Consider the following 103,102-nt stretch of genomic DNA (forward strand, 5'->3'; position numbering starts at 1 on the left):
GCCTGGCAGCAGTGTGTGCATGTGCGCACGCATGTCCTTCTCTCTCCCCACAGGAGGGTTTTTTTAAAGATCTCAGGCACCCCCTACTTGGATTCAGGTGTCCCTAATTGACCTGAGGCAACCCCTTCTCAGCTTGTAGGGAAAAGGGCCTTTAACATTCTACAGCTAACATATCGGCCTTCCGGGACTCTCTTACCGCTGTCCAGCCTAACTTTGATTTTTTTTCTCTAATGGGAGACTTGAATGTAATGTGACAGTTTGTATTCTGGTAATTTACCAGACTACCAGAGTTGGTTGAATGAGGAGAAAAGCTGCTAATAGAAAGAAAATCATCAGGTAAGACATTACTTACTCTGTTGTACATCTTTATTCACACATTCATCACTAATAGGAAGTAGCAAGCAGTAAATCTTAGGGTACGTCTTCACTTACCGGAGGGTCCAGCGGCAGGCAATCGATGTTCTTGGATCGATCCCAGAAGTGCTCGCCGTCGACGCCGGTACTCCAGCTCGCCGAGAGGAGTACGCGGCATCGACGGGGGAGCCTTCCTGCCGCGTCTGGACCCGCGGTAAGTTCAGACTAAGGTACTTCGAATTCAGCTACGTTATTAACGTAGCTGAATTTGCGTACCTTAGTCCGAAGTGGGGGCTTAGTGGGGACCAGGCCACAGAATGGGGGAGGATAAGCAGAACTTTAATTATTCTAGTAGAATAATAGGTGGGAATGAAAGTTTTCTCTAGATAAAATAAGGAAATATATGGGAACCAATCCTACTACAGGATGCCTCTGTAGAGGAATGGAAACTTTGTTTGCAAATCTTCCTCAGGTCATGTCTACTCTACAAAATTATGTCGACCTAAATTATGTTGGCATACAGCCACCACAGTTATTACAATCACTTGTGCATGTGCACACTACACTTAGGATTGCCAACCCTCCTGGTTTCGTTGGGAGTCTCCCGGAATCAGGCTTTATCTCCCGGAGGCTACTGAAGCCAAACAGGAAGATTTTAGGCACTAAAAGTCTGGCAGTGCAGCAGGGCTAAGACAGGATTCTGGCCTGCCCTGGCCCCCTGCTGCTCCCAGAATCGGCCAGCATGTCCCTGAGGCCCCTGGGGGGTCAGGGGGTCTCCACACGCTGCCCGCACCCCAAGTGCCGACTCCGCAGCTCCCATTGGCCAGAAGAGATGTGCTGGCCTCTTCTGGGATTGGCGCATGGAGGGGGCAGCATGTGGAGCTCCCTGGCCCCGCTTACCTCAGGCAGCTCCCGGTTGGTGTGGCAGTGGGGCTAAGGCAGGCTCCGCCCCACAGCTCCCATTGGCTGCAGTTCCCAGCCAATGGGAGTTGCAGAGTTGGCGCTCGGGGCATGGGCAGTGCGTGGAGACCCCTACGCCCCCCCAGGGGTTGCAGAGATGTACTGGCTGCTTCTGGGAGCAGCAAGGGGCCAAGGCAGGCAGAGAGCCTGCCTTGGCCCTATTGTGCCACTGACTGGGAGCCGCCCAAGGTAAGCGCCATCCAGCTGGAGCTCGCAGCCCTCACCCCTCTCCCACACCCCAATCCCTTCCCCAGCCCTGAGCCCCTCCTACACCCAAACTCCCTCCCTGAGCCCACACCCCTCACCCCCTTCCCCAGCCCTGAATCCCCTCCAGCACCCAAACTCCCTTTCAGAGCTTGCACCCAACCCCCTGCCCCAGGTTCAGCCCTGAGCCCCCTCCCACACTCCATACCCCTTGGCCCCAGCCCAGTGAAAGTGAGTGAGAGTTGGGGACAGCAAGCGATGGAGGAAGGGAGAGATGGAGTGAGCAGGGCGGGACCTCGGAGAAGGGGTGTGGTAGGGGACAGGGCAAGGGTGTTTGTGTTTGTGTGATTAGACAGTTGGCAACCCTAACTACACTCCTTGTGTCAGTGGTGCGCATCCTCCACAGGTGTACTTGTATCGATGTAGAGTGTAGTGCACTGTAGGTTGCTATCCCAGTGTGCAACTCACCACCAGCTAGCATAGGGTGGTTTGGGAAGTTTTTGCAATGCCTCAGGGGGCTGAAATGAGTCACACATGGGTGATTGGGAGCAGGGATTCAATTTCCCATAATGCAATGTTCTCAATCACATAGCTTCATCCATATTCCATTATATTTCATGCCTCTTTTCAAAATCCCTGCAAACCCATGCATCCCTCCTCGCTGATCACCATCTCTGATGATGGGTTTGCAGCAATGGGGTTCCCAAAGTGCAGAGGGAAGATAAATGTCATGCATATCCCTATTTTAGCACCTGGCCACAGAGTACATCAACAGAAATGGTTAATTTTCTATCCTAACACAAGTGCTGGTGGATCACTTGGGATGCTTTACCACATCAGTGTGGGCTGATCAGGCAAGGTACATGACGCGCCCATCTTTAAGAACACAGGGATGTTCAGAAAGCTGCAAGCAGGAACTTTCTTTCCTGATCAGCAGATTACTATTGGGAATGTTGAAATGCTAATAATGATCCTGAGCGACCCAGCCTACAGCCCTTGTTCCCAGGCTCATGAAGCTATACACCCACCACCTCAACAGCACCAAGTAGCACTTCAACTACAGACTCAGCAGGTGAGAATGGCAGTTGAATGTGTCTTTGGTTGTTTGAAGGGCCACTGGTGCTGTCTACCTACAAGGTTGGACCTCAGTGGAAAAAAATCCCAATGGTTATAGCTGCCTGCTATGTCCTGCATAATATCTATGAAACCAAGGGGGGAACGTTGCCACTGGGGGTGGAGATGCAGCGGCTGTCTGCTGAATTTGAACAGCCAGATACAAGGGCTACAAGAAGAGCTCAGTGTGGACCTATACAGCTCAGGGAAGCTTTGAAAGACCATTTTAACAGTGAGCCAGAGCAGTGTGTGTTGCTGTTGTGTGCTTTGCTTGACCTTGCTCTTTTGCTGCCCAATACGAATCTTGTAATGAGTGCTGTGTGTGTAGGAATATAACATTGCCAATGCACCTATTAATATTGTCTGAGAATGTTATGGGTTCTGTGACAAACTGAAGTAATAGGAAATTGGTAGGTGTGAGACGTGCTCAACTCCAGCAAGTATATGTTGTGAACTAATAAAGATGAACTATGTTCCCAAAAATAGAATTTTATTCTGTAACATGAACCACATGCCAGATGCAATGACATCACTGACGAGTATAAAACCTACAAAGAGAATTTCCTCAAGCGCTTCCAGCTGACCAAGCTGCCTCCCTACCTCATCTCCTGCATCAAGCAGTTCACCAAGAACAACTTCTTTGTGAAGAAAAACCCCACCATCGTCAATTTCCCCATCATGAACGTGGATCTCCAGGAGTACCTGTCCGAGGATGTGCAGGCCGTGCACAAGAACACCACCTACGACCTCATCGCCAACATCGTGCATGATGGGAAACCCACTGACGGCTCCTACAGAATTCACGTGCTGCATCATGGCACAGGCAAGTGGTATGAGCTGCAAGACTTACAGGTGACCGATATCCTGCCCCAGATGATAACGCTCTCAGAGGCCTATATCCAGATCTGGAAGAGGTGGGATGAGGACGAGACCAACCAGTAGGGGCCATGAGAGGAGAGCAGAGTGCTACAGATGTTTACTACCAGGGAACCGGGGGAGAGACTGGGACGCTGCCCCCCCGCCGCCCAGCTGGACGGCGCTTCTCATCCCCAGCCTAGCACAATGCACAGTACGTGCCAGCAGGACTCAGCCCGATCAGCTTCTCCACCAGCCTCCGAGGGGACAGTGGGATGGATCACCTAGTGCCCTTCTGCTGCTCAGCTGGTCTCTGGCTGCACACAGGCCCCGGCAAACCTTGGCCTGTGCCCGTGGCAGAGGAAGCCGATCACGCCTGTCGCAGACAGCTGTCTGTCTGGAAAACTCTTCAGGGAACCCAGGCTGTTCCCCTCATTTCATGTCCCACTGAACAGGGGCTCAGGGGATAAAGTCCAACAGGGGAGGATTACAGGTCTCTTCCCCCTTGTGGGTGCATGAAGTCACTCCCGGTATTGGCGGTGGCCGGCGATGTGCTCTATGTAAATGTCTCGAGACCATCGAATAGTGTCCGAGACCATTAGGCGTCTCATTAGCCACGCATAACAACAGCTCACCCCACAGGTCCTCAGCACACGTTCATTGCAGGGGTCCCAGGCACCCAGGGCCCCAACGATCAGAACATCGGTGTAAACCTCGTAGCCCTTTGCCCGCAGGGTGTCAGCTAAGGGAATTAAGGTTTTAAATAATGTCATGAAAAAGTATAAATGATGCCTTACACATATTTCTTACTGTACATTTTTCAGCAGCTGAGCAATGGTTCTTCAGAGGGCTTGGAGGTTCTGGACACCGACAGCTCTGAAGGGACAAGCAATTGGGCCCGATCTGTTTTTGCCCAGATGCTCAACAGAATGCCGAAACAGAGGGGGATACTTATTCTATAGGCCTGTACTATCTAAACTTGAGAGAGAAATTCAGTATTAAGCCTGTGCGAGTTCATAACCGTAAAACAGTGATGCGTGCAATTGTGCGAGTGTCTGTGCACGGAACCATCAAGCACTGCCTGAGAAAGAAACAAAATGAGGATTGCCCTGGGTGCGCTATAGATGCCCCTCGTCAGAGGCATCATGACTGCGTGTACTGGTCTTTAGATGATGTGAACTGTAAAATTAAAGAAATTAGCGGCAGTTTGTGTATGGAGAGTGTGTTAAATATCATCATCATGGGATACGCACTGCAGTGCCTCTGTTTAACCCAGGAACATTTAGCTCTAGGGGCAGAATTGGTGGACAAAGTGACAGAGGCCAAGGACCCAAATAACTTTTTAGATGAAATCATCAAACCGACAGATAAATGTTTAATGCAAAATGTTGAACATCTTCTTCATTTGGCAAATTACTAAGAAAAAACACTAAAAGTTAGAGCGTTTTGGGACCAAAAGAGGGTGTGTTGTAAAATAAAATAAAGATGCATGTTTTAAATAAAATATCAGTTGAAAATCATAGAATCATAAAATATTAGGGTTGCAAGAGACCTCAGGAGGTCATCTAGTCCAATCCCCTGCCCAAAGCAGGACCAACACCAACTAAATCATCCCAGCCAAGGCTTTGTCAAACTGGGCCTTAAAAACCTCTAACAACAGGGATTCCACCACCTCCCTAGGTAACCCATTCCAGTGCTTCACCACCCTCCTAGTGAAATAGTTTCTCCTAATATCCAACCTAGACCCCCCCCACTGCAACTTGAGACTATTACTCCTTGTTCTGTCATCTGCCATCACTGAGAGCAGCCGAGCTCCATCCTCTTTGGAACCCCCCTTCAGGTAGTTGAAAACAGCTATCAAATCCCCCCTCTGCAGACTAAATAACCCCAGTTCCCTCAGCCTCTCCTCGTAAGTCATGTGCACTATGATGCGTGTTTTTATGGAGTTCAAGGAGTGTGGGGTTTGTCAAAAGGGAAGTAGGTTGCCTCCATAGTATACGTGCAGTTAGTTTACAGTTTGTCAACAACAAGAGATATAGGAGTGGCCTGTTCCTCTAACAAAGACCCACCCAACCCTGGCACTTATGCATGAAGGATATAGGCTGTTGGGGCATCTGAACCATTGCAAAGCAGCCCCAGAACCGCTCTTAAATCATACTATTTTCCACTTCAGCTGTACTTTTTCATTCCCCTCCTCCCCCGTCCCCCAGGCCCTCTGCATTAATCATGACACCTCTGATTTCAACAATGTCTCAGGTCTCTCATCTACTGGTTCATATTATTTAATGCTGTACAGCATCTAGGGTTACAGTTTGTATAAAAGTGTTTTATAAAAACAAAACAAAAAATATTCTCTAGGGGTTTAGATAGGATAATGATAAAATTGTAATTGTTGCTTTGCAGGCACTGCTACAAAGTATCTTTAAGTTTGTTTTTGTTAATATTTCTATAGTGCCTGGATCACTGGCTAGCCTAATTAGTCTTATCTGTTTTTAAAATGTAGAGAAAGCCACAACTCCAGCCTGCAATGTATTATTTTAACAAAATCTATGGACCCAAAACAAACACAGGCACTTGTACCTGCAAAGCTTGCAAACATTTAAAAACAAAGACATTTTGATAATGCAACAGAAAAATTCATACTTAAATCTAAAGTCCTAAGAAAATGAAAGCTTAATATAACTTTCACATGGATTTGTTAAAAAGTGGGGAGAAAAATAAACTTCTCTCTGATCCAGTGGATTACAGAATAAGGGGAATATAAACTAGCTGTTACTAAGGTTCTGTGGTTTTAACTCTGGGGTGTTTCTGCATACTCATTTATTTTTTATTGAAACACACCTGTAAAAATGTTAAATAAAGAGATGTGTCTTCATATAGGCTTGTCTTTCAAAGTGTTTATTCCTTTACAAGACTTAATATAACTTTCACCTCTATTTGTTAAAAAGTGGGGGAAGAAGCAATATTCTTATCTCTGATCCACTGGCTCACAGACCCTGTTTTTGCTGCAGCTTCAAATTGTCCTCACTAAAAGCATAGGGAAAAGCTTTTAAAAACTTTTTGTTAGTAAGGGTTGTTGTTAGCTACTGACAGTAGCTACCGGTGTGGTGCTCTGCTCTTGTTCGATGATGATAACAGTCGGCTGCGTGCGTGTTCCCTCTGTGTGCTGCCCCGGCTCTGCGCAGATCACTGACACAGCAGACCCCAAGAGAACCCCCAAAGACCACAGACTCTAGTAAGGTACAAAGGAACCCGAGCCAGGTTTATTGTCAAACAAAGAACAGTAATAGTTTCCCATAGACTCTACAAGACATACTACGAATTTGTGCCCCCTGGCAATGGACACAGCTCAGTCAGTGGCGGGACACTCCACTGCCCCCTAGGCCAGACAAAGATGTGCACTCTGGGACCTACTTTTATACAGTTACAGGACAGATTACTCATCCCTACTGACGTATTGAGGTACAGCCCCTTGACTCACTGGGGGCTGTCTCCTCCTTTGATGACGTTGTTTCAAACAGATCTATCCCTCATGCTGTCCTTTTGACCCTGTCTTTAAGATGCACCTGCCTGTTCCTTGTTATCTCTGTGGAGTGTTCTGATGCCATCTTGGCACAAGTTCCTCTTATTAGCACTTATGTATGGATGCACCTGCTTCTAGCAGCCCTCTTCTCGCCAACTTCTGTGAGTGGGGCCTGCCTCTGGCTCACAGCCCAGCTTCTGCTTAGCAATGCTGGAAGTACTTTGGTTCAGGCTTCAGCCTGGGCCTCTGACAAGAGTTTGTTTCAGGGCCTCATCTTACTACAAAGGTTTGTGGGTTTAACCCTGGGGTGCTTCTGCATGCTCATTTTTTATTGAAACACTCATGTAAAGTGTTAAATGGAGGGATGTTTCTTCAGACAGGCTTGTCTTTCAAAGTGGTCTTCTTTTCTAATCCACTAACTTAGAAAGGCTGCTTCAACTTGTCCTATCTAAAAAATAGCCTATGTTAACAAAAGCGTAGGGGAAAACTTTTTTTTTTTTTTTTTTTACTATAAATTACTTTGATAAAGTGGTTGTCTGTGGTTTTAACTCTGGGGTGTTTCTGCATGCTCTTTTTTATTAAAACACCTATAAATAAAGGGCAATTTCTTCAAATAGGCTTGTCTTTTCAAATGATCATAAAACAGCGTTTTATTCCTTTACAAAACTTAACTTTTACTTGCTTTTGTTCAAAGTTTGAAAAGAAACAAACTTAGCTCTACGTTCTGGACATCTGAAGCCTTCGCCTTCTTCATCTCTAATTCACTGGCTAACAAAGCTGCTTTTGCTGCAGCTTCAAATTGTCCACACCAAAAGCATAGGGAAAAAAACTTTTTAAAATTGTTACTAAAGGCTTATGGTTTTAACCTTTATTAAAGCACCAATGTAAAAGTGTTACATGGTGGGAAAGCTGCTTGGGGTCTGTTTTTTTAGATAAGAGTAAGGCAGTTAAAGGGGAAGAGGGTGGTAGTGAGCGGAGGGGAGGGAGATGGCTCTTGTTTAAAAATCTTGGGACTATAGGATTGGTTCAGGAAAACGTATTCTATGATGCAGTTGTAGAACAGCATCTGATTGGTCCGACCCAAAGGTGGCGATAACTAGCCTGAGGGGTTGTGAGCCTTGGGAGCTCTCTCTTTACTCAGGAATACTCACAAGGGTAAGATCTCCCTCTCTCTCTCTGACTCAACCACGTGCTGCCTGTCTTTGCCTTTTGCAAAGGGCTTTCTTTTCCCTTTTCCTGCCATGTTCTCTCTTTTAACTTATCTTTATATTTTTAAATGCTCTTTTCTTAACCTACCTTTATATTTAACATTTTAAATGTTTCTTTGTTAACCTACCATTATATTTTTTACCATGTGCTTACTAAACAGTCTCCACTTTATAAAATTCCTTTTTTCTGCCATGTGTTCTTTAACCTACCTTTATATATTTAATAAACCTTTTACATTTCAATTTTTTTTATTCTTTAATAACATGCCAAACTAGTCCTTTAAAATCATCTCTCCTTCTAAATCTAACTAAACATTCTTTCTTCTGTTTAATAACCTCTTTCCTTTTTCCTCTAAACCTAATCAAAGCTTTTTTTAATCTTTAAGCTCTCACTCTATTCTTTCAACCTTTTTTCTCTAATCAACCAAATGTATATAAGCACAAGCAAGCAACAGTCCCCCTATTCAAACATAAAAAATAATTTAAAATTTTTTTCAAAAGGGCCAACTGCACCAAACTTCGACACCAACGGAAATGGAGGATGGGACATAAGCCCTAAATGTGGCATGGAACCTGTCCAAAAATATGTTGATAAGTGTTATTGAACTGCATACTACTAATGCGTGCTTAGTATCTGAAAGAGAAAACACTCAGAACAAAACCAAGGTGTTTTTATCAGTTTAAAAATGGAACGTGTATTAACTTTATCAATATCCCTTGTGTATGCTATAGTTACCTTAACAATGTATAAAGGTATTATTATAGAACATCTATATGCAGGATTAGTACCTGCTGCCCGACTGAATGTGTTCTGTGGCTATTGTAATTACATTTAAGCCCATTTCCAGAATCCATTATTAGCTGCAGAACTCCAGGGGCCTTATCTATACACAGGGCCTCTACCCAATACTAGAACATTTAAATGTTTCTGTAACAGTGGATTTAATTTACCTCAATAGTCCCTGGTATTCCTCTCTATGGCAGGTGATAGTCAAATGCAAATTGAGTCACAAGTAAGGTCACCATTTAGAAAACAGTAAGTTGCTTATAAATCTCTCTCAGAAAGTCAGGGGCTGGAATTGGCCACTCAACAAACCATCCAGATCCCAAGTCTGCTATTGTTTAATGGCTGTTAAGGCCTTTTATAGGCAAATTCAACACAAGCCAATTCTGTTATTTTCCCAAGGGAGTTTAAGTACAGTTATTGCTGTTTACATTTATTTACAATAAAATTTGAATTAATGTGCACATTAGGTGTGGTGGCCCTTGCGTCTTAGTAAATTCCCAGATCTCAGCTCCCATTTAGACACTAAAGTAAGTGGGTACTGAGCTCTTTTAAAAACCTAGCTAATGTGTTGAGCTATTCTGAAAATCTGGCCAGAAATGTGAAAAGGAGAGTTGCTTGATGCTGAGCACTTCTGAAAATCTGGCTCAGTTCCTTGATATTTTGTACAGGAGCAACTACTGTTAATGGAAGGGACTGAAGCAATATTCTACAAAATGCCCAGTAATGCTAGAGAATGTGATTATACACTAAACAAAATATATTTCCAGAGAATAAAAGCAGCACTAAGACAAGACCAAAAGGCAGAGGGGCATGTGGTAGGATGGGGAGGTCCGCAGGCTGAGATGTGTTTTTGTCAAACAGCAAATCAATTGGGGGGGGGGGGGAGAGAAAGGGTCGTCGTCTCAGATTTTTGTATATGGATTATTTTGCTCCAAGACTCAGCAATATTCAATTTGATGTTTTTGAAGGGTAATGTGAGCTGGCAAGACAGACAAATAATTGTGAACTTTGGTAACTGAACATCCTCGCTTTTTTCTACAAAGCTGTTCCAAGAGGGGATTCCTCCTCTCTTTATGAACGTATTGGGGAGAAGGGAGAGAACACTGTTCCTTAGGGAAAGGAATGCTGTCTAAGAAACCCTGACTTAAAGCATGGGTTTAAGTAAGTAATTTTTATAATCAGCTAGGTCTTTTGAAGGTCTGCTCTCTGTCCCGACCTAAGAATAGGCCTCTGCTCTGGTTTCCGGCAGGAAACAGCTCTCCTGGCCAGTGCAGCTGTTTTCTTTCAGCAATGTTTCCCGGCTGCAATGCTGTGGGTTTTGGTTACTCCTCTCCCTCTTCCGCCCACTAAAGAACGAACACTCTCCATAGTCTAGTGGGGGGATCTACACCGATCTAGCTAAACTGGTACTTTCAGTCCAGCACAAAGAAATTTACAACGTTCTTGACATATGCCTGCAAGTGTCTATTCATGCAGAAAATATTAAATGAGAGATGGGACGCCTCCTGAGCCACACGCGGTCAGCTTGAGTAACTGGAGAAAAATCAAAAAATAAGTAGATGCCATTATGAGACACCTAATGCTAAAAGCATCTTACTTCTTTCTAAAATACTCCATTTCTTATTACATGCTTGGGTATTCAATGTGAATGCAAAAAGTTTCTAATTCAGGCTTCAGCAGTTTGGTGCTATGTAGAAAGAACTGCCTGCAATCAATGTTACTAAATCTTTTGATAGCCCTGCATTTCACACCCTAAATAGCACTTACCTTACACAGAATGCTGTTCCTGGTGGTGTTCATGGAATTGCTACAAAGTCATAAATGGCCTAAGTTTACTGAGCCTTATAACTTGTGGGATGGGGAAGAGGGCACTGCTCTGACTAGGATCTGGTGTACAGTCATGAAATGCTAAAGCCGTTAATATGCAGCTCTAGTGAGAGCTGAAAGATGCTGGACTCTCTCCTAGAGTCACAAAACTGCATCATTATAATTAAGAGAAAATACATCCTAGGCAGGTAGTTTAAAGGTATCCACAGAAGATTTTTAAAATTTGTGGGTTTTATTGCACTTCATGATGCAGAAAAATAACGTGAAAGATTCTTTTTTTTTTTAAAAAAGAAGTTTATGTTTATTTTTTGCTTATGAAAAATCAATAGTTGCAAGTTTGGTCTTCCAGCTTTCTTGGTTCCCATCTTGAGAGCTCACAATACATTTGCTTTGAGAGACCTCACACCTGAGAAATCATGGTGTCAATTATTTCAAATAATTTACAGGTTTCATTAAACAGGTGTTTTAAAGCAGCAATTAAAAATAAATTTCCCCTCACAATTACTCTGCTTTCACACCAACTCTTCAGATCAGTTTCACAAGTGATTTAGTCAAAGCCTTCTAGGGTAGACAAGCTCTAAGTTGAGTTTCCAATATAAAAAGCCACCCCTGTACATCATAAAGCAGCACAACACAGGAGCCTAATGTTTCCTTTTGCAGACATACCCCTATGCTATTCTGATGTCTCATTTTGCAGCTCCTTGTTCCCCCCCAAATTTAAAATTGACAGATCACGTACACTATGGGCAAAGCAGAAATAAGTCACAAGCATTGTTCTACACTAGCTTCATTCTTTCATTTTTAGCAAACATACAAAGCCTTTAAAAGCACAGGACGTTTAACCACTACAATCACTTCTTGTGTCAATACAGAAAAACTTGTGGGTGTGTGTGTGTGTGCGCGCGTGTGCGCTTTAAATAATTTCTTCGTGTGTATTCAGCACAAAAAATTTATATATTTAAAGAGAAGTCAGTACATTTTATTGACCTATAGACTCTCTAAACAGCCTATTTAAAGAGAAATAAGATGATTTTAAAAATACAAACTGTTAAAGCTTCTGTAACTTGCATTCAGTGTAAAAACTCTGAGGTATAAACAGAAAACCAAAAGTCTGTAAAGTTAAATACATTTCCAATCCCACAGTGCAGAAAACAGAACTCATAATGGCATTCACTCTACATTTACAATAGAGAAGTGTTCCCATGTCATCCTGCACATAAATATATCCTCCATACAAATCCATTTGAGAATTTTCTATACAAAGATATTTGACATCCATTTTCCTACATAAATACATAGTTTTCATGACTGAACACATTACAACAGTTGAATAATTTGACTGTCAAAAGCACAAATAGAATCTTTCTATATAACAAAAATTAAAGTTTCCAATGGCAGTGTTTTAAAAATCTGAAAACCAAGTAATTATAATCTTAGAATACAAGATAACTGCTGCCCATAAAATGCATGGGTTATACTACTTCGTAGAGGGATTATTGCATACATATTGGAGACACTTGATTTTCGATTACAGTAATGAAAATCTATAGTTTGAAAGACGTGAGTGCAAGACAGCCAATTCTGGCAAGTGCTAGTTTTAAGAAGGCTCATATGCACTATGAAAATAAGTGTAGTGCTAGTGTATTTAAAAAAAATATATTGCAAGATTTACTTAATAGTCTTCACTATTAAGAAGTAAGGCAACTGTGACTTGAGACGCTTCAGTTTGGCATCCAGCTCCATCATCTTTCTCCTGATCAGTGTATTTCATTATAGCAGACCAATCTGGGTTCATAACAGTTACAGAGAAGCAAGGAAAGGGACAGGAACTGCTGTCCATAAGGAATATAATTCAGTGCAAAGTTTAAGACTCCTCTTTAGCAATCCAGTTAAACATTCCTGATTACTATGAGCTGACCAATCTTAGATGCAAGTTTCCTAACACAGTATTATTAATCCTTTCACCAAAGTAAAGGCTTTTATGACTTACTTCCATCTTGTGGATTATTTTCTGCATTTAAGGGTGCAAAATGACCATAGATATGACATTTCATAAAGAGTAAAAACGTGGATTTTACGAAGTACAATTATCTGCATTAAAAAAATGAGTATATACACAATAGAGCAAGAGGTTTATGACAGGCATTTCTTATATGGCTTTTATCACTGAGGTACTGTTATGCCAAAATCCAGCAACTGGATTCTAATACTCAGCTTTTACATGAAGGCCACATTCATAATTAATGTATGCCACAAGTTTATAAAACAAGTCCAGCTTTATTGTAGGGGTATAAAACTTTTTTTTTCTATTAGCAGAGAAGGCGCAAGCTACAAAAAGCCTTGAAAGGCAAATGGCATCAAACTGGGAGACGAGCATGAAAGTCCTACTCCATTTGAGAGGAGATTCTTCTGGTAAATTTGAGTCTTTCAATCTGACCATTATCTATTATTAGCAGCAAACATCTAGGATTTAATACATCATGGCAGCAGGACTGTATTGCATGATGGGCACGAGGAGTAAGACTAGTGATGTGAAGTGCCCTTGCGACTGCCCGGTCTTTAAGCTAAGCACATGCCAAGGCTGAAAACAGCCAAACTGCCCATTACAATACCACATGGAAAATAAAATTTTATAGGCCAAGAAGGAATAATTGATCAGAATATAAGTGGATGACCAATTCACAATTTCAACTCATGATGTAATAGGTATAGAGGAATAATCCCTGGGTACTATGGAAGGTCTTTTCTCAGCTTCAAAGAATGAAGGATTATACTTGTTTGTATACGAGTATTTACAATTCTCCACCTTTCCCCAGTTTACCACTTGTGGAGAAAGATTATGCAAAGTCAGTTTAACCAACTACTTCCAATAATGTTGTAATCACCTTAGTGGTTATGCAGAGCTTCATATCAAGGACATATGTTAGAGAGAAATAGCTTAATTCCTTATGACTGATATAAAATGGCTATTTTTTTTTTTTTGACATATCCTACAGTACAGCCACTTCAAAAAAAAAAAAAAAAAGCAGTGTCTCTCTTGAACCCATGTAAAATCTGTCTGCAGTAAACATTGCTAGACTGAAATGGAAGTATATCAATGTCTTTCACAGACTATATAAAATATTAATTATGATAGCTGGTTCTTTCTGTGCTAAAGATCTAGGTTAAGATTTTAGCACACTGGCTGGAGTCAGATGCAGACACTTGAAGGGAAGAATTCCATCATTAAGATACAGCATAACATTTAAACCTGAAGTTTAACATGTACAACTCTCACTGAAATTTGTGCCAATACTTTAATTTTTCAGTTTGAGTCATGTTAAATCACTTCACTTAAATCAACAAACTCATCATCTCTCTTGGCCAAGTCATCCTCATCTTCCAAGTCTTTCCAGGTGCTGGTGGGCAGAACTGGCTTGAGAGAATGTCTCTGAAGCAAAGCAAATGGAAACAAGGATGACAAACGGGCAGAATTTCTCAGCATTGGAAGAGCTTCCCTGCCTTGAGGGACTGTCAGACTATGTTTTTCATCCATTTTCTTCTGTAAGCTCTGAACTTCCTCTATCATGTCCAAGATTTTAGTTGCAGTGGCAACTGTACCACCGCCAAGCAGCTGTGCTTCAGGAATCCATCGTAAATATCGCTGCGCCCAAACTTTGATTCCTGGTCCTTCAATGTGAGGCAGCAGAAGTCCATGAAAGTCAATAGGTTTACAGTGCCAGCTATCATAGAATTCTGTAAAGTTATTATGAAGCTCATCTGAAGAATTTATCAGTTTGCTAATTCTTTTGCCCAGAATGTTTTTAATAAAGTGATCAGTTTCCTCCCTGAAAAATCCTCTTTTTGGAGAAGATTTTGTTTGTGTCAGTGGCAAAGAAAGCTGTCGTTGATGCTTAAAAAAAAAAATAAAGAAAAAAATTAATAAATGCACTGAGGTAAACTGCACTGGAACTATATTCTACATTGAAGCCAACATTTGAAATGAGCCACGTTATACAAAAGTTATATTCAAATAATGCTGAATTACTAAGACACCTACTGGTAAACAAAGCCATGCTGGTTTATTATTTAACCCTTCATTATTTAACCCATACATTTGTCTGCTCTGTATATGGTCGATGTTACAATATACAAACTACTGAGGCAGCCAATGCACCAAGTCAGAGAAAAAAAGCCCGTTTGTGTCAGCTTGGTTTCATAAGACTTAGTACTATACTAGTTTTGTTGCCTTGTACTGAAATTCCCACTTATTTGATCTCCAATTACAGCAACTCAATATCTCTGGGCCATGAAGTCTTTTTTTCAGCAAAATAAGAGGCAGATTTTAAAAGCACTTTTAGGGAGCTATAGAGATTAAAAGTGATAAAACAACTCCAGTAAAGCACTGATTTCAAGCAGCCCATGCACACTAAAGAAAATTTATATTTTCACACTGTTCAGCCTCCAAATTGCAGTTTCTCAGCATAATGATGTAGCTGTCCAGATACTCATCATAGTTATTTGTGAGCAGTTAGTGGTCTTAGTACAGAACAGAACGTTTAGCCCCAGCCCCAGGAAATTTACGATGAAAAACTCCTAGTTAGACACCAAGCAATGCCATGAGAGAAACCAAGTATATTTTATATGAATTTTTACTACCCTATAACAAAAAAACTGGGTGCCCATGACAATCTTAAAAATACTGTAACAGACCCATTAGTTACCAGATCAAACTCAGATTAAGGTAATCCATCAGATTTAAAATTAAGCTATGCATTTGGATTAGATGTGGTTCATGAACCACAGCAAAGCAAGTCTAAAACTGTCTATTAAACAGATTGGTAATAAATGCTTTGGCACTACAATAAGCAATATACTGAAGTTATCACTACACTCACCCTTTTGCCAACTAATGATCCAACATAGTAGCCCAGGTTAGCTCTTCCATCTAAGTGTTTCTGCATTCATTTGCAGCGGTAGGAGGCAGATCAAATAGATCTGCTTCTTGCTAGTGCAAGAAGAGGGCTCAGAATTCTTTGGATTCTAATGTGGGCTTTTAAATCTCACCAAATACAGTGTAAGTTTTGGCTCCAAGTAGATTTGTCTCAAGTATAAATGACTTGCACAAAAGTGGAAAATGTATTTTTATGGTTTCTGAATGAAGTTGATTGAACATCTTACTTTGAATCGTGTAGTTTTCCGCTGACTTTTGTCCAGTTTTGGCTTCTCCACATAAAGAGGGTTGTTGAGCAAAACCTGTGCTTTAGGTTCAAACTGCACAGACCAATCCCAAACTGTGAGAAACCTGAAATGGCTGCTTTGTGCATTGTGCCCTTCTCCAGGCTGCCAAAACAAACAGAACAATTAGTTAGAGGTGGTCAAGAACAGATTTCCACAAGACTCTTAAGAAGAAATCCGAATCTTAGACAAAGCCCTATATACTTGGTAGCAAGCTGGACAATTCTGCAGCTAAATCCCTGGATTCTGCAGTAAACTCAGATAAAATTTAAAAAAAAAAAAAAAACAGGTTTTTAAATATAGATATTAATGCAGTCTATACAGTAACCTCTGTTTATTTTGGTATTAACCATTTTATTTTACACTGTCTCCCTGTTGGGTTTTCAACATGCCAGGTTATTGCAGTGAAAATCCCTAATTGCATCTTGAAGATTGTCAAAAGGGAAACTGGAGGTTTGAAAGCTAAGTAGGAGACTGACAGAGCTTGTGGCACCTGGGAGGCAGTTTAGGATTGTGAGATAAGCACATTAAAAGGTGTGTCTGCTAAAATGATAATGTTGCCAACTGAATTATATTTTAAACATAACAGTTAACACTCCAGATAGATCAGTGGTTCCCAAACTTTAACAACCTGTTAACCCCTTTCACTGAAGTGTCAAGTGTCACGAACCCCCTAGTAAAAATGAGTATTTCCAGAGATTTTCTCCTTTACCTGAATACAAATTATAAAACCAGTGATCCTGGAAATATAAAATTTGTTTTTATGACATGCTTATTACACACTATTATTAATTATTTATCATTACAGTATTTTTCTTACATTATGAAAATGGCAACACTATACCAAAAATCTCATTTTCATCGCTTGTATCACTTTGAATAAGCCTGTTATAAGACAAGGCTCCTATGTTTCATTAAGGAGCATCATTTGAAACAGCATGAAGGTATTTAAGAAGCCAACTCAAAGAGTTCTTCATACACAAGCATTCAGGTCTTGAGCAGTCCAGGCAAAACACCACACGGTACAACAAACCTTAAACTTGTTCTTCATAATAATTTTAAAAACCAATACTAGCTGCCTATTTAATTTTAAAAACAGCAAAAAATATCCACCTCCCTTTCCATTTCTTACAAGGAGTCTTGAAATTTAAATCTCCTCAATGTAATAGATATGTTTGCTTTGATCTGCTTAGCTCTTGGAAGTCCAGAGACTCCAGGCTGCCTGTGGTCCCTAGGGACAGCTCTGTCCGTCATTAGGGAATCTGTTCCAGAGAACCCCTTGTAACATTTTGCGAACCCATTTGGGAACCACTGAGATAAATGAATGGAACACTGAATATCAGCTATTTTTTCAGGCTGTTTGAATCAATGCATGTCCTTCCTAAGACTACACAGTTGATTCGTGTTTTCAAGGTTTTCTACTATCAAGGGGGCTACACGAAATGTACAAGAAGTGAAGTGTGGATTCTCAAGCACAATTCTACAGCAAGTGAATTCTGTGGCCACGGAATACAGAGCAGCCAGTCCACAGCTGTAGCAGTACTAGACATCTTTTAAAGATATTTTAGTTATTCTTGAAGTCTTACACTCCCATAAATAAATCCCTATTTTGATAGAACAGTAGCAACAAAAACAGATCTATAGCTATGTTTCAAAAACAGTGATATTAATCTTAACACTCCTGCTCAAGTATCTGACTTTTACAGTTTGACGACACCAAAGAGATGAAATGACTTACCTAAAGCCACAAGTCAATGGCAGAATCAGGATCAAAACTCAGCACCTCCAAACTCCACACCCTGTGTTCATTCCTCTAGATCACACTGCCCTCAAATTTTCCTTGGAAACATAATTTTGTAGCTAATTCTAATGCCAGTCAATTTTTGTTAAATATTACCCATACTGTTGGCAAAAGGGTTGTCTAACACACCACTTCCCCAAAAGTACACTCTTACCATGTTAGCGTCCTTTTGATGCTGTGAATTGAAGAAGAAGGTGCTAAAAATCGGTATATAGAGACTGTCTGATAAGACAGTTAAGTAAGTCTCAGTGAACTCAAATGCCGGAGGATACTGTTGTACCAACTGCCAAACACAATCTAAGAAGAGCAGAAAAATAGGAGCCTAAATAAAAAGAAATATTATATCAATTTTGGGGGGAAAAAAAAATAAAAATAAAGACACCACACGTTGGCCTATCATGCAGATGGTTTACTTCTAAATAGGTTTGTATTTGGAGACATTCAAATTATCTAAAAACAGCAATCTGGATTTATAGTGAATTGTGTTGAAATGTTTTACCCACTTGTTTTGTCTAAGACAGTGGCCTCCAACCTTTTTACGCACAAGATCACTTTTTGAATTTAAGTGCATCCCAGGATCTACCCAGCCCCTTTCCCAAAGCCCTGCTCACTCCATTCCCCCCTCTCTCTGTCGCTCGCTCTCCCCCACCCTCACTCAGTTTCACCGGGGTAGGACGGGTTGGGATTCAGAAGGGTGTGTGGGCTCTGAGCTGGGGCCGAGGGGTTCAGAATGTGGGAGGGGGCTCCGGGCTGAGCCTGGGGCAGGGGTGCAGAAGCAGGTGAGGGGTGCAAGCTCTGGGAGGGAGTTTGGGTATAGGAGGGGGCTCCAGGCTGGGGCAGAATGTAGGGGTAAAGGAGGGGGTGCAGGCTCTGGGAGGGGAGCCAGGGATGGGGGAGGAGTGCAGGAGTGAGTATGGTGTGCTGGCTCCAGGAGGGGGCTCAGGGCCGGGGTGTGGGCTCCCTCTGGGCGGCACTTACCTTGGGCGGCTCCCGATCGGCCCACCCTGCTCCCGAAAGGGGCCCCAATGCGCCCCCTGGGGAGGGGCACATGACTCCCCTCTCTGCAGGCACCACTCCTGCAGCTCCCATTGGCCCCAGTGCCCTGTTCCCAACCAATGGGAGCTGAGAGGGCGGTGCTTGCAGGCAGGAGCAGCGCGCAGAGGGAGACCCCTGCCCTCCCCCGGGGGCGTGCTGGCTGCTTCTGGGAGCAGCGTGGGGCCAGGGCTGCCAGGGATCCTGCCTTACTGGCAGCCCTGTCACACCGCCTGACTTTTAGCAGCCAGAGAGTGCGATTGACTGGTTAGTGACCACTGGTCTAAGACAAAGCATAGTTTGCTCTTTGCTGACACATACAGTTTAAAATTTTGTTATGCCAATTGCTAATCTTTAGATTAACAATTTGCCTTTTTGCACTAGACATGAAATGCATTAGCTTGTGATGAAAACTGTAGATCTGCCAGCACCACTGGATTAGCAGTGAAAGCTAGAGATTAGTTTGGATCAAGAGTCACTGGAAGCCATGCTAAAAAGTTTCAGAAGCTATAGATTTCCTTCTCTCTATACAAAACAACCATTAGCTTATTCCTAGAACTCAGACTACATGGGGAAACTAAATGATAGTCAATTCAGAGATCTAATTAAATCCATGTTAAGAATCAATATTGCATGGAATCCCAAACATGGATGTTTCAAATCACTCCCCTGCCTGATTAGTTAACTCTATGCTCCTGCTCTATGCTCTCTACTATTTTAGAAAGACAACTTTGGAGTGTTTCGCTACACCTCCTTCAAAGACAGGAACTCCATTCCAAAGAGTGCAATCAGACAGGCATATTTATGGTGGAATTGTCACCTCTGGAGCACGCTGTACTGCAAGTTTATGAATGATGAAATACTTATCTTAAACAGATTAGTGTGATTTTTTTTTTTTTTAAGATATGTATTGTAACCTAGTGAATAGCAATATTCCAAGATAACAAGTCATCAAGGTAAAGTTTTAAAAAGTTATTTCCCAATGGAATAAAGAATAGACAATGAAGTATCTGCAATCCATAAGGCAAGATTTACAATTAAGATATTTTCAAAGCAGACCCCGTTAGCCCAAACACCCAACACCATCCCTCACAGTGAACAAGCTTTGTGAAGCTGTACATAACCAAGAGTCAAGAAACATACCTCCTCTTTGTCGTTTTGCCGTAAATGGTTGCAGCGATCCAAAAAACAATGTCCTCCCATTACCCACTCTTTCTGAATAAGGCTCTGAAAGCCAAACTTTGTTCTGTAGTGTGAATCCATCATCACTTGAACTAGACTGGAGATCACACAGCACAGATCAGAGGCATTCTCCTCTAGAAAATAGTATTGAAAAGACAAAAAGTGGTCACACTGGTAATGCATATTGCTCCCCTCAACATTTAAATGCTTGTTCACATTAGTTTGGCGTGACTAATGCTTATGGAAATATAATTTTGACAAAAAAATTTGCTAATATTTGTTTAGACTTGGATGCCTAAGGAAGAGACTTTTTAAGAGAGGCTTAATACCCACTGCACTGGTAGTGTCTTTACAGAAAAAGATGTTAATAGGTAACATTGCAGTAAGTACTATTCTGTTTTATGGTCTTATTCCATGGTCTTCTCTTCCACACTGAAAATCATCCTGTATCTAAGCATCTAAAACTTGTTCTTGCATTTTCTGTGAAAAATTAACATTCTCCCTCAAAAATGGCTCTATTGTATTTAACAATTTGTTAATTCAAGGAAATTTAGTTTGACGTCTAAAAAGCTCCTGTCAGGTCAAGCTACAACTGCCCTAGAAAAATACATTTACTAGTCAGCTTATGAAAAAACCCAATTCATACATTTGGCATTTTACATAGAACTAGACACACTGATGATCCACTCTGGTTCACATCTCTAGCTCACCTACTGAAGCCTTAATATCAAACTTGATCTTCAAAAGAGTATTCAAAGTTTGTATGTATCAATTCTGGCTTCTGCTGCTCTCCAGCAGGGAGAGAGACACTACACACTAGATGCTTGAGGCCATCTCCCAAGTAGTTCCTCTGCTTTGCCCCCATGTGCTTTATCCCCTACACTCAATCCAAATGTTCATGATGTGAAAAGAAGACAGAGGTGGTAATGATGGAGGACTGGATGAGCTGACAGATGGCAAAAGGGAACAACTAAAGGGAAGAGACATGGGAGGAAGGGGATAGTCATGGAACAAGGTGTATACCAAATTGTGCCTCATTCATTTTGCTTTGCAATATCTCCTTGCTTCCCATACTGTCTTGTCTACTAGATTGCAGGCTTTTTGTGGCAAATACCTGTCTCTGCCTTTGAGATATGCAGCATGTTTGCCAGCACTCAATATATTTGTATATTTCGAACTACTGTATTCTCTAATACCCTCTCCCAATTATTTAACATAAAAATAACTCCCTCATTTAATATTTTCAATACAAGACAGAGCTCCCAGTCTCAGTTTATGGTATTTTAAGAGTTGACCCACAATTCGAGGAAACTAACATGTCTGGGAAAACCTACTTTGCCATTAAATACACAGATATGTAGACTAAGCTTTATATTATAGACCAGTAGTTAGGGCTTGATCCTGTACATCATATACTGTTCACTGGTGACTACATGTGCATGTAAATGCAACAACTATTCTCAGAAGGGCCATGTATCAGATAAACATACTCGGTCCTTTCTGCGTAGGCCGAATTAAGCCATTATCCCTTGTACAACGTTCACAATGACAATAATAAAAAACACGTTATTTGAGCAAACTCTGGTACATACACACACACACACACACACACACACACACTGAATAGATTCAACTTTCCATTTGCTTTTTATTTAGCAGTTTGTATAACTATATTAGGGGGTTAAAGTTAAACTTAAAGTTGTTAGACCAAAAAGCATTAATAAAAAAAATTATTTTGACTCGAATTATTGAAGGACTGTTATATTTATCTTCACCCCCTTCAAGTGATTCCCTTATGTGCTGAGACTACGCATGCCAAATCTCAAATAAAGGAAACACCAGTTGCAGTACAGATGGAAGTTTTGTATGTGAATTGCCACAACATTAAATAGAGCAGATGTGTATGAATTTTAAACTCTGTTTACCATTATTTCCCCTTCCTTATATATATATTTAATGGTGTATCTTAAAGTCAGTACATTTCTCGAGGTGGTAGGCAGGTGGGAGGAATAAAGAGAAGATTTATCTGATACGATCATCTCTTGATGAAAGATTCTTACCTACAAGGAGAACGTTTGTGTTCTGTCCTTCCAGATATTCAACCACCTCTATTGCTTTTTTCAGACATCGCCTAATGTGGTATGGAGAAATAAGACAAAACTAATATTCTCAAATGTGGTTTTCAACTAGTTCAGTTTAAGCAGCATTATGACAGTTCATATATAGTTTCAGTGATCTGTTACATTAGTTTCCCCTGAAAAAAAACTACCATGCCAATCAGAAGCAAGTTTGGGTAGAGCAGATTCCTTAATCAAGTTTGTGTTTTAGACTGTTTCTCTCAAATTTTATCCAATTACAATTCATGTTTTAAATTTAATCTTTGGGATCAGAAGTTTTTTTGTTTTCTGATTTTACAAAAGTTTCGATTTCCAATGTGCACATTTTTGAAGAGTAGTTTTATATTTCTACTTTAATTATCTTTCTGTTGTAGGCATTCATAGCACATCAATATATCTAGCCTCCTTCAAGTAGAGTTTACTTCATTCTGGTCTTTTTTCTAACTGCGTGTTATAAAGAATTATTATTGTGCTTTACATTGAGAGCAATATAGGAATCCTCAACAAGCTTGAAAGGTAGGAAAATATTTTCTGTAAGTGTTTGGGGATGGTGATTAACCAAAGCCTCTGAAAAACGCAAATAAAAGGCAAACTTTTTCACGTTAGAGACAGCATTTTCTCCCAAGGAAGAACAAGTGAGATTTTTTTAAAAAGGAAATACAAAAACAATTTGGAGAAGTTTTGGGTAAGTTCAAACCTATCTTTAAAGTTAGCGACTTGTTACATTGGCACACAGAGGTGAGATTCTTGCAAATGAGCCAACATAAATCAGTACTTTCACCTTCAGTGTCTATTTTGTCATATTGCTTCATTCAGAAGTCTGGATCCCAGAACGAAGAGACTGCTTGCTGAAGTGCCAAGAATCTGCAGAGCAAACTGTGCCAAGTAAGGGAAATTGCTTTTTTTTCCCCAAGAGTGAGGATGTGAATTTGGCTAGAAGTTTGCATTTGGTTTGATTGTGTTTATGTCTAGAAGTTATGCTCAACTTTAATGCATGAAGGTTGAAAAATACTTGTATAAACTCACAGGCAACCCAGAAAAGGGAAATGCAATCCAGCAAAGAGGAGAAGAGAGTGCAAACAATGTATCATACTACTCCTCTGGTCGTCGGGTGAGGTCAGGGGGGTGGGGAGGGAGGAACAGGGTTTTAGTATCCTTACAGGTAATGTCTCCAACCACTGTTGTGGTTTTCAAAATTTTTGGTCGATCTCCAATAAAGAAAAAGTGTTATATATCTGATCGTACTTCTCAATTTTACACATAGGAATTCTATTATAAATTTATATCTATAAAATTATAAACACAGGCGGATACTATAGAGGAGATTTCAGGAGATCAGGACAGGTTTTCCATATTCTGGAGTTCAGGATAAGAGACGTTTGGAAACCCAAGATGTTGGATATTTCAAGTTCTCACGTGGTTTTCCCACTGTTTCAGACCTTCCTTTCAATAGAAAATTGCTTTTAAGTTAGAAATGTTGCCAATTTGCATATTTGGCTAGTTGTTGCCTTTGCAGTCTTAACCTTAGTTTCCACAATTCCACTGCTGCTCAGCAGCGGTAACTCATGTCAAAAACTTAAATTTTCTGAAACAGATTCCATTTGCGTATTTTACTGAAGACAGACTTTTGCAGGACACCTAGCTTCACATGCAGAAGAATATTTTTGGTTAAGGCCTTGTCTACATATAAAGCTTTCAAAAAATTACTCAGAGTTGTAATCACTGGTTCAGGTGATCTGGACTTTATGCTATAGCTACCAGTAGTGCAGATGACCACTATTTCAGTTGGGTTTGCTTTGCAACAACTATTGCTACACCACTGAAAAAAAATGAATTTAGTCACCAGACTCATCTGCACTATGATTCCCACCAGTTCACCTGAATTAGCATGAGCACAAGTGAGAATTTAAGTGTCCCCAGTACACATGTAGTCCACAGTACTACAAATCTTTTCTCCAGATACCCTGTCTATGGGGTGTGATGGCATGCACTCTATTGTAGTCCAGAAGTCTGAGGCTTCAAGAAGTCTTTCCTCAGGTTTTCATTTATTCTTCCATTCTTGATGAAGTTTATGAAACAGGTGATGTGAAGGCCCTTTCCACCAATGAGAAAAGTTTAGTCACCAGAGTTTGGGAGGTTTCTGTCCTCCAAACAGCTGTTTTACAGTGCATCTGCTCTGGCTGTCGCATGTACATTTTTTACTGATATTGGATCATAAAGAAAAGAAATTGATTAAGCTATGTATTCTATGCATCTCAGACTCCTGAACCAAAAAGTGTTTTGATAAAGATCCCCAAAAATTCATTTAATATAAAAAGCATTACTGATTTAAAACTAGTTTTCCAATAACCATAGCTAGAAAAATCACCAGAGATTCATTTAATAAAGACTGAACCCAAAGAACATATATTAACAAACCTAACGATTTCCAGCCAGTTTGTGCTCTCCAGTAATGAAAACCATTTTACATCAGTATCCCAGAAGTCTGTACTGTTATCTGTAAAAATAGAAAATTGGAATGAGAGTGCAAGCATCATGCTAGTTAACAGTGGTCTGTCAAATAAAAACAACAACCCCTTCAACCAGAGTGGACATCAGGCATCCAACAGACTAAGTTTTCTTTTAAGATTGTAAAGGAATCTTAGTTAGATTTAATCAAACCTGTTCATTGTTTAAAAGTGAACACCTAGTTTGGGCCCAAAATATAAAGTTATGTAAAAAGTAGTTTTACAACCCTTTATAAAGCTTCATGAAAATATTTTTAAAACCATCTGAAGAAAGTTTGGATTCCAGTATTCACTACTGTAGGTCCATACCTAGGGAAACCAAATAAGGAAGTTTGTGGAGTGTTATGTGGAGACAAGAGGAGATTAAACTGGAGATGTGAGTTCTCAGTAATCTTCTATATACCAATTTTTGTATTTTTAGAGCACATTTTATGCTGAACAACATTCTGAGACCTACCTGCTTATTTAGAATTCTAAATAAAGTTGTCTCAATGGGGAGAGAAACATTGGAAATAAGAAAATGGAATAGTAAAACCACAGAATTGGCAATGGGATTCAGGCAAGTGCAGTACATTAAGCTACTTTAAACTTTTTTTGTTTAAACTTTTCTGAAACTGATTAAGTATCAAGTTGACTGCTTCCTTTTAAATCAAATAGGTACTAAAATCCCAGGGACCCAACAGACATATAACCAAAGCTGACACTAGTTTGCAGAAGGGTTTAAGATTTTTGTAAATTTCAATTAAAAAAGTAAAACAAAACACCTGATCATCTTCTCTATACACACTTTAAGAGCACTAGACCCCAGGCCTTGCTCCAGGACTCAAGTCTACCTCATTCCACAAACTAAAAAAGCTTCTCCCCCACACAAAAGTGTTTCTGCTGCCACTCACTCTGAGTTTGAGATTTGCTGCATATCCCTTGTTTTGTTCTTCCTCAAGAACTCTTCAATCTTCTTTACTTTCCTGACAGTGTTTTTTATTGGGAACTTTGCTTCCTTGACACCTTCCCTGCCCTTTCAAGTCTTTCCCTATATTCACTTCCTAGTTTTCTGTCCCCATGACATCTTATTAATTCTTGCCCTTATCTCTCTCCCATAGCTCTCACGTATGATCCTTAGACCCAGTTCTTTCCTTCTGTGTTCTGGTATCTGTTCCCTGTTCTCTTTTCGGTTCACTCCATGCTTTTTAAAAAAATTTCTCTGGTTATTTTCCTACTCCCATCCCTCCCACCAATTCTCTTCCTTTCTTTCCTACACCATGCAGAATCCATCAGTTCATCCTCTGCACTCCAAGCCATTCCTAGTTCACCCTCAAACCTGACTGATCAGGTCTGCCCACACAAGCCACTCTCTCACCCTTACTCAGTGAACCATCCCTGAATTCCCTGCCTCAACCCCCTGAATAAGTTATCTGCATCCACATATCAATTCCCAATCCACCCTCTGCCCTTCCAAACTATTCGGAAGAGCAGCTATTTCTTCCCCACCTCCTTTCTGGATTCACAGGAGGCAGTTTGAGTACTCTGGGGGCTGCAGAGGAGGAGACACTATTGGTTCGCTTGAAGTGTTGACAATTTAAACATTATCTGTGAGCTAAAAATGCACTAGAAGCAGAAAGACAAGAACTGGCCTATTTTCAGTTAATAGGAATGAAGTGCAAGAATACACTGTTTGAATATAAAGATTCAATGAACTAAAACAGGTTTTGAGAGAGTTAAGAGTTTTTAAAGAAGGGTCAATTTTAACGTAAGTGTCCCTTTAATTGCAGATCAGTTTTCATCTTGTGGGTCACAGGATAAAGAAAGCCCAATATATGCAAACTTTTCCTTCCCCTGCAATAGTGGATTGCATATAGGATCCATCCAAAAAACAGTAAAACGTATGAAATGTTGTTTGCTTTAGGAGATGAACAGAAATCCCTTCTTTTCAGAGACAGACTTTAAGGGGATATGATCCTCCCATAGGTGTAGATCAGACAAGGCCAAGTTACTAAAGAAAGCAATTTTAAGTCTAATGATCTGACAGTGCCTTGAACTGCTCCAAACCCAGGCAACAAGTTCTGGAAGGTGTAACAAGTAGCACTGGAAGAATTTTACAGTTGACACGCACAGAAAAATTACATATGTGCCCTGTTTGCCTCCAATATAAAGAATTAAGTCTTCCCCCCCTCAAAAAATATAGTTTTACATCATATATATTCAGGTCTTGTCTAGCCTTGAACTCTGAACAACTGGGGAGCTAGTGGAATTTTGACATCCCCAAGTGCAGCAATTATGGGGAAAAGATTTTCAGTCAGACTATTTAAAGAACTTAACACTTTAATCTATCTAGATACTTTTATGGTCCTCCTCACCATCTTGTGAGTGCTTCATACAGACTACATACAACTCCTAGCATGCTTAAAAGAAAGACTTCTTGAGTCAGCAGGCTTGCCTCTTCATTTAAAATGTATGGAAGCTCACAACAGATTTGATACTTCAAAAAAGTAAAACAAATCAAATACTTTGATATATTTAGGATTGGCAGGATTTGATTTTAAAATCAATAACTGTTGGTAAATATTAATTTCAGCTGACCCTGAAATTGACAAAATACACTTATCGGAATAGTCAGCTAGTCTGCAGGGATCGGGTGTTGCTGGCTCTGCAGATGTGCAGGGACCCCTCTGCAGCTCTATCACAAGCCTGGCTCCCTCGCTCAGAGCGGGAAAAGGCAGACATCACATTTTTCTGAATTTTCTTTTTAAGGCTCCATTAAAAGAAATACTTTGCTTGTATGACTGTCATTATCTTAAAACAATTCATTAAGTGGCAAAGCATTTTGATATCTAGAGGTTTTAGTTTGGAGCTGAAATATAAGACTCTTAACTGATTCAACTGGTCATTTAAAATAATCTAGATGAACTTTAATACACTGTAATAGCCATGTACAAAAACCACAATAAGTAGTTAAAAGATAAAGAATTTTGTCTGAGTATCACTGCTCTGACTCCTTACATCAGTGGTTCAGGAGCCAAATTAGCAATCAACATTACCCAAAAGAACCACACTAGTGTGAATTATTTCATTTAATATGAATACGTATTACTCACACACACAATTCTCACAGCAAAATGACTGACCAAGTATTCTACAATTGGTTACTAACATAGCAAAAACATCCTGATTGGTTGTTAATTAAATCACAGTGTTTTCATATTATGTGCTGCAAAGAGCCTGCAAGAGACAAGTTAAAGAGCCACCTGCAGTTTCCGAGCTTGAGTATCACTGAGTTAGGGAGTCAAACAGGTTCACTGTTTAGGACCATTTTAACACCTCTGCAAGAAATCATTGAACAAGCAGAAACCACAAAATGTTTGTTCAGTGTGATCATGTATTCAGTAAACTACAGCTGAATAAATAAGTTCATTAAAAAGCTGTAAAGTTTTTTTTTTTTTTAACATATACCCCATATTTTAAAACACATTAAATCTTTCTTTTTAAATAGAACTGTAAGAGTAACAAGTTACAGTATATGTTTAAATAAGGGTAGCTCAGCCACTGAAAGATCTTTTTTCAAATTACACGGGCTTCATGCATGCTTGGAAGCTACCTTAAACTTTTGCCTTTTCTCCTGCCTATACAGGGGGGAAATTAATGGCAACTGTGGAGGAGAGGAGGTTTCTAAGCAACAGAAGACAGTTGGATTAGGTGCCTAATAGCAGCTGCAAAGGGGAAAATTTGCCAGGAGGCAGACTGATCCTGTGTGGTAGCTGACTGTCACATGTTTAGTAGCTACGAACTAGCTAGTTGAAGTTAGTAGGTAAACTAGAGGGCCTACTGGAAAGAAGGGGCAGTAGGTCTAGTGGAGGAGCTACAGAACCAACTCACAAGGACATGCTTTCGGTGCATAAAGGGTTATAGGATTTCAGACTTTTATACAGATTTTTCCTACCAAGAAGTTTTCACATTTAAAATGGTCATCTAAATTGAAAAAAGTCTAGGGTCTCACTAACATCTTTATTTTGATTACATCACCAACAGCTGATAAATAAATAGCACATGCTATATTTGCAACCACCACCACCACCACCACCTTTTGATATACTGAACTTCCCTAAGTCAAGAAAACAAATCGTTATATGCCATCAGGGTTTGCAGCTTTAAGTCAGTAGGACTTGTGCTCCTATCACTTACGGTTATATATTCACTGCAGAGTTAGCCCACATGATCTGCACCCAGATTAACCTAGCCTATATATAGGCAGCCACACTGCAAAGCCCTACCTGCATTCCTGTGTCCACACTGGTGCTGTAAGCTCCATGGGCTTCTGGAGCATATCCCTTGGTTCTGTGTGTTGCTGTACAATTCTTTCCCAGTAAATTACAGGGCAATTTATTGGTCCTCGGCACATGTGGAGAACTGTGGGAAGGCACTGGAGGACTATTAGCATTGAAGTAATTTAGCTTGTTTCCTGTCCTCACAATGAAATGGGCTGGTTACCAGCCTGAAACGAAAGCAGAACCTGATCTCTAATCCACATCCCCAGTCAGGCTGGCTAATCTGAGTTAAAAATGTAACCCTGGTGAGAGGTTTCTGTGTGTGGACAGGAGAACTGTTAGGGGCAACACCTGAGTAAGAGTCCAAGGATAACCCCACAGTAAAGAGACACCAAGTGCTTTTGGAGAATCCCACCCTGAGGAATCAAATTTTGGCCTGTATGCATAAAAGAGTTCACAGTAGCTTAGTCAATGGATTGAAAGCCTAATTTTTTTTAATTGTTAAAGTAATTTTGTTTTGAAGTGATAAAGATTTTACACCATTTTTAATAAAAATACAGTTTTAGACCCTGATGCTGAAAACATTTACGTGCATACTTAACGAAAGCCCAAGTTGTCCCACTGGCTTCAATGACACTACCTCACAAGTAAAGTTACATATCTTCTGAAATGCTCACAGGATCAGGGCTTAAGTTTCAATATTTTGTTTCTGCCTATGGCTGTCTTATAAAATTCAAATGAGACCCTATCAGTGGCATTTGAAAAATTTAGCTCACAAATGTTAACCTAAAATTGCAATAGCAAAAAAAAATTCAAATTAGTTCTACAAATTCACAATCTGATCTAAATCAATGGGTTCTGTTCAAAAACAAGTGATTTAAATTAATTATTTAATCCTTCCCCCCTAATCGCAGCAGAGTGACTACACGATTTAATAGCTCTTCTCTAGCCTGTTTTAAATACTGTTTTCTCTGCAGTTAACACAAATGTTGTCTATCTTTAGTCCTGTCCACACACAAAACCCCTGAATTTGAGCATCAGGAGGTATAGCTGCAGCACAACTTGTCAGCTGCTCATAAAAATCACTCTTGTTATTTTGCAGTGTCACCTCTCTCACCTGAGCTAGGTTAGCAAAAGAGTAGTTGACTGGAGTGTAGATAACTCCAGTTAACCCTGCAGTGAAGAGAGCCTCAAACAGCACTTCAGAATTTAAAGAGGCGCACCAAAAATGGTGAAAGTTAATTTAATCATCATGTTTGGAATATACATTGTTAATCAGGATGAAGTCAAACTAAATTGCATTTGTAGAGAATGTAGTCTCTTATCACCCCAATTATACTGATGTTCTCCAATATTCTGAAATCCCGCCAAATACTACCACTGCTTATTTGCAAATATTTTTGGGTTAAAAACACTGATTTAACCTCATTTTAATTAGGTATGGGAGCTCTGAGACATCTGCTTAACGGTGTTCTATTTTAACCATTAGATTTTAATGAGAGACTTAAGTCGGTTTCCAATTGCTTTGTGTTCTAAGTTTTTGTAACTCATTTTCTAATGGATACTGTGACTTGTTAGTGTGGGCTAACAATTTTGACAACAGCAGGCTTCCAGTTTAATACACCAATCAAACATGCACAAATCTCACTTGATCTGCAAAGACAATCATCAGATAACTATCCAGAAAGAGTTCCTTTTACCATACAATCAGAAGAAATGGACCACCAATTTCTTAAATCAAGAACCGTATTCAAGATCTGTTAGAGATGTAATTTGAGTATCTGGAGGCAAAAATTAGCAAGTCTCTAAAGGAATATTTGTCACACCTTGGTTCTTCCCACCTCATTTAACTCTAATTTTAACTTACCTATCAGAAACAGCTGTTTAAATCTAGTGTATGCAGCTTGAATGTCTTGAAGAGATGGAAGGCTGCTTGAAAGGTCATCCGTTTTCAAGACTTCATAAGGAGGTTTGTTAATTGTCTTGTAAACTCTGAATAATCAAAGAAGAGACAAAACCTTTCAGTTTAGAGAAACCTAGACACTGGTCACTGAAGGCAGCAAGGTTCATGTCCCACCCCATATACATATAGCAAAAGTAGAGCATTTAGCCACAAAAAGGTGTGTATTAGTGGGCTAATGGCCCCATGTGCATTTTAGAATACTCAGCAACAACCTTGCTATGGGTTTGTCTACACTACAAGAGTTTTGCTGCTTTACATATGCCAGCAATCCTAACCCAGCAAAATTGTCCTGGTGTAGATGCAACTATACGCTATAAGTCCTTATACAGTCAGCTAATCTGTAATAATTTATGAATATTGTATCTTGAACAGATAGTGATTACTGTAAGCATACACTAAATTAATTCACAAGTAGGTTTGTCAGGATATGTACCAGGGAAGGGAAGGGAACAGGGGACCTGATAGTCACATCTCCTAGCAAACATTTCAAGTGATAAGAGATAATGCAGAGCCAACTGGCTAAAGAGACACAAGAGAGAACAAAGAACTTTGGCTGGTTTTCAGCAGACACTCCCTGAATGGGGGACACAGGTAAGATAGTCATGAATGACTTGCGTTAAAAACCCTTTTCTCTGGTTTTAAGAAAGCTATTTTGGATCACTGTATTCACCACTGTCACAGCTCTGGAAGGGAGGACTTGCAGACACTGAAGCCAGTTGGACTTAAATAGTTGCCATACATATGCTGTAGTTTGGGGAGCTGGTCTAAGAGTGGGAGAATCACAAGATTCCACCAGTCACGGTGTCTGGAGTGAGTCACAGCCAAGAACGCCCAAACTCAAGACAGACTGTCAGAAAACAGGGCAGATACCCCTAAGCCGGTGGTCTATTCTATCATTAGATTCACCAAGCCAGTAATAAAGAGTATTCCTGGAATATAGAATGTTGTCAAGTATCAGGAGGTAGCCATGTTAGTCTGTATCCACAAAAACATCAAGGAGTCCAGGTGGCACCTTAAAGACTAACAGATTTATTTGGGAATAAAGCTTTTGTGGGTAAAAAAACCTCACTTCTTCAGATGTATGGAGATGGCCCTGTCAACACTGGTTCTCCATTTGTGAGGTACTCCCTTCTCTTTTTTTTTTTTTTTTTTTACCCACGAAAGCTTATGCCCAAATAAATCTGCTAGTCTTTAAGGTGCCACTGGACTCCTTGTTGTTTTTATGGAATACAGACAATCCCCTTGGCATTCCAGCCCCTATTTACTATGCAGGCAAACTGGACTTTATGGTGTAAGGTTATTAAAACCAAAAAACACCACACAATAGGTTCTTCCAACCCCAAGGGGTTGGTCACTCACCACAGGTTACTGGATACTTCAGGATCTCACCAAAAACAATACTGTGTTAGCCAATCCTTCGTAAACTAACTGAAGATTTATTAAGAAAAAAGAAATTAGTTATTAAAAGGATTAAAGGCAGATTAAATACATTACGGTTGAATCAGAATATGAGTCTAGTTGTTAGCAGAGGTAGAACATCTTCTAAACCTCCATAAGTCCCAAGAGTTCTTCCATGAATCTTTCAGAGTGTCCTAAAATGTTTTTTTTTTTTTGGGGGGGGGGGGGGGAAAGAGGGGGATCTCAGTCCAATGGCTCAAACTCCTTCGATTTAGTGTTCAGTGGCTCAGAGATGGCAAGATCATGCCCAAGATCCAGTATCTATAACTGGAAATAGCCCGGCAAGTGATTTTAGCACAGCACGTGTGTTCCTCTGACAGAAGAATAGACACTTGAGTCTATGAAAACTCCTAATGGCACTTGGTCAGAAGATCTAATGCTTCACCCCTAAGGCTTCTGTCTTGTAAACACAACGTGAAAGTCAAACAATTCTTCATTAAGTAAACTCGCATCTAAATGTTAAATACATGCCTTTAGATCCAATGACAATTGAGTATAGTTGCATAATATAAATTAATTATAAGGTAATATAAAGTTATAAGACATTAAAAGGATTTAGCAACTACAGGTTATTTTGGTTATGCTGGTATAAGGCTAATAGGGTGAAGGTAAATACAATTATCGTCTATTCTTGATTTTTATCAACACAAGTGAATGGGCTTCTGTCTGCTATTTAACATTCCTTTGTTACCCAAATACAGTGAATTAACACCTCTTTGAGGTCATGTCCTGAGCTGGCTAGCTGACAGCGCCACATTCCTCACAAAAGGTAAGAGCATGATGCTTAACACCTGAGGAACTGCACTGAGACAAGAAAAGGAGACAGAAGTACAAGTAACCCTGTAACCATGATAAGCTTATTTTTGTTCAGGAATCTAAAATAATTCTACCAGTGTAAGGCACTTCTACACCTTTATAACTGCATCTATATAAAGGCTTTTATCAGCATAACTGTCAACAAAAAGTCACACCACTTACCAAACACAACTATGCCAGTAAAATTAAGTGCAGACCAGCTGTATACTTGGAAAAACTACAATGTTAAGCATACCTCTTAACACTGGAGTGCTACTGGACACCTTGTTGTTAATGTTAAGCATAGTTTTACCTTCAGCATACACAATGGCAATCATGTTTAAAAACTTGATAGTGGTAGTTAGCCAGCCACTAGGACCTCCTAGTGCAGACAAGGCAGAGTTCTCATGTAGTTGAAGAAAATGGTCCAACATTAGGGTTACCATACGTCCGGATTTTCCCAGACATGTCCGGCTTTTTGGTCCTCAAATCCCCGTCCGGGAGGAATTTCCAAAAAGCCGAACATGTCCAGGAAAATAGGGAGGCATGGTAAGGGGACCCCGAGTGCGAATGGCTGCAGCAAAACTTACAACTCCTGCGATCTGCGGGGGCACAGAGGCGGCGACGGCATCCGAGAACGCAGCCGCTTCCTCCCCGGGCTCCAACTTTCCTGGCTCCCGCCGCTCTCCACCGCGTCAGGGGGCCGAAGGAACTTTCCCAGCGCAGCATCAGCCAGAGCCCGCGGGGCGGGAGGGAGGAGGGGGAATGCAGAGTGCTCAGGGGAGGGGGCGGAGTTGGGGCAGGGCCAGGACACCCGTGGAGTGTCTCTTTTTTCAGTCTTGAAATATGGTAACCCTATCCAACTCACATCTTGTTGTGCTATCTGCTATTTGCATATGGTTCTTTACCTTTTGAAATAAAATGTTTTTCAAACAATTCTGAAAGGTTATTCAACATACCCTTCCATTATGAAATTTGGAAGCATAAGAGAATATAGGGAAACATTCTCTACTGTTTTAAGCATATTAAGTTAATTATTTTAGCCCGCCTAGAAATATTCTTTTGTTTATCTTCTTCACCCAAATAAGCTATCGTTCAGCAGTTGTTGGTGGCTCAAAGAATCTTCTTCTTTATAATGCACAGGGTGGTAACTGTTTATAGAGCCAAGAAACTACTCCTGAAAGGGCAGCTGGGCTCATGGAGGATGGAAATTTAAAACTCACTTTCCACTTCTTTCTTAGCCTAACAACCTTTAGTCCTATTTTAGATTAATTGGGAGTTGGTTTGGCGCTGCCAGTTCACCTCAACATCAAATGTTGAATGAATTTAACTGCTTCTGTTGGTGCTGCAGCTCATTTGGATTAGAAATTGGTAACTACTAACGCTTTAAGGCAGTGGTTCTCAAACTTTTTTTTTTTTTTTTTTTTTTTTTTTTTTTTAACTGGTGGCACCTTTCACATAGCAAGCTTCTGAATGCGACTCCCCCCCTTATAAATTAAAAGCGGGGTTTGGAGTGGAGGCTGACAGCTTGTGATTTCCCCCTACCCCCATGTAATAGGCTTGTGACGACCCCCAGTTTGAGAAACCCTGCTTTAAGGGAAGCAGATGCATCTCCTCCACAGCCTAAATCAATGCTGGAGAAGCAAGGTTTTTAAGATTATATAACCTCTGGAGGCCTAAAACAGCTTTAAGTAGAGCTTTTAAAAGGAGACGTGTTTGAAGTTCATTTGCCTGCAAAGGATGCAACTAGACTAAGGGAATCTGTAGAAAGGATAGGCTTTGCTGCTACTGCAGCTAAAGCCTGCAGTTACCCAAAAAAGCCAACAGAGGAAACCTCTCCCTACCTTTCCCCAGTTTCCATAAAGATTTATTCTAGCGAGTACACACACAGTTGTGAGATCACCCCTCCTCCCCCAAAGTTATTTGACCAATGACATCATTATTACAATGTGCCTTTAAAGCTAAACCTCTAATAAAACTGCTTTTAATACACTGGATAGAAAACAAAACTTTATCAAAAACAATTGTCTCTTGTTGCTAGGTAGGCTTAGACATAGAATATAGAAGACATAAGCAAGGGCCATAAGAAGCACTTTTTAAAAATGTCATGGACAGAAGAGCTATTACTGACCCATCCAAGAAAATTTTGTGCATTTGTGAAGTGCTGTCCTCTTGTTCTTTGGGAAAAGCAGACATTTTGAGAAGAGAAGCACCATTATGGCAAGACCAACACCAAATCTACAGAGAAACACATTTACCTGATTAGTTAGTTCTCAAGTACATATGACAGCTACATATTTCTATTTGACTGAATATTAGACTATAAGAAACCCCTTCCTGCTGCTTTATCACAAACAGTTTTGAGGCATCCAATGAATCATTCAGCAGTAATCTTGTACTTTAGAACCAACAGCAAATGCTCCAGACACAACATTGCATAGTATTACCCTCAAGAAGTTTAATCATTAGGTGCAGGCAATGGACAAGGTAGGTGTAATATGTTTTTAAGTTATGGTTGCTCTTCCCTCAGGGCTTGCACACATTGACTAGAATTGGCAATAGCTATTCCATTCAGTTCCCTTGCGTAGGCAAACTTTTAGACTGCTTTGTCTTGTCCAACAGATACTAGCTGGACTACTAAAATAGGAGCTGAGAAACTCCGATGGTATGCATGTTACTAAAACTAGCTCACAAATAGTTCTGTTTTACAGAACAGTATTACGCCACGTCTCATTGGAAGACAAAGATTTTGATACCCAGGTTTAAACTGTGATCTGAGATTTTCTTCAAGCAAGACTGACAGTAGAACAAACAACAAGCCATAAAGAAAGAATGAATCTACACTGAAATAAAGTAGAAATTGCAAAGACGTTTACTTTATGAAAACTAGTTCCTTTGTCCCTGCAATGATCTACACGTTTGGAGTGCTCACATGGAGGCATATCCTATCACAGTGGTTCCTAAACTGGTCTCAACTCACCTTTGACTCTGAAAGCCCAGTTGTTTCTTTCCTTCTCATATATCAGCAGAAATATGCTGGCCAAATTATGACTCAGTTACTCCTATGCAACACCATTAGATGCCAACAATTGCACAAGTGTAACCAAGTCATAATTTGGTCTAGAATATCTGCTAGTGGGAGAGAAGAAAAGCCCCAGCTTGGCTTCCACATCCAAGAGAAAATTTGCAGGGCTGGCAGTTTGGAACACAGCTTTATTTGTAAACTAAAATTTGAACTGGAAGTAATTAAGTCCAACGGTACCATTTCACAAAGACAAAGAGCTGTACTTTAAGAGGAAGGGGACTGATTGCTTGCATCAAGAAAACTGAAAGTCTGCCACATTACCCTGTAATCGTCATCTTAACCAGAACTAATTCGGTCACAGAAGTGATTTTTAAACTTAGTTTTTCACTTGGTCTTTGTAACCAGAAATTAACTTAACTTAAGGGCTTCAAAAATTTCTTGCTTTCACTAGAAGAAGCCATCAGGGTAACAGCAGGCTACTGTATAACAATTCCCTTTGCTGTACTCTGTCCTGTGGCATATTTGAAGTTCAGAGCACTGAACTAGGTTTAATGAGGGTAATAAAGGCAGCCAACGTTTTCTTCTAGAAAGTGTCTACTTTAGAAACTAAAGGTGTGAAAGGACTTGCTTTTCATAGGTGAAGTCAATGGGCGCTGTGGGTGCTCAGCACCTAAGACAGAGGTCTCCAAACAGAGGAATGTTCAAGGGGGCATGGCAGTGCCAGCCCCAATAGGGGGGCAAGGAGGGAGCTGCACCCAGCCCCTTCCTGCCACCAGCTCTGCTCAAGTCCCACCCACAACTGCATCCCCAGCTCCTGGCCCCATGCCCGACCTCATCCCCAGCTTCAGCATGGCTCCATTCCTGGCCTTGCCCCCAGCTTCAGCCACTGGCCGCAGCCCCATTCCCGGCCCAGGGCCAAGGCTAGGGGTGGGGCCAGGAGCAGAGCTGCACCTGGCTGCCAGCCCCCACCACCGCAGCCCTGTTCCTGCCCCCGCCCCTGGCCCCACCCCAGACCACCCCCAGCCTTGGACCCTGGGGTGGGGGGTGACTAAAAAGTTTGGGGACCACTCACCTAAGATGATCAGCAATCTCTATATAAAAAAGTTGCCTTGCTTTCTCCTCTCCACCATACTTTATCTGTTCTTATGACATGACCATCACATTCAGTGCCTTAACACTCACTGCTGAAGTACTGTCATTAGCACAGCAACCAGCACCAAGCAGAGTCCTGCAGATGCCAAGACACAGGTGCCTCTGGAGAACCTCAAAATCTCAAGGAAGAAAGACTAGTCAGCAAATGCCATGAGCATGTGTGGGGTCCATTAATACTCACACATGTCTTCTTAGCCTTATTCAGATATGTAGGGAAAGGTAAAGTAAAAACTATTGCTCTATATGTTCTTTAGGGGAAAGAGGAAGCTTCATGTATACCTATTTTCAGCTGCTGCTTCCTCTTTTACAGATGAGTTTGCTGTTGCAGAAATTACTTTAGTAGTGCAATATGAATTACACTAAGACTAATGTACTTAAATAATGCATAATTTATTTATAGACGTATTCTGTCTGAAATACAAGTTAAAATTTTCCCATCTACATTTTTTCATGCTTCAGAATCGCATGTATACTCACAGGAATGCCTCTTCCTTGGTACTGCAAGATACTCTCTTCAGAGAGGGACATGGGAACAACAAAATACAATGGCAATCTAAAGAAGAGAGAAACATTTCCTATAGCAAAGAATTCCACAGCAGATTTAATGCCCCTTGTATGATGCGGGAAGTCCTCGCCACAGAATCAGGAAATCTGAATACTTAGTAATTCCCAATTTCCTACATCAATCAGCAACTATGTTCCGGAAGGCACACAGCAAACTGTCCAACTTTTAAAAGACATTTGATACTTAAGACTCAGTACTTGCAATATGCTATCGAGATAGCTTTAGTAGTATCTTGAGAACTCACATTCCATTGTTCTGAGAGTTGGTACATATCTGCAGTCAAAAGCTTAATGAAAACCTTAATGCTGCTGAATCCTAAAAACTAAAAGGATTTCCACTTGAAAATAAGGTCTTGTCTAAACTTGAAAGGGTTCGTGGATATAGATACACAACTCTCTTTAAGGGGGAGACAGTTTGTATCAGCAAAAGAGGTCTGGGCTTTTGTTTTTGGGTTTTTTTGTTAATTTAGCCTAAATCAGTTCCCCAAATAGAGTAAACTATACTGACAAAGGATCTTTTTACTGAAATAATGGTGTCTAAACTAGGGCTTTTCCTGACCTAATTATGTTAGTGGGGGGAGGGGAATCATACCCCTGAACAACATAGCTATGCCAGCAAAATTTAAGCATACACCAGGCCTAAGTGTTTCTTACAGTGCGTGAGGCCTTGGAGAAATGAGTTGGAAGACAGCTTCCACATGGGAGGGTAGAGATTTACCACTGGTGTTCATCACTAACTTTTGAAACATGAACAGTGACTTTAATATTGAATTTGCTATACAAAACACATTTTAGAGTTCAAGCTTACTTTTCAGAGACTTTGTAGGCTTCGTTGGCACTCAATACTTTATATTTCATGTTCCCTTTGGTCCGTTCCAACTCCTCACGCCAATCCTTAATAGCATCAAACATCACAGTTTGGTTTTGTATGTCTGTCAACAGAAATCCAATTAGATACTAGTTTTACAGAGACAGTTGTAATTACTTGGCTATTACAAAAGCATTTTTCATTGTAAAGCAACCACTTTAAACCAAGTGCATATACAGAACCCCTCATGTATGAATGCTTTGAGCACAAAAAGTTAACATGCCTTTGTACAGAACATTCTATGCTTCTGTCTGATCTTTACTACTTGGTCTTCAGTCAAATGCTGCTTAAACCAAGACAAGCGTTCCTAAAGCAACGATGCACACGGGGTCGGATTAATTCTCCTGTGGGCCCAGGGCTATTAAATTTTGTGGGGCCCCTGTATACACGTCTTTTTCTAATTAAAAACAAAATGATCACAATTATGGCATCAAGGCTATTAACGCTATATTAAACTTGCCTTTTAATTAACATAAAGCCGTTCTATGGTTCCATTTCAGTCTTAACACATGTAGAATATAGTTAAGTTAATTCAAAATAGCCCACTTCTTAACTTAGAACAGCTGTTACATTAATTTCTTTCTGGGGGGAGTTTGGGTGCAGGAGGAGACTCCAGGCTGGGACACAGTGTTGCAACAGGACAGGGTGGGGGAGTGTGGGATCTGGGAGGGAATTTGGGTGAAGGAGGGGATTCTGACCTGGGGCAGGGAGTTGGGGTGCAGGAGGGGGTGTGAACTGTAGGCGCCAGCTGGGAGGTGCTTACCACAGGCGCAGCAGGGCTCAGGCAGGCTGCCTGCCTGCCTACCTACCAGCCATAGCCCCATGCTGCTCCTGGAAGCGGCCGGCTGCTGGCACATCTTTGCACACCCCTGGGGGGAGGTGGACAGCATGTCTCCTCACACTGCCTGTGCCCGCAAGTGCTGCCCCAGCAGCTCCCATTGGCCAGAGCTGTGGGGATGGTACTTGGGGCAGGGGCAGCGTGCAGAGCTGCCTCCCCCTACTAGGGGCCGCAGAGACATGCCAGAAGCCGGCCGCTTCCGGGAGCAGTGTGGGGCATGGCATGCAGGCAACCTGCCTGAGCCCTACTGCCCCAGGGCCCCCCTTAGCCTGAGGCCCTAGGCTGCAGCCCCTACGTTAATCCGGCCCTGGATGCACAGTAAGATTTTTTTTTTTTTTTTTAAAATAGTGCTTCCAATATGCTTAAAGGCTAGTTAGCAGTCTACAGCCAAGACCTACTGTGTACTCTGCAGCACTTGCAACCATCACTGTTTACTCTGCTTATATGTTGCATCCCCTTCTCCCACTTAGACTAGTCTATTTGGATCATAAACGCTTAAGGGCAGGGCCTGTCACTACAGTGTTCAGTGCCAAGAACACGGACCTCAATGCTAGCTGGGACCTTTAGACCCTACTGGAATATTTAAAACAATTAAATTTCAAGCTAAATGCTTGAGCCAACATCATGGTGCATCAAAACACCTCTTGATAAAATAAACAGATGTTTTGGGTACACAAGGAATGAAGAATCAGCAGGAACATCATTAGAACAGCACTATTACATCAGCTAGGTTTCTATTAAAACTGGCAATTTAAGAAATCAAAAGTTATCTACACAAATGTTTTGCTTGTTCAAAAGATAACAAGCCACTCTCTGTGACTTAACTAGATATGGCTAAATAGAAACTTTTAAATTATTTTGCAGGATGTGTTTCACTGATAAAGTATACTAATCCAGCAGGTTTAAATTACCATCCATGCTAGGCCGATCAGTGCATCTTTCCTTGATGATTGGGGGAAAAACCCAATCCTGGAATAAGGGTGGGTGTGTTTATATGCAAAATCTCTTTTGAAAGATGCAAGAATAGTTTCATTCAGTCCAAAAAGTGAGAGCAGGAAGTTACGTTCACCCTTCTGACAGTATTTTAGCCAAAATAGAAAACAGAAATATAAAAGAGGAAACTAAATAGCAGTATTTTGTTGGTATCAAGGGAAAAAAATTGTATATGCAAAACGTCTGCACAAATTGATCATGAATAAGGCTACAATTTAGTCACGGGTATTTTTAGTAAAAGTCATAGACAGGTTACGGAAAATAACCAAAAATTCATGGTCCATGACCTGTTCATGACTTACTAAAAATACCAGTGCTTGACCTGCAAGTTGCAGGCTTTGTGGAACCTCTAGCATTAGCTTAATACTATGAATTGATTCCCTTCATAGGCTCACTTAATGAGCCTATGAAGACCACCTTCTCTGGGCTAAAAATTGTATATTAGATACAAAAAAACCCCGACATCAAAAGCCCATTGGGGGCTAGGAGCATGCAGCTGGCATGTTTGGAGATTTTAGCAGCAATCTCTAACAAATTCTACTTAGCACGTAAAAAGGAAAACGTTCAGAGGCTTATAACTCTGCCAAATTTGGGAATATTATCAAGGGTCTAGCAAACTTCTGGGCACTAAAAAAATCACAGGCAGCTATAACCTAGAAAGTAGGAATGACAGCATGCAGTAGTTACAACAAACTAAAAAAATAAAGAGCAAAGTTTACCTGTATTGGTTGGCGCAGCTGTTGCATAAGAGAACAGAAACAAGCGTTTAAGTAGTTTAGGAGTCTGGCTATGATGAACTATGCCACTGACGATCTAAGAAAGGATCAACAAATTAACACATGATATATAAGATTGTAATAAAAGCCAACTGATGCAAAGAACATCTGCACCTCAAAGGCAAAGCCAAGGAGAGGAAGAGATTACACATTTTAAACGGACATTGTCAATAAGCTTCAAATGTAGCAAGATACTAAAGACCTGATTTTAAATTCAAAAAGATGGCTTTGCCTAAGCATCTGTGCAGCTACTATGTCTAGCACTATATTTAAAGGGCAATCCTGAAATCATAACATTACTCCACTTCAGTTTTTCTGGAGCCCTTTGGTCAAGATGTATACTTTTTTTGAAGGAATGTCTTAAGAGTTTAGAAAGATCATTAGGTGAAGTTCACCCTAGACTAGGGCTCAATCTTAGTTTTAGTGCACCCTTTGACACCAAGGTATCTGATATCATTTCACCTGAGTACACTCCTATGATTTGTGTGAAACTCCTTTAATACCAGCAGGAGCTGCATGTGTGCCTTAAGACAACTATGCTGCCTAGTTATTTCCCTTGTTTGTGTAATGTCAGCCTTGAACATTCTTCATATACACCTTTTGGTGAGAGACTTCTCAGCTGAAGGTTTTGGTTATTTTTCATGTTAAAGGTCAGAACTGAAATTCTTACTGAGAGAATATACTTTGATGTCTATAAAGCAGATGTAGTGTTGTGAATCAGCCTGTCTCTCTGAACCAAGAAAATTGAGTTCTATTCGCGGAAGCTACAGTCTCACTGTGTGACTCAGGAAAATCACCTACCTTTGAAAATACTACATCTCCCTAGATCAATATAAAAAGGTATGTCTACCAAACCTGTGCTAAAGCTTTTAAAAGTACAGTTAAGTCTGGAAGCAAACTAGCTACACCAAACTGTAAAACAACTCAAAAGCCAATTATTAATCAAGGTCTTAAAATTTAAGTTCTAATTCTTACTTCTACTTCCATAATTCAAAGAAAGCCAAATAAATCCTACAGTATCAGAAGAAATAATTTGCATGCCAAGTTATCAGAGAATGGATATGGCAGCAGGAAGTAAAAAGGTTAGCAAGGCAATACCACAAGTATATACAAAGCCAACTTACATTATATTCTTTAGCTAGACAAGCTCTAGAGCAATTTATGCAGTACTTTCAAACTACTAGAACATTTCCACAGTAAAAGCCAGTGCACCCAACATTTTAAGTTATTAGATGCACACAAAGAAAGATAGTTAAAAAACACGTTTAATCAAATCAAAGAGTGACTGTCCCATGATTGTTCACTCCAATACTGAATGACTCAAAAGCAAGCTTTGTTGTAAGGATTTCAGTGAACTGTTCTCAAATCAGTCTCCCTATTCTCCAGAAATTCTACATTGTTTCCCTGTAATTAAAATATCCTGTTAACACCCCACCCCAGATTTTTAAGGGGGGGGGTTGTAATCAAATATGTAAACGTTGCTATACTTACCCTTTTTACCTCCTCTTCCTTTGTATACCTCAGACAGAAGTGAAATACTCTAAGATCTTTACAGTAGATGATTAATTTCTCTGGGTATTTTTTCAGTTGTCCAGATAGAGATTTCTTTTTCTCATCGTAAACTACAGAAGTAAGAACAAGGAAGAACATACCAACTTTAAAAATTCTAGCATCTCTTGTTGGGGGTCCCAATTAAACTAAGTCAACATAAGAGTTTTACTAAGTATCCTAGAACACTGGCTTGCAGTGCAGACAAACATCTGTACTCATACTTGTCAACACTATCTTTACAGGTGAGATAGTCTCAAGATTTTGTGCTCTGTCCTAGGTCTCCTCTTTTCATTCAGAGAGGAAAGAGTTACCTTTTCCATAACTGGTGTTCGAGATGTGTTGCTCATGTCTATTCCACAATAGGTGTGCGCGCTCGTCACGTGCACCAGTGTCGGAAGTTTTTCCCCTAGCAGTACCCGTAGGGGAGCGCCCCTACCAACCCCTGGAGTGGTGCCTCCATGGTGCGCTACATGGGGCACTACATGCTCCCTCAACCCTAAGTTCCTTCTTGCCAGACAACTCCCACATTCCTTCCCCTCTGTCAGATGTGGAATAGACATGAGCAACACATCTCGAAGAACACCAGTTACGGAAAAGGTAACTGTCTTTTCTTTGAGTGACTCCTCATGTGTATTCCACAATAGGTGATTCCAATATCTGTTGGAGGTGGGTAGGAATTCACAAACTCTCAGGACGGAGCACAGTCCTGCCGAACCCAGCATCTTCCTTGATCTGGGAGACTATTACATAACGCGAGATGAATGTGTGAACTGAAGACCATGTGGCAGCCCTGCAAATGTCCTGAATGGGGACATGGGCTAAAAAGGGAGCCGATGAGGCTTGCGCCCTAGTCGAGTGCGCCCTCACAATTGACGGCGGAGGGATTCCCGGCAGGTCATAACAGGTACGGATGCATGAGATGATCCAGCTGGAGAGCCGCTGAGTGGAGATCAGCCGAGTGGAGATCAGCCAACCCCTCATATTCGGCTGAGGCGATGAACAGCTGCAAAGACTTCCTGAACGGCTTAGTCCACTCCAGGTAAAAAGCCAGAGCCTGTCGCACATCCAGCACGTGGAGGTGGCGCTCCTCACTGGATGCATGGGGCTTGGGGAAGAGGACCGGCAGGAAAATGTCCTGACCCATGTGGTAGGCGGAGACCACCTTCAGGAGGAACGAAGGATGTGGACGGAACTGGACCTTATCCTTATGGAACACCATGTACGGGGGCTCGGAGGTCATAGCCCTGAGTTCCGAGACCTGCCTAGCCGACATGATCAATCCGCTGGTAGGTGGTAGGCCTGTAGCCAAATGTCGTGGGCTATACAGAAGTCCCACAGCTTGAGGGCCTCCAGGCAGAGGATCGGGCCCTGCCTTGCCTGTTAACGTAAAACATCGAGGCCGTGTTGTCCACGAGAACCCTGACCACCCTGCCTTCGACATGCAAGCAGAAGGCCACGCTCGCCAGCCGGACCGCCCAGAGCTCCTTGACGTTTATGGGGAGGGCCAGGTCCTGTGCAGACCACAGACCTTGGGTGCGAACATCTCCCACATGGGCTCCCCACCCCAGGTCCGATGCGTTGGACACCAGTTCCATCGACGGGGGCCTGCCTCTGAATGGGACTCCGTGGAGCACGTTCCCCAGGGAGGACCACCATCAAAGGGAGACTATCACCGGTTCGGGCACAGTGAGGACTTTGTCCATCCTGTCTCTGGCCTGGGAGAACACAGAGGCCAACCAGAGCTGGAGGAGTCTCATCCCGAGTCTGGCCTGGCGAACCACATATGTGCACACCAACATGTGACCCAAGAGCTGGAGACATGCTCTGGCTGTTGTCACTGGAAACCTTATGCCTGTGCCGATGAGCCCTTTCAGGGTCTCAAACCTGTCTGGTGGGAGGGAGGCTTTGGCCAAGGTGGTGTCCAGGACTGTCTAGATAAACTCTATGTGTTGTACCGGGACTAATGTGGACTTGGTGTCGTTTATCAACAGGCCCAGAGTAGCGCAAGTGGACAGAAGGAGCGCCACGTGATCCTGCACCTGCGACCGGGAGCTGTCCTTGACCAGCCAGTCGTTCAGATAGGGGAAGATCTGGACCCCACGGTGCCTGAGGTAGGCCACCACCACAGACATACACTTTGTGAATGCCCTGGGAGCAGTGAACAGGCCAAATGGGAGGACAGTAAATTGGTAGTGTTGCTGTCCAACCATGAAACTGAGGAAGCGCCTGTGCCCATCAAACATATGGATGTGGAAGATCGAGGGCGGCGTACCAGTCCCCCGGATCCAGGGAGGGAATGATGGAGGCCAGGGAGACCATGCAAACTCGAGCTTCACCACATGTTGGTTGAGGCCTCACAGGTCCAGGATGGGCCTGAGCCCCCCTTTGGCCGTCAGGATAAGAAAATAGCGGGAGTAGAACCCCTTGCATTAGAACTCCACTGGCACAACTTCCACTGCTCCTAGGCCAAGGAGCCACCCCACCTCCTGCTCGAGCAGGGCCTCATGAGAGGGGTCCTCCAGGAGGGACGGGGGCAGAGGGTGGTTGGGAAGGGTAGAGGTAAACTGGAGAGTGTAGCCCTGGGATATGGTGATGAGGACCCCTCGGTCCAAGGTCAGCCACGACCACTCCAGGAGAAAAGCATACAAACAGTTGGAGAAGGGAAGCTTTATTGTGGGTGGAACCCTGATGTGAACTGGTAGGTTGCCCCCTGGCATATCGTCAAAACTGCCGTTTCCCTGCCTGTTTGCCCTTGGAGGACCCAGGCTGGGGGGCAGACAGACTGCCTCTGCGGGTGTCGGGAGCCACAGTGTGCACTGGTACCACTGTGGCGGCCACGGGGCCCGGTGCCACTGCACCTGCTATGGCAGCAGTGTAGCAGGCTGTTTGGCCTGGCTGGCCTGACCCATTGATGGATGACTACGAAGGGAGGCCAGGCTGACGTACAACCTGCCGCTGTCCCTTGACTGGGAGGAGTGGCGGCGTCGACCATGAGACTGATCCCAACATGGAGGAATGGGACTGCCAGTAACAGCTGTTCTGTGATCGACTCCGGCAAGCAGATCCATGACTGCGCTGCGCCAGCGATTGTTGCCCACGTCTGCGGGAGCAGTGCCATGGCGGGGTCCTGTAGTGAGATGAACGGGAATGACGTTTACGTTCGTGTCACAACTGGCTACGACAGCCCCTCTGAGACCAAGACCTTCGGCGGCATCTGCTTTGGTCCCGTCTGTGTCCACTCCTTGAGGCGGAGCAGTGCCTGGAGTCTCTGTCAGTCGGAACCCAGCCAGACAACCTGGTGGGAGTCAACAGCGACCTGCGTGGACTATGCACGGGACAGTCACTGAGCAGCAAACGGTGTTGGGAACATTCCCTTGACTGTGACTGGTACCGAGTCTGGGGCATCTGCGGAGATCCCAGCAGCAGCTTGCCTCTGGACCGCGGGGCCAACATAAGACGGTGCTCTTGGTACCGGCATGGACATAACATCCTGGGCTGCTTGCAGAGCCTCTGGCGTGGAGGGAATCCGGACATCCGGGAAAGCCTGCTCCAAATGGGCCGGGCTACTCCACTCGACCCGAGTCAGAGGCCTAGAGTCTGATGGGAACCGAGGACTGCCCAACATGGGTCTAGCCTCTCCCCCAGCCTTGCTCCGGTGCCATGGCAGAGAAGGTCTCTTATCCTTCTTGGCATGCCCTTCGGATGGGGAGCGGAGTCGACTGGTAGATGGTGCCGGGAAGGGGGGGAGGGGGTGTTACTGCACACCGACACCGTGGTACCCAGTGCCGACTCAGAGCGGTGCGCTGGAGTCTGGGTCAACGCCGACTCCAACAAGATGGCCCGAAGCCTAATGTCTCTCTCTCGGTCCGAGGCTTGAACGACTTGCAAATCTTGCAGCGATCGCTGAGATGGGTTTCACCCAAATAGCATAAACAGTCCGTGTGCGGATCACTCACTTGCATCCATCACCTACAACTGTTGCACAACTTAAAACCCAGGGGCGCGGGACATGCCCCAGCCCCCGCGCACTAACTAAACTAAACTAAAACTAATTAAACTACTAACTACAGCTATTATACACTGAATGAACAAGAGTTCTGGGGAAAGAGCTGCAGCAAAGCTGGAGCAGAGCAGTTCCGAAGCAACTTCACTGGTGGCAAGAAGGAACTGAGGGTGGGTGGAGCACGTAGCACCTCTTATACCGCGCCATGGAAGCGCCACTCCAGGGGTTGCTAGGGGCACTCCCCTATGGGTATTGCTAGGGAAAAAACTTCCGACACTGGTGCACGTGGCGAGCATGCACACCTATTGTGGAATAGACATGAGCAATCACTCGAAGAACTGAGTTTTTGGCTGCAGTTCTTAATTTTGACTACATGGTACCATTCCTTTGGTATGTTGAATAGGGCAGAGGCTTCTCTTATGCTGTTCACTGCTCCCTTGGCTGCTTCCCACAAGCAGTTAACCGCTGTTTCAGCTTGGGCATTAAGTTGTGGCAGACAGGGAAAGAAGCCCACCAAGTTGCCATGGGAGCAAAGAAGATTTAACTTGTCACTTCACATAAAACCATGATAGCATATAGGCTTTCCTTGAAGATCATCCAGAAGAGGGGTGGTTTTATGGGAAAGCTAGAGGTCCTAGTGGAAACCTCCACCAGTTCCGATAGAATTTAAAATTACCAGATGGTGCTTATCTGAACTAACCTTTGGTGCCCACACAGCCACCAGCCTATCATTATTTTTCTTAATTTGCCACATTTAACAACATCAAACATCATCAGCTATGCAACACTGCAAAACCAAACATGTAAGTATTGATTCGTTGTTCCTCTGATATGGGTTGTAATTGATTGTCCAGTAGAGAGCAGATCTTTAACACCACACTAAACACGGAGATGAGGTTCTGATAATTAAAATGGTTTTAAATAATTCAGGTTCACCAGAGTGGCCACAAAGCCCTCTAGATCCTTCCCTCACTTGAAGGCATATAAGCAAGGCCAACTATACAGTTGCATCAGTGACCAAAAACACAATCTCTTATGCCACCAGGTTCTGCTGTTCTCTCCCAAGGCTATTCCTTTCCCCTCCCATCCTATCCTAACCCAAACAACGAGATCATAGGTCCCCTTCCCTAATCTCCTCCAGACTTTATTCCTTCCACTAATGCTTACATCCTACTGCTTACAAGTTCCCAGACTAGTTTTCAATTTTTATTTAACACTACTACAAAGGATAGACTTTTCTTTGAGATCTTTTAATTTAAGTAAGCTGAACCCAGTATTTGGTACAAATTTCTTATTATTTTTCTTTCCTCCCCATCCCTTTTTCTAACATTCAGATAATGCGGAAAGGAATGTTTTTTATTTTGAGATGGTACTTCTCTAGAAATGCACCACAGAAGCAGGAAGTAATCACTTGGCAACTGAATATTTAAATTGCTCTGATGTGATATTATCCAGAACCAATAAAGTGAAGCACTTCTATACCTCCGTGCATCAAATATACTACAGTGGCTTAGTAAGTGTGGGGACTGATGTGGTCCAGTTTTAACCCAATATGTTACTGGGAGCACTTTGCCAAGAATCAGGGCATCTCCCACTTAATTTAACTTCCAAACTGGCCTAACCAGATATGTAGACAAAACGTAGATTTTTTCCAATTTCATCTACCAGGTTAAAGAAGTGGGTAAACTATCAGGAATCAAGGAATTTTCAAAACTATGCAAGACCTGCATCACACCTTGACTTCTGCGGCATTTTGGGCTCAATCTGTTCAATCCAACCTTTACTTGAAAAGATAGGACATATGAATGTTAAAAAAAAAAATCCATCCATGTTTCACTTCATTATTTATTCCAAGTTAAGTGATGAAAGAGTTACATTGCAATGATGTTAGTTATCCTAAATAGATAAATTTGTAAACCAAGAGCACTGGTTTAAAAAGTACAGAGTCCAGGTTTTTAAAAAGGTATTAAGACATTGCTACAACACCTAACTAATTTAGGAGCCTAAATCTCATTTTCAGTCCCATTGACTGTCAATAGCTAAATACTTTGAAAAATCTGGGCCCATGTCTTTAGAGTTATGTGGAATGTAAGACACGGAGGGGTTGGGGGGGAGAGAGAGAGAGATGGGGAAGCTAACCTACCTCCATAAATATGGTCTATACAATGCAGAGTTATGTCATTTTCTCCTATGATCATATTCTTAAATTCTGGCTCCTATAAGACAAAAAACATTTCCTGTTATACAAAATTCCTGTCAATAAAGCCCATTATAAACAATGGCATCTTCCCATTCAAGAGCTATACCCTATGTATTCGGTAAAGATATATTTACTTTAGTGACAAGTATTTATCTGTTTTTTACTTATTGGATTTTCAAAGCAAGAGTAGGAGATGGAGCAATACAAATTAGTTCAAACTTGTTTCGTATGTTTCAGTTATGTATAGGGTGACCAGATGAGAGGAAGAAAATATTGGGAGGAAAAAAGAACAAAAAACAAAAGCCAAGTGCTGCCAGGCAGGCAAAATCTGGTCTGCAGAGCTTGTTATTAACAGTAATGTAAGAAAACCCAAAGTGGTTTTCAAATCCCACACAAGTTTGCAGAGTTTATAGTTAAAGAGTTTTGCTTGTCAACTGAGCATATTTATTACAGAAATCAATTATACAAACTTGAAATTAAATCATGCCAGCTTTGCAGTCACTTTTTAGACTAGAACTTAATTTTCAGAATGGGCTTAATCTTAGTCTGATGTATTGCCATGCATATCAAATATACTATACTACACGAAACACATACATTACACACATGGTATGAGAATCTTGCTTCAATGAGCTTAGTTCATAAAATTAACTGTACAGAATTTTGGGGGGAGGGTTTGGCTGAGTAATAGATCTAAAATAACCTTGAGTTTCTGTTCTCAGACACCAACTCAGTGCTTCAGTTCCTAGATTAAACCTCAGATATTTGAGGGGGGGGGGGGAAAAGGAAGTCATTTTGTTCCAGTGTCACTGAAGCGCTGTGCTCTGTGAAACCTGCTTAAGTTCAGTATAATTTTTAAGTCACTTTGGCAGATGCATTCTGTTGCTTCTATATATTAAGCATAGCAATAATTAAATTGATTTTTTTGGCATTGACTGTTACAAGTGTAAGTCTTCCAAATAAATGTTTTTAATTGTACTAACTTTAAATTAAAATTTATTTTTTTCCACATGAACTTAATTGTTAATGTATCTAATTTAAAACAGACACTGAACGTGAGTCATGCAGCTATTCACATTCTATAGACTCCTAACATTCCTACCAGATTCCAGGTGACAAAAGGTAACAGTTGAGATTTTCAAAGCCAATAAGAGGATTATTTATTTGTATTGTTGGAGCACTTAAAGGCTCAAGGACTGGGATTTCATTGTACAAACATAAGGCCATCCCACTCTGAAGAGCTCACAGTCCAAGGAAACTAAGTTATAGGGAAGATGTCAATTCCCTAGACTGTTTTGAAGATCTCTTTTTCCCCCTCCAGCCCAGGAGAATAGGAAGAAGGGTGTAAACAGCCAGAATTAGTTAGCCTCAAAAGGCTTCTCCACAGCTGTGCAAGACCTGTTCAGACAATACCTTGACTTACACATCTTGCGAAGGAGGTGCAGTGGTTGAGGCACGACACTGGGACTTGGGAGACCTTGGTTCAAGTTCCTTGCTCTGCCATAGACTTCCCATGTGACCTTGGACAAGTCACTTAGGCCACGTCTACACTACAAAAACTTTGGTCGACGCAAGTTACATTGGCATACAGGTGCCAAAGTCTCTATATCGCTCATGCATGTGCATATTTGGCTGCTTATGTCGATGCAGCAGGTACTCACCAAGAGCACTTAGGCTGATGTAAAGCACTATGGGTAGGTATCCCAGTATGTCATGTGCTGCCATCTGGCAGGATGACTTTTGGGAACATATCATAATGCGTTGCGAGATAGAAATGACTAGCGCTGGGAGGTCAGACCTCAACATGCAACTTTCTCTATCCCATAATACCATCCATATACCATAATTTTCACACTTTATATTAGGGCTGTCAAGCAATTAAAAACAACTTAATCGTGATTAATCGCACTGTTAATAATAGAATACCATTTATTTAAATATTTTTGGATGTTTTCTACATTTTCAAATATATTGATTTCAATTATAACACAGTGCTCACTTTATATTTATTTTTGATCGCAAGTATTTGCATTGTAAAAAAAGAAATAGTATTTTTCAATTCACCTAATACAAGTACTGTAGTGCAATCTCCATCATGAAAGTTGAACTTACAAATGTAGAATTATGTACAAAAAAACTGCATTTAAAAATAAAACGTAAAATTTTAGAGCCTGCAAGTCCACACAGTCCTACTTCTTGTTAAGACAATTGCTCAGACAAACAAGTCTGTCTACATTTGCAGGAGATAATACTGTCCGGTTCTTGTTTACAATGTCACCTGAAAGTGAGAACAGGCATTTTCATGGCACTGTTGTAGCCAGAACTGCAAGATATTTACGTGCCAGATGCACTAAACATTCATATGTCCCTTCATGCAGACTGTGAATGGCTAGCCAACTATAAAACCAGTTTCTCCTCCCTTGGTGTTCACACCTCAACTGCTAAAAAAGGGCCTCATCCTCCCTGACTGAACTAACCTTGTTATCTCTAGACTGATTCTTGCCTGCATATTTATACCTGCCTCTGGAAATTTCCACCACATGCTTCTGACGAAGTGGGTGTTCACCCACGAAAGCTTATGCTCCAATACGTCTGTTAGTCTATAAGGTGCCACAGGACTCTTTGTCACTATTTCTTTTGTTTATCATTTTTACAGTGCCAATATTTGTAATCAAAAATATACACACTTGGATTTCAATTACAACAGAGAATACAATACATATGAAAATGTAGAAAAACATCCAAACTGTTTAATAAATTTCAATTGGTATTCTGTTTAACAGTGCAATTAAAACGCAATTAATTTTTTTTTAAGTTATTTGCGGGAGTTAACCGCAATTAATAGACAGCCCTACTTTATATTTAAAATTGCCAGTCTTCGGTCTCTACCCTTACTGACAGAAGCATGGAGCCTGCTGAGCTCTGCACAATTCTCATTAATATTACAAATAAAGGAGGCACAATTCTCCTGTATTTGCAGACCCACAGGACATCATGATTTCCTCGAGGATAGTTTGCTGAGCCACACAGCAAAAACACAAAAAAAATGAAACAAATCAAGGTTATTGGTGGCATTCATGCAGCAAGTGCAGATGGTGAGGTGCCACTTCTAGGCATGAGACACAAGCAGTGATTGGTAGGATTGCATCATAACATAGCTTTGGAATGATGAGCAGTGGCTGTAGAATTTTCAAATGTGAGAGGCCACATTCCTGGATCTGTGTGCCAAGCTTGCTCCAGTCCTCCAGGGCAGAGACACCAGAATGAGAGCAGCCTTGACTGTGGAGAAGCAAGTGGCAATCCCACTTTAACAACTGGCAATGCCACAGAGTACATGAGCGGAAAAGGCTATTTTTCTATGGTTATGCAAGCACTGGTGGATCACTGGGGGCACTTCCCTAACCAACCTATACTGATATCAGTGAAGGCCCACTACACACCTGTAAGAACACATACAGCTCACTGTTAAAGAGGCATGTCTGCAGCTCAGCACAGATCTCTCGCACTCCCTTCCCTTGTGGCATGTTGCTGCAGTTCCTTCTCTTTCATGCAGCACTGCAGCCGATCCCTGCTGTACCCCTTTGCCTGCATCTCCCACGCAATCTGCCTGTAGAAGTCTACATTTCTACAGTTGGTCCATAGCTGCGCTTGCATAGCCTCTTTCCCCCCCACAGACCCAGGAGATCCAACACCTCCTGTCTACTCCAGGCAGAAGCACATCTAAGGTATGGGGCCAGCATGATTGGTTGGCCAACTGCCCACAACAAAGGGGCATAATCATGAAAGACATTTCAAAAATACATGCTGGAAGTCGGGGAATGGCGGGGGGCACGGGGGAAGGCTTCCAGTCTCCATGACCCCGGCAGTGGAGTTCACAATTGTTGCACTGTGGGACAGCTGCTGAACAACTGTCATGGGTGACACAGATCATACAGTGTTTACCTTCATGCTGCACTGACCTCAGTAGGTTGACCAGGGTTCCATGCTATTCAAGGAGGCGGTTGCGACAACACAGTAAAACAAGATGCTTACATCAGCAGGACACAAATTTGCATGCAGCCACATGCACAAATAGGTTGACACAAGACAACTTACATCAAGCTAACTTTGTAGTGTAGACCAGGCTCCTCCGTGCCTCAGTTCTGTATCTATACATTGGGGTTAATAGCTCTGTACCTCAAGGGTTTGAGGATAAAAGACTGGGGCATTCAAACAAGGGTTTGAGGATAAAAGACTGGGGCATTCAAACACTACAGTAATGGGGCCAGATAAATAACTAAGACTAGACTCTACATTACAAGTTGCATGGGTCTAAATAAAGATGTATTTTATTTTTAACTAAAGAGGTGTTTTTAAAATTTAATTAAACCAGTAAAAGCCCCCGTGTGGACACTCAGATTTAAACTTGACCTACACAGATTCCTTACCGACTCACAAGGAATGGATACAAACTAGGTTTAAATTTGTTAAAGAATGCCCACAGGGGCTTGCACTGATCTATTCAAAAGAATGCTTTTAGTCAAACCCATCCCCACTTGCAACATAGCTATAGACTTTATTTTTTCCCTAAAACTTAGGAGTATAATATAAAATGCATTATTCTCAGGAACAATTTTCAATAGTGTGATAGCAAGTCTAAAACAGGCCATGAGAACTAGAGACTAAGACTTCACCTAGAAACAGGACAGCATTAGTTTTATCATATCACTCTGTTCTGACTCTTTGGGACATAACAATTGGTGCTTTTGAGGAGAAAATTGTGACCTCTCACAGAAGAGATGGACTCAAGAAATAAAAGTTCTGTCATGACTGCTGTTGCTACTCATTAAGTGCCACAGAGGGTCCTATGGGGACAGTGAGTGTACAAACTGGGGTTAGTGAGTTTGTGGTGCTCAAGGCTTGCTACAAAAGCTTTCCATTTCATTTCTTTATAACATTCCATCTACCAGGAGAGGAAAAAAGACTGCATAGAGGCAGTGTATATTACTTGCTACTAAGAAGTACATTCACAAGACTTAGCCAAACGAAGTTTGTCTTCCTACATTATCATCCGAAGCAGATTCATCACCAAGAAAAGCAATCTTGAAGTTTGTGCAAATGAGTTTCCCGTAGGCTCCACGATTTGACCCATCTTCTTGTACACACTTTAATACAGTGTTTGCCTCACAGAGCAGCAATTCACCTGATTGAAATAAACAGTCTTAGCTTGCAGTGTAATGAGACATTCTAGATATTTATTAATACACAAAGTCATCTTTCAACCTCCAACTCAGCATTAACTTTGAGTCCAAACTTCCTATGCATTGTTTGGCTGAGTTTACGATGTCACAGAAGTGCCAGAAAAATCAGAGAAATGGCTCATGGACTGATGTCTTCTCACCTGGGCATTCTATCTTTAGGTTACTGGTTCAAGTTTAAACCAAAAACCTGGGCAATAGCTTTTGAAATGAACTGCTGATCTTAATTTCTTATGGACAAATGTCCATATTACAATTTGTACCCTTGTGGACAGTTACATCTAAACTCAATATATTGCTTAGATGTAAAGGTGGGTCCAATCTAAGTGGCTGCTCCAGGTTCAAATTGGAGGCATATTGCTGGAGAAGCTTAAAGTAATGCTGCCTCCTTGTGCTGTAGACAGGGATTGCACTGAGTGTCTTTGCAGATTAAAGCCAACCCCTTTCATGAAATCAAGTCTCAATTATAATTTTTCTCACTGTCAAGTTTTTGTAACCTACAGCATTCTAATGCTTTGCATCAATTTCTACCTACAACCTTAACTTTCTTAATGAGGTTTTGGCTGGGAATCATGACATGCATTTGATAGGTTACCAACAGTATACAGATTCTGCAGGTACAGAGGACATTCCAAGGGCTTAAGACCACATTTGGAAGCGTCATTATGGATCTGTGATGGCCAGAATTAAGCTCTATACCCCACATGCAAAGACTGACCTCCAAGCTTAATGCTAATTCCACTAGTTTTTGTTGACTTTTTATAGCACACAGGAAAGATTTAAAAGTGGACTAAAGAGTTTTAAACAGTTGGGCTTGTGTCCTTGCTAGCATCTTTATGAAGAATGCAAAGGCTTGAATTTTTATTTTATTACTGCTACATTCTCCCATTTTTGTTGGAGAACATTTGGAATATCTCAGGGATGTTTATTGTGATTCCTAACATCTTAATCAAAGGGGAAAGGGATTATCTTTACCAAAAGCTTTTTATCTAAAAGGTTAGCTACCGAAGTTGAATAAAAAAAGTTGTAAAAAAAGTGTAAGAGTAATTTTGAACTGTAACTAAAAATATTTTCAATAGCTCAACTTGCACTCTTTTCTTGAGGTCATTGTACTAGTTCTCTAATCAGGCTTTCAGCCAAGACAAGACCTAAATTTCTAATATATAGAGATTTTCCTAAATTCCTTCTAAGTCTTCTTTATAAAATAAAGAAACTTAAAACATGGGCACAATTTTTCCCCATGCAGGACACCTATAAACACAGCACTCAAGGTCCAACAGAAATACCAACTTTGCATTTTAGACCATGCAGATGCAAACAGAGCATTCAGCCTGTATGGTTTCTTACCTCACATCCACTATTTTACTACTCAAGATACAGACGTCTCTTGAGCTTTTACTGCACCAAACAAATAAGAATATTTTTTATATAGACACATCTTCATGAGAAGACATAATTTTGAATTCTAAATTCAAAATACAATGTAACACAGCAGTTACCTGGTAACAGGTGAAGATTTAATTCCTTTTCTATGGGTTCCTTTATGTGTATTTCCTAAAACAAAAGAAGAGTCATTGTTCCTTTGTAAAGAACTTTAATACATTAGTACAATTTACAGAATGATTTTCTTAAATGTAAACACTAGATTACCTCAGGGATCTGCAAAGCACTGCTCTGTTCAAGAGGCAAGAAAAAAAAAAGTTTTATAAACTTTTCAGTTTGCAAGAGAGAAGAGATAGGGATATTTAAACGGATACCATCCACTTGAAATAAATGTCAGAACAGAGCTAGAAGCTGAGGCCCCAACACCTCATGCAATATTTGTAGTTTTACAGTAGTCTCTGCAATATTAGTAATTTTGCAAATTTTAAAAAGGTGTTACTCTTCTGGTTTGTGAAAGATCCGAATAAGAGCGCTGTCAAACACACAGTAAAACTGAAGAGATTTTCTTTCTAATATTTCAATTATTAATAACTTTAGGTAAAAAAATATTCTAAGTAGAAGTGTGACTTTTTTTTCCTTTTTAAACAGACAGTTTGGCAGTAGTTCTTAAAGGTTATTTGTCCACCAGCAACTTAGACAAAAAGCACTGTCACTATTAAAGAGATCTCAGAGAAAGTGACTCCAGAAGCTCAGACAGAAATCCTTTACACACACTGAACACGGCATATTTCAATTAAGAGTCATACATACACACAGCACAACCCAGACGAGGGTCCCAGAGAAGGTCTTAATATTAATTAATTACACTAGCCTTAGTGCTACTCAGCATGATTAGTGTAACTTTACTGTAGCCTCCCTAGATCAAAGAACATAATCCTTCCTGCTGAGGCAGTTCAGAATGCCCCCTCATCCCCCTGGAGTCACAATGAACAGCATCCGAAGAAGTGGGCTGTAGTCCACGAAAGCTTATGCTCTAATAAATTTGTTAGTCTCTAAGGTGCCACAAGTACTCCTGTTCTTCTTTTGCGGATACAGACTAACACGGCTGTTACTCTGAAACAATGAACAGCTTCACCTAACATGCATTAGGAGCCCTTGTGGAGAACTATTGGTTAACTGGAAAACCAAAGGAAACATAGCTGTTGCAAACTAAGGTTAGTTTGTGCCCAGTATTCTAACAAGAGATTGTGACAACCAAGAAAGCCAGTTGGGAAATTTATTAAAGGTCAAAATAAGAGGGAACAATAAACAGTATGCCTGAGTCTTGTCAAACTAAGCACAAAGGAAGAGAAATACCTCCTGGCACAAACACAAAATTAAAAACTTATATACATGCATATAAATACAGATACTGGTTATCCAGACCCAAAAGAACCTACATGCAAAATGGTGAAATTATTGATAAGCATTTAACAAGGCAAAGGGTATGTTTACACAGCCAAGAAAAACCACCAGCTGACTGGCTTGCGGGGCTCTGGCTGAGGGGCTGTGTAGATTTTCGAGTTTGGGGCTGGAGCCCGAGCTCTGGAACCCTCCCACGCTGCAGGATCCCAGAGTCGGCTGCCATGACCAGCTGCAGGCTTTTCTTTGTTGTGTAGACATACCTAAACAAAATACCAGGAATCCTTTGCAGGTCAGCAGCAAAAAGTATTGAGTGCTAGGATAGAAGACAGAAAAGGTAGTCATCCTTGTAAAAAAGGAAGGTAAGGCAATCATGGGAAAAAATTCAAGCCAGAAGATGACAGCTAACAGAAGAAGGGGAAAAATAACAGCTACTTTTGTGTTGTATTGTATAATCATGAATGGAAGCTTGAAACATTTAAATGAAACGGAAGAGTTCAGACATACAGAAGTGCTTTTAAACCAACAAAGTTTGTCTACAGGCAGCAACTCCAGTACTTCACTAAACCAGACCACATTGCATCAAACCTCCACACACACACACACGCACAGACAAAGAAAACCGAGAACTGTTTTTCCCCCAATGATGAAGCTCCACCAATTGGACAGACTATTGCTATCACTGATGAAGAACTACAGTTCCCATTTTTCAGAACAGACACAGCAGCACATGTACGCACAGCCAACTCTGCAATTCCTGTGTGCTTAGTTCATGTGCACACACCAGCCAGCTTCCTCTTCTGATGGACAAACATGAGCTTATTTTTAAAAGAGATGTTTTCCTATTAAACTTGGCTTCAGCAGCCTAACATACATAACAGTTAAGACTATTTAAAACAACTGTTTCAAAATTGTATGGCTATGAATGTTAATTTATTCTGTGACGATTACTTGTGGCTCATTAGCAGGCAGTTGGCAAAATTAGGACCAAAAAAATTATTCACTTAACTCAATGAAAGCAGTGGATTTTTGAAAGTTTACATCAATCAGTTAACACAAAGTGAAACACAAGAGACTGCCTTTAAAAGGGATCAGCTAGAATCTTTTAAATGTATAGCTGCAGTCCTGTGAAGAGAAGCAGGCAAAACAAGATGGCCTTTTTAGTTAAAGGTGATCTACAAAGAAAAAAAAAAATGTCCTTTTTGATCTTTTATAAGACAACCTGAAAGGTTTTCCCAAAAGAATGTTTTCTGCATTAGAAATTCAAGTTGCATCTGCTTGAGAAACCTGGTATGAAATGGTAACACACCTGAGTGTGACAACTATTGTTAAACTACTTGTTAACAGTCTGATTGATACCTTGATAATTTCAGCTATAAACAGATATAAATTTGAGAAATTAATTGTTTGCTAAAGATTTAATCTTCTCATCCCCTCAATTAAAGAATGAGTTCAAAATACACATCTCAGACATCCAGGACGAGATCCTGGAAAAATAAGTAAGGATCAGACTTTACATTCCTTCCTTTGTAAGAAAACACAACAAGAAAAGACACTTTCAAATAAGTCAGGCCTTCTTTCTACATCAGGTAGAAAGAGGGCACAAACTCATTTTTAAGAAACATCTCTGAAGGTCAACTTAAGCAGTTATGTTGTATCCTCAAGTGGTCACAAGTCTCTCTAATGTTAGTATGCAGGAATTTTACATTAAGGTAAACTGCATCCCAAGAAGTGACTATTGGTCTCCTTTTCTTTAGCCTTATTCCCTGGCCCAGAACACCACGAGCCTGACCTCTACATTACACTTTTTTACTGAAAAAGTTGCGAGAGGAATAGAGGCACATTTTTCAGAGTGCAGGCTATCTTCTTCTGAAAAGCCTGGACAACATGTGACAATTAAAAATAGATTTACAGTTTTGAATATTAAAATGTTTTAATTTAGTACCTTGTGTATGAATCTACTGCTTCCTTCCCATTTATTTTGGAGCAGATTAGGTACCCTTTTCTCCTTGCCTGATGGCCCTAGGGAAAAAAAATATACTCCAACTGTTCCTAGACAAATGGCAACCTCCAACAAGTCATCTTAACCCTTTAAGATCATATTTATCAGCTAGAAGTTATCTTGTTTCAGTCATAGTTCATAGGAACGGATTGAGAAACTATGGAATTTTCTGTTGGGGCTCTATGGATTTGCTGTTTCATCTCAGGTTCTGGATAGTTCTCAGTACAGAAAGATTGCTTGCAGTCTTCTGAACCAAAGCAGCCCAAAACTCCTTGAATGAAGGATAGCTACTACAGCTGTTATACCTGCAAAAAAGTCTCTGGCATTCTATACCAAGCAACCAAAAATCAGCCTGTGCTGCAGGATGATATCAAATGCAGACATCTTCCCCTTAATTCCAGCTTTGATACAGTTCTCTGTGCAACAGCCTCAGAAGCCTGAACCTCCAGGAATATCAGCTAGACTGGGAATAGCATTAGGGCATGTTTACACTAGAAACTTTTTGCAGTGTTTGTGTATCTGTTATCTGCAATAACTGATGTGAGCAGTGCACACACACTGCACTGTTAAGATGATTAAGGTACTTTTTCCTTGTATCAATGCAGCCACACAGTACAGCAATGTTTCAAAATGTAAGTGCTAGTTATTCTGGTGGGACATTCTGTGGTTTATTGCTTCATCACTGTTATGCATTCTGGGATTTTTTTTGATTGCAGTGACTAGAATTCAGATGAGCCTGTACACTCTCCAAGGGGTAACAAAGTCCAGGACATACTCCTGATGATTGAGCAGTCATAACAGATATGTGAATCCCCATGAGCTGGAACCACAAAGGACAGCACATGGCTGCACACCAGCTTTTAAATGGGAAAGTGACATCCATTCAGGATAACCCCAGAGGACTAGCGGGTATATAAGTAAACAAAACAATAATCCAGGTAATGGGCAAAGCGGTGTATGATTGAAGTGGAAGGATTTGGCAGATATGCAACAGTTGTTCAGGATGGAGATGTATCCACACCTACTTCATGGCGGGTACTCTCATCCTGGAAGTGGGTTCAATAACGTACTTGAAAATGCCAGATGACTCGCACTAGAAGATTCTGTATGTGGACACAAGTTAACCTGCAATAAATGTCAAATGTAGACAAGCCCTTGGTCTTGTATCCTATGTATGAGTGCAGTTTCCTCACCTGGAGTACTATGATGCAGAAAAGCATTTATATTTTCACAAAAAACGATAACTGTTTTGAAGATAAAGCCCATGAAGATCAGATTACCTTATCCTAACACTGTAGACGTTTGTACTACCTAGTCGGTTGATTAGCTAGAGTTCAGTCAATAAAGTATATCCAATCAAGTGCTGTCCATGAGGACCAATTCCTGTGAGCTCCACTAAGGAAGGGATATTATTCATAATGTACAGTTTGTGGAAAATTAACTAGTTCTACAAATTGCAAATTAGATATGGTCTTTATGACATAACTGTTCAGAAGTAAAATCTGAGATCTTTTTGCAAAGCCTAGATAAACTTAGCCAAAGTCAGCAAGTGGTGGCAGCCAAGCTATACATAGAACCATAGGACTGGAAGGAACTTCAAGAGGTCATCTAAACCCGTCCCCTGCAATCATAGCATTAAGTATTATCTAGACCATCCCTGACAGGTGTGTGTCTAATTTGCTCTTAAAAGTCTCCAATGATTTCGAGGCAATTTATTCCAGTGCTTAAGTATCCTGACAGTTAGGAATCAAGATATCTACCAATATCCTAAATCCTTTTAAATGCGGTTTCAGATAGTTTTTGACACACAGCACAAACTACTACTGACCTGCTTACAGGACTTAACTGGGATAGATGTTATAGCATTACCATGACTGAAATCATTTCTCTCCAAAAGGAACATAAGAGCATAAGAATGGCCATACTGGGTTAGACCAAAGGTCCATCCAGCCCAGTATCCTGTCTACTGACAGTGGCCAATGCCAGGTGCCCCAGAGGGAGTGAACCTAACAGGTAATGATCAAGGAGCATTAATGTAGTGCTGGGCAACTACTCCTCTTCCCCAAAAGACCTCACCTGCACAATCCCATCAATATCTACCATATCACTGTTTGGAGATGTAGTGAGATGTCAACAATATGACAAACATATTTAGCTGCATTATTTTCCACAGGTATAACTAACACCATCAAAGGGATGCCACAATGCCTTCCATGAATCATCATCTGGATAAAAGGGCTAACACTAAATCCATGCATAACTGAAGAGAGGTTTGTAGGAAGAGGGGAAACATTCTGAAGAACTAGTCAAGACACTGACTTCACTCTCAAAAGGTGTCTTCCTCCACTAAAAGCAGTATGCAGCCTTGGAATCTTAGTAACAGGCCTCAATAACCAGGTAGCATCAGTGGCAAAGAGTAACTTCTTTCATCTCCAACTTGCTAGGAAGCATAATTTCCTCCTGGCCAGAGCAATCCATACAGAAGCATTGCAAAGGCTCTAGCTTGTGCAGAGTGCATCTGCCTGCCTCTTCAATACGTCAGACCACCATGAGTATTTCACTTGTGTTCCATTCCATTCAGTAGTTCTTAGCCCATGGCTTCTCCTTCAAAGATGTCAATGGGGTCAGAAACAAGCTATCACAACTATCATGAATTGTCAAAACAGCTATCTCAAATAAGCACAATGAAGCTTACAAAGGACAAAGTACATGAGTAGAGCCCCACGGGGATACAAAATTTGTATCTGCATCTGATCCACAAAAATGGTCTGCAGATAGACTGATTTACGGATGTGGCTTTCTGAGAGGTGGTAGCTAGGTTGACGGAAAATTCTTCAGTTTACCTAGCTGCAGCTATACTGGGGTTGGATTGATCTAACTACGGTGCTAAGGGCACAAAACTTTTTCATAGCTCTAAGCAATGTAGCAAAGTCGATCTAATTTTTAAGCATAGACTACAAACTGTAATTTAGGAATTAAGAAAGTTTTAAGTCCTTAGGGTTGAAAGTTACATCAGTTTGCATTTGGAAAATTAACATCAATTTAGTTTGAAACAGCTGAGACTTGTCCCTAGTCATCTCAATGTGGGTGTTAACTATTAAACCCAATGAATGACTTTATGGGACAGTCTCAAACAAGGTGCACAACTGTGTATCTAGTTTGCATTCAACCAGTACAACAGTGTGAGTAAACGGAGTAATTGCATAGGTGGAGATGGAGGGAGGCATTGCCCCCCCAACCCCACTGGATATGTTGCAGAAGCGACGCACTGGGAGGGGGACGTCCAGATTTCTCCCTTAGCCCTGCTTCCTCCCTGTGGAGGAATGCAAGACAGGGCTAGTAGTGACACCAGGAGCTCTGTACCCTGCTGGGCAGTTTCCACAACATGGTCTGTTTAAGGGGAGGGCAGGAGAGCTGCTCCTATTGATTCACTGCACAACCCATGTGGGGAAACTGACTGGCAGGCACAGAGTACCTTCAGTTTCTGCTCTCCCCCACCCAGGCACAGAGCAACATTCAGGGGGTTGGGAAGCAGTGACGCCAGCCAGGTGTTTTCTGTGTGAGGTGAGGGCAGAAGAGCAGAGACCAAGGAGAGACCAGCAGCTGAGCTGCTTCCCTAGCATCTGTGCAGTGTACAACCCAGGTGAGTTACTCCTGGGGGAATTGGACTTCAACCTGGCTCAGCTGCTAAGGGGGTGGGGGAAATGGGACTTCCTCTTCCCCTAGAGCAGCTGGGGCCAACCCACAGGAAACTCCCTGGCTGGAGAAAGCACACACACACACACCCCGCACCCTGCCCCCATCACTCCTCAGCCTCAGGGAGGAGGGGTCACTGTAGGGCATCTGCCCAACCCACCTGCATCCAGAACACCGCCCCCGCCCCCCCTCTCACACACACACACAGAGCCCCCTGCACCTGAATCCCCATCCCACGAAGCCTCACCCCCTGCATCTGGACCACCCCAGCAGAGCACCCCCCCGACCTGGAACCCTCCACACACACACACACACACACACACACACTCCCCTGCACCTGAATCCCCACCAAGACCGACCTCCTGCATCCAGAACCTCCCTGCACCCGAAACCTCTTGCCGAGCCCCATCCCTGCACCCAGACCCCTCTGCCAAGTCCCCTCACACCGGAATCCCCATCCCGTCCACCCAGAGCCACCCCACCAAGTCACACACCCTGCATCCATATCCCCCCCCCCCCCCCCCCGTCCCCCCCCCCCCCCCCCCCAAAATACAGAAGTCAAACTATGCCTATGAGTAATCGTATGCATTTGAGTAGAATAGTGGTCCTAAAAATGTGGAATTCCCCAAACAACTTTGCTAAGTTTAACTTTAACAATTATACAGGAAGATCCTGAGGTATAGCAGTAATTTTCTTCTGGAGAAGAAATGTTTATTGGAAAGGATCCATTGAAAATGGGGACTTACAGAAGGGAGAGAGTTATGTTCAGACAAGTGTGAATCAGGAAAACATTAAGATTGTTTTGAGGTTAAAAGAAAATGAAAGACCTAGTAGCATGTGTTTTGTCCAGAGGAGGGCCTAGTTAGGTTATACAGGAGACCTGATACTAGCTTTAAAATTCAAACCATGCAGAGAAAGTGTCTTTGGTTACTCTCAACACTCTGGGGACATGTGACCGCATACTGACCTGACAGAAAGGTTGCTTTGAACTGCAAGAGAAAGGATTTTACTATGAAAAGTAATCAGACTTTATTTTGGCATTCTATAATGGATTACAAGATCTGGGCAGGGACTGTCTTCATTGTCTCTTGTACAACACACAATAATATGCTGTCTGTGTTTAGTAGTCTAGACATGTTTGCTTCTATTATGATTTTCTTCACGATCAACAGGCTATTCTTTAGTTTAAGGCAACTTGAATTTCAGTCAGAGAACTTTTGGGCTGAACCCGGAAAAAGCAGAAGGGAAATGGACAATGAGGTCATGTCATAAGCACAGAAAAAAACATGCAGTTTTCCCTCTCTGAAACAGGATCACAGCTAGACTGGAGAGGGTGTTTGTGTGCCCATGTAGAGATAAACAACCTACAAGATATCAGGCACAGTTCCAGATTCTTCATATATTCAGAATAAGAAATTACATATGAAGGAAGGAAGGAAAGATGGAAGCAGTAAGAAACAGACCGAAAAACCCCTACATAGTATCAGCATCTCCAAAATACAAAAGTCCTAAGAACAAAGAGAGGATCAAGTGAAGTCATCCAAGACAGGGAAACTGAGTCTGGACAGAGTGAGGAGTGGGAAAAAGGGAAGTGTCAGCACATCTGATGATAGATTTTATATTTCATGAAGTTTTAGGAGCTTCTCATTCAAAGAGAAGTGGACAAAGATAATTGATCTAACATATGCTTCAGTGGATGAACAAGAAGGTGGAAACCCAGGAGTCTAACTAGGTCACTTAAGACCCATTAAGCACTCAAGCATGTGACTGCTTTGAACATGTACCTTAGATGGGGAAAAAAAAAAAAAAAAAAAAAAAAAGGGCTGTCAAAACTCCCACAATTTCTTATTTGTACATGGCAGTGGATATTCTAGACTACAAAAGCTATGAAAATGAGTTGTGTTAGGTGTGAGTGAGCATTCATCTGTAATTAATGCTATAGTACATGCAAGATCATTAAAGCAATGTAAAGTGTACAACACTTAAATACCTATCTCATAGAACTGGAAGGGACCCAGAAGGGTCATCAAGTCCAACCCCCTGCCTTCACTAGCAGGACCAAGTACTGATTTTGCCCCAGACTCCCTAAGTGGCTCCCTCAAGGAGTAAACTCACAACCCTGGGTTTAGCAGGCCAATGCTTAAATCACTGAGCTATCCCTCTTGCCTGTTCCATCTTTTTATCCTTTCCTCTTTTCCTGCATCGTTATTTAGCTCTTCTTGCTTCTTTAACTCTTCTCTCCAGCCACACTAGCCTAGTTTTTAACGGTTTCCTCTTTTTCTAACCCTAACTCATTCTCAACCTCCTGCAACAACCTCCATGCCAATACACATTAGAGGAAGGGATAGCTCAGTGGTTTGAGCATTGGCCTGCTAAACCCAAGGTTGTGAGTTCAATCCTTGAGGGGGCTACTTAGGGAATCTGGGGCAAAATCAGTACTTGGTCCTGCTAGTGAAGGCAGGAGGCTGGACTCGACCTTTCAAGGTCCCTTCCAGCTCTATGAGATAGGTATATATCCACATATAGTAAGTGCTCCAGCCCATATTTCTTGCCCTCATCCTATCCTGTCAGAGCAGTGACAGATGACTTTTGAGATATCTTACATGAGACATCACTGTAGACATCTGAACATAAAGAAATGTACATTGCATAAGAGGGAGCGCCATAACTGATAAGGATATGGATTTGCTGTGATGGGGCCTGACAAATATATGAAAATCATCTGTACAGCAGAGAGTCCAAAAGTGGACTCAGAATTGTAGAAGCCAGCGGAGCCCCGAGCAGCTCCGGAGCAATGGAGCTGGAGGTTTTTGCCTGGAGCTGGAGCGGAGCCACAGCACAGCTCCAAAGCCCTGGAAGCCAAGGTCATAATATCTGGAATACAGCTTTCCTCCTATACTTCAACTTCCATCAATATTCCATGAGGGACACAGACCTTTTCCTATGGATGAGAACTAGGATTCCTTTCCTTCCCAATACTGCTCAGCAGGATGGATAAAAATTGATTATTTTTATATCAAAAATAAAATTTGAAATGGACAACTTATATCAAGGCCTAACTGTATTATAATCTATTAAAATCATTAAATAAAAACCAAAAATTAGAATGGTACATGTTTGCTGCTAAGTTTTAAAGAAAGTCAAACCATTGAACTGATGGAAGTCACTAGCTAAGCACTTGGAACCAGAGTTTGTTCAAATACTAAAATCAGCATTTGTGACGGTACCTCCCATAAGGTTTTATGGGACTATGACATAACTGGAATACGTTTTGTGCTGCCTGTGCCTTGTAACATCTCTCTGTAAAGGTTATGGTCTACTATATCTATTCATCCTATTTGTACACATATATCATTTTGTACTTGAGGTTAAGAATATTGGCTGTATACTTGCTTGATTTCTAAGTAAGCTTTGTGAGGCATTTGGTCAGCTTCTTTAGGAAGGAATTCGCAAGGTTAAGTACCTGATCAGGAAGCAGTTGGGGAACAATGCATCTTGGAATGCTCCAATCCACATAAAAAGTCTTCCTGGAGACATACAAGATATGTGGACAATGGCTTCTGCCTGTAAAGACTGAGAGTCATGCATGGACATGTGACTTGTCCAGGTGACTCCAGAACTCCATCTCCGGGCTGGATTTGCATAGGAGTGAGGAGGGGGGTCTCCACCCACAAGAGAAAGTCTATTTAAACCCAATAGAGACCCCTCCATGGGGTCTTCAGCTGGCTAAAGAATGAGCCTCTCCACCCCCCAGGATACTGGAAGGAACCTGGAACAAAGGACAGTAATTACAGTGGGTGTGAGTGATTGCTGGACCCAGGCTAAAAGGAGATTAGTCTGTAAAAGGGAGCATTCTGGAACTAGTGAGGATCTGATCTGTATTCAGTTTGATTAGACACAGATTTGTGTATTTTATTTTATTTTGCTTGGTGACTTACTTTGTTCTGTCTGTTACTAGTTGGAACCACTTAAATCCTACTTTCTGTATTTAATAAAATCACTTTTTACTTATTAATTAACTCAGAGTATGTATTAATACCTGGGGGAGCAAACAACTGTGCATCTCTCTCTATCAGTGTTATAGAGGGCAAACAATTTATGAGTTTACCCTGTATAAAGCTTATGCAGGGTAAAACGGATTTATTTGGGTTTAGACCCCATTGGGAGTTGGGCATCTGAGTGCTAAAGACAAGCACACTTCTGTGAGCTGTTTTCAGGTAAACCTGCAGCTTTGGGGCAAGTAATTCAGACTCTGGGTCTGTGTTGGAGAAGATGGGAGTGTCTGGCTCAGCAAGACAAGGTGCTGGAGTCCTGAGCTGGCAGGGAAAATAGGAGCAGAGGTAGTCTTGGCACATTAGGTGGCAGTTCCCAGGGGGTTTCTGTGATCCAACCCATCACACCAGAGTTTGTTCGAATACTAAAATCAGCATTTGATAGCCATAGCCTCTTCCACAGGTGCAGAGAGAGTATTTTCTTCCTTTCAATTTATTCAATTACTTCACTTCAGTGACTAGTTCATTCAAAGTTAAGAAACCGACTGGGAGTTAAAAAAAAAAGGCAGGAAAGCTTGTTTATACTTCCAATCTATGAATAAAAACTAGGTGAGAGCATGAGATTTACTAGTTCTAAAATCTTGAACAACATGGTGACCAAAAATAGTGAATTCAATTCATTACACTATAGACAATGCTTTCTTTAACAAAATCAGTTCTAAATCCAAATAACGTTTGGGTAAATTTTGCTATTTTTTTCCTAATATATCCAGTATAGTTAAGGTAATTTAATTTAAAAAAATGAAAATGCTGTTTGTGAATTTTAAAGTGAACCTACATTTCCATCCAACTAGATAGAGATTGACACAAATCACAAGTACAAAAAAGTAAACAAGAAATGCATCATTCACCATTTTCTTCTATAAAAATGTAAAAATAAGAAATCTGAATAAACTTAAGCTAAGTAATTGCTTCAGTAAATGTGTATAGATATAGCATGTCCTCCTGGTTCAAAAAAAGTAAAACCAAATTTAGTGTAAAGGGTATATTTAGTTGCAAGCAACATATTTTAACAGTTGCCAAATAATGAAAAAGTCAACCTTTCTTTAGAAAAATAACTGAAGTACAAATGCAAAACAAGATTAAAACTGATTTAAATCAATCCACCCTATTGCAGAGGAAATTTCATGGCTCCCAGTTAAATTAGGGATGACACTTGTCCAAAGTCACCAACGTCCTTGATGCTGTTATAAAGTACAAATTTCACAAAGAAAGGACTAATCTAAAAGACAGGATTTATTGGGTGGCCTAGAGAAAAGGGCTAACTTGTAGTTTTTCCATTTATTACAATCTAAATGTCCCAAAACTGAGTGAGGTTTTTAGGAGTGATATGAAAGAGGATGGGGTCTTGGCAAAAATCAGATTTAGAGGACATTTCATGAATAAGGGATAACATGGTAAAAGCATTTTGATTTATGATGAGAACGTGGAGAAGCAATTTAAACTAATTTTAAAGACTAATACCTTTGGCTTTGAACTGACAGTGGGTTTGTAACTGAAGTTCCACTTTAAGAAAAATAGGATTCGGGTTGTTAGCCAGTAGTGATTTAACATCTCAAACACCTGAAACAATGAGAGAAAAATGATGTACAGTAGAACCTCAGAGTTACAAACACCTCGGGAATGGAGGTCATTCGTAACTCTGAAATTATAACTCTAAAGAAAACGTTATGGTTGTCCTTTCAAAAGTTTACAACTGAACATTGACTTAATACAGCTTTGAAACTTTAATATGCAGAAGAAAAATGCTGCTTTAAACCATCTTAATTTAAATGAAAAACACAGTTTCCTTACCATGTCAAAAAAAAATTTTTTTTTTAAACTTTCCCTTTATTTTTTAGTAGTTTACGTTTAACACTACTGTATTTGCTTTTTTGGGGGGGGGGAAGGGGAGGGGAAAAGATGTGAAATATATAACTGTGCAGGAAAAAAGCTTCAAATGAATCTACACTTACAGTAAGAACATAAACATAAGAACGGCCATACTGGATCAGATCAGTGGTCCATCTAGAGCAGTATCCTGTCTTCTGACAGTGGCCAATCCCAGAAGCTTCAGAGGGAATGAATAGAACAGACAATCATCTAGTGATCCATCCCTCATAGCCCATTCCCAGCTTCTGGAAAACATAGGCTAGGAATGCTCAGAGCATAGAGTTGTATCCCTGACCATTCTGGCCAATAGTCATTGATGGACCAATCCATTAACTTATCTAGTTCTTTTTTTAACCCTGTTATAGTTTTGGCCTTCACAAAAATCACCTGCCAACAATTTACACATGTTGACTGTGTGTTTGTGAAGCAGTACATCCCTGTGTTTGTTCCCTGCTGCTTATTAATTTCATTGAGTCATCCATGGTCCTTGCGTTATGTGAAGGAGTGAATAAACACTTCTTTATTCACTTTCTCCACGTCAGTCAAGATTTTATAGAATATCATAACCCCTCTTAGTTGTCTCTCTTCCAAGCTGGAAAGTCTCAGGCTTTTTAATCTCTCTTCACACGGAATCTGTTCCATACTCCTAATCATTTTATTGCCTCGGTTCCTTTTTCAATCTAATTTTTTTTTTAAAAGATGGGGTGACCAGAACTGCATGCAGTATTCAAGGTGTGGGCGTACCATGGATTTATATAGAGGCAATCTGATATTTTTGGTCTTATCTATCCCTTACCTAATGGGTACTAACATTGTTTGCTTTTTTGACTGACATTGCACGCTGAGTGATGCTTTCAGAGAACTATTCACAATGGCTCCAAGATCTCTTTCTTGAGTGGTAACAGCTAAATTAGATCCCATCATTTTGTATATATAGTTTGGGTTATGTTTTCCAACGCAGATTACATTGCATTTATCAACATTGAATTTCCTCTGCCATTTTGTTGCCCAGTAACCCGGTTTTGGGAGCTCCATTTGTAAGTCTTCACTGTCTGCTTTGTACATAATTATCTTGAGTAATTTTGTATCATCCACAAATTTTGCCACCTGTTTACCCCTTTTTCCAGATCATTTATGAATATGTTGAATAACACTGGTCCCAGTACAGGTCCCTGGGGGACACCACTACTTTCCTTTCTCCATTCTGAAAGCCACTTATTCCTATGCTTTGTTTTCTGTCTTTTAATCAGTTACCGATCCATGAGAGGACCTTCCCTCTTACCGCATGACTGCTTGCTTTTCTTAAGTGCCTTTGGTGACGGATCTTCTCAAAGACTTTTTGAAAGGCTAAGTACACTATATCCACTGGATTACCCTTGTCCACATGTTTGTTGACCACCCCCTCCTCCCAAGAATTCTAATAGATTGGTAAGGCATGATTTCCCTTTACAAAAGCCATGTTTACTCTTCTTCTTCAAATCACGTTCATCTGTGTCTGATAATTTTGTTCTTTATTATAGTTTCAATAGGCAAATACACCTATTCTAGGATCGGAAGTGTCAAGACATTGAATTTTGCACACTTCTATTCATCCATGCTTCCGGAGAGTTAGCCAATTCTGTTTGGGGTGGAAGTGTGTCATCAAGGACCAGATCTTAGATTGTTGACATTAACAGACAATTGATCAACCTTTGCTCCCATCTAGCAAAGGATGACTGGGCTATATTTAGTCCGACTCAAAGCTCAGCTTTTCCAGAGATTCTGGGAATAGCAGTAGCAGCAGTTCTCATCTATTTTAACAAATGGCAACAGGAATAAAATCTGACCATGAAAATCCTCAGTTGAAGGTAACATGAACAAGATTTTATTTTCCCTCTTGTTTTGATATTCCAAACTAATAAGAGAACTCTAAATGACAGTTTAAACTTAAAATAAACTGAATAAAATGTGAAGTTAAAAACGGTCAGTGGTCACCAGATATTAACCAAGATTAGACCATTTGTGGGGCCAAACAAGCTGGGAGCCTGGTCAAAGTCAGCTTTGTACCATCACTGTGGCTGCTGCATTCTTCATAACATCAAGGCTGCTCTAATCAATACAAAGCAGCACACAGTCATAAGCAGCCATTCTGGCAGCCAGAAAGAGAGGACATACGTTTCCTAATCATTTCCCTTTCCTCTGGTTGGAAGCTACAAGAACGGTGGTTGTCAGGCAGCACAACAATTGTACGACACCAGAGGATTATCTTTATGAAAGGAGAACTCCCAGCTGGCCAAATCCACCTGGTTTCCAGAATCTTTACACTAGTGGAGTTATACAAAGAAATTGGAATGAATGATCTGGCTTTGTTTATAGCAACTTATGTAACTTCCTTCACCGCCCATTTTTCCTCACTTTAGCTATTTTCATCAAATGTCCTTCAGTGCTGAAAACTGTCAATGCCTCGTCGTGCACCTCAATCAAATCCTCAGGGGAGACACCTTCTCTTCTAGTATATTTGAAAAAGCACCTAGCAGACTCTGAACACTACCACAGACAAATAATTCCTAGAACAGATTCAGGTCATGAAGTCTAACTCCATGTATGGATTTAGTCTAGATCAGTGTTTCTCAACGACCGGTCCCTGAAATCTCCCTGACACAGTTTAGGAAAGCAGCAAGCTAGTCCCTGGTATCAAAAAGGTAGAGAAACACTGGTCTAGATGATCCAGGAAGTATATTAATCATTCATATAGGTCTTCAACAGGAAAGACAATAATGAAGTATCTATTTTACAGACAGTGTCAAACAAACTGTAGTAGGTCTTTAGGACTGAACAATAGTCACCTAACAAGTAGCTTACAAACGAAGTGATTGAGCTGCTAGCAGAAACAGGTAATTGGTAAAGTCAACTAGACACTGTGTCTCTTAAAACACCAGAGGAATTACAGACTACTCTGTTTTACTTCCAAATCTGTCAGATTATCTGACAAAATACACGTAAAACTGTAAAACAGATCAAGATATTATATGTTGAGATTAGCAAGGCTTCTTTAAAGAAAATGCATATCTTCCTATCACTTTGAGTTGACAAGACAGTGAATAAAAATAAATTATTTGTCCTTTGAAGAGACTACTAAGGAAACTAGGTATCGATGAACTTGGGGAAAAAAAAAGTCAAAATTCTGTCATGATTTAGACATTGATTAAGGAGACAAAACTAAAAGCAAGGGAGGCTAATTTTTAATATAATAAAGTGGTTAAATAGTGGTATACCCAAGGGTCTGTGCTAGGACCAATGAGGATATATTTGTTAATTATCTGGAAGACAAAAACAGTGAGGTGACAAAATATGCTATTGACAATACTATTTAGGTTAATCAAATTCAAATTGATTTAAAGCTGGGCAATTGGGCAAAACAGTAACAGATTACCCTTCATCTATCTACACTAAATTTAAAGTACATTGGAAGAAACAATTTGAAGCACTTGCACACATACAATTTCTAAAGTAACTAACTGCTCAGGAGAAAAACCCAGGCCTCATTGTGGACAGCTCAAAGAAAAAGTTTGTTCGATACAGAGTAGCAATTAAAAGCAAAAGAAAATACTAGAATGTATAATAAGAATGGAATAGAAAATGGAAATATGCCATTTTACAAGTTGATTGTATACGTTCATCTTGAGCTTGACATTTGGTTTATATTACCTGATCAATTACACCACAGAAAAGTTTAAAAATTTAGCTTAAAAAGAGTTTGAATTAACACACTAAAGTATCAGACACTGAAGGCTACACACATTTGGTTGCTCAGGTTATCTTATTTAGCAGCATTAATTTCCGTAAAATGCTTCCCCTTGTTCTGAAAGTAGAACTTATCTTTACGGAACCAGATTTGTACATTCTCCAATACTAGTTGTAAGTATTTGGTCAGCTATGACAGTGGATTTTTAGTTTATATGAGCTATAATTTAGGTCTTCAGAACTCTAAAACAAAGTTTGAAATAAAAATTGTTAAACATACAATTAGTACTGGAGCTGAATGAAACTGAAAAACAAGAATAACCAGTACAGTGTTGGCCTCAAGGGCAAGTTCAAGCCAAACTGCAAAAGAAATTACAGTTGATAGATACTTGAACAAGTAGACCAGTATCATTATCCTCTCCAAACGGTCTAGTGGACAAACTAGTCGCCTGTCTTGTTCAGGTTACAAAAGACATGCTGATGTTACAGTACCTAACTGTAGATGTTACAGTATCTAACAACTACTTGAGTGTGCGAGTTGCATGCTGATGCCCCTTTACACTCTGGTTTTGGGAGACAGGAGTGCAGCTCTCTGACTGTTCTCACATCTGTTTGCAGATGTGGGAGTGCAGTAGTTTGGGCAAAGTTCAGATGGGTCCCGAGACCCCTGTGCCTGTGTGTCGGCCAACTCCTGTATGGCTAAGCTGCCTGTCACCACAATACAGATAAAGGCACATCTCACAGTACCCGACTCCACTTGGCACAGCTCCACCACCACCAAGCACCTCACTGCCCCAAGACTCAGCACCAAAAGCTCCGCGGCGCCCGAGCCCATCACCGGTAGGTCTACTCTGCAGCCAGGAGCGAGCCCCCTGGCCCGGCTAACACGCTAAAAGTAGCAACGTGATCAGTGCCGCCGCCCTCCGACTCCCAAGCCCAACGGCCCTCCCGGGCCTGGGGCGCTGAAGCAGCAACAGCCACAGGCTATTTTTAGCCAGCTAGCTCGAGCCCAGCTGAGCCCTCCCCCAGATAGCCAGCCCGCCCCCCCCCCCGCTCCCCCTTCCCTCCAACGCTCCCGGTCCCCACGTGCAGCTCCCGGGCCTCTACTCCGCCCCAGCTCGCCCGCGCCTGGCCCCCGCCCAGCCGGTGCCCCGCGCCGCCTCCCCCACCCCCCAACCCCCCATTCTCGCCCAGCCTGCCCGCCCCCCTCACCTCCGGGCTGACGTAGGACACGAAGGAAGGCTTGGCGGGCTTGGCCCCGCTGCCGCCGGCCCCTTTCCCCAACATGGCTCCGGGCGCTTCCCGCCCGCCCCAGCTCCCAGCGGCGGTGCCAGCCAGCGGGCACGACGGCGGCGGCGGCACCAGCTCCTCCCAAGACTCCTCGTCAGGCTCCTCCGGCTGCAGCGCCGCCCGCCTCCGGCTCACGTAGTTAACCCCTCCCATGGCGGCTCCCGCCCCAGCCCGACATCACCTCTCCCGCCCTCAACGCCGGCCCTTTCTTGGAAACCGCCTCACAGCGTCCCGCTTCACTATTGGACCCTGCTCGCTGTCAATCAAATTCAGCCCCGCCTTAACAGCCAGATCCCCTGCTCGGATTGGCTAACATGGGGAGAGGCCGGAGCTCACTACTGGGTCCTAGCGCCGGCCTCGTTTGAACAACAAGACGGACATAGCTTCAGCCGACAAAGCAGTGGAGCTTCCTTGAGCGCTCCGCTGATTGGCCGATGGAGTTGCCTGCTCTGGGCTAGTCGCGCAGCTCCTGGAGGTGGAGTTGGACGTCGCTCCTGGAAGTGGTCGGTCCGTGTGTTGCTGTGACTAATGGTTATTGTTCAGTTTGTACCCCACTAACCCTTCTTCTCCAATGAGGAGAGTCTCCGCAGCCTCCCCCACTCGCAAGAGACGTGCCAGTGCCAGGCTCGGGCCAGTGCAGGTTTGGCGGTTTTGTTTGTAACATGAAATAAAACACCCAAAATGCAAATCTGCTCTAGCCTGGAGGGCAGAGAATGTTCACCACGGTTGTCTACACTACCAGAATAGACCGGCAGCGCGGGGCTCGGGCTGCGGGGATATAAACTTGTAGCATGTTCAGGATTCTGCAGCTCCAGCGCAAGCGCTACCGGTAATGTTCACACTGTAATTTTATAGCCCCACAGGCTGTCCGCTGACCCAGGTCAGCCACAGGTCTTTTACTGCAGTGTAGACATGAGAGCAGCAAGCCCACAAGAGCTGAGCTCTTCCAGCACTTCGCTAAGCAGCAAGCCAATTCTTTAATAAATGCCAATTATGTCATTTAGAATAATCCTTCCTGCATCAGACGTCTCAGACCTCGCTTAGGGCACAAATTAGGCTCTGCCATCCCTGTCGATCCTAGGCTGCACTTTGCATGTCCTCTGTTAGCAAATCCCATAAGGTTTCCCACCCTTTCCCTCTCCAAGTATTGTTTGATGGAAGGATTCTTTCAGTCAGCTCCTTTTTCGTGTTCCTACCATTGCACCTGGCAGATGCTCTGGCTTCATTCTTAACACGTCCCAGATATTTTCATCTTATTTTCTAGATAACTTTGGAGCGAGGTTAACTCTCTGACAATTCTCAAAATTTGTTGGTCGAACTTGCAAGGCTTGTCAACTCAATGGTGTTTCTCTGTATGTATATATGTTCCATGGTAACCTTTGAACTCTGCATCTGATCATTTCCAACATTTCAGGGAATGTTCTAGGCATCAGTGAACAGGACCCTATTGGTTTTGGGGACAATTGGAATATCCTAAGTGGAAACACACGGGACACATGGACTCACAGTCATCTGTTCATCACACTCATCTCATTAACATCTTGCAGCATAACAATAACTCTGCTCATCCTCCCAATAGAGTTTAACGTGTTAACGCCCTGAATGACAGAAGAGAAATAATTGCTTTCTGTGCTGAAAGTCACAAGTCAGATAAGGGAGAAGAGACAGAAGACTTCATTCCTTCCTTCCTCCTTCCTGCCTCCTCAGAGCCTGTTCCAGTCAGGAAAGAGAGGGCACCATCTGTCCATCTCTTCCTTCCAATCTAGGGGAAAGGAAGATACATAGGTAGGGCTACCATATGTCTGGATTTCCCCGGACATGTCCAGCTTTTCGGTCTATAAATAGCCATCTGGGGGGGATTTTTAAAAATCTAAAAATGTCTGGGATTTCCCCCCGGTCGGCTATTTATAGATAGAAAAGCGGCGGCCAAGAGCCACTGGGCACCCAAAGCCCCTTCCCGGCTCCCCCCATTCCCTGCAGCCTTACCATGCTGTCTGGCCCGCAGCTGTCTTCCCCCTCCTCCCCTCCCCTGAACGCTCCGCCCCCTGCTCCTCCCCCTCCCCTGCTTCCCGCAAATCAGATCTTCGCGGGAAGTCTGAAAAGAAGCAGGGGCAAGCGGGAGGCAGCAGCAGGTAAGCTGGGGCGGGGGGGGGGGCGCGAGGAGGAGAGCTCCGGGGAGGTGCGGCCTTGGCCGAGCAGCGCCTGGCTGCCCCAGCGGTTCCGGCCCAGCACCCCCAGCCCAGACCCGGCCCAGCTCGGGCCCCAGCAGCGCTGGCCCGGCTCAGGCCCCAGCACCCCCAGCCCGGACCCGGCCTGGCTTGGGCCCTAGCACCCCCACCCTGGACCCGGCCCGGGCCCCAGCACCCCCGGCCCAGCTCGGGCCCCAGCACCCCCGGCCGAGCACCTCCAGCCCGGCCCCAAACCCCGCAACCCCGGCCGGAGCGCAGCCCGATTCCTGGGCTCTTTAAAGCTGGCCCTGGTCAGGGGACAGGGAGGGGGGGTTGGATGGGTCGGGAGTTGGGGGGGGCTGTCAGGGGGGCAAGGGTGTGGAGAGGGGTTGGGACAGTCAGGGACAGGGAGAGGGGGGGTTAGATGGGTCTGGGGTTCGGGGGGACTGTCAGGGGGCAGGGGTGTGGAGAGGGGTCGAGGCAGGCAGGTAGCAGAGGGGGTTGGATGGGTCAGGAGTTCTGGGGGTCCTGTCGGGGGCGGGGAGCAGTTGGATAGGGCATGGGAGTCCCCGGGGGTCTGTCTGGGGGTGGGGGTGTGAATATGGGGTGGGGGTGTGGATAAGGGTCGGGGCAGTCAGGAGACAGGTAGGGTCGTAGGGCGTTCTCAGGAGGGGGCAGTCAGGGGACAAGAAGCAGGGGGGGTTGGGAATTCTGAGGGGGGCAATCAGGGGGTGGGAAGTGGGAGGGAGTGGATGGGGGTGGGGCAGGGGCGGGGCTAGAGCGGGGCTCCTCCCCCCCCCCAGAGTCCTCTTTTTTGCTTGTGGAAATATGGTAACCCTAACATAGGGGTCAGAGGAGGGACACATAGAGCCCCTGGCATGATACAGAGAATGGGGACTGTGATGTGGGGTTGTGGGGAATGAAGGCGAGCAAAGCCCCTGGCATGGTGGAGAGAATGGGGGATCTACTGCAGAGGAGAGGAACTATGACGGGCTGGATTAGGCCCTGAGGCCCCCTGTTGAAGGCCTTCTGACCAGGGCCGCCGAGAGCGGGTTCGGGCCCCTTTGAAAAAAAATTTCGGGCCCCCCAGCAAGGGCGGACCGGCTAAACAGAGCCGACGAGAGGGGGGTGAAGCCGGGCCCAGAATTTTTTTGGGCCCCCCCAGCAAGGGCAGACCGGCTAAACAGGGCCGACGAGATGGGGGGGAAGCCGGGCCTCGGGCCCCCCTTCCAGACCGCCGGAGCCCCAGTAATTTGTACCGGCTTCCCCCGCTCTCGTCGGCCCTGCTCCTGACCCTCCTACATGCTGTCCCAGAAAAGGGCAGCAGAGAGGGTTCTCCAAGCTGCCTAGAGAAGCGGCGTGGGATGCAGTCAGTCAGGGCGCAGCAGGCTCATATAAAAGAATTGTCAGGGCTAGGAGGAGTTCAGTCTGCTGGCAGGAATTGCGGAAGTAAGAGGTGTTTCTGGCTGACAGCAGGGGCTGAAAGGGCTGGACAGATCAGTTACTGGTAGGGACCAGGGGAGTGAAGAAAGAGCTACTGATTGGCTGCTGGGATTCAATTAAGACAGACTATGGGGAAATGGCCCAAGGAAACATAGAGCAGCAATTAGTAAAGGGATGCAGCAGGAGACTGCTATACTTAAAGGGTCCCTGGGTTGGAATCCGGAGCACTGGGTGCGACTTGGTCTCCCCCTCACCAGCCACTGGGGAGAAGTGGCTACACCCTAAGTCAGGGAATTACAACTGTGGTACCCCAGGGAAGTGGGTTGCACTGGGACTGACTCAGCAGGAAGCTGTGGTCAGCAAAATGAGTCCAAGAGGGGTGGCTCAACAGGAAGGCTGGGGTCATTGAGGACTCAAGTCCCCAAGGAAGAAGCCCTCGGGGCGCTGCTCAATTCCAGAGTAGGAACCTTACAACCTAACCGAACCAAGCAAGAGTCCTGTGATGGGTCCTGTTGGATTGGTTAAAGACCGAGCCCAGGGAGGGCTGCAGAAAAGGACACACCAACCAAGGATACGGTGGCGGGCCCTGATGGACTGTCTTAGAAGACTGAGCCCAGAAAGGGCTGCAGGACATTGGGGACATTTTGGACTGTGTACCCCAAAAAGGGGTTGGTTTGTTTTGCACATGAACAGAGTGTGACTTGGCTGGAGGGCTGAGTCACCAAAGACCTGCCTGACATGCACAGTGGCAGACGGGGCGGGGGGGGGGGGGGGGAGGGGGGGGAGGGGCACTGTAAGCAGAGAAAAAATTGGAGGCATGCAGACACTCGACCAGGGGCACTCACATGAGGTGACTGCACTCTCTTACAGGAGCACACAGAACCTCTGGTATGCAACAACTGGGGGACCCTAGTATGGGAGAAAGGGCTTGGTGGATACACAGAAACCTTAGTGGGGGTCACTGAGGAACCCTGATATGGTGGGGTGAATGGGGGCACACAGAACCCCGTGGGGGGGGGGGGAGATTGGAGGATTCTGAGAAGTGGGGAAGGAGGAGACACAGAGCCCCTGGCATAGGGAAAGGGGTGGCAACCAGAGTTGCTGGTATGGAGGAAAGAAGGGGGAAACGGGAGGGGTCACAGAACCCCTGCCAGTGGGGAGAATGCAGAGAGTCCCTGAAATAGATGGAAATGGGAGAGTGGTACACAAGGAGCTTGTGGGGGCATTGGAAGGATGCATGAATCCCCTGGTGTTGCAAGCCAAAGCCTGCAGAAGCTATAAAGTGTGCATCCCCCAATTATACATTAATTCTATTTAATGCCTAGAATTTTCCTGACAATTTTCAAAGACGGTTAGCCATCTGTCTATACCCTCAGTGGATTTCCAGTTTTCACATCCATATGTTAAGGTCTATCTCTTGGGTTGTATAGCTGGGATATAGGCCCCTAACTAGGACAGGTAAGAAAGATCTATGTGTTTTGGTGTAGGCCTTGTGACTAAGATTCTTGGGTCTTTGACATGCCAGATGTTTGAAGTCTTTGAGTAGTTAATCTTTCCCTGTTAGCAAGGAGGTAGTGCTGGACAGTAGGTCTTAGTATTTGTCATTTGCAAGGCAAACTTCTGAGCAGCCAAACAGTGGAATTTCAAAGGGGAATGTGAGAGCCTTGCTTGCCAGGTACAGTTCTATGCTCAGTATTATGATGGCCAGTGGCTGCGATCTGCAATGGATGTGGGATGTTTTCTTTTCACCCTGAAGACAGAATGGACTTCCTGGGTCTGACGTGTAAATTGATGGCTGTGCTAGAAGAAGATTCTTGGTTTGAAAGGGCAAGTACAGACACTATGGGGCATCACAGAGAGGCTGAGGAGTTCTTGGACCAACCAGAGTTGGGAACCATTACCACCTCAGATTTAAGGAAGAAAGGAACTGTCTACCAAGGAAACACAGGACATCTGAGAGGAGGGTTGGCAGTTCTAACCACCAGCGGTAAGAGGACAAGGCAGCACTCTATACAGTTGGAGGCACACAAGGGTGGACAGGCTGTGACTCCTGGTCCTCTTCTCTCTGGTAAGTCCACACACCTAGAAATTTCCAATAGTTACCTGGTCCTCAGCACTGAAACAGCTGATTTAATAGAACAAAGAGGACTTTGGGACCCATCTGTGTGGGACTGCTCAGCTCAACCCTGTCGAAAATCAAGTGTGCTCACAAAGAGATCTCCAGTCCTCCAAGACTATCCTTTTTGGGAATTCTATACTAAGAAAAATTGAAAGAACGTTATGGTGTGCTGCCTTCTCAGAGCCAAGACACAAGATGTGTCACTAAGATTGGACAGGCTTCTGAAGTTCAGAATCCACTGGTAATGGTGCATGTCGGCACTAACAACATTGCTTTGCGGGATACCTCACCAATTGTAGATGACTTCAGGAAACTCAGATTGCAGAAGGACGACATCCAAGTGATCTTGGAGCTCATTCTTGTGTTATGAGCAAAGGAAGACAGAAGGCAGAAGATTCTGGAAGTGAACCACTGGCTAGGTAAGTAGTGTAAGTAGAGTGTGTTTTCATTTTGTGGAACATTGGTCCACCTTCAATGGGGTGAGGAGACTGTACAATTTGGATGGCCTCCATCTCAGTAGAAGGGGAACCAATCTTCTTCGAGACAGGCTGGCTAGACAAGCAACAAAAAAAAAGGGTGAAAAGAGGGAACAAATAAGCACTTATGTAGCATAAAATAGAGGTGATGAGAGCAAAATTAATTAAGACACAAAAGGACTTAAAGAGAAGAAATTCTTTAATTGCCTATGTACCAGTGCTAGGAGCCTGGGTAATAAACAAGAGGAATTGGAATTGCTCACTTTCTGAGCATAAGTCTACCCAGTTGGTATTGCTGAACCCTGGTGGGAAGATTTGCATGATTGGAATGTTAAAATCACTGCTTATAATCTATTTAGGAAGGATTGAGTGGACAAAAAAAAAAGGGGAAGGGTTGTGGCACTCTCTCTCAAAAATGGCATTACCTGTTTCCAAATCACTAACACCTTGGAAACAGATGATCTTGAATTCTTATCTATTTAGGACATGGATACATAAAGCACAAGATGGGGTAGACGGTGTCGGCTACAGACCACCACATCACACTAGAAAGCAGGATGATCAGCTTCTTAAGCACCTTTCTATAATGTGTAGGAAAAAAAGCTGCATTATCATGGGAGAGTTCAATCTGAGTGACACATGCCACAAGACTTTCTAATTATTATAGATGATAATTAATGTATTCAAGAAATGTTGCATCAAACTTGGAGTGTGTTTGTGGGGGGGATTTTATATAAGCTTTTCTTGACAGATAAAGAAAAATCGATCACAGAACTAAAACTTAATGGTAGCTTAGGTACAAGTGATCATGACTTGATCACAAAGCTGAAAACAATTATGAACCAAGTCATTTGGGAGAAAGACTTTCAACATAAAACTGTGTATGATAATTGAGCACTATTTAAGAACATTTTACTAGATGCCAAAAAATCCACAATCCCACAAGTGAGAGAGAAAGTCACACTGGTTAAAAAATAACATGGCTTAGAGAGGAAGTGAAAACAGCTTAGAGGGGAAGTGAAAATAGATAGATAGATATGTAAATAAATGGGGAAAAGGTGAAATAGGTAGAAATGTATATAAATCAGAAGCTAGGAATTATGGAAAATTGATAAGGGAAACCACCAAAGGGCACAAGGAGAAGTCTATAGCCAGCAGAGTAAAGGCAATAAGAAAATTTTAAAGTATATTTGGAACAAAGGAATCCTAATAATGGTATGAGTCCATTACTAGATGGAAATAGTAGAATTATCAATAACACAGAAAAGGCAGAAGTGTTCAATAAATATTTTTGTTTATTTGGGGGGAAAAGCCAGATGATGGAGTCATATGATGATTAAATACTTTCCATTCCAACTATTAGAAGGATGTTACTAAACCTAGAGATTTTTAAATCAGCAGATCCATATAACTTGCATCAAAGAGTTTTAAAAGAGATGGCTGAGGACTCTCTGGACAGCTAGTGATGATTTTCAATAAGTCTTGGAGCACTGAGGAAGTTCCAGAGGACTGAAAGAAAGCTAATGTTATGCTAACATTTTAAAAGGGCTAAAAGGACTACCCACGTAATTACAATTACCTACCTTTTCGTAACTGTTGTTCTTCGAGATGTGTTGCTCATGTCCATTCCATTCTAGATGTGCGCGTGCCCATGTGCACGGTTGTTGGAGATTTTTGCCTTAGCAGTATCCGTAGGGTAGGCAGTGGCAACCCCTGGAGTGCCCGTCTATGTACAATATATCAGTATACTTAGCATCAGTATATCAGGCGCTGCCAGCCCTATGCCCTCTCAGTTCCTTCTTTCTGGCAGCTCCGACAGAGGGGGAGGAGGGCAGGTAATGGAATGGACATGAGTAACACATCTCGAAGAACAACTGTTACGAAAACATAGGTGTGATGTTCCCCTCTGGTGTTCTCTGGACCGGTGATCTGCTAGGTCACTCCAATCCTTGACTCTGGGAGCCAGCCTTACCCTGATCTACTGTGAGAACCCCCACTCCTGGGCTGTTCACGCACAACCTCTGGCACGTAAGCTGCTCCCAGCTACTTGCAACCGAATGACACTAGCCAATATCTCTGGTCCCAGACACAACCCTAGGAACCTCCATCTTGCAGTGTCCAGTTAAGCCTGCTGGACGCTGCAAGCTTCTATGAGTTCATCAATTTAACGAAGAAATTGATATGTACCAGGCTTGTTATCCCAAGGGGAGTCTCTGACACATTTCAAACCAAACGCACTGCTTCAGGTAGAATAAACAAACAGATTTATTAACTATAAAGCTAGATTTTAAGTGATTATAAGTCAAAACATAAGTCAGATTTGGTCAAATGAAATAAAAGCAAAACACATTCTAAGCTGATCTTAACACTTTCAATGTCCGTACAAACTTAGATGCTTCTCACCACAGGCTGGCTGGTTGCTGTTCAGTCAGACTCTCCCCTTTGATCAGCACTTGAGTCGCTTGATGTGGTGTCTGTAGGTGGAAGAGAGAGGAAGAGCATGGCAAACATCTCTTCCTTTTATCATGTCCTTTCCTCCCCTTGGCTTTGCCCCCCCGCCCCCATTCAGAGTCAGGTGAGCATTACTGAATCTCTCCAAGCAAGGTTGAGCAATTCCCCTGGTGTGGCCTCATGCAGGTGAGTCATTGCATTGTAGCTCCCTTGCTGGACAATGGCAGTTGATGGGTTGTTTGACACACTGCCAGGGTGTTGGTTACTTTCCTTGCTGTTGCCTCTGGGGAGCTAATATCTGGCTGATTCCCCCAACTTACAGCATGTTTTAGTGACAACCATACTGCACAATTCTCATAACTTCATATGCATTAATGATATACATATATGGATAGAGAAATGACTTTCAGCAGATCATAACCTTTCCCCTGATACCTTACAAGGCATCCTTTATATGTAAGATCACGATTATATGAAAAAGAGGAATATGGGGGTTACAGCACGCTCCCCCAAGGTATAGAATGTCACAGAAGGTAACCGTTTTTTCTTCTTCAAGTGCTTGCTCATGTCGATTCCATTCTAGGTGACTCTGTTGACACTGTTTATGAGGTGGGCTCGGAGTTCACGGTCTTGCAGCATGCAGCACTGTTCTGCTGAAGCCAGCATTGTCCCGAGCCTGCTGGGTAAGTGCAAAATGGGACATAAACGTGTGGACAGACGACCAAGTAGCAGCTCTACAGATCTCTTGGATTGGCACCTGAGCCAGGAAGGCCGCTGATGATGCTTGCGCTCTCCTTGAGTGTGCCGTGACTATTGCTAGTGGAGGTACTTTTGCCAGCTCATAGCAGTAGCAGATGCAGGCCATGATCCAGGACGAAATCCTTTGAGCAGACACTGGGCGACCTTTCATTCTGTGTGCCACTGCAATGAACAGCTGCGTTGACTTGCAAAATGGCTTTGTCCTGTCGATGTAGAAGGCCAGTGCCCTCCTGACGTCCAGGGTGTGCAACCTGCATTCCTCTTCTGATTTATGAGGCTTCGGGAAGAAGACTGGTAAGTATATGTCCTGGCCAGTATGAAACTGGGAAACTACCTGGGGCAAGAACACCGGCTGCGACTGCAGCTGGACCTTATCCTTGTAGAATACTGTATAGGGCAGTTCTGAAGTAAGCACCCTGATCTCAGACACCCTGCAGGCAGATGTTACCACAACCAGGAATGAAGCCTTTCAGGAGAGAAGGAAAAAAGAGCAGGAAGCCAGAGGTTCAAAGGAGGGCCCCATGAGACTCGGCATCATGAGGTTCAAGTCCCAGGGAGGAGCAGGGTCCCGGATGTGAGGGTAGAGATGTTCCAGACCTGAGTGAAGACCGACCTGCCTTGGAACGGAGGGTGGAAAGCCAAAATAGTGGCCAGGTGGACCCTTATCGATGTCAGGAACAAGCTCAGGAGCTTGAAGTGCAGAAGATAATCCAAGATCACCAGCAGCAAGGCCTGCTCGGCACGGATACGTCGTTCCGAAGCCCAACACCTGAACCTTTTCTACTTGGCCAAGTAAGTCACTCTGGTGGAGGGTTTTCTGCTACCCAACAAGACCTGTTGAACCCAGGCTGAGCATTCCCGCTCTTCCACATTCAGCCATGCAGTAGCCATGTTGTCAAGTGCAATGTCACCAGGTTTGGGTGCAGCAGGCTGGCATGGTTCTGGGACAGCAGGTCCGGTCAGAATGGTAGCCACAGTGGGGCACCTACCAAAAGGTCCAGCAGCATGCCAAACCAGTGTTGGCAAGGTCACTCGGGGGCTATCAGGATAACCTTCGCCCTGTCCTGTTTGATCTTCACGAGGACTCTGTGGATCAATGGCACTGGCAGGAGGGAATACATCAGGGCCCCCAACCACGGGAGCAGGAAAGCGTCTGACAGGGAACCCCTGTCCATCCCCCGGAGTGAACAGAACACGTGGCATTTCCTGTTCTGACAGGACGTGAACAAGTCTACCTGGGGAGTCCCCCACTTCTGGAAGATCACACTGATTGCCTCCAGATGCAGTGACCACTCGCAGCGAGATGAGAAGGTCCTGCTAAGGTGTTCTGCAAACATGTTCCTTGTCACGGGCAGATGCATGGCTACCAGATGAATGGCCTGCCACATACAAAAGTCCCAAAGGCAGAGAGCTTCTTGGCATGACTGACCACGTACATACAGGCGGCCATGTGGCCCAACAGCCTCAAGCAGGTGTGAACCATGGTGAGCAGATGGTTCTTCACATGGGCGATCAGCTCCTACATGGCCTGAAAACGCACCTCCAGAAGGAAGGCTCTGGCTCGCATGGAGTCGAGAACTGCCCCAATGAACTCTATTTGTTAGACTGGCTTTAAGGTGGATTTTTTCTTATCAACAGGCCCAGGTTGCGGCAAGTGGAACGCACCAGATTGAAGGTTCTCTGCACTTGTTCCTGAGACCTTCACTTGATGAGCCAATCGTCTCAGGTAAGCAGCCAGTGGCACCATACATTTTGTGGCTGAAAACTGCAGGGTGTAGCCTTGTGACACTATGTCCAGCACCCAACGGTCCAAGGTGACCACGACCAGGCCGAATAGTAGGAACGAAAAGGGTTGAGGAAAGAATGGGATGGATCCTGGGAGCTGACTGGGGTGTCGCTCTTAAGCACACCCTCAAAATGAGTGCTTCTGGCCCCTGGGATGCTTTGCCTGGCTGGGCTGGACTGCGCCAGTGAGCAGGAGGAGGAAGGGCGGTAGCAGTTGAAACTTACATCCTTATCCCTTCTCCTTGCAGACCCCGGATGAGGCTGCCAAGGCCTTGAGGGTGGGGGCGGCCAGAACTGCTTCCGTGCAGACTGTGGCATACGCATACCCAGTGAGCAAAGCGTGGCCCGAGTGTCCTTCAACCCATGTGGCCTGGCATCCATCTGCTCCAAAAAAAGACCGTTCCCATCGAATGGGAGGTCCTGGATAAAGGTCTGCATCTCTTGCAGGAGGCTGGTGATCTGAAGCCTGGAGCTGGGCCTCATAACCACCGCTGATGAGACTACCCTAGCTTAGGGTTACCATCCGTCCGTATTTCCCCGGACATGTCCAGCTTTTGCATCTCTAAATAGCCATCAGGGAGGAATTGGTAACAAGGTTAAAATGTCCGGGGGTTTTTTCTCCCTCGCCTCCCTCCCTCCCTTCCATGCAGAGTGTGGCTGCTGATTGGGCGGCTGGGCCGATTGAGCTGCTCCCATTGGCCTCCAGCAGCCAGAGCCCTCCCCTGCTCTCCCCTCCCTCTGCCTGCAGCCCTGTGTAACACACAAACCGACCCATCAGGCAGCGTGTTTTGCCTACATGTGGAGCCAGAATGGTAAGGGGAGTCCGGGGTGGGGGGCAGTCAGGGAGCAGGGGAGTGTTGGATGGGTCCCCGGCCTCCTCCGCGCATCCCCTCCGTGGGCCTCCCTCCCTGCCTGCCTCTCCCTTGCCTGCTTGTACTGCCAGAGCTAGCAGCAACTGCTGTCTGCTGCCCCTGGGTCCTAGTGTCCCCACTAATGGGAAGACAGGCTGCCCTTACCCTGCCCTTCCACCCTAGCCCTGAGCCTCTCCAATGCTCCAAATCCCTCAGCCCCAGCCCTCATCCCCCCGCACCCTAATCCTCTGCCCCAGCCCTGAGCCCCCTCCTGCATCATGAACCCCTCATCCTCAGACCCACAGCCCTCACCCCTGCATCCCCTCCTATCCCCAAACTCCCTCCCCCTTCCCACACACACCCTCCTGCCCTCAAACTCCCTCCCAAAGCCTGCACCACCTCCCACCCCCAAACTCCATCCCAGAGCCTGCACCCCTCACCCCCTCCTGCACACCCACCCCCTGCCCCAGCCCGGAGCCTGCACCCAGCACCCAAACTCTATCCCAGAACCTGCACCCTGCACCCCTCCTGCACCCTAATCCCCAGCCCAGGACCTGCACCCCAGACCTCCTCCCCCCACACAAACCCCCTCCTAGGGGGGCAGTTAGGGTGGGGGGTTCTCATCAGGGGGCAGTCAGGGGACAAGAAGCAGGGGGGGTTGGGGTTCTGAGGGGGGCAGTGGACAGGGATGGGGGCGGGGCTTCCCCCCCCCCAGTGTCCTCTTTTTTGATTGTGGAAATATGGTAACCCTACCCTAGCTGCCGAGTCAGCCGCGTTCCGCACCATTTGGAGGGAGTACCTAGTCGCCGTGGTGCCCCCCTCCACCAGGGTACCAAATTTTTGGGCTAAACCCTGTGGGAGGAACTCTTTGAACTTAAGAAGGGAGTCCCATAAGTTAAAATTTTATCTGTCTTGGAGGGCCTGGTGGTTCGCCACCCAAAATTTCAGTCTAGCAGTTCAATAAATTTTCCTCCCAAACAAGTCCAGTCTTTTGGCCTCTTTGTTTTTCAGAGTTGAGCCGGTGTGCCCCTGCTTGTCTTTTTCATTGGCTGCAGAGACAACTAATGAGCCTGGGGAAGGGTGGGTATAAAGATACTCTAACCCTTTGGCAGGGATAAAGTACTTCTTTTTGACCCTTTTGGAGGTGGAAGGGATGGATGACGGGGTTTGCCAGACAGCCTTGGAAATTTTGAGGACTCTGTCATCCACTGGTAGTGCGACACAGGCAGGGATAGAGGTTGAGAGGACATTGAACAAGGAGTCTGCTTGCTCGGCCATTTTCTCCACCTCTAGGCTCAAGTTCTCGGCCACACGTCAAAGCAGGGCCTGGTGTTCTTTAAAATCGTCTGGTGGTCTGGCCCTTAAGTGTCCCATGACTGCCTCATCCGGGGATGAAGATTATGACTGTACCACCGGGGAAGGCCCTGGGGCATCGTCCACTGTTGGGGAGGGAGGTTTATGGCAGGGTGCAGTCTCCTCTGCCTCGACCTCTGAGCACATCTCATGCACCAAGCCCAGTGCCGTCAGTGCCGCCAACTGTTGCTTCGAGATGGCAGCAGATGAGCGGTGTGAAGGGTGCATTGCCATGACTGGCACTCACCATGCGCTCCAATAAGGCCACTGCGCTGGCCACTGGCCATGCTACCAAGGCAGCACCGTCGATGTTGACGTGGCCTCAGGTGCCCAATTGCACTGGTGGAGTCTGGGTGAGGGGCTGAACTGCCCTTCCATGCCGGAGGAATCCCCTTCCGGTGACCACGGTGGGGCCGTCGATGTCTGTATCTGCCTGCTGACCATCACCGCCAGAGACTGGTGCCTGGAATGAGCGGATCAGTGCCAGTATTGAGGAGATGTGGGCAGGGGGGACCGGAGATGTGATGGGAACCGCTCCCACAGGGCAGGCGATCGAGATCTGTGCCGAGAGGACGACCGGTGAGAGGGTGAACAGTGCCGGTAGTATGGAAATGGGCGCCTCCCTCTAGGTGATCTGTGTCGAGACGGTGGGGACCGCAATCACAGTGCCAGTGACCAAAGGTGAGCCCCAGAGGATTTGGGCTGCGACTCTGGCCAACTGCGGCACAGAGGTGAGGAGCACTGTCTTGTTTCAGGGGATTGGTGGCACTCCACTGCCCCCTGACGGGTTTGAGCAACTGGCTTGCCCTTGTGGGGAGCCTTTTCCTTTTCCTGTGGCATGAGTGAGGCCTCTGCTCTCACAGTGCCGGGGGAGCTTGGGAAGGCTTCGGTGCTGTCAGGGATTTGGGTCCCCTGCCGCTCCTGGGAGTCGATGGTGGACGTTTTTAAGGGGCCAGGGAGGCACAGACATGTGGCTCCGGAGTGACTGGGCGGCCCAAACTGGGTCTCTTTCCATGGCTCTTCTTGCCTGGTGCCGGGGAGCCGTGCTTCCTTGCTTTCTTCTTGAGCACTGGCAATGGGGAGTGGTGCTGGCCAGAGCCTGGTGCCAGGGGTGCACTGCACGCTGAGGCCGAGGTACCCAGCAAGTCTTGGCGGGACGGCTCAGAAGCTGGACGAAGGGCTGACTCAATGAGGAGAGTCCTCAAACAAATATCCCGCTCCCTCTGAGTCTGGGGCCGAAAGTTCTTACAAATACGGCATTTGTCCTTTATGTGTGATTCCCCCTAGCACTTGAGGCAGCTGTTATAGGGGCCACTTACAGGCATAAGCCAGTTACAGTCTGCACAGGGCTTAAACCTGGGGGACCGGGGCAAGCCCTGCCTGGAACGAAGTCCCCAGTGGGACACTAACTTCTAACTACTAACATGTAACAATTGCTTAACACTGACTACTATAAACAAACTATTTACAAGGCCCTAAGGCTCGAAGTCAGTAGAAACAAAACCGCTAGCTCTTGCTATGCAAGGAAAGGCACTCCGACTAACCACCATGGGCGGTAAGAAGGAACTGAGAGGGCGTAGGGCCTAGCAGTACCTGATATACCAACGCATAAGTGCGGCACTCAAGGGGGGACTACTGCCAACTCTATGGATACCAGTAAGGCAAAAATCTCTGACTGCACATGTGGGCACGCACACACCTAGAATGGAATTGACATGAGCAAGCACTCGAAGAAGAACTATACAAAATCAAATTAAATGGCACACATCAATGGATTGAAAACTGGCCAATTGAGAGGTCTCAAAACATAATTGTAAATGGACAATTAGTACTGAACGGGTGTGCTTCTTGCAGGGTCCCACAGGGTTTAGTTCTTGGCCTTATGCTACTTAACATTTTTATCAATAATCTGAAAGAAAACATAAAATTATGGATAAAGTTTGCAGACGACACAAAGATTGACGGAGTGATAAATAATGAAGACAGGTCACTGATACAGAGTGATCTGGATCGCTTGGTATGCTGGGTGCAAGCAAATAATGTTTTAATACAGCCAAATACAAGGTCATGCATCTAGGGAAAAATTAATCCAGGTCACACTTACAAGATGAGGGAAAGAAGTGACTTTGGAAAGGACTTAGGTGCATAATCAGGTGCAGGTAGGCTACTGTAATCCTTGGATGTATAAGCAACGGAATATCATGTAGGAGTATTATCTCCATCTATGGCATTAGTAAGATTGTTACTGGAATACTCTGTCAAGTTCTGGTATCCACACTTCAAAAAGGACACTGAAAAAATTAGAAAAGTTTCAGCGAAGAGCTACAAAAATTATTCAAAATCAGGGAAATGTGCATTAGAATGAGAGACTTAAGAAGCTCAATCTATTTAGCTCATCAAAGAGAAGGTTAAAAAGTGACTTGATTATGGGCTATAAGTATGTACAGGTGATGAAGAATTTTACTAGTAGAAAGGACTTCATTCCAGCAGACAAAGATATAACAAAATCTTGTGACTAGAAGCTGAAGCTAGACAAATTCAGACTGTAAATAAGTTGCAATTTTTTTTTAAAGAGTAGGGGTATTTAACTAGTGCAGGGGTGGGCAAACTATGGCCCACCAGCCGTTTTAATCCAGCCCTCGAGCTCCCACTGGGGCGCGGGATCTGGGGCTTGCCCCGCACTGGCGCTCCAGCCGGGAAGCAGGGTTGGGGGACTGCTCCATGCGGCTCCCAGAAGCAGTGGCACAGCCCTGCTCCAGTGCTCCAGCCAGGGACCAGGGACCAGGGTCAGGGCCCACTCCACACGGCTCCCGGAAGCAGCGGCATGGCCCCACCCGGCTCCTATGCATATGGGCAGCCTGGGGGCTCCACTCTGCATGCTACCCCTGCCCCAAGCGCCACCCCTGCATCTCCCATTGGCCGGGAACCGCAGCCAATGGGAGCTGCGGGGGCGGGACTGTGGACAGGGCAGCGCACAGAGCCGCCTGGCCATGCCTCCGTGTAGGAAGCAGTAGCATGGCCCCACTCCGGTGCTCCAGCTGGGGAGCAGGGTCAGGGGCTGCTCCACGCAGCTCCCAGAAGCAGTGGCATAGCCCCGCTCCAGCTCCTACGCGTATGGGCAGCCAGGGGGCTCCACTCTGCATGCTGCTCCTGCCCCAAGCGCCACCCCCACAGTGCCCATTGGCTGGGAACCACAGCCAATGGGAGCTGCGGGGGCGGTGCCATGGACAGGGCAGCGCACAGAGCAGCCTGGCTGCACCTCCGCGCAGGAGCCGGAGAACGGACATGCCGCTGCTTCCAGGAGCCTCTTGTTTTTGCCTGGAGCTGGAATGGAGCCGGAGCGCAGCTCCAAAGCCCTGTTAGTCTATTTCTTGTTTTTGAATGGATGATTCTCCAAAATGACCTGTTTGCTACTGCATGTGCAGAATGAACCGAAGTGTTAAAAGAATTTCTGCTGCTGTAGATGGAGTGCAGGGAGGAACACCACCTTTTCCACCAGTATGAAGGAGCAAGCTGTTCTGATTCAACTGCTGGGATTATATTCCACATTGTTTTGAAATGATTGAGCAGGATGATTCTTGTTTATAATTTGCTGCTGTCCGAATTGTTTGTTCATTTGTATATCCATTAAAACTTGCATCAGCCACTATGTGGTCATAAACTGAATCAGATTCGTCATTAAAAGGGTCTTGGCCCTGGAAGCATGGATCAAGAGGTATGCAGCATTATATGCAGGAGGGATCACCTGGTTTTTCAATTATATCACTTTGTCTGTAAACTTTTTCACTTTGGTTTTTGTATGTGGACTAGATTTGTAAGCAGAGTCTGAATGAGCTCTCCCCTGACATCTAGTGGTGAGCTGTGGAAAAAGACTTCAGAAGCTGATCTCTTGTTATTCTTGTTGTGTGAACCAGGGGCAGCAGAAAAGACAGTTACCTTTTCTGTAACTGGTGTTCTTTGAGATGCGTTGCTCACGTCTATTCCACAATGTGTGTCTGTGCTCACCACGTGCACCGGTGTTGGACGTTTTCCCCCTAGCAGTACCCATAGGGGAGCGCCCCTAGTGACCCCAGGAGTGGCACCACCATGGCGCGATATAAGGGGCACTGCGTGCTCCCCCCACCCTCAGTTCTTTCTTGCCAGACAACTCCAACAATGGGGAAGGAGGGCGGGATGTGGAATGGACATGAGCAACACATCTCAAAGAACACCAGTTACGGAAAAGGTAACTGTCTTTTCTTCTTCAAATGATTGCTCATGTGCATTCCACAATAGGTGATTCCAAGCTGGATCTGTTGGAGGTGGGTAGGAGTTCACACTCAGGACGGAGCACTGCCCTGCCAAACCTCACGTCCTCCCTAGACTGGGAGACGATCGCATAGTGCGAGGTGAATGTGTGGACCGATGACCATCTGGCAGCCCTACAAATGTACTAAATAGGGACGTGAGCCAGAAAGGCAGCCGAGGCTTGCACCCTTGTCAAGTGTGCCCTCACAATCGGCGGCAGGGGAACCCATGCCAGATCGTAACAAGTACGGATACAGGAAGTGATCCAGTTGGAGAGCCGCTAAGGAAGACTAGTACAGGTTCAGGCACAGTGAGGACTTTGTCCAGCCTGTCTCTGGACTGGGAGAATGTCGAGGCCAACCAGAGCTGAAGGGGCCGCATCTTGGGTCTGGCGTGACGAACCATGTAAGTGCACGCCGACATATGACCCAGGAGTTGGAGGCATGCCCTGGCGGTTGTCACGGGAAACCTTGTGACCACCCCCATGAGCTCCCTCAAGGTGTTGCATCAAGAATCGCACCAATGAGCTCTATTCGTTGCACCGGCACCAATGTGGATTTGATGTTGTTTACCAGCAGCCCCAGTGCAGTGCACGTGGACAGAAGGAGTGCTACGTGGTCCTGTACCTGTAATCTGGAGCTGCCTTTGACCAGCCAGTCGTTGAGGTAGGGAAAGATCTGGACCCCCCGACACCTGAGGTAAGCCGCTACCACAGTCATACACTTTGTGAAGACTTTGGGTGCCATCAAGAGGCCAAACAGGAGGACAGTGAACTGGTACTGTTCCTGTCCTATTGTGAAGTTGAGGAAACGCCTGTGGCCCTCGAATGTGTGAATGTGGAAGTAAGCATCCGGGAGATCGAGGGCAGCGTACCAGTCTTCAGGATCCAGGGAGGGGATGATGGAGGCCAGAGAGACCATGCGAAACTTGAGCTTTACCATGTACTGGTTCAGGCCTCGCAGGTCCAGATGGGCCTGAGCCCCCCTTTTGCCTTTGGGATAAGGAAATCGTGGGAGTAATACCCTTGTATCAGAACTCCCCAGCACCACCTCCACTGCCCCTAAGAGAAGGAGCTGCCTCACCTCTTGCTCGAGTAAGTTCTCATGAGAGGGGACCCTGAAGAGGAACGGGGAGGGAGGGTGGATGGGTGGGGTAGAGAGAAACTAGAGGTGAAGTCCCAGGAGATGGTGTTAAGTACCCATCGGTCCAAAGTCAGCAGCGACCACTCTGGGAGGAAAGTACATAGACGGTTGGAGAAGGGTAGGTCGGGTGGATCCCCGATACAAACTAGTAAGTTGTCCTCGGGCGTCCCATCAAAACTGACGCTTACCCACCTGCTTGCCCTTGGAGAACCCAGGCTGGGGCACAGGCTGAGACTGCTGCTGTGGGCACTTCTTATAGTCCCTTGATTTTTTGTAAGGGGGCTCATATCTGGAGTGGGTGGCCTGACTGGGGGCCTGCTGCAGTTTGAACTTGGTCCTGGCTGGGGCCGAGACATAGAGACCAAGAGTCTTTAATGTCGTGTGGGAGTTCTTGAGACCATATAACTTCATGTCTCTTTGTTCCGTGAACAGGGCCCTGCTGTCAAATAGGAGGTCCTGCAAGGAGCTCTGTGCCTTGCTGGACAACCCAGATAACAGGAGCCACGACGCCCTTCTCATAGACACCGCAGAGGCCATTGTTCTTGCAGCCGTATCAGCGGCGTTGGAGGCCATCTGAAGGGCCACTCTGGCGGCAGCTGTGCCCTCCTCTATCAAGCCTTAAACTCCTTCCTAACTTGCTCTTGGAGGGAGTCCGCAAACTTTGGCATTGAGCCCCACAAGTTAAAGTCATATCTGCCCAGCAGGGCTTGGTGGTTCACCACCCTCAGTTGGAAGCTTGAGGAAGAATAAATCTTTCTACCAAACAAGTGTAGTCTGCTCGAGTCCTTATTCTTAGGGATAGGAGCGGGTTGGCCTTGACACTCCTTATGGTTGACCGCCTTGACCACTAGGGAGTTGGGGGTCGGAGGGTATATAGATATTTGTGCCCCTTGGTGGGCACAAAATACTTTTGTTCTGTCCTCTTAGAGATGGGGGGCAAAGACGCCGGGGTCTGCCACAGGGCATTTGAGATTTTTGCCATCCCTTCATGGAGAGGGAGAGCCACCCTGGCTGGCACTGTAGCCGAGAGGACATCGAAGAGGGAGTCTGAGGGCTCCTCCACCTCCTCAGCTTGTAAATTGAGGCTTGAGGCCACCCTTTTCAAAAGTTCTTGATGGGCTTTCGTGTCCTCCTGAGAGACAGGAGGAGGTGCCATGATCGCCTCATCGGGGGACGATGAGGATGGGGGTGTGGTACTCTGTGTCCCCACCAGTGCCGCAGGTCCCAACACTTGGTCCCATTCTAGTGCGGAACTGGGGAAGAGTGCTCCACTGACCCCTTCCTGGGGGGGCTGAGAGAGGGAGGCCGATGGTCTTTCCGAGGCTCCAGCCATTGAGTGAGCCACCACCGGGGGCCATTGGTACCAGGACGCTGGCCAGGGATCCTGGTGCCACTGCACCTGCTGTGGCACCGTCGGAGCAGGCTGCCCCGCCTGACTTGCATGGCTCACCAACTGCTGCAAGCGTATAGACATTGTAATTGGAGTATTTTGTTACACGGGCAGAGTTAAGGGTGCTTGAATTCAGCGCAAAAATTTAGAAATGTTGTTTAATGGAGTAAGTGCACAAACTCTGTTAAAGTTGGTGAATTGTTTATGTAACCATAGCTTGTGATTTCCACAGTTTAACACTCAGGGTTTTTTTTTGGTGGGGGGGGGGGGGGGTAATATTAATGTGTTCAATGGAATATATGCTCATGTTCTTAAGTGAAACTTACATTTTTTGTTCTGAATTACACTAATTCTATTCAGAGATATGCAGTCTAATTATTTCATTGTTTCAGTTAAATTCCTAATGCAGAAGTGCCCACACCACATCATTGTAAACCATAACTGGCACCTTGGATATCAATGAGGAAACAGACCACAGACTTGTGGGGAAATAGAAGACGGGGGCCTTTTTTTAAATAGCCAAAGCTGTGAATCTGAAGGCCCTGAAATAAAGCCTCTAACAGAGGACTGTTATGTTGACTGCCTTTACAAAAGTAGTACAGGCCAGGGCCTGAACAAGACTGAACTGCACAGTTCTCTGCCAAATTCGGTCAAGGGTCATGACCAGAGGAGGGAGGGGGGAGGAAGTAACAGTGATAAAGGCCTCAGCAACCTAATAACCACAAGTTTATGAAATGTAATAACCGCTTGTATGAAGAAATTGCTTTTGCAAATGCCAACTTCTCCTGTGATTCCAACTATCTGCAAAATTAGCCAATCATAGATCTTCTTTTAGCGTCCCCTGATAAACCCCCGGAAAATAACACGTGCCTTGCCGAGAAATGTACTCAAACTGGTGCCAAGTACCACCCCTGGGGAAAACCACCAAGCACCTCTCTACCCAAATAAATACCCAATTCTTGGGAAATAATAAGGAGGATGGAGCGGGGGGGGGCTCACCCCAACCCCAATTTCTGAATTCATGACGTATTGTTTGTACTTCGCTTGCGATTTGACGAAATATAAGCCGTCTGCATGCGGCCCTCGGTGTGTCAGTCTTCGGACTGCACTCCAGTGCACGGGTATGTATGTCAATGAAGACTCAAGCCTGAGGCCAGTTTAAACTAAAATCACTGCGTAGGTGTCTTTGACCACAACAGACTGAATACTAAATCTTGAGACTGAACCACTCAGTTTTAGGAATAGTTCTATTAGGGGTAAGGAACATTCACAGAAAAGTCAGTGCTGCTATTTGACAAGTCTTCTACCGACAGAGCAGGCATAAGTGCTAACAGCTTTCACAAATATAACATTATTAAATAAAAATACAAAGGAGAGTTAACCCTGTGCAGTAACTGGAATTCAAGATGTGTCCCCCTATAGGTGTTCCATTTCAGGTGCTTATGTGCCCCTGTGCCTTTGATGGGACATTTTTGATAGCAGTGCTCGTTCAACCAGGCATGCACCCTTACATCCTCATCCCCTACACTAAGGATACTGCACAGATGAACATGTTACCCCCAGGGAAAGTAACTTTTCCTTCTTTGAGTAGCTGTCCCCACACTCCCAGAACCCTCCCCCACTGAGCCCCAACCCCCTGCACCTGGACCCAAGCTGCAGAGTCCTATTACTGTTCCACCTCGAACAACCCCCCCCCAACCAAACCCCTATGCATCCAGAGCTGCCCTCAACCAGATTGCTCCACCCAGAACTCCCTCAACCCACACCTGGATTCCCCCACACTAAGCCCCTCCACACATGGATCCTGCCTTGCTCAGCCTGCCTGCCCACACCTGGGGCACCTGGCACAGAGGGGCAGGTCTCTGGAGTGTTTCTGGGACGGGCCCGATCCTTGTGCTGTATCTGGGTTGGGTGCAGCCTCACCACTGAGTGTGTCCTGGGGAGAACTGCACACTGATCTCCCACCTCTGTGTAGCCCCTGGCTTGTGCTCCCCAATGCCATGCTGGAGCCTTCACAATTATTTGACAAATAAAATTTGAAAAATTTTCAAGTATTGTAAGCAGATTTTTTGGGGGGAGGGGGAGCGCAGAATGCCCTCAGGAGTATGAACAGGAAGGCTCTAGCTATAGAAACTTCAGACAGGAGTGAAGTTTCTGACTGGCATACTGAGACAACAGACAGGAGCATATCTGAAGCCGCCACAGTGGGCAAGAAGCAAATTGGATGGGGTAAGGATACATCTGTCTTGGACAAGTTAGAGCAATCAAAATGACTCTAGCTCCGTCTTGCTTGATCTTGTTGGAACAGAATTTGCTGCACTAGCTGCACTTCATAGTGGCTGCTCCAGCACCAAGACTAACCTCTAGGAATCCTCAAGCTAGGAATAGTTGTTGACAACCTAAAAGTCCAGCTCCCATTCATGATTTATGGCGAAGTGTTAGCTGAGGTAGTCTGCCATGGTGGTAAGAAGCTGAGATGACTAACTGGTTGTCTAGACACCAATACCAGACTTTTATTGCTTGTTCCGGTTTGTTTGGTCTGTAGACTATATGAAACCATCCCTAGAGACATCGAAGATGTAGTCTGGTGTGCTGAACTACAAAAATTCAAGCTGTCATGTGACCCAGCAGTTGAAGACAATCTCTTACTGGTGTTTGGGAACTGAAATGAATTCCTGGGATGAGAGTCTCTCGGGTGAGAAATCTGTCAGAAGGCAGATAAGCCCCATTTGCCACTACATCCACAAAAATGTCTATAAAATTTAGATGCTGAAGTGGTGTCAAAAACAGACTTCTTGAGATTGAGTTGGAGGCCTACCTAGACTGTGGAATAGAGCCTGTCCCCTGTACTGCCGGTAATACTTTAAGATAAGATCTGCCACGATCAACCAGTTGTCTAGATAAGGGAAAATTATGCCTAGATAATGAAGATGCTCAGGTATGACTGCCATAATCTTTGAAAATACCCTTGGGGCCAAGGATAGGCTGAAAGTGAGTACCTGCTGCTACTGGCAGTGGTTGATGATTGAATACGAATCAAAAAAACGTTTTATGAGAAGGGTGAACTGCCACATGAAAATGAGTCTTGTAGGTCAAGAGTTGCAAAGCAATTTCTGGAGTCTAGAAAGGGAATTATGGCTGCAAGGGTCACCATCTTGAATTTTTGTTGTTTCACATATTTGTGTAGATGTCTGAGGACTACTGTTGGCCTCCATCCTTTTGGGGAACCAGAAAGTATTTGGGAGTAAAATCCCTTTATCTTGTGCTGTACCTAAATGTAGAATAGAGGAAAATCTCATATCAAGAATTGATCATGACATAGGTCCCTGAAAAGGAATGGGATGGAACTGAAATGGATGGTGTAAAAAACAGGTACTAACCTTTTGTAGCTGTTGTTCTTCGAGATGTGTTGCTCATGTCCATTCCACATTAAGTGGAATGGACATGAGCAACACATATGCCGTGTGCACCATTGCTGGAGATTTTTCCCTCATTGGTATCAGTCATGCCAGCTCTAGCGCCTCTGGTGCCACGTGCTTATGTGCCCATATAAAGGGCACTACTGGCTCCACACACTCTCAGTTCCTTCTTGCTGTCTAACTCCCAGAGGGATAGAAGGTGGCCTGTGGAATGAACATGAGCAATGCATCTCGAAGAACAAGTTACAGAAATATTAGTAACCTTTTTTTCTTCAAGTGCTTGCTCATGGCCATTCCACGTTAGGTGACTCACAAGCAGTACCCAAGGAGATGAGTTTGGAGTTCATGGACTTGTTGTCTGCAACACAGCTCGCCCGAACATGACAATCTCAAGTCTGTTGGGTGATGGCATAGTGAGAGAAGTACGTACTTACGACCAGGTTGCAGCCCTGCAGATTGGATTGGGACCTGGGCCAGAAACGCTGCTGAAGAGGCCTGGGCTCTTGTGGAATGAGTGGTCAAGATGGCCAGAGGTGGAACGTTCACCTGTTCGTAGGATGCCCAAATGCAGGCAGTTATCCAGGATGAGAGTCTCTAGGCTGAAACCGGGAGGCCTTTCATCCTCACTGCTATTGCCATAAAGAGATGCATGGATCTATGCAACGGTTTAGTTTTCTGATGTAGAAGGCGAGGGCGCACTTAACATCCAATGAGTGAAGCCGCTGCTCTTCCAAATTCTTGTCTGGCTTCAGGAAGAAAACTGGCAGGAAAATGGCTTGGTTGGTATGGAACAGTGAGACCACCTTTGACAGGAAGGCCAGATGGGAGTGTGGCTGAGCCTTGCCGAACACACTATATGGTGGTTCTGACATGTAAGGGCCAGGAGAGAAACAGCAGAGGGCACAATGCTAGCAGCTCAAAGGGAGGGCCTGTGAGTTTCAATAGGACAAGGTTTAAATCCCACAGGGGAATTGGTTTGTGGAACCTGAGGGTAAAACCTCCCTAACCCTTAAGAAAGCAGATTGTCAGATCATGAGAGAAAACTGACCTATCACTCACAGGTGGGTGGAAGGTTGAAATTCCTGTTAGGTGCACCCTGATAGATGTAATGACCAAGCCTTGCTGTTTTAGCAGGTAATCCAGAACAGATTGAAGGGAAGACTGAGTTGGAGAGACCATATCGAGAAATGCTTCCACTTTGCAAGATAAGTAGCCCTTGTAGATGGTTTCCTACTTCCCAGCAAAATCTGGCGGACTTGTTCCCAAATAGGTTTGCTCCTCCGGTTCAGCCATGGAGTTTCCATGCAATTAGGTAAAAGATGAGGTTTGGGTGGAGTAAATGACTGTGGTCCTGCGAGATCAGGAGCAGGCAGAGTGGGATTGGTGGCGGGAGTGCTACTGATAAGTCTAGCAGGGTGCCAAACCAGTGGTGTAGCCACACTGAGGCTAGAAGAATAATTCTCACATTGTCCCGCTAGATTTTCAGAAGGGCCTTGTAAACCAGAGGTACTGGAGGAAATGCACAGAATAGGAGCTTTGTCCATAAAAGCAGGCAAGCGAAAGGGAGCCTGGGCTGTGCAGCGAGCAAAACTGATGCCATTTCCTGTTACGATTGGTGGCAAAAAGAGAGACAACTCTCCCCCCACAATCTTTGGAAAATTAAATTGGTGACGTCTGGGTGAAGGGACCATTCAGGGTCAGAGGAGAAAGATCTGCTTAAGTGATCTGCCAGAGTGTTCCGGGATCCTGGAAGATGGGAAGCCTTGAGGTGGATGGAGTTCTTCATGCAGAAATCTCAGACGGATGGCCTCCTGACACAAGATGGAGAAGTGTGTGCCTCCCTGATATTTGATGTAACACATGGCCGTGGTGTTGTCCATCAGTACTCGCACTACTTTGCCTGTGATCTGGGGGAGAAACACTTGACAAGCTAAGTGGACCACTCTTGAGCTCCCTGATGTTTATGTGGAGGGAGAGCTCATCCTGGGACTGCAGGCCCTGTGTTCTGAAGCAATCAAGGTGGGTTCCCCAGCCTAAGTCTGAAGCATCCGACACCAGGAACACTGACGGCTTGGGAGGAACGAAGGGAATGCCTGCCATTGCTGACAGGACGGTCCTTCCAACCATCCAGGGCGGCGAGGATTGGGGCTGGAACCATAAGCACTGAAGCTAACCACATCTGCAGGGGTCTGAGGTGCAGTCCTGCATGCGGTACCACATAAGTGCATGAGACTATGTGTCCCAGGGGCTTGAGGCAAACCCAGGTTGTTGTGACTGGATGGGCCATGACCTGGATATCAGGTCCAATGTTGTCTGGAATCGAGCCTCTGGAAAGCAGACTCTGACGTGGGTCAAGTCTAGTACTGCAGTGATGAACTATTCTCTGTACTGGAATGAGAGTCTACTTTTGTTTATCAACAGGCCCAGAGCTCTGAAGGTAGTTTGGACCAGGGTGATGTGGTTTCTTTACTTGAGCGTCTGAGTGGCCCTTGATCAGCCAGTTGTCGAGGTATGGATAGACTTGGACTCCTTACCTTGTGGAGGAAGACCGCTACCACTGCCATGCATTTTGTAAAGACCCAGGAGGCTGCAGATAGGTCAAAATATGAGGACCGTGACTTAGTAATGGGTCTGGTTTACTATAAACCTGAGGAATCTTCTGAGGCCTTGAAAGACTGAAATGTGAAAATAAGTGTCCTTTTAGTCAAAAGTGCCATATCAATCCCGTGGATCCAGGGAGGGAACGATGGAGGCCAGGGAAACTGTGAAACTTATTTCTTGAGATAACTGTTGTGGCGGTGCAGATCCATGATGGGGCAAAGACCCCCCCCCTTGGCTTTTGAGATTAGGAAATAGAGGGACTAAACCTCCTTCTCTCTCAAGCTTTGAGGGCTTTCACAGCTCCCACCCAATAGGAGGGTTTGCACCTCCTGACTTAGGAGTTGTTCATGAGAACAGTCTCTGAAGATGGATGTGGATAGGGGGTGCATGGGAGGGGGGTGGATGAAAACTGAAGTCTGTAACCATCCACCACTGTATTTAGTACCCAGGAGTCTAATGTAATGAGAAACCATGCTGAGTTGAAGTGGGAAAGTTGGTCCAAAAACAATGGGGATGTGTGTGTCAGGCTCCAGAACAGGAACTGGTATAGCGCCCTTGGGCGCACCTTCAAAAGGCCAGCATGGGTCCTCCAGAGTACCTATGCGACCCGCAGGAAGACTGAGTCTTTAAATTTCAACAGGGAGTCCCACAAGTTTTAAATGTATCTCCCCAGAAAGAATCACTGGTTTGAGATATAAGAACATATGCAGCTGTAGTCCACCCGTCGAATAAATTTTTTGAACAAACAGATCCAGTTTCTTTGCATTGTTTTGTTTGGCCCTGTCTATCCCTCTCATGGGCCACCACTACAACTAGGGACCCAGGAGGGTGCAAGTACAGGTACTCATACCCTTTGGCTGGTACACATTTCTTTTCAGCCCTCTTCCAATTGGGAAGGAGAGAAGATGGAGTCTGCCACAGGGCACTGACTGGACCCATTACAGCTTTGTTAATGGGTAGAGCCCACCGTAGATGGAGCTGCTGCAGCCAGAATGTCCGTGAGGCTGTGGGATGATTCGTGGAGCTCCTCAACCTCTAGACCCAGGTTAGTCGCAATCCTGTTTAGAAGCTCCTGATGGGCTCTAGAGTCATCTTCCAGCAGCAAGTCACTCGGTCCCGAGACAGCCTCATACGGGGAGGAGGAAGAGGTCTGTACTGGAGAATGAGCTTCTTCCTCTTCTTCAGTCTCAATCATCACCGTGGGGCGCACAGCCTGTGTATCAGTACTGGGTTTGGTACCGGAATCAGGTTCCAGTGCGGAGCAGAGTGGTGTGGGGGCCCACCTCTCGGAAGTAACCAAGCATGATTGGTGGGATGACAGACCCAGTACCTGGGGAACCCCCCATGGTTTCCAGATCAGCCACTGCATAGGCCACTGGCTAGGTACTGGCAGAGGGGACCTGCACAGGGGTCTGGTGGTATGTAGGATGGGTACTGATGGTGGCCCTTGGGATGGGTGTAGGGCTCCACCTCAGACTCCGACGAAGAGTCCTTCCATGGATGACCACATGGGAGCAGTACTCCTCACTTCTGCTGTTTGACGCCAAGAGTATGGGGACTGGTGCCAGAAATGACCTTGTAGAAGAAAGTAGGGTTGGCTTGCCCCTGGAAGATTCAGTATAGGGTAAGAAAATAAGAACTTGGAATCCCTGCTGGGATGTAGTACTTTTTATCTGCATGCTTGCAAGTTGATGGAGCCTGTCAGATGGTTTATAGCAGGCTCCAGCAAAGCTTCACTGATGGGGATGGCTACCTGTATAGAGGCGGAGGTGTGTAAAATGTCCAGGAGTTTATGATGGGAACCCTGGACTTCCTGTAATGGAATTTGAAGCATATAGGCAATACGTTTCATCAGCTCTTGAAACATCCTAAGTTGATCTGCCATGGAAAGAGGTTAAGGCATGATAGCTTCATCAGATGGTGATGAAATATTAGTGTCACCTCTTTATCACCCCTTGCTTCCTGCACCTCAAAAGTCTCCTTCTCTGGTTGAGAAGAATGTCCCTATCTATGCTCCAAGTGGGTAGATACTGACCTAAACTGTTGTCGGTAAATGGGCCAAGGATCCCAACAAGGCCACTAGGGCATAGCAGGAGCAGCCTCTACTGATCATACCAAGGGGGTGGAAGCTGAGGTCTGGTATCCTCCATAGTATCAGTACATGTGGGTTAATTATGCCTCCTAGAATATACAGAAGAACCCTATACTAAAATTTGTGAGTCAGAGGAGCTCTCCTCAACATATCCCAGGGGAGGTGATAACTATTCGCCCTGTATGGTTGAAGTCAGTAAGACTGCCTCAATGACAAATGTGGAGCTGGTGACCTAGCAGACTGCAGTACCATAAGATGACTGGTACCAGGAGGTCTTTAGAGTATCTAAACTCCTGCAATACCGATGGTGTATCAGTGGGAATTTGATGATTTCCTTTGGAGGCCAGTTTCGGTATTGATGGTACAGAGAACCCTGATATGAGAAAGATCAGGTCAAATGCCATTGGTACCGATGCAATACATGATGATGGTATAGCTACCGAAAGGATAACTGAGTCTGATGACACAGCTACTAGCCTAAGTTCGGTTATCTATAGTTGAAGAGGTCCTCAGTACTGAATCCTGTTGCAAGGTATTGCTCTTAGAATATGCTTTAGAAACCTTCATGGTAGCAGAGCCATTCAAATCCTCAGGGACCCTTTGGGACCTGAGCTCTCCGGGAACCTTCTTGCGAATGGTGATGAACATTTCATAGTAGAACAGGTGCTCCTACTCTTTTTATTGGTGATCAAAGGCTTCGATAATACAGCTCTCTAACCTGAAGGTACTGTCACAGAAGCTTTCTCCCCTGAGGCTTTCGGTGAGACACGCCCAGAGGTTGAGGATGACACTTACATACTTGAATCTCCAGAGATGCTCAGTGAGTGTTGTTTTGAGATAGATGAAGCACTAGTCATACTGGAAGCTCTGTGTACAGGGAGGTCCTTGGTACATGGGTCAGAAGCTGATCTTAATGCTTGCTCCACCATTAAAAGTCTAAATTTGACCTTTCTGTTCTTTTGAGATCTGACCTTGAAA

General features: G+C 44.0%; 1 protein-coding gene across 3 annotated transcripts; it reads right to left on the minus strand.

The window, feature by feature from the left end:
• Positions 1-11,104: 11,104 nt before the first annotated feature.
• On the minus strand, positions 11,105-73,927 carry MTMR12 (myotubularin related protein 12). 3 transcript variants are annotated; one of them, XM_034773448.1, is made up of 17 exons: positions 73,711-73,927; positions 68,368-68,466; positions 55,869-55,923; positions 54,175-54,314; positions 49,076-49,148; positions 42,870-43,000; positions 41,322-41,415; positions 38,712-38,835; positions 37,817-37,892; positions 35,294-35,400; positions 30,814-30,938; positions 24,599-24,677; positions 22,124-22,194; positions 20,025-20,197; positions 18,004-18,171; positions 15,992-16,153; positions 11,105-14,723 (listed from the first exon to the last, which is right to left on the minus strand). In XM_034773448.1, the coding sequence occupies exons 1-17, from the start codon at positions 73,783-73,785 to the stop codon at positions 14,151-14,153; spliced, it is 2,325 nt and encodes a 774-aa protein (XP_034629339.1). In that variant the 5' UTR covers positions 73,786-73,927; the 3' UTR covers positions 11,105-14,150. The 3 variants fall into 3 exon arrangements, with proteins under 3 accessions (XP_034629339.1, XP_034629340.1, XP_034629341.1); XM_034773449.1 differs by lacking the exon at positions 68,368-68,466; XM_034773450.1 differs by lacking the exons at positions 54,175-54,314; positions 55,869-55,923; positions 68,368-68,466; positions 73,711-73,927 and adding an exon at positions 49,836-49,899.
• Between the last annotated feature and the right edge of the window lie 29,175 nt (positions 73,928-103,102).

Source organism: Trachemys scripta, chromosome 6 (assembly GCF_013100865.1).
Source record: "Trachemys scripta elegans isolate TJP31775 chromosome 6, CAS_Tse_1.0, whole genome shotgun sequence".
Taxonomy (NCBI): Eukaryota; Metazoa; Chordata; order Testudines; family Emydidae; genus Trachemys; species Trachemys scripta.

Coding starts and splice junctions, on each gene's coding strand:
- MTMR12 (XM_034773448.1), bottom strand. CDS start 73,785: ATGTTGGGGAAAGGGGCCGGCGGCAGCGGGGCCAAGCCCGCCAAGCCT. Junction 54,315..55,868: donor AAATCTTCACCTGTTACCAG/GTAACTGCTGTG, acceptor TATTTCAATCAG/GTGAATTGCTGCTCTGTGAG. Junction 24,678..30,813: donor TAAACAGCTGTTTCTGATAG/GTAAGTTAAAAT, acceptor CTATTTTTACAG/ATAACAGTACAGACTTCTGG.